Here is a 143,214-nt window from a genome sequence, read left to right on the forward strand (position 1 = left end):
GTTGTAGGCTACTGTACGTGAAATGGAAAAACATTTTTATTCGACTACCCACCCTTCTGTCTTTTCTCCCTTTATTCTCCCTGTGGACTCAACCCTGTTTGATGTATAAACAGGAGAACACAATCATAGTGTGGCTTTTGAAGATCTAGTCATGTGCAATGTGGTCCACTGCGTCTTCAATACACCTGTCAAGGGTTATTTGAGAGCACTGGACACACACACACACACACACAACGGTAGATATTGGTCAGTGACAAGTGGTGACAGATTGATTTAGTGAGCATGCAGTCTGTGATAACCCCCACAAACATCCTATGGAGTCCTGCTGCTTTGTTTAGGTTTCCCCCCTGAAGGAAATACAGCCATCTCCATGTGGATAGAAATTTATGAAAATTGCATTTCTAATATTCACCAAGCCCTGCCCATGCAATGGCCCTATTAAATCAATTGGGGATGATTACATTGAGAGGAACAAATCAATGCCGCCCTGTAATTGCATATTACAAAGTTATTTTCTGCATAGATATTGATAATACGTATGTTTACATTTCATATGATTAAAATCAATGTAGTAAAGTGAGTTATGACAGCTGCCCCTGATGATACATATTTATGGAGCAGGCTTAATGGGGTTGTTGATGCTTGCCATGGATTGCCTTCATCCATCTCCATACAGAATGCTTCCGGGGGTCCCAGCCATCCAGGGTGCTCTACAGCTAATGCCTGCCTGCCTGTATCGCACATGTACACCACTTTAACAATGCATTGTCTCTGGGGCCTGGTTATCACAGCTGCCCTGGTAAATCTTTGGCCTGCTCTGACTGTAAATATTTGATATGGATAATCTAAATATGAGTATGGATTTTGGCTTATATTTGTTGTTGTAAAATTACTATCAAAACCCAAATTTCCCGAAATGTTATTATATTCTATTTTTTTACCTACCCGGAGCCATGTTCGACCCTCAAATTTGATTCGATGATATGTCCATCACTGAAATTAGATTGAGTTCCATTTTAAGATGGATGCCCCTTTCTGATAGTTTTTTCCCTTAAATAGCTGTCATTTCACACCAGGACCACTGATCCAGTCAGCCTGGTTCTCAGCAACTAGCTAACAGCTCCTCTACTTAATAGTGTTATGTGGCTCTTTGGATGATGCATTTTACTTTGGGAGCCAATGTTTGCAGCATGTTCCTGGTATCAGGTGCCTGGGCCCTGTAGTGTGTGTGAAACCAGATCCACCTCAGGGAGACAGTTGCAGTTGAACATCATAAGAGGCACACACTCATCCTCAGCCGCGGTGTCTTTAACCACCACCCGGCCCTCCCAGCTCTCCAGCACATCACAGAGAATCATTGACAGCCACAGGGCTATCGGATAGCAGGCACGCTCAAAGGACATTTGGATTCGGTGTGTAAAATGCTTTTAGGTAAGATGACTGTTTGCCTGTGTAAAATTGTTTTCCCTCCAGAGTAGACGATGTACACAATTGCTGCTTAATGACTCATAACTAGAGAACACTATGGACCCAGACAGGATTATACATTACCTTGCCACAAACATGGTTAAGCTTCCACAAACAAGCAAGACCACTGTACATATCATTGTGTCAGCCGCACGGGGGGGCAGAGAGAGACATTTACCAAGTGGATAGGTGGAGGTTTGCGGAGGGGAAAAGCACTCTCACTTTTGCCGGCATCAATCCATTGTTGGTTATTAAGGACATAACCTCGTCCATTAGGTAAAATTCATGGAAATTACCTCCTCTCTTCCGTGATGTTAGGGCCCAGATTGGGTAGAGGAGGTTAGTGGAGAGGGGCAGTGGCACAACTAACCCCTATCCATTCTACCTCCGGCCTCGTCCCGAGGTTTCAAGCCGCTGCTGAAGCTTTAAGTTTAATTAAAAGTTTATTTCCTTCTAGGTGACTTATGTTCTCTGCCAAGGTGAGTGAGAGTCAGGAAAGTTGACAGAACTGATTAGAGAAGAGGGACGGGAGGAAATGAATGAAATGAGTGAAAGGGAAGGATCGTTGGATAGGCAGGCGTTCTGCAGGGACTTATGGAAATGCGTCCCTCTTTTGTAATAAATAAATGTTTTTGTACATTTGGATGTTTGAGTCCACCAGCTTTTACAGTGAGCTCCGAAAGTATTGGGACAGTGACAACTTTGTTGTTGTTTTGGCTCTGTACTCCCGCACTTTGGATTTTAAATTATACACTGACTGTGAGGTTAAAGTGCAGACTGTCAGCTTTAATTTGTTTTCATCCATATCGGGTGAACCATTTAGAAATTACAGCAATTTTTGTACATAGTCCCCCCATTTTAGGGGACCAAAAGTATTGAGACAAATTCAGTTATAAGTGTATTAAAGTAGTAAAAAGTTAAGTATTTGGACCCATATTCATATCACACAATGGCTACATTAAGCTTGTGACTACACATTTGTTGGATGCATTTGCTTTATGTTTGGTTTTGTTTCATTTTGGAGTTTCTTATTGTAAATTAGAATAGAATATGTTTCTAATACAGTTACAGACGCACAAATATCATACCCACAAGACATGCTACCCTCTCATGCCCCATCATTTTTTGGAGGGGTATGATATTTGTGAGTTTGTGACTTTCTCACTCATCATTATTCACGATTCATTCACGAATATCCATAATCATGGTACAATCCACAATAATATAGAATTGTTTAGAGACATATTCTATTCTTATTTACAATAAAAGTGACTCCAAAATGACACTACATTATTTGAACCACTTTAACCTCAGTCATTGTATCATTTCAAATCCAAAGTGCGGGAGTCCAGATCCAAAACCAACAGAAATGGTCCCTAACTCAATACTTTGAGTTCACTGTACTTCCTGCATGAATAAACAAACTATGGTGCAGTTGAAGTACATGCATGTGACATAAAATCACACAGTTTATAACCGTGTTGAAGATTTACATTTCACATTGCAGTTTAACCCTATGTTAAAATCAAACAGACATACATACTGCTAGGCCATGAATCTCTGGACGATTGCTGACTCTCCAGCTCTCAGGTAAGGCTACTCATGATGTGAGGCTAGTTGTGCTTTTCTATGTTAATGAATTTGGCCAACAATCAACAACAATCATTCCTTTGATATGCATTCTTATGCCTACATACAGTATAGATGTGACCATCCCATCCTGCTAAGCTAAGGGACGTAACATCCTCATCTGATGTACACAGCCCAGGCCTGAACAGCAGGGAGATCCAACCCGGTTTGGGAAGGGGGTAAGGGGTGCAGAGGTGGAGGAGGAGAGGGGGACCCTCTGTTTCACTTAGTGTCTGTCTCTTCCCTCGCTCCCAGCTGAGCCCTCCCTGTGACTTGACTTTATCTGTGTTCAATCACGCTGCAGCTCCAGCAGGCCAAATCGTTCGCCACCCGGGCTCCCGGACAGTGAAATATGGCCACAATTAGCCCCGGACACAGTTCAATGATGATAAAGAGTATTCACACCTTTTAGACCATGATTAAAAGGCCTGCCTACTCTGCCATTGATAGAGAGAACTAATTTCACATTACTATTATTATCACCATCTCTTGATTATAATGCACTCATTCTCCTTCCCTCTTTTCTTTTTCCTCGGCTCTTCCTTTCCTCTCTTGGCCGCAGATAGATGCCGTGGCTCCTTTATCATTTACACATCAGTGGCAATGACTTGCCCCATTTATTTTGACTCCTTTTTTTTTCATTTATACCTATGCTAGTCTGTTTCTATTCACATCCTCCAGTCTGCATAGAGGGTAGCCCATCTCCCTCCTCCAGCCCATCACCTATACCAGCAACCCATCACCCCCCCCCCCCCCCCACTACCAGGCAGATAGTCACACCATCACAGTCCCCCCCAAATTGTGCATGAGGAAAGTCATTCCCTAAAAGAAAGAAGAAAATGGGTTGATAAATGGAGGGGCAGTAATAAAATGGAGACATCAAGGAGCATGAAAAGGAGAGGAGAAAAGGTGAGAGGGAGGGGAGGGGGCAGTAAACCGGCAGCAACGGAGCTGTCCATAGAAAGAGAAAGGGAGCGAGAGAGATGGAGAGGGTGAGGGAGAGAGAAGGAGAGAGAAAGGCAGAGGAATAAGAATGATCGGCTCTCGCCTGTGTTCCATCAAGGGAGAAATTACACATTTACTAAGGTTTTTTCTTAAGACGACGGCCCCATAGATCAAACCACTGGATGTACGAGCCAATTTTCAACATGAAATATAGACACCAGGAATCAATTTCACATGTGTTCTCTATCACCCTCTGCCACAGAATACTACTCCTGGTTCTTTTAGGGAATGTATCTACCTATGACTTTCACTGACAGTTACTGTACGTTATGCGATGTACTGATGATGTATTATATTGCTCATGATTATGTGAGCATTTAAATAGTCTTTAATACTTTTATATATCTGTAAAATTGGTAAGCCAAGCCAGCACCTGTAAGGATAACAATATATATTTGTTCTAGGAGATTAATCCATACCCTCATGAAACACATTTCATTAGACAAAAAAAAAACATTCGATACATTTCACTGATTTTAGAGTAAGTAATGTTGTTTTTATGAAACAAGAAAACGATTACCATTGTATACTTCAATAGAATTCAGTTAGATAATACATTATGTTTGTGTTACAGTAATTAGACATTTGTTTCCACACCTACTACAAATCATTTAAAAAAAAGGATTTTACAGTAAAAGAAGCTGACATCACATTCATTGTTTCCTTGACCCAGGGAGTTTGACATGATGTCATGTTTGTGCTTATAGCGGTAATAGTCTTATTGTCGTTGAATAGATAGAATAGAGTACATAGAATGCCATGATACAGCTGGTGTCTCCTGCACCGTGTTGGCAGGAAGTGAGTCATCATCACTTCCTGTCTGCTCGGAGACAGACGGGAAACGCCACTGTGCAAACAGCTCCATCCCGTATGGAGCAGGAGGGCAGCTGGCTGGTTCTCTGTCTGACTGCAGACACCTTAGAAAGTCATGGTCAGCAGCATCTCAGACGACTAGGACAGGAATATGGGCTGAAATCCTCTGGGATATAGGAGAGGGAAAAAGATGTCAGGGGGAAAATAAGATCATACATGCACCTCAATGTAAGGATATTTAGGCCTGTAACAAAAGTCTGCATGTATATCATCATATTAAAACGAATCAAGATGTGTGTGTTTTTCTTCATTTTGTACTATTTGACTCTCTTATTTGACTATAGTTTACCCTTTCTTTGTCATTTTGGACTATAAGACGGTCTCCTCAGTATGTATTTTTTTAAACTTCTGAACCATGGCCGTCTATGAACATGGCATTACTTCAGCTCACCCCCAGCCCCAGTCATCCTCTGTGTCACAACGCAATTACTGCACAACCAGTCAGGGCCCGCGGTGGATAAGCAGTGGGTGGATCTTCATGTAAAATTCACTTAGGTGCCATATTTTTCCTCCTGGACAAGATTAATTGCATTATAACTCGTTTTGGGAAGAATAATGGCAGTGCTGGCGTGCTGCTCAAACACCCTGTCTCACAGCGATTTCTTAATACATCCCACCAAATGGAGGTTAAGAGGGGATATTCTGGAGGTTATCTGGATCTCCTGCACGAGGCGGAGGAGATTGATGGGCTAAAAAGACTAGTGTTCTCTGGGCCACATTCATATGGTAATGCTCTATTGTAAAGAGGAGCTGGGGCTTTTCTTAATCTGGGCTGGAGTGAAATGGAGCTAGCTGTGCTAAGCACTTTATCTCCACACCTTGATGATGCTGTATGAGTGTTTCGTGACAAAACAACATATTTTGTAAATTAAAGAGGTTTTGATAGAAAATAAATGTCATGTGGAAAATGATAACTATTTTCTGATTGAGTTATAATAACAGCTACTGTATGTCTGGTACTAAAATTATACTTCAGACATTTGACTCAAATACATATTACACTTCATAAAGAGGACAACCCTTTGATATCAGTCATGTCATTTTGACAAACGTTTGAGTCATTTAGCAGACACTCTTATCCAGAGCGACTTACAGGAGCAATTAGGGTTAAGTGTTTTGCTCAAGAACACATTCTTTACTTATCGTCTCAGGGATTCCAACCAGAAACTTTTACATTTCTAGTCCAACGCTCTTAACTGCTTGGCTACCTGGCGTACTTATCTTAGATCAAATGGCATACAGGTTCAATGTATGGATGTGTGCAAAAATATTAAATGTATGCATGTCTGCAAAACTATTGTATATTTTCATTAAAGAAAAAATAACTATTATGATATTAGTTGCAGCATTAAATGGACAGCCCTTTCACTTTGAATGATACCTGCACTCTCTATGGATCACACATAACTTATCTATAACTAATCTATACACATCGAACACACAACTCTATGTCAGCATCCCAAATAGAAACCTATTCCCCATATGGCTCTGCTCAAAAGTAGTGCACTATATAGGGGATAGTGTGTCATGTGGTACACAGACTATATCTAGCCAGTATAGATACCCCTACTGAGAACCAGCGGAGCAGCTTTGATTAAGTTGGATGCAATGTTTTTGACTACTGGTCACTCTTTAAGTGCCCATTGGATGTTTGTATCCTAGTGCTTGTGCATGCATTTTTCTCCTTATTATCCACACACTTGCCAGGCCCTAATCAATAGGCATATTAATCATTTGGAAGAAAAAAAAGGGTGACAAACCAATTATTAATCTGCCCTGTCAAGTCCAATACAGTAATGAATTTGCAAAAAATGGTCTTAACTTCATCCATTCATTAACTGCTGAAGGGTGGCAGACTTCACAATGTCACAGGATTTTCTCTGGTATTGACGCCAGCTCTGGCAGCTAATTTACAACCCTGTCTCCTGTGCAGAGCTCCACCATGCGCTAATAAAACGTACAGACGAGCTTGAAATACAGCACCTTCCATCTGACTCCATGTCCAAAATAGCCCGGTTTCTGGAATTTGGAGTTCACCTTTAAAACGAACTTTCCCTAGCTGTAGTATGTGTGTGTGGCCCACTTCTTCCTCTGTAGGCCACATCAATAGAGACTTCATTCCTCATATCTGCCCCTGCTTGGCAAATTTGAAATGAACTGCCTTTATGTGTTCAACATTTAGCAACAGGATTAGCTTATCCTGAACCAAATGCACATGAGCATCAATTTGATAAAAATAAAAGCTTTAAAATGATGCACTCAAATGAAACTGTCTATTGTGCTGTCTGCCGATTTCCAGTCAACACCAGTAGAGGGCGTACCGCTGTAGCTCTCCCCCATGTCTTCTCTTCACCGCTACTTATTGATGAGACTGCTTTACGCTCCACTAAGCCTGTACTCAACAGAAAAAGACCAAAGCAGGATGATGCATCGGGAAATCATTTACTGGGACCACCCCACTTCAGTAACCACAATTTATGATAATTTGATGAATTGATGAGCTCATGTTTCAGACAGTAAGCAAGGCTGCTTGCGGAGCAGATTTTTACTAAATGAGCGCCAGCAGCAGGAGACTAACTCATCTTATATCTTCTTAAATGTTGAAACATGATGCATTCTTTGAGTTTGCTAGTGATAAAATCCTAGTTTCTCTAGCCCAGCCATGCAACCCAGTCTAAGATCATGTTCTATTTATACAATTTAATGTTGTTGAGTGGTGAACCCCTCTCCTTCCCCATAACCCTACATTTGCATACAAATGAAGTTCTAAATGGGCTCAATGACATAATTGACTTGCAATTAGAAATATTCTCGAGCTGGTCACTTTGCAGTGGACAGAGCAAGTGCAAAATGAGGGGAAAAGGCCTGTTTAGCATTTTAATGAAGCTCATTAGCTGTCACTTCACTAGGCTGACAAGAGGACTTATTTATGCAATGGCCTTACAGCTTCATTTGAAACGTGAGTTCTCAGCAGTAATTGTTTTTGAGCATGTTGTCCCTTGATCATCATCGAAATTAGGCCCATTTGACTGAACTTAGCCAACATGTAGAAAGTGTAACCTACTATGTTTAACTTGGGTGTAGCTTAATCATTCTGTTTTGTTCCAAGGTAAAGCAAGTTCCAGAAAAAAGGGGTGAAAAACAATCAGACATGCTTCAAATACATCCAAACCTTTTTATGGTTCAACATAGCTTTGTAAGAGTTCAAACCCCTATTTGAACTATAGCAACCCCACTGCTTTGACATTCACAAGCCTGAACTGATTTGAACAGAGAAGGGCACGGCACACCTTACTTGGTATCCGAGGCACCTCTGTTTTATCCGAGGTACTCTGAGGAGAAACATTCAGATGACTTGCTTGCCGGCACCCTAATTATCCTGCGATGCAGCTCTTTTTCTAGGTGTGTTCGTGCCAGGCAGGCAGGGAGGGAGGCAGCGCTACACAAGGAGGTGTTAGGTTTGGGGGGGGGGGGGTTATCTCCTATCTCCCAGACAGGTTTAGCACCCCCAGATTGTAAACAAGGGCCCCAGTCGCTTCCTCCAGCTTGTTAACATCATCTCCGTCATTCAGCGCACCGTTACTGTCAGGTCCTCGCTGCGCCCTACGCAATCAGCATTAACCATGTCAGGCCCTTAATGGGAGCGCTGTAAAACCCGCTGACAGGCCCCGCACTGTGGATTCACATGGAAGACAAACTGCCTCCTCCACCTCACAGTACTCATACGCTGTACTCCGAGACACACACACACATAGCATGCACACACACACTGAAGGCTGTAGTATAGAAGTACTGTAAAGATGAGCAGCATACATAAACATCTTTCTCTCAACAAGTAGCATCATAATAGTGTTTGTAAATATTTGTGTTATTTCCTTATTAGTACCTCAGCACTGACTGTGTCAGTTACAGTCTGATAAAGGATATTGTGTGACACCTGTGAATAGTGCATTATGAAAGCATATGTTGTAAGGGGCCATGGGCTGTGTATTTATGCATTATAGACTGTTATGAAGTACACTACATGACCAAAAGTATGTGGACACCTGCTTGTCAAACATCTCATTCCAAAATCACGGGCATTAATATGGAGTTGGTCCCCCCCTTTGCTGCTATAACAGCCTCCACCCTTTTGGGAAGCCTTTCTACTAGATGTTGGAACATTGCTGCAAGGATTTGCTTCCATTCAGCCACAAGAGCATTAGTGAAGTCAGGCACTGATGTTGGGCGATTAGGCCTGGCGCGCAGTCTGCATTTAAATTCTTTCCAAAGGTGTTCAATGAGGATGAGGTCAGGGCTCTGTGCAGGCCAGTCAAGTTCTTCCACACCAATCTTGACGAACCATTTCGGTATGGACCTCGCTTTGTGCACGGGGGCATTCTCATACTGAAACAGGAAAGGGCCTCCCCCAATCTGTTGCCATAAAGTTGGAAGCACAGAATCGTCTAGAATGTCTGTGTATGCTGTACTGTAGCTTTAAGATTTCCCTTCACTGGAACTAAGGGGCCTAGCCCAAACCAGACCATTATTCCTCCTCCACTAAACTTTACAGTTGGCACTATGCATTTGGGCAGGTAGTGTTCTCCTGGCATCCACCAAACCCAGATTTGTCCGTTGGACTAGCAGATGGTGACGCGTGATTCATCACTCCAGAGAATGAGTTTCCACTGCTCCAGAGTCCAATTGCACCAAGCTTTACATCACTCCAGCCGATGCTTAGTATTGCACATGGTGATCTTAGGCTTGTGTGGGCTGCTCGGCCCTGGAAACCCGACAAACAGTTATTGTACTGATGTTGCTTCCAGGGGCAGTTCAAATCAAATCAAAATGTATTTGTCACGTACGCCGAATACAACAGGTGTAGACCTTACAGTGAAATGCTTACTTACAGGCTCTAACCAATAGTGCAAAAAAGGTATTAGGTGAACAATAGGTGAGTAAAGAAATAAAACAACAGTAAAAAGACAGGCTATATACAGTAGCGAGGCTATAAAAGTAGCGAGGCTACATACAGACACCGGTTAGTCAGGCTGATTGAGGTAGTATGTACATGAATGTATAGTTAAAGTATCTATGCATATATGATAAACAGAGAGTAGCAGCAGCTTAAAATAGGGGTTGGGGGGGAGGGGGGCACACAATGCAAATAGTCCGGGTAGCCATTTGATTACCTGTTCAGGAGTCTTATGGCTTGGGGGTAAAAACTGTTGAGAAGCCTTTTTGTCCTAGACTTGGCACTCCGGTACCACTTGCCATGCGATAGTAGTTTGAACTCGGTAGTGAGTGTTGCAACCGAGGACAGACAATTTTTACATGCTTCAGCACCCGGCGATCCCATTCTGTGACCTTGTGTGGCCTACCAATTCGCTGCTGAGCCGTTGTTGCACCTAGACATTCCAATTCACAATAACAGCACTTATAGTTGACCGGCGCAGCACTAGCATTGCAGAAATTTGACAAACTGACTTGATGGAAAGGTGACATCCTATGACGGTGCCACATTGAAAGTCACTGGGCTCTTCAGTAAGGCAATTTTACTGCCAGTGTTTGTCTATGGAGATTGCATGGCTGTGTGCTTAATTTTATACACTTGTCAGCAACGGGTGTGGCAGAAATAGCTGAATCCACTCATTTTAAGGGGTGTCCACATACGGTTGTATATATTGTGTACCAATGAACTGTTATAAATGATAATATAAATGACTGTTATAAATGATAATTTAATACACTAAGATTTGATAGAATGCATTATACATGCATTGCACATTATGCATCATGTTTATATTAATATCCTCCATTAGCGCTGTGTCAGATTTCGTACAATTACAAAGAAGTTGTAGGCTACAGATAATTATTGCACGTTTATGACATTGCTACAAAGACAAACTAAGAGACATGCCAAAGAGGTGTGTGAGAGAGACATCTGTCTGAAAGTGAGTGAGCAGAGAGGTAAAGTCAGAGTTAATGTGGTCTGTGCTGTGGCGACTGATTGCATCATCCCCCTTCAAAGCCACTGACTACATCCCAAATGGCACACTATTCCCTACATAGTGCACTACTTTTGTCCAGGGTCCATAGGGCTCTGGTCAGAAAGTGCCACTATAGGGAATGGGGTGCCATTTGGGGCACAAGCACTGTCTGCTGCCTCTGCCCTTCATTTAGATTAAAGCCATTCTCCATCTCTCCCGTCCCACGATTAGTGCCCTACAGCAATTTACAGGTTATATGTGACTTCATTTTGGAGTAAAAGGGACACTCGAGAGGTGTAAGAGGGATGAATATAATGGAATGACATGTAATTTAAAGTCCAGTGGTAGCAGGGTACAATCATGGCAGAAAGGCTTGAGGTGATGGGGAGACAGACAACGTGATAAGGTTTGAGGATAGTCAGCATCTGGTTCATTCTATAGAATTGAATAACGCCATTTTCTAAGCCCATTAATAGAAACAGAGAAACCAAGAAAAATTTCTTAGAGGGGATCACTGAGGTTGAAGATGTTCTCAGCCAGGTATCCATTTGGGACATAAAAAGAACATGCGAATCATGTCATGATCTTGCCCTTTATGTAAACGGCTCTTGGGGCCACAAAGGCTAACTGCCCCCTCGCTTGGAGCCAATAGGTGCTTTCCGGGATGCCACTTTGAAACAATCTCTACATGGTCGAGCCGAACGGCCACAACTGTGAATGCGCTTGACCTTTCCCTCCCTGGACTAATCTGATTGTGCCTTCTTTATGAAATCAGCCGGTAAAGGTCAAAGAGCTATTTAACATGGGAACCCTTTAGCTATGGAATTTGCCTTGCAGTAAATTACCTTTATTATGTTTCATTCACATGTCACCCATGCAAAAGGCTACTTAACTCATTGGGTGTCAAGAGCCAAGAGAGTCTACAGCAATGGTGTTTATGGTTAATTGTTAATGTAACTGTCTTATTTGACCGTAAATCATGTGATGGATCAGGAAATGCCAAATATGTAGGCTATGGGGTTCATGTTTTTAGGAGCAGAACCCTGAAAATGATCATACAAGGCTAGGACACATAATTTTGCATTGCTCTCGTCTATAAAAAAAATCCACAGTGAAAGGATACGTGGTCGCTATGACTCCCAGACCTAAGAGAGCTTTCTGAATATGACCAATAATATCAATGTCTGACTTGAATATTCCCGACCATTCATCGTGAGTGTTGTTAGAGATATGTTAGAGAGAATCAGAAAGGATAGACCTTCAACAAATATCAAATCCATACTGGAAAGAGACTGTCTCGGAATTACGAAGCAAAATGTCAAGCCTTCGTTTTGGAGCAGATGTCAAAGCAGGAACTAATAATGGGCTTGTCATTTGAACTGTTGAGCCATCATTCAGTAGCTCATGACCCTTTGCTTTCATAGATACTGTATGTCAGATATCCTCGGCCCCAGTTACACTGTATGTCACTCATGGACAACTGGATTACTGTCTTATTGGTGACATCAGACTTTCTCCCGTTGCCTAGGAGGGGGATAAATGATAGGATGCATCTCAGAGCTGCAGACGTAGGTTGAGTCCCAAACAGTGGCGTCGTAAGGCCTGGATGTTTTTGGTCCAGCCCTGAACCTTTTGATGGTCCAATAAAATAAATATTTGTATAATTTTTTTAATTTCAGGCTGTACGTCTGATATGAGTTTCCATAACCGTGCATCACTTGAGCTATGCAGTATTTAAGCATTTTTTTACAGGCAAATTTTTATGACAAAAATTAACAATACAATATACTGCACTAGGTAGGAGCAGGCTTCGTAAAAAGCCCCTGGAGTGACGATCTGGTGCCTGCTGTGATTGGTTGAGATTTCACAATGCAGTTGCCCACTCACGTCCATTGACCCCTCCCCCACTCCTACAGCGACGTTCACATTTCTAGTCAGCACTAAGATAAACGACTGTCACTCAGTCAGAGTCTGCAGCATAGCACAGAGAAAATATGGATATTTGGAACTTCTTCCGAAAGAGAGGCAAAAAAAGCAAGCAAATCGAGTGTGAGCAGGCAGCAGGGAATGAGGTGGAGATGGCAGAACAGCCAGAAAGTTAAAGTGCAATAGCAGCAGAGTTTGTGCAGGGTTGGTGGTAGCCATAATTATTATTATTATTATGGTAGCATAAGGGTTAATTATTATTATTATTATTATTATTATGGTAGCATAAGGGTTGGCTAATGCTAATACGTTAGCGCTTAGCATCCATAAGCTATTGGTTGTCAGTCAGAGTTATTTAATGGTAGGTGTTGACATAAGGATGTTGACATAAGTTATGATATTAGGAAAATATATGTATTTTTATGGGTTTCGTTTCTGTAGATAGTTTAGCTGGCTAGTCACTTCAGTAGCTACTGACCGAAGAGATTAGAAAAAAAAATTCTGACTGAAGCACATATCTTCTGACAGTGACACAGTGCCCCCCTGTGGACTGAAGCTGAACTTTACTACAACTAGATATTTAACCATGTTTAAAATGGGCAATGTTGAGGTGGTAGAACTGACTAAATTAAATGAATCATAGAGGTCTTATAACCCATTCCATTCTACAGGTAAACATTTTTGGCTCGTCCCTTAAATAATAGGGATCGGTGTCCCATCCACGGGACAGTTGAGCTAACGTAGGCTAATGCAATTAGCATGAGGTTGTAACTAACAAGAGAATTTCCCAGGACATAGACATATCTGATATTGGCAGAAAGCTTAAATTCTTGTTAATCTAACTGTAGTGTCCAATTTACAGTAGCTATTACAGTGAAAGAATACCATGCTATTGTTTGAGGAGAGTGCACAGTTTTGAACATGAAAAGTTATTAATAAACAATTTAGGCACATTTGGGCAGTCATCATTTTGAACAGAAATGCAATGGTTCATTGGATCAGTCTAAAACTTTGCACATACACTGCTGCCATCTAGTGGCCAAAATCTTGATTTGCAGCTGGGCTGGAATAATGCAGTTTTTTTCCCTTTGTATTATCTTTTACCAAATCTGTTGTGTTATATTCTCCTACATTCCTTTCACATTTCCACAGACTTCAAAGTGTTTCCTTTCAAATGGTACCAAGAATATGCATATCCTTGCTTCAGGACCTGAGTTACAGGCAATTAGATTTGGGTATGTCGTTTTAGGCGAAAATTGAAAAAAAGGGACGGATCCTTAAGAGAATTTTATATTCATATAGGTTATGTAGCTTCTTATCTGTCATGTTCGGAGCTGTGTGAGTCTTAATGGACACTTACATTTTTCTTTACAGTTGAGTTGCCCTGGTCGTGTCAGTATACAGTAACTTTAAAACTAACTAATGATGTGTTGCACCTCTTACCTTGCTACCTTGCAGAAGCCAAGGAGAAGGACAGATGAGAACAGCAGGCCAGTGGAGCACTTAGAACAGCAGCAGCCAGGGGCAACTGGTAGGGAAGAGGATGGTTTTGGTGACCCAGATACAGGCCGAAAACAAGTTAAGCTACCCCAGTATCCCTTCGACTGTGATGGATTGCAAAAGAGGGCCTTTCAACACAAGTGGTTTGAAACCTTTGATTAGTTAAAATACTCAATTGAGAGAAATGCAGCCTTCTGGCTTTCCTGTAGACCAGGGCTCTCCAACCCTGTTCCTGGAGAGCTACCCTCCTGTAGGTTTTCAATCCAACCCCAATTGTAACTAAACTGATTCAGTTTATCAACCAGTCAGGTGTGCTAGATTAGGGTTGGAGTGAAAACCTACAGGACGGTAGCTCTCCAGGAACAGGGTTGGAGAGCTCTGCTGTAGACTATGGAAGAGAACACAGCAGAAACAATAAGGATACATTGATCAGCACAGGGTACACAAATTGGAAGACAGCTCTGGACTCATTCCATGACCATGAGAAAACCGCTATGCACAGCGCTACAATGGTGTCCTGGAAAAGTTATAGGAGTAGTGTAGAGCAGTGTTTCCCAACTCCAGTCCTCAAGTACCCTTAACAGTACTAATGTTTATTGTAGCCCTGGACAAGCACACCTGATTCAACTTGTCAACTAATCATCAAGCCCTCAATGAGTTGAATAAGGTATGTTTGTCCCTAGCTACAACAAAAATGTTGGGGTTACTGGAGGACGGGAGTTGGGAAACACTGGTGCAGAGCATCGAGACGTTGTAGAGCAACTGCAAGCTGCAAGTGTGTGTGAGACTCAGGAGAGACGGGAGTACTTACGTTGATTAGTGGCTTAGGGAAAGAGGGTGTACCCTTCCGTGGTCACGAGGAGATGGAGTCAAGTAATAACCAGCGGAACTTTCTCGAGTTCATGAAGGTCCTTTCACAATTCGATCCATTCCTCCAAAATTACAGGGCCTCTTCTCACAGCACTTACCTGTCCCCAGTCTCTCAAAATGAGATGATCCAGAACTGCTCCCAAGAGGTCAATGCAACAATTGTGAAAGAAATTAAGGCAGACAAAATGCATTCTGCAATAGAAGGTCATGCCAGGGGTAGGCATACTGAACAGTTGGCAGTGGGTGCAGTATGTTACACGAGTGGGGAAGTTGGTGTACAGGCACGTTTGTGAAGTGCCTGTACACCAACTTGTGTGAAGTACTTAAGTCGTTTTTTGTGGTATCTGTACTTTACCATTTTTTTTCTACTTTTACTTTACTACATTCCTAAAGAAAATAATGTACTTTTTACTCCATACATTTTCCCTGACACCCAAAAGTACTCGTAACATTTTGAATGCTTAGCAGGACAGGAAAATGGTCCAATTCACGCACTTATCCCTGGTCATCCTGACTGCCTCTGATCTGGCAGACTCACTAAACAAACATGCTACGTTTATAAATGATGTCTGAGTATTGGAGTGTGCCCCTGGCTATCCTTAAATGTCAAAAACAAGAAAATTATGCCATCTGGTTTGCTTTATATAAGGAATTAGAAATTATTTATACATTTACTTTTGATACTTAAGTACATTTTAGCCATTACATTTACTTTTGATACTTAAGTATATTTAAAACCAAATACTTTTAGACTTTTACTCAAGTAGTATTTTACTGGGTGACTTTCACTTTTAGTAATTCTCTGTTAAGGTATCTTTACTTTTACTCAAGTATTACTGTAACGGCTGTTTGCAGAAGAGGACCAAGGTGCAGTGTGGTACGTGTTCATGATTTTTAATAAACCTGAACACTAGAACAAAAAATAACAAAGCGGAACAAACTAAACAGTTCTGTCTGGTGCAGACACACAAAACAGAAAATATCTACCCACAAAACCCATGTGGGCAAGAGCTACCTAAGTATGGTTCTCAATCAGAGACAACGATAGACAGCTGCCTCTGATTGAGAACCACACCCGGGCCAAACAACAAAGAAATACAAAACATAGAACACAAAACATAGAATGCCCACCCCAACTCACGCTCTGACCAAACCAAAATAGAGATAAAAAGGATCTCTAAGGTCAGGGCGTGACAATTACAATTGGGTACTTTTTCCACCACTGCTGCTGTGGCAGGTGTATTTGTATTTATTTTGTACAAAATTGTTAGTAGATCAACAAAAATGTATATGTGAAAATAGGAACAGAAAATATAATAACTGAATATATTAATTGATATTAGTCTGTATATAATATATGTACCTGTGTAACCCCCATTCAAAAAATTACAAACGAAATAAAAAATTTGTCACAAAAAAATATCTTATTAGATCTAATCTCTCAATGTTCATCTAAAAGTGTACCAAATTCATGCACTAGCCGTTGATATTTAGGATGCCCCCGGGCATCCCTACTTGCTTTGGGCTAAACCCCAAATTGAGTATCACAGTATGAGTCATAATATCCATAAAACCTAGCGGTAAAACCTGGAAACAGTTCGAATTGTTTTTCCACCATTCATTTTTCCGTAGGGGATTTTAGAACTACTTCTTATAAGGTCTGTGTTTCATGTAGGCTGGCATGACTTTTTGATAACCGCGCAAATCTCTATCAGACAAGGTAGCTTTTATCAATATATTCTCCTGTAATTACCCCCCTTCCCAGATGAAACATTAATTAGCCGCTAATGTGGCTATCATACAGAAGTACAAATCCTGTCGCAAGCTTTGATGTAATCACTCAAGGCCCAGGGTGGGAAAAACCTCCACATTTCTACATGCAAACTCTCATCAACAAGTAGCATGCCTTGATGTCCTCCTCGTTGTTATCTGTGCCCCACTTTACAGACAACACCCTATCCAACGACTGATAGAGTAACACGCTTGGCCCTAACCACTGCTCCATAATTGCTGGCCGTCAACTTCCCTCTCCTCGTGGTGTGCCAGTTTGGGTTGGTGCCCTGTCCAACTGTTGCCTGCGGTATAGCCTCCTGCTGCTCCACCGACAGCGCCATGCCAGCCAGGATGCCTGTATGACCCAGGTGCCCTTGTTTTTTAACAATGTCCGGTACAGACAGGGAGGGTAGTGGTTGTTCTGGATCAGGTTCAAGGAGACAATGCCATTCCACTGAACCTGCCCCAGAAACGGTTCCTTACCCACTGAAGATCCTCCTCTGTGGGCTCTAGGGACAGAGGGTTGTAGTCTTTGGTCGGGTACAGGCCCTCCACTGCCTGCACCTGATTGGGTGCGGCTGGCTTCCTCCACTCACATTCCACATACGTATGGTCGATATTGTGAACCGCCAAAATAGGCTGCATGGGTACACTTATGAGCTCCACGGAGGCATTCCCATGTGGTAGAGAATCCTCTGGTCACCAATAGAGACCTGCCAAGAGGAAAGATGTTAAGTACCACATGCCTTTCAATGCATGACTTTGAACACCTTGAAATGCATTTGTTGTAAGAAATGTGCTATATAAATACATTTTGAATTGATTGATGACATTACAGCTGTAGAATATTTAATTAACTGTAATTTTCACATGAGGACAAGTGCAGTTTTTCCATAAACTTTGAATTGATAACTGGGGATTTTAGCACTTGACATATCAATCATACAGTGGGAAGGATCCTATAAATCAAGACTGTGTGAATGCATGTACCACTCAGAATAAATAAATACTGTGCCTTTGAAGATTTATCTCTGGTCATGAAACTACAGTACAGGCTGGATTTCTAAACAAAGTCAATTCTGAATGTCAATAGATTTTTGGATTCATTCTCATCAATGACAACATTCTTGAACTGAGTTATCAGTCATCTAAGTCTGGTATCCAGGGTAATCTGTTTACTGATTATATAATTGATTAAGTGTCTCTTTCCTTGTAGAATGTTGACAGCAGTATGGAACACATTGTATTGCTACGATGCTCAAACTTAACTTAATAGCTACACTCACCGACACAGGATAAACTTTATCCCAATGCCATGAGGTCTGAAATAGATACCAAACTTGAAATACTGTACAAACAATTATCCAGGCTAAGTACTACAATATGATTTGTTTATCTACTGCTCTGCTAAATAGCTAGCTAAAGTGTAGTCAGTGACTAGCTAAAACAGAGAAAAAGGATGGTAGAAATTCAACACTATTCAATTAATTTCAATACAGCAGATGGATTCATCATGGATTGGGCAAAGGTCTCTGATCGTGCTGGTGAACGGTAGCTGACAGTGTCGGCTAGAGATGACGTGCAGGATCTTCCTGCAGGAATTTGTAGTCGTTATCAAACGTCATGCCAAGGTAAGCCTACACCAACCACGTACTTAGTTTGAAGTGTTTGTAAAATTCACTCTGTGAAAAAACGATTGGAACCAAAACCACTAGTTTTAATGTTTATAATGACGTGTCCACTGTGCCGGACTATGTCTTCAAATCCTAGAAATGCCCCATGTTCCGAATGGCACCCTGTTCACTATGCCTGGTTCTGGTCAAAAGTAATGCACTATCTTGGGAATATGGTGCCATTTAGGACATAGTCATATACAGTACCAGGCAAAAGTTTGGACACCTACTCATTCAAGGGGTTTTATTTTTTACTATTTTCTACATTATAGAATAATTGTGAAGACAAAACTATGAAATAACACACATGGAATCATGTAGTAACCAAAAAAGTGTTAAACTGTCAGAAGGTGAGTGTAGCTGGTGCATGAAGTCAGGCGCAGGAGAGCAGAATGAGTGAGCAACGTACTCAACAAGGCACTGTCACGCCCTGACCTTAGAGATCCTTTTATGTCTCTATTTTGGTTTGGTCAGGGCGTGAGTTGGGGTGGGCATTCTATGTTCTGTGTTCTATGTTTTGTATGACTTTGTTGTTTGGCCGGGTGTGGTTCTCAATCAGAGGCAGCTGTCTATCGTTGTCTCTGATTGAGAACCATACTTAGGTAGCTCTTGCCCACATGAGTTTTGTGGGTAGTTGTTTTCTGTCTTTGTGTCTGCACCAGACAGAACTGTTTCGTGTTGGTCTATTTTTGTTATTTTGTCTTAGTGTTCTGAGTTAAAATAAATATCATGAACACGTACCACGCTGCACCTTGGTCCGATCCTTCTCATTCCGACGACAACCATTACAGGCACAAGGTAACAATTACACTTGACCAAAACAAGACGGTAAAGATAACGCACGGGTGAACACAGCACCCGTCAAAAAACCAGCCATCAAATAATCCTAACTGAACATGAAATAATCCCGCACAACACCATGGGGGAAACAGAGGGTTTAAATACAGGTACAAATCATTGTGAAATGGAAAACAGGTGTGTGAAAACAAAGACAAAACCAAAGGAAAAAGAAAAGTGGATCGGTGATGGCTAGTAGACCGGCGACGCCGAGCGCCGCCTGAACAAGGAGAGGTCAGTCAATCCGGAAAATTTCAAGAACTTTGAATGTTTCTTCAAGTGCAGTCGCAAAAACCATCAAGTGCTAAGATGAAACTGGCTCTCAGGAGGACCACCACAGGAAAGGAAGACCCGGAGTTACCTCCGCTGCAGAGGAAAAGTTCATTAGAATTGCCAGCCTCAGAAATTGCAGCCCAAATAAATGCTTCACAGAGTTCAAGTAACAGACACATCTCAACATCAACTGTTCAGAGAAGACTGCGTGAATCAGGCCTTTATGGTAGAATTGCTGCAAAGAAACCACTACTAAAGGACACCAATAATAATAAGAAACTTGCTTGGGCCAAGAAAGACGAGCAATGGACATTAGACCAGTGGAAATTTGTCCCTTGATCTGATGAGTCCAAATTTACGATTTTTGGTTCCAACCGCCGTGTCTTTGTGAGACGCAGAGTAGGTGAATGGATGATTTCCGCATGTGTGATTTCCACCGTGAAGCATGGAGGAGGAGGTGTGATGGTGTGGGGGTGCTTTCCTGGTGACACTGTCTGTGATTTATTTTGAATTCAAGGCACACTTAACCAGCATGGCTACCACAGCATTCTTCAGCTATACGCCATCCCATCTGGTTTGCGCTTTCCTTCGTTTTTCAAAAGAACAATTACCCAACATGTGGAGGCTAGTGACTTGAACAATTGAGGAGGATGGGAGACCCACGGTATAGGCTCGGAGATGACAAAGTGTTTTTCAGAAATCGTCAAAGACTCATTATTTTAACCTAAAGCAGTTAATAAAGACATTTATAGTACAAAATTATGGGGAATGGGAAAGGTAGGGTTACTTACACAGTGCTGGAAAGGGATCACAGCAGAGATTGAATGAGGGTATGAGGCATGAGTTGAAGTGTCGGAGGCTTGACCAGTGCAGGACAGGATTTGACTGGGAAGACAAAAAAACAATAAAATACTTTTTTGCTCCATAAAGTATTCCAACAATATGTGCACCGCCATCATGTCTAATTCAAGTCTTCTCAGGTCTCTGTCATCATGACATGCAGCAATTTGGGGTGGACACCCACCTGTCTTGATCAATGAGAGATGACTTTAAATAGACAAGATGTCCACAAAAATATTTGCTTTTGAGAGGAAAGATCAGTCAACAAAGGGAATGGGCTGGTGGGGCTAAAGAAGGTGTGAAAAGTCTTATGAAGGCAGTTGTTAGACAGTATGAATTGTTGTGTATGGGAGAGCAGTTTTCCTCATGATATATATTCACTTACTGACAGTCACTCAATTAGCCCATGTCAGTAAAAAAGAATTGATTGGTAAATTAGTCTAACAATGTAACGTTCGTCATATTCCTCCTCCTCGGACAAGCATGGATCGGACCAACACGCAGCGAGGTATGTAGACATAAATGATTTATTAAACAAGACGAAACACGAAGAACACTTGAATAAACTATAAAACAACAAACGACGTTAAACAGACCTGAACATGAGAACTACATAAACACGAAGAACGCACGAACAGGAAAAACGAATGAACGAACGAGACATACCGTGTGGTGCAACAAAACACAGACACAGCGACAATCACCCACAAACAAACAGTGAGAACAGCCTACCTTAATATGGTTCTCAATCAGAGGAAACGTCAAACACCTGCCTCTAATTGAGAACCATATCAGGCAACACATTTAACCCAACATAGAAACACATAACATAGAATGCCCACCCCAACTCACGCCCTGACCAACTAAACACATACAAAAACAACAGAAAACAGGTCAGGAACGTGACAGAACCCCCCCCTCAAGGTACGAACTCCGGGCGCACCCCTAAAACTCAAGGGGAGGGTCTGGGTGGGCATCTGTCCGCGGTGGCGGCTCCGGCGCAGGACGAGGACACCATTCCACCATTGTCTTTGTCCCCCTCCTTAGCGTCCCTTGAGTGGCGACCCTCGCCCCCGACCCTGGTCCAGGAACCTTCACCAAGGCCCCTCCTAAATAGAGGAGACAACTCAGCACAGAGAGGTAGCCCAGGACAGAGAGGTAGCTCAGGACAGAGGGGTAGCTCAGGACAGAGGGGTAGCTCAGGACAGAGGGGTAGCTCAGGACAGAGGGGTAGCTCAGGACAGAGGGGCAGCTCCGGACAGAGAGGCAGCTCCGGACAGAGAGGCAGCTCCGGACAGAGAGGCAGCTCTGGACTGAATGGTTGCTTCGGACTAGATGCAGCTCCGGACTATATGGCAGCTCATGACTGGAGGGCAGCTCATGACTGGAGGGCAGCTCATGACTGGAGGGCAGCTCATGACTGGAGGGCAGCTCATGACTGGAGGGCAGCTCATGACTGGAGGGCAGCTCATGACTGGATGGCGGCTCTGGCAGCTCCTGACTGGCTGGCGGCTCTGGCAGCTCCTGACTGGCTGGCGGCTCTGGCAGCTCCTGACTGGCTGGCGGCTCTGGCAGCTCCTGACTGACGGACGGCTCTAGCGGCTCCTGACTGACGGACGGCTCTAGCGGCTCCTGACTGACGAACGGCTCTGACGGCTCGGGACAGACGGACGGCTCTAATGGCTCGGGACAGACGGATGGCTCTAATGGCGCTGGGCAGACGGATGGCTCTAATGGCGCTGGGCAGATGGATGGCTCAGATGGCGCTGGGCAGACGGATGGCTCAGATGGCGCTGGGCAGACGGATGGCTCAGATGGCGCTGGGCAGACGAATGGCTCAGATGGCGCTGGGCAGACGGATGGCTCAGATGGCGCTGGGCAGACGGATGGCTCAGATGGCGCTGGGCAGACGGATGGCTCAGATGGCGCTGGGCAGACGGATGGCTCAGATGGCGCTGGGCAGACGGATGGCTCAGATGGCGCTGGACAGACGGATGGCTCAGATGGCGCTGGACAGACGGATGGCTCAGACGGCGCTGGGCAGGCAGGCAGCTCAGACGGCGCTGGGCAGACGAGCAGTGCAGGCGGCGTTGAGCAGATGAGCAGTGCAGGCGGCGTTGAGCAGACGAGCAGTGTAGGCGGCGTTGGGCAGACGGCCGACTCTGACCTGCTGAGGCGCACAGTAGGCCTGGTGCGTGGTGCCGGAACTGGTGGTACCGGACTGGAGACACGCACCTCAAGGCTAGTGCGGGGAGCAGGAACAGGGCACACTGGTTTCTCAAAGCGCACTATAGGCCTGGTGCGTGGTGCCGGAACTGGTGGTACCGGACTGAGGGCATGCACCTCAGGGCGAGTGCGGGGAGAAGGAACAGTGCGCACAGAGCTCTGGAGACGCACAGGAGGCTTGGTGCGTGGTGCCGGAACTGGTGGTACTGGGCTGGAGACACGCACCATAAGGCTAGTGCGGGGAGCAGGAACAGGGCACACTGGTTTCTCAAAGCGCACTATAGGCCTGGTGCGTGGTACCGGAACTGGTGGTACCGGACTGAGGGCACGCACCTCAAGGCGAGTGCGGGGAGAAGGATCAGTGCGAACAGGGCTCTGGAGACGCACAGGAGGCTTGGTGCGTGGTGCCGGAACTGGAGGCACTGGGCTGGAGACACGCACCACAGGGAGAGTGCGTGGAGGAGGAACAGGGCTCTGGAGACGCACTGGAAGCCTGGTGCGTGGTGTAGGCACTGGTGGTACTGGGCTGGGGCGGGAAGGTGGCACCGGATATACCGGACCGTGCAGGTGTACTGGCTCCCTTGAGCACCGAGCCTGCCCAACCTTACCTGGTTGAATGCTCCCCGTAACCCGTCCAGTGCGGGGAGGTGGAATAACCCGCACTGGGCTGTGTAGGCGAACCGGGGACACCATGCGTAAGGCTGGTGCCATGTACACCGGCCCAAGGAGACGTACTGGAGGCCAGATATGTAGAGCCGGCTTCATGGCACTTGGCTCAATGCTCAATCTAGCCCGGCCAGTGCGGGGAGGTGGAATAACCCGCACCGGGCTATGCACACGTACAGGAGACACCGTGCGCTCTTCCGCATAACATGGTGTCTGCCCGTACTCCCGCTCTCCACGGTAAGCATGGGAAGTGGGCGCAGGTTTCCTACCTGCCTTCGCCACACTACCCTTTAGCCCCCCCCCCCCCCCAAGAAATTTTTGGGGTTTCTTCACGGGCTTCTTACCGCGTCGTCGTGCTAACCTCATTCGCCGGTATCCCTCTGCACATTGCTCCATCGAATCCCAGGCGGGCTCCGGCCCTCTCCCTGGGTCAACCGACCACCTGTCTATTTCCTCCCAAGTGGTGTAACCCAGATCCGGCTCCTGCTGCCGAGCTAGCTCCTCGAAACGCCGCCTCTCTGCTTTTGCTGCCTCCAGCTCTGCTTTGGGGCGGCGATACTCCTCTGGCTCTGCCCAGGGTCCTTTTCCGTCCAGCTCGTCCTCCCATGTCCATTTCTCCTGGTCCTGCTGCTGCTGCTGCCCGTTACCCCGCTGCTTGATCCTTTGTTGGTGGGTGATTCTGTAACGTTCGTCATATTCCTCCTCCTCGGACGAGCATGGATCGGACCAACACGCAGCGAGGTATGTAGACATAAATGATTTATTAAACAAGACGAAACACGAAGAACACTTGAATAAACTATAAAACAACAAACGACTTTAAACAGACCTGAACATGAGAACTACATAAACACGAAGAACGCACGAACAGGAAAAACGAATGAACGAACGAGACATACCGTGTGGTGCAACAAAACACAGACACAGCGACAATCACCCACAAACAAACAGTGAGAACAGCCTACCTTAATATGGTTCTCAGTCAGAGGAAACGTCAAACACCTGCCTCTAATTGAGAACCATATCAGGCAACACATTTAACCCAACATAGAAACACATAACATAGAATGCCCACCCCAACTCACGCCCTGACCAACTAAACACATACAAAAACAACAGAAAACAGGTCAGGAACGTGACAAACAAGCTATCTAAACTTGTAGTAATGACGTCCGAAATACTGACCGGGTGCGCAGGGCACATGCCCAGGGACCCCTGAGCTACAGGGGGTCCACGTCAATTTTGTTAGTCACTTTCGCTCAGATATCACATTAACCTGGCATAAGTCATGGCAAAATGTGTAAAATTACAGGAAATTTGCTTTAAAACTGCAAAAATGTCTCCCCACCCCATCGCAAAATGTGTAGAATTGCAGGGAATTTGCTGTAAAACTGAATACTTGTTTTCTTCTTCTGTAAAGCTAATTTATTTGTTTACCTTTTGTTAATCCCTCAGTATTTATTAAATTATAGTTGGTTTTTTTTGGTGGCCAAATCTTTATTCATTTTTTTTCTTGTTAGGGGGACTATATGCACAATACATAAGTACATATGATTTAATAGTTGGCTCGCATTCATCTGTGGGCTGCCAATCAAAAATAAGAAAAACACAAATACAAAGTATTGGTCACCATGATCATAACACAGAGCCAAAAAGTAACAATAATACTGTAGTATGTAAAAAGAGAGAAAAAAAAGAAGAAGTGAGCCATTGTTTTTCAATTTTGCGCCAAATAGAGATTGTGTGAGACATAATAGGACCAAAGCGTAGTTTACATTGTTTAAGTGATATATCAGTGAAGACCACCTCTACCAGGGCAATAGGATACATCATATTTCTCTCTATACTCAGCCAGGGGGTGGAAGAATCATGTCTAAATCAATTTAGGATGGGACAAAATGCTAGTGCCTGGAAACAATTTAAAGTTTGGTATGGATAGCAAACTTATTTGTTTACCTTTTGTTAATAAAATAGTTTTTCTGCTAACAGACCCCTCAGTATGTATTCAATTGTAGTTATTCATTCCTGTGATGAGTTAATGTGTAGCAGCTAATTGTATAGCTAATAGGCTATGTGTTTGTAGATTGACTGAGGTTAAGTTACAGCAACCAATGTGATAATGGCTGGAGTAATTTTTGCTTGTTTTTACTGTTCTCCAAATAACATTTAAGGGTTTTTAAACTGTGTAGAAATGCAGTAAATCAGCTTCAACTTTCTAAACATTTCTTATGAAGGCAGACCCTGGCTAAGGCCCTGGCAACAAGACTGAACTAATGATTAGTAAATCCTTTATAAGGACCTATATTAATCATCTGGTGAATGGAGTAATGATTAATAAACTATTTACTAATAAATGTTTTATTACCTGGAGTTATTATAAAGTGCTACCACATATATATTTAACTCAACTGCCTCTAAAAGGTCACTGTGGAGAATGTACTGTACTTGATTAAGATTCAGAAAATATCTGTTCCATCAATTGATAATGTGTGCTGCAATCTAAAAAAATACATGTAACATACAAGTACACAGAGACACAGTCTGTCAACTAATTTTGAAATATGTTCTACATATAAGACGCAGCAACAATGTAACACATACAGTGGGGCAAAAAATTATTTAGTCAGCCACCAATTGTGCAAGTTCTCCCACTTAAAAAGATGAGAGAGGCCTGTAATTTTCATCATAGGTACACTTCAACTATGACAGACAAAATGAGAAAAAAAAATCCAGAAAATCACATTGTAGGATTTTTAATGAATTTATTTGCAAATTATGGTGGAAAATAAGTATTTGGTCACCTACAAACAAGCAAGATTTCTGGCTCTCACAGACCTTTAAGAGGCTCCTCTGTCCTCCACTCGTTACCTGTATTAATGGGACCTGTTTGAACATGTTATCAGTATAAAAGACACCTGTCCACAACCTCAAACAGTCACACTCCAAACTCCACTATGGCCAAGACCAAAGAGCTGACAAAGGACACCAGAAACAAAATTGTAGACCTGCACCAGGCTGGGAAGACTGAATCTGCAATAGGTAAGCAGCTTGGTTTGAAGAAATCAACTGTGGGAGCAATTATTAGGAAATGGAAGACATACAAGACCACTGATAATCTCCCTCGATCTGGGGCTTCACGCAAGATCTCACCCCGTGGGGTCAAAATGATCACAAGAACGGTGAGCAAAAATCCCAGAACCACACGGGGGGACCTAGTGAATGACCTGCAGAGAGCTGGGACCAAAGTAACAAAGCCTACCATCAGTAACACACTACGCCGCCAGGGACTCAAATCCTGCAGTGCCAGACGTGTCCCCCTGTTTAAGCCAGTACACGTCCAGGCCCGTCTGAAGTTTGCTAGAGAGCATTTGGATGATCCAGAAGAAGATTGGGAGAATGTCATATGGTCAGATGAAACCAAAATAGAACTTTTTGGTAAAAACTCAACTCGTCGTGTTTGGAGGACAAAGAATGCTGAGTTGCATCCAAAGAACACCATACCTACTGTGAAGCATGGGGGTGGAAACATCATGCTTTGGGGCTGTTTTTCTGCAAAGGGACCAGGATGACTGATCCGTGTAAAGGAAAGAATGAATGGGGCCATGTATCGTGAGATTTTGAGTGAAAACCTCCTTCCATCAGCAAGGGCATTGAAGATGAAACGTGGCTGGGTCTTTCAGCATGACAATGATCCCAAACACACCGCCCGGGCAACGAAGGAGTGGCTTCGTAAAAAGCATTTCAAGGTCCTGGAGTGGCCTAGCCAGTCTCCAGATCTCAACCCCATAAAAAATCTGTGGAGGGAGTTGAAAGTCCGTGTTGCCCAGCAACAGCCCCAAAACATCACTGCTCTAGAGGAGATCTGCATGGAGGAATGGGCCAAAATACCAGCAACAGTGTGTGAAAACCTTGTGAAGACTTACAGAAAACGTTTGACCTCTGTCATTGCCAACAAAGGGTATATAACAAAGTATTGAGATAAACTTTTGTTATTGACCAAATACTTATTTTCCACCATAATTTGCAAATAAATTCGTTAAAAATCCTACAATGTGATTTTCAGGATTTTTTTCTCATTTTGTCTGTCATAGTTGAAGTGTACCTATGATGAAAATTACAGGCCTCTCTCATCTTTTTAAGTGGGAGAACTTGCACAATTGGTGGTTGACTAAATACTTTTTTGCCCCACTGTACTCCATTCCAGATAGGCAATAGTCTGTTCATAAGAAAATGTTTAGTCATGGCCAAGAATTTATGTATTTCTACAAAACTTCCTTTTGAAATTGGGAGCATGCTTGTATTCAAGCAGATAGATTCATGTGCGCCACAACAGCAGAACTTATAAAAGGTCACGTCCAAGGTTATTATAGTTTTGTGTTTCTATTTCTATTAGAAATTCAGTTTATTTTCACTTAGTTTTCAGAACAGATTTGCTAGTTTGTATTTAGTTTGAATTGTGTCCAAATATTTCTATTTTGTTTTTATATTATTTAGTTTCAGTTTTCGTGTTACGGACAGAAAGCATGCGTGGGAGGCTAGGAGACACTTTTTTTGTGTGCGTGTTTTTTGGGACATCACTTCTTGCAATGGCGATCAGTAATACAGTAATACATAGGGTGATGGTGTCAAGGGTGTGTACGGGAGGCGAAGTCAGATGCAGGAGAGCAGAGTGTAGTGAACAGGCGCACTTTAATTCCGTTACACAAAATACAACACATAAAAACAATAACATGCCAAAAACACGGAACATGGCGAAAGTAAAGCGCCCGACAATAATCCACATCACAAACAAACAATTACACACAAAGACATGGAGGGGAACAGAGGACTAAATACATGCAGTAATTATGGAATGAAAACCAGGTGTGTAATGGAACAAGACAAAACCAATGGAATATGAGAAATGGAGCAGCGATTGCTAGAAAACCGGCGACGTCGATCGCCGAACGACGCCCGAACAAGGAGAGGAGCCGACTTCGGTGGAAGTCGTGACAGATGGGTTAGGTTAGGTTAAGTTTCAATTATAAAGTCAATCTCATTGTGACTTGAATTTAAAAGGAATTGTGCAAAGACTAATGAAAAGATATGGCCAGATGAAACCCTCTCTCGCCCATGTTTCGAAGTAGCCTACAGTGTTGTTCTGAATTATGTCAGTGAGTGAATTTGAGATCAGATGGTGTTAACAAACTGTAGCATAGCCTATCTGTGTTTAGTTTCAATCAAAGCATATATTTTGCCTGGTGGCGCCACACGAGAGAAAAAATTGACCATTCGCACAATCATCCAGAAATTTCATAAGAAATTAGGTGGTGTTTTTTGCCTTATAGTAACATTATACCATGCTATTATATTCGGTTCTGTTATGAGTAATTCTAACATGATGTGATCTTTAGCCTACATTGATTCAGCTTTGATCTAACTTTATTAAACACGCAGAATTCGCCAGTGTAGCCTTTTTTCTCTGAGTAGAGAAGAGACTGTGCTTAAAGTAGAGAATCATACATTTGCACAAATTGAATCCGCAGGCACTCCGTTTTAACTTTAGTAGTACATGTAAGAAGATTCCAGGTAGCTAACCAGACAACTTGTTCTGCTGTTAGCTAGTGATAGCTAGTGATAGTGATACACAAGCTAGGCTTATTTGAAACATCGCCATCTCCTGGTCGCATTTACCCGCCAGATTCAGTAGTTGGATAACCCCATTGAAACCGCCAGATTTTTTACCAAAGTTTAGAAAATAACGTTAACATAATTCATGATGGATTTTATTTTATTATGGAGTCAAAGATAATAGTTTCAATATAGTTTTTCAAACCTGTTTGTTGATTATTTTATTTCAATTTACTGAATAGTTTTTTCATGATTAGTTTTAGTTTCAGCTTACTATAATAACCTTGACCCCCCCCCCGTCCCCCTGAAAACAGTCCAAATAGAATTATTCATGTCTGTTTTATGTAAATGGCAAAAACACTTTTCTAATAGATTCATGTCATCATACTAAAAGCCTCTCCTCGGGAACAATTAAAGATAACAAATTAATATTGCCTATTATTTCAAACAGATTCCCAGATGCAGAATCCATAATTCTAAACCAATTGTAAAATTACTCCTTATGAATGTGCTGCAACGTGTCATTTAATGTTTCTTTTTCAGACTAAAATCATTTCTTTCATTAATCAAAGGTTAATGACATTGAAGTTTTAGAGTTTATGTGATGGGAGGCCTGTGCACTCAGACTCTGAACACAACTTTCCTTTACTATATAGGATGATATGGCTTCTGTAGGGAAACAAAGCAAAAGTGTAGAGAGTGTATAGTAGGATTTTACACCCACACTAGCTTCCCTAGCAAGCCTTCATTTATTCATTCATGTTAAATCTATTTGTTACTAGGCTTAATGACTATAATCCCCAACTTAAGCATACATCGTAAATAAGACCATTGTGTTGCTGTCACGTATACTCCCTCTCCGGCCTCTAGGTCATCAGGCTGCTGATTATCCCGCACACCTGTCACCATCTTCTCGCGCACCTGCACCTCATGACACTCACCTGGACTCCATCACCTCCTTGATTATCTTCCCTATATCTGTCACTCCCCTTGGTTCTTTCCTCAGGTGTTATTGACTCTGTTTTCATGTCAGTGCGTTGTTTGTGTTTCGTGTTAATTGTTTTTTAAATGTATTAAAACACTCACTCCCTGAACTTGCTTCCCGACTCTCAGCTCACTCGTTACAGTTGCGTCGTTAAAAATGTTATGTGCATATAGTGCTCATGTGTAAACAGATATTCTCTCTCAAATTAACTGCAGTACTACTAGTAATTACAGGATTATGTACAATATCTAACAGAGCACAGTATCTCCACATCGTTCTCTCCAGTCCTTTGTTATGCGGCTGTGGGGAAAATGCTTGATGAGGGATTCATACAATCATTGCAATTTCATTATATGTTTTTGCCACCCTCAAATTGGAAAGGTTGTATTTCACTCCTCCTGAATTCACTTGTAGGTTCAGAGAGGAAGTGGAGACTATGTCCAAATCTCCTGAATTTGCTATTGTAGCCAGGGACTAAACAGAATATCAAACAGAAAATAAAAATGTCCCATCTATTTCTATACACAAGAATGCAATCCAAACGCCTGCATAAGGCCATGTTGGATCATCAAGAGTAGGTTCCAGCAGTGGCAGCAGCCACACTGACTGTACTACATTGTAGAGAGGATGGCTAAGGGTCAGGTAAATAGTGCCTAGATCATGTAAAGGAGCTGTAATATTTTCCAGATAAGGTTTCTATTATTTAATGACATTGTAGCAGGAAGGAAGGAACCATGCTGGCCTGGCTGTCCTGGCACATACACAGCAGACAGTGAATAGGGAAGAACAAGATGATTTAATGTAATGGGGGAAATAAAGCATCATTAGCGCAAATTAACTTTTGTCAGCCGAGGTGATCTTGTTGGGTGCTAATGCCACTGGCAACCATGGAGATAGCAATTTATGCGCAGGGGGGTAGGGTCAAGTGAAGTGCACTTCGTGATGCATTTAGCCCTGAATGGCAGCGGCGGTCACCGGCGTTCCATATTGTTTTGCCTCCTTGAGTTTGCAGTGCCAAGACGAAGGATGCACCATGTTTAATTCATACCGTTGGTTTAACTCACGGCCAGGAATGAATCCTAGTCCATTAATTAGTACCAAACGGCCATTCAAAACAAGATCTGCCTTGTATAGGTCACCGATTTTGCAGCGCTCTAGTGTTGCCTTGCTCCTTTGGCTGGAGTGGAGTGGACATCCAAGGCTTAGAGCAGGAGTCCTGCTGACTGCATGCCCACTGTAGCTGGAATATATCACATCAATACAGTTTCTCATAATGCAGATTATAGCTGCCTAAATGATGCCTTGCATATGCCATTTTTGAGAAAGCAGTTATTTGAACCGTCAGTTTATCATTATAATTATTGAGCTGCTGATGCTGTTATGGATTATGTGATTGTTTGATATTATCATGGATCATGGAACAACAAGATGTACTGTGGACTTGTGGTTTGTCTCTTGGCTGCTGTGTAGCTACGCCTGAATACGTGGGCTGAGTGTTTCCTTGCTTTCCAAACATTTCATTGGCTTTAGTTAATTTATTATGATAGTATTGTTCAAAAGGGACACATGAAAATATTTAATAAAAGCCACTGATGAAACAGGAATACGAGAAAATATTGATGCTAAGAAAACTGTATTGCATTGTTTTCTGTCCATTTTAAACTGGCAATTAGATGACAACAGAAGTGGAGGACCTAAAATATCCTACCTCTATTATCACTAATTTTGTAAGCATCATAAATGTAAATAACTAAGTACAATTAAAAAGACTGAAGAACAGTGTTGACAAATTCAGATGGACCCTGGTGACAGGATTCTCCTTTCCTGGGGAACGAAGCCAAATTGATCTACCCCACAGTGCCATTTCCTCTCCAAAGACAGTCTTTTTCCCACCACCTTTTCATGCCATGAAATCAGTTATTACTGCAGAGGCCACAGACATCTCCCTTCTGCAGTTTATCTTTGTTTCAATTCATTTTCAATGTTATTTATTGGTTGTGCTGCTATACTTTTTGTTAACCTGTATTTTTTTCTCCATTAAATTATTTTTAGGTCTATTTTTTTATTTTCTTCTTGGAATAAGAACTAACCAGATTACATGTATTAGTAGTAATTATTTAGCATCGCTACAACGGGAAAAGAGGAGAGCAGCGGTGACTAAAAGCATGATCTGAATCTCTGGCGGAGTAGCTGAGAGACTAGGAGCACCATGTTAGATGGGAGGGAGATTAAAGCCTTATATGTTAATCAAGCCATGATGAATAGACCATACTCACACAAACACAGGCACCTCACGAGTCCCTTGTGCATTCTCCACGCAACTGGGACGGTGGACGGGGAGAGAGAATTAATTCTATTAAGTGAGCTTGTAAGGATGCACTGTATGCAGATAAGTGGTGTGTCTCAGGGAAAATTGCGGGGGTGGGGGTCACTGGAAAGTTAAGTTCATGTAATGCACTTCTGAGGTGGGGCTGTCATCGCTGTGACATATCTAAATCTTCTTAGTTAGTGGGGTCTAGCTAACGGATTATCAGCCACATTTGAGTAATAGACTCCTCATTTAGATTTAATGCGTTTTGCATAGAGAGCAACCTCCCCTCATCACTCTTAAAGATGAATCGGCTTCCTAGGCAAAATTCTAAAGATATTAGTCTGCCGGCAACTGCATAAATCATAACATTTTACTAATGGGAGCAAAGTTAAACACTCCTCCCACCCTTTTAAGCACACATGGAGGAGGATTATGATGATGCTGCCTTGGCCATTTGTTCTCCCATGCAGGCAGGCAAAGGTCCTCTTTATTTACATGAAGCTTGTGCCCAAACGGCACCCTATTCCCTTTAAAGAACATTACTTTTGACTATAGGCCTTGGTCAAAAGTAGTACAATACAAAGGGAGTAGGTTGCCCCTTTATTTACATGGAGTTTTGTGTCCACACAGCCCACAGGGAAGCTGGCTTTACATAAGCATAAAGCCATTAATCATTGATATTTATTTCAATTAACTACTACATTATCATAGTGTAATTCATACTGTTTGCCTCTGCATAGGACAAATACTAATGGTAGAGTGTTGACCTACCGTGTGTTTACCTCTCATGAAAAGATTATATAAAGAGATGGCGAGAATAGTGTGAAAATGTGGATTATTAAAGGTGCGGTGCAGTCAAAAACATGATTTTGCTGTGTTATATATATATATATATATATATATATACTGTCACGCCCTGACCTTAGAGATCCTTTATTCTCTATTTTGGCTAGGTCGGGGTGTGACTAGGGTGGGCATTCTAGTTTCTTTATTTCTAGGTTGGCTTGGTATGGTTCCCAATCAGAGGCAGCTGTCTATCGTTGTCTCTGATTGGGGATCAGATTTATGCAGTCTTTTCCCACCTGTTTGTTGTGGGATCTTGTTTGTTTTTGTATTGTTGCCTTTGAGCACGACAGAGCTGCAAGTTCGTTTCTTTACTCTTTATTGTTTTTGTGCCGGTTCTCATAATAAAAGATGATGAACCCAAACCACGCTGCATTTTGCTCCGATTCTTACAACAACGTTCGTGACATATACACACAGTACCAGACAAGAGTTTGGACACCGACTCATTCAAGGGTTTTAATTTTAATGTTATTTATTTTATCTTTATTTTTACTATTTTCTACATTGTAGAATAATAGTGAAGACATCAAAACTATGAATTAACTCATATGGAATCATGTAGTAACGGGAAAAAGGTTTAAACAAATCAAAATATATTTTATATTTGAGATTCTTCAAATAGCCACCATTAGCCTTGACAGCTTTGTACACTCTTGGCATTCTCTCAACTAGCTTCATGAGGTAGTCACCTGGAATGCATTTCAATTAACGCAGAGTAGGTGAATGGATGATTTCTGCATGTGTGGTTTCCACCATGAAGCATGGAGGAGGTGTGATGGTGTGTGGGGTGCTTTGCTGGTGACAGTGTCAATGATTTATTTCAGAATTCAAGGCGCACTTAACCCGCATGGCTACCACAGCATTCTGCAGTGATACACCATCCCATCTGGTTTGCGCTTAGTTTTTCAAAGACCCAACACACCTCCAGGCTGTGTAAGGGCTATTCGACCAAGAAGGAGAGTGATGGAGTGCTGCACCAGATGACCTGGCCTCCACATTGACCTCAACCCAATTGAGAGGGTTTGGGATGAGTTGGACCATAGAGTGAAGGAAAAGCAGCCAACAAGTGCTCAGCATATGTGGGACCTCCTTCAAGACTGTTGGAAAAGCATTCCAGGTGAAGCTGGTTGAGAGAATGCCAAGTGTATGCAAAGCTGTCATCAAGGCAAAGGGTGGCTACTTTGAAGAATAAAAAATAGAAATAAATAATTGTTTATCAATTTTTTGGTTACTACATTATTCCATATGTTTTATTTCATATTTGTCTTCGCTATTATTCTACAATCTAGAAAATAGTAAAACATTTTTTTATAAAACCCCTTGAATGAGTAGGTGTGTACAAACTTTTGACTGATATATATATCATTTCCAAACTATGAGGTTGGAATGATACTGTGAAATTGTGAAAATAATGATAACCCACTGGGCACAGACTTCAGTTCAACGTGTAGTTTTGATTTATATTTGGTTGAGTTGTCAACTAACAAGAATTCAACTCGAAATCACCAACAATGTTTTTGGTTAGAAGTTGTGCAAAAAAATATGAAATGCCCTTTTTTTGATTACTATTTTGCAAATCCAATCGGTTTTCCATGTTGATTCAACGTCATCGCATAGATTTTGGGGGGTTGAAATGATGTGGAAACCCAGTGGGAATATCATTTTTAGTGTAAGAGCTGTTTAAATAGACCGCCTGAAATTCCAGCCTGTTTTGGAGGGATGGAGTTTTGGCCTGCCTGGTGACATCACCAGGTGGTAAAATAGTTAATAGACTAATAAGAGAGTTCCAAACCTTTGACAATAACAGCTAGTTTTCAGTTTCCCCCTCCCCACTCAGACCACTCCCAGACTGTCCTAGCAAAATCCGTCATTGAGAAATTGCTCTTTGCTAAGAAGCTATTTTTGTTTATTTTTGGAAAATCTTAATTGAAAATAATCACAGTAAGGTAATTAATTGTTCCCCACAAATGATTTGATATTGAGATAAAAATGGCTGCAATGGACCTTTAACCTTTAAGCTGACTATTAAAATAAACTTATAAGGGGGAGATGATACATTTATTTTATAACCTACAAATACTCTATGAAACTGCATGAAATTCACATAAGGAAACAAGTACCCCAGATTGTATACATACTGTACAAAATAGAGATTAATTACTTACCATTGATAATTATCGAATTCATTTAACAAGGATAACTGTATTTTGTGCCCCTGTATTTTAAACCGTATAAAACCTATAACCTAGAGGTTTCTTGGAATAAACAAAAACACACAAAGACAGTTCATGTCGACAGGAGGCTTGACGACAAGGCATGAGACAGTATCAAAAGGCTGCTAGCTTGTGCCTGGTCCTGTGTGTGTCTGGCTCGTGGCTTTTGAGAGTCCCACAGTGGTGGCCTGTCAGACACAGGCACTGCTCTCCCCCTCATTAGACACCCTTCCCCACTGCCACTCCCTGTGTGCCTCTCTCCCCCTCCGAGCCAAATTAAACACACACATAAGCAAGAGCACACACACACACACACAGCCCAGTACACCGTCACTGCCATCACACCGGCGATGCCTAGCTGACACACAGTTTGTTTTGTACATTTAATTTGACAGTGCTTTAACTAGAGAGCCTGCATCTTGTCAAAAGTGCCGGCAGCACACAGCTGAGCTGGAGGTGTTCTGTTGAAGGGCATCTGTGAAGCAGCAGAGTCACTTTTGAACAGGCCGCACTGGCTGCTGCTCGCCCTGTGTGCTGAGAGGTGCTGTGCACACGCTGAGGGCTTCCGTGTCTGTCTCTTTCTTTCTTTCCCTGAAGGGCGGATGGGAGACGGGGATTCTGATGATGACAGTTGGTTCCATGTCTAGTCCAGCTCAAACCCCCACACACACTCTCTCTCTTCATTCTTCAATCCAAGCACCAGTGAAACATTTTAAAGTGTCTCTAAGCAGCGCTGACTTTGGTCCCTATAGCTTCCTGGCTTTGAAACAGAGAGGGTGGGTGTCGTGCTGTCACCCCCCAGCATGTTCCACAGGACACTTTGCTCATTAGTGAAGAGGGGACTGGTTTGTGGCTCCCTGCTCAACTTGATCACAAGTCAGTCAGCCAAAACAGGTGCTGAGGAAAGGGTAGGACCAGGAAGTAGGAACATCCCTGAGTGTGTTTTCAGTAAATGCCAGTGTTCTGTGCCAGAGTAGTGTGAGGGCAGTAGAGACGGAAAGACAAAACAGGGATGCTGTCTGGTGTGTTTCCTGACTCCAGACAGTCAAGGATGGAAAACAAATGCCTACGAGCTTAGACAGCCAGATACAAAAGGAACAAGATGACCAGACATATCTGTTCACATTAAACCTTTACGACTGAGACACTTTTTAAATATACATATCAGGTAATGGGATGAATAGGGAGGTTGGCCCTGAAGGTGGGTAGAGGAGCAGTTTTATACTACCTTTATTATAATTTTTTTAAATCTTTTTTTTTATTTAACCTTTATTCAACTATATATAACACTTTGCTATTTGCATGGTTTTACTGTAATTGATTTGGTCAGAATTACAACACATATAACATACTGAATGTTGAATGTGATAAAAATTCAGTGAACTTAAATTTGTTCAATAATACATCTAAATGTCATAAGGATAGTTATGCCTCATCATATCCGCGCACATCATCTGAGGAGAGCAGACAGCCAACTGGGCACAGACGTCAACTCAATGTCTATTCCACGCTGGTTCAACAAAGTTCAGTCAACCAGTGTGTGCATAGTGAGAGATGTGAGCAATCTAAACTTGGTTAATAGCAGTATTTGGTTAATACATTGGCCTATTGCCTGCAAACTGTAATAAATCAAAATACAGTGTTCCACCTCAAAAGCCCTCAGCTTAAATCAGACACATAGCCTGACATTAAACTCAGAGCAAAAGCAGCCTAGTGAAAGAGAGATCATTCTCTCTTGTAGGGTTGGTGCTACTGTACAAGGTTGATGGTCTACACACCAGGCAGTATACTGGTCACACATCCATCCATATTTAAGACAGCCATTTACTTAAGGGACATTATACTGACTGATGCCTACAGAAAACTTTGGAAATCCATTAGCTCCTGTGACCAGCATTGATTCACATCATCCAATCTCATGTTGTTAGGCAGGCACTGCCCCCTGAAGAGCAAGACTCGAAATGCTCGAGACATATATGAGACTATCAGATTAAACTGAGAAAATGTTGCTCAATTACCAAATGCTACCACTTAACACCATTCATCTTAGTGCTTGCCTTGCTTGCTGTACGAACGCTGAGCGTCCTCTAATGTAAGGAGCTTGACAGTTACCATTTTCTATGGAAGAGGAGGCTAAAGAGGCCCATTGACCCCTCCTCACTACAATTTTCCCTCATCGTGTCGAGAGACTTCATTAACTTTTAGGGCAATTTCAGCACATTTTCAGATCAGAGCAACCTCCTTAGAGCTTCTACTGTCAGTTACACAGCCCTACTACTGGTACATCAATGAAAGCATATCCTATAATAAAGTGTTTGGCATTGCGGTTATTTGAAGGCCATTGAATGGTAAAATTGTGTAAATAATATACTAGAAAATACACAGTAAAATGTGAGCAATTACACCTTCTATATTTCAAGAGCAATGAGAAAGGGTACAGTGCTTAACAACATTTGAAGAAAAACATTGTGTGTGTACGTATACAGTATATTGTGATGAGATGCAGAATGACTGATAACAATAGGTTGTTGAAAATAATGGGTAAATGCTGCCCTCCACAGGTCTCAATACAGCTCAACTACTGTAGGACTATGTGAACACATGGATCTTAGACCTAGAGTTGTCCAGCGTTTGACTCACAACAGTAGTGCCATTATAGTCACTATAGACCTGTTAGAAAGCAGATTGAATAGTTCATTGGATTGATATTGGATGAGTTCATGAAAATAATCCAGGCATTTTGGGGAGGTATTTGTTACACTTCAGGGATCTAGACCTTGTTGTGGGGGAAAGCCTAAAAAGAGTGGCAATTTGTTACACTTTTTTTAAGTGAACAAAATAATGAATGAGGCAGGTTAAGAAAATTAGTAATTTTTTTTATTACAGATGACAAGTTTATTATTGATTACAAGCTGTTGTTGTGTTTTGGGCCATCCACCACCCCACCGGAGGACAAAAATAACTTTGTTTTACGGTGTTTCTACAGCTATTTTGTTACACCCCCTAAAAAAGTGATAACCAGTTTTTAAGGTACTCAAAACGTTTACTAGAAAATGTAATTTTGCCAACACTAGGGCCTGCTACAGTAAATCATAATGGATCTGGATGCACACTCAGACAAAATGGAGATATGGTGAGGAGACCACATAATTGGCCTACTGGTGAATAGAACCAATGTTCTTTTGTTTTAAATGATAATAGGTGTGAGAACACATTTTTAAAGAGGGTACTTTTACCTTTTTAGACTTAGTGTTCACATTTTAACAGTCTTATGTTGAGTAAAACAATGTAAATAAATAAATACAGTAGCACAACTGGTGGATTACAGGATCAATTCTGTGTTGTACAAAATGGGACGGAATGGGGGAGATTTTCAAAAGGACAAGATTGTTACGGGACTGTGACATTATAGAAGAAAATTTCAGACTGAGCAAGATAGCATGTTGCGTATCACGTTTAGCCAATCAGACCAGGGGTAAAAATCCGTAATGCTCCAACCTGATTGGCTGAACGTGATACGCATCTGGAACTAGCATTAGGCACTGCAGCGTGGTGGAAAATTGTGTTTCATAAAGACAGCACGCCTATCTTCCCCATTTTTTCTGCCTTCTCGCCATTAAATCGAGTAAAGGAGGAAATCGATGCCTTTGAAGCCTGAATGGAGAATATTTTATGTACGAACTGGTCCACGGGGGGTACAAGTGTATAGCCAGCTGTATAGATTCCCTTTGGATGGTAAGATTAAACATCTCAATATCGCCATCTGCCTGCCTTTGTGCTACATCGTCGCACCATCGGTTCGGCTCTGAACTCTCTAATCAAATCTCTGTGCATTAATAATTCTAGAAATGATTCTATAAAAGTATATAAAGTAATATTATCAAAACCTTTTTGGAAAGACTATTTGTATTGCAGCAATGTTTTCTGATATTTTGATTATTGATTGCAAAGAAGAAAAAAACGTAGTATAGTTTGTGGTTGGAATGCCAGATATTGTCCCATAGTTTCATCATCCTGTTTGTTGTTATTGTTGATGTTATTATAATATATTTTGTACAGTTTCACCAACTTATTCCTCAACTGTTAATAAAAGCCCATTCTGAGAAATTGCACCTGACCATCCTTGTCTGCCTCCTCCCTGAACATACACCACAAAGGCCTACCTCACAACTCCACAACAGGGTGTTGTCCAAGGTCAAAACGTCACAGTCTGAGAGGTGGACACAAGAGAGTTGCCAACAGTGGTGGAGAGGTCTTGGAGCGGGAAGGACTTCCCAAAGAAGGAATAGCAGTGTTGTCTTTATGTAGAGGTTGAGGTGGTGGGCCAACATGGAAGTGAGGAGGTCTGCCGGACACTGACAGATCATACAGGTGGGGTTGGGAGAAAAGGGTTGAGCGCCATCAGAATAACAGTGTTAAGAAAGACCTGTCATGCCCTGATCTATTTCACCTGTCCTTGTGCTTGTCTCCACCCCCCTCCAGGTGTCGCCCATCTTACCCATTATCCCCTGGGTACTTATACCTGTGTTCTCTGTTTGTCTATTGCCAGTTCGTCTTGTTTGTTCAAGTCAACCAGCGTTTTGTATCAGCTCCTGCTTTTCCCCAGTCTCTCTTTTGCTCGTCCTCTTGGTTTTGACCCTTGCCTGTCCTGACTCTGAGCCTGCCTGCCGTCCTGTTCCTTTGCCCCTACTCTGGATTACCAACCCCTGCCTGACCTGACCCTGGGCCTGCCTGCGTGCCGTCCTGTACCTTGGCCCCACTCTTCTGGATTATTGACCCCTGCCTGCCTTGACCTGTCATTTGCCTACCCATGTTGTTGCAATAAACATTGTTACTTCAACACAATCTGCACTTGGGCCTTACCTGAAACCTGATAAGACCATGTGAGGATGTGACAGAACTAAGTGACTTGTTGTACAGACAGAACCAAAGGGGACCCAGTACTGAGTCCTGGGGACGCAAGTAGTGGGGGCGTAAGTCAGGTGTGAACATAAGGAGTGAGGGGGTAAGGTGTGGACACTGACCCTTTCCATGTTACCCGGTAGGAGCCAGGTAGCAATAGTAGTCTCTGCGTCGGCCCCAGCCACTCCAGAACTGCCAACACAGAGGTGGAGATTAGAGTAAGGGTAAGGTGAGGAGCATTATGCCTAAATTGTGCTAACATTTGCCCAGGTCAGGAATCAGTGTACATTGCAGCAGCAGTCATCTCTGATTCGTGGAGTTGTCAATGGTAATGGAGAGGTCTTGGAGCTGACAGGCCTTCCCAAGGAAGGATTAGAAGTGGCATCTTGTAGAGTATGAGCTTGAGGTGGTGGACCAACATCCAAGCAGAAAAGTCTGCCAGACACACAGCGATCAAACGTGAGAGGGGAGGTGGGAACAAAATAGATGAGTGCTATTAGCAGGCCACTCCAGAACTGTCAACACAGAGGTGGAGATTATAGCAAGGGTAAGGAGGGGAGCATTCTGCCTAAAATATTTGAACACTCACCCAGGTCAGGAATCAGCTTACAACAGCAGCTGTCTGCATCATAGTACAATTAGTTCATTTCTGAACTCCACAACAGGGTGTCGTTCAAGGTCACACTGAAGTTCTTCGCAGCCTGGGAGGTGGACACAAACAAAAAATGAAACGTTACAAGGGCGGTGGGACAAAAATATTTTAATTGCGTTAGCATAACAGTGATAAGAGCGATTAGGACGTGACAGAACCAATTTGTGACTTTGTTTACAGAGAAGACCAAAGGGGACCTATCCTATGCTTCCTGGCTGATGTTTTGGTCACTTTTGAATGCTGGCGGTGCTTTCACTCTAGTGGTAGCATGAGACGGAGTCTACAACCCACACAAGTGGCTCAGGTAGTGCAGCTCATCCAGGATGGCACATCAATGCGAGCTGTGGCAAGAAGGTTTGCTGTGTCTGTCAGCGTAGTGTCCAGAGCATGGAGGCGCTACCAGGAGACAGGCCAGTACATCAGGAGACGTGGAGGAGGCCGTAGGAGGGCAACAACCCAGCAGCAGGACCGCTACCTCCACCTTTGTGCAAGGAGGAGCACTGCCAGAGCCCTGCAAAATGACCTCCAGCAGGCCACAAATGTGCACAAATGTCTTTGTGGGGCCGCACAGCCCTCCATGTGCTCGCCAGAGGTAGCCTGACTGCCATTAGGTACCGAGATGAGATCCTCAGACCCCTTGTGAGACCATATGCTGACACATGCACATTTGTGGCCTGCTGGAGGTCATTTTGCAGGGCTCTGGCAGTGCTCCTGAGCCACTTGTGTGGGTTGTAGACTCCGTCTCATGCTACCACTAGAGTGAAAGCACCGCCAGCATTCAAAAGTGACCAAAACATCAGCCAGGAAGCATAGGAACTGAGAAGTGGTCTGTGGTCACCACCTACAGAACCACTCCTTTATTGGGGGTGTCTTGCTAATTGTCTATAATTTCCACCTTTTGTCTATTCCATTTGCACAACAGCATGTGAAATGTATTGTCAATCAGTGTTGCTTCCTAAGTGGACAGTTTGATTTCACAGAAGTGTGATTGACTTGGAGTTACATTGTGTTGTTTAAGTGTTCCCTTTATTTTTTTGAGCAGTGTACAAGAAAATGGTGCCACCTGTTTTGCTTTATATAAGGAATTTGAAAATATTTATACTTTTACTTTTGATACAGGATCGGACCCTTTTCAATTTTCGCCTAAAATGACATACCCAAATCTAACTGCCTGTAGCTCAGGACCTGAAGTAAGGATATGCATATTCTTGATACCACTTGAAGGAAACACTTTGAAGTTTGTGGAAATGTGAAAGGAATGTAGGAGAATATAACACATTAGATCTGGTGAAAGATAATACAAAGAAAAAAACTTTTTTTTTTTTTTTTTTTTACCATCATCTTTGAAATGCAAGAGAAAGGCCATAATGTATTATTCCAGCCCAGGTGCAATTTAGATTTTGGCCAGTAGATGGCAGCAGTGTATGTGCAACATTTCAGACTGATCCAATGAACCATTTGCATTTCTGTTCAAAATGTCTGCCCAAATGTGCCTAATTTGTTTATTAATAACTTTTCATGTTCAAAACTCTGCACTCTCCTCAAACAATAGCAGGGTATTATTTCACTGTAATAGCTACTGTAAATTGGACCGTGCAGTTAGATTACAAGAATTTAAGCTTTCTGCCAATATCAGATATGTCTATGTCCTGGGAAATGTTCTTGTTACTTACAACCTCATGCTAATCGCATTAGCCTACGTTAGCTCAACCGTCCCACAGGGGACCCACCGATCCTGAAGAAGTTTTAATTAACCCATTTATACACCTATTTTGTTTTAGTTTGCTTTTATTTATTACTACAGCAAAACAAATCGTGGTTATTCCAATGTTAGGACATAGCATTCAAACCAATTATACTAGAAACGCAGGACATTCCAGTGTGCATTTATACAAATGTATTTCAGAACTTGTTCTTGCTCTTACAGGTCTGGTCAATATTCAATCACAAAGTGGCTGAATGTGATCCCCGGCATAGGCCTGCATCTCAATATTTAACAGATAAAAAAGCAAAGGTATGGTCATGTTAGAGTTGTTTTGGGGGGTTGGTCAAGTCAATGCCCCATCTGGTCCTCCATTATTTAAAATGGAAGAGGTAGGGTCTGTTCAAACAAACTGGTTGCTGGATTAACAGAGTAAATCCAACAAAGGGTGGTGCAGACAGCCCAGTATATCAATGGGGCCTAGGCCATCCAGGACCTCTATATCAGGCGGTGTGAAAGGAAAGCACGGGAAAAAATAGTTGAAGACTCCAACCAGCCAAGCCATAGACGGTTCTCTCTGCTTCCGCACGGTAAGCGATACTGGTGCATTAAGTCTGCCGGCAACAGGCTCCTGAACAGCTTCTATCCCCAAGCCATAAGACTACTACTGTAAATACACTGAATAAAAATATAAATGCAACATGAAACAATTTCTAAGATTTTACTGAGTTACAGTTCATAAAAGAAAATCAGTCAATTGAAATACATTCTTTCACTAATCTATGGATTCCACATGACTGGGAATACAGATATGCATCTGTTGGTCACAGATACCTTAAACAAAGTAGGGCCGTGGAACAGAAAACCAGTCCGTATCTGTTGGGATCACCATTTGCTTCATGCAGCGCGACACATCTCCTTCGCATAGAGTTGTTCAGGCTGTTGATTGTGGCCTGTGGAATGTTGTCCCACTCCTCTTCAATGGCTGCGCGAAGTTGCTGGATATTGTCGGGAACTGGAACATGCTGTCATACACATTGATGCAGAGCATCCCAATCATGCTCTATGGGTGACATGTCTGGTGAGTATGCAGGCCATGGAAGAACTGTGATATTTCCAGCTTCCAGGAATTGTGTACAGATCGTTGCGACATGGGGCCATGCATTATCATGCTGAAACATGATGGCGGCGGATGAATGGCATGACAATGGACATCAGGATCTCGTCACGGTATCTCTGTGCATTCAAATTGCCGTCAATAAAATGCAATTGTGTTTGTAGCTTATGCCTGCCCATATCAAAACCCCACCGCCACAATGGGGCACTCTGTTCACAACATTGACATCAGCAAACCGCTCAACCACACGACACCATACATGCTGTCTTCCATCTGCCCGGTACAGTTGAAAGGATTCAGTGGCCATCGAAGGTGAGCATTTGCCCGCTGAAGTTGATTGTGATGCCAAACTGCAGTCAGGTCAAGACCCTGGTGAGGACCACAAGCACGCAGATGAGCTTCCCTGAGACGGTTTCTGACAGTTTGTGCAGGAATTCTTCGGTTGTGTAAACCCCCAGTTTCATCAGCTGTCCAGGTGGCTGGTCTCAGACGATCCTGCAGGTGAAGAAGCCAGATATATAGGAACATTTTTGGGATATTTTATTTCAGGTCATGAAACATGGAACCAACACTTTACATACTGCGTTTATATTTTTGTTCAATGTAGCTAACAGAATGGCTACAGGGACTGTCTGAGTTGACCCTTGTGTTAGATTTTTGCAATGTCTCTATGCACAACCTGTACTCACATTTATACTGACTCTACACACACTTACATACAATCATAATTTACACATCTACTACTCTGTTTATCATATATCCTGATGCCTAGTCACCTTACCCCTATACATATCTACCTCTATCACTACAGCATTCCTGCACATTGTAAATATGGTATTGGAACTGACCCTGTATATAGCTTCTTACTTTCTCTTGTTCGTCTTATTTCTTGTGTGTTTTTGTTATATCTTATGTTATTTTTAGTGCCACATTGATATTGATTACTGCATTGTTGGGTTTGGAGCATTCAAGATGAGAAACCTGCTCGTTGTCATTATGGGGTATTGTGTGTAGATTGATGAGGGAAAAAAAACTATTCAATACATTTTAGAATAAGGCTGTAATGTAACAAAATGTGGAAAAGTCAACGGGTCTGAATAGTTTCCGAATGCACTGTAGAAAGGTTAGTGTCTGAATCTCACCCTCTCACTACTGGTCTCCCCTAGCTCTCAGTACGAGTAGGTCCCCTTTGGTCTTCTCTGTAAACAAAGTCACAAATTGGTTCTGTCACGTCCTAATCGCTCTTATCACTGTTATGCTAACGCAATTAAAATATTTTTGTCCCACCGCCCTTGTAACGTTTCATTTTTTGTTTGTGTCCACCTCCCAGGCTGCGAAGAACTTCAGTGTGACCTTGAACGACACCCTGTTGTGGAGTTCAGAAATGAACTAATTGTACTATGATGCAGACAGCTGCTGTTGTAAGCTGATTCCTGACCTGGGTGAGTGTTCAAATATTTTAGGCAGAATGCTCCCCTCCTTACCCTTGCTATAATCTCCACCTCTGTGTTGACAGTTCTGGAGTGGCCTGCTAATAGCACTCATCTATTTTGTTCCCACCTCCCCTCTCACGTTTGATCGCTGTGTGTCTGGCAGACTTTTCTGCTTGGATGTTGGTCCACCACCTCAAGCTCATACTCTACAAGATGCCACTTCTAATCCTTCCTTGGGAAGGCCTGTCAGCTCCAAGACCTCTCCATTACCATTGACAACTCCACGAATCAGAGATGACTGCTGCTGCAACGTACACTGATTCCTGACCTGGGCAAATGTTAGCACAATTTAGGCATAATGCTCCTCACCTTACCCTTACTCTAATCTCCACCTCTGTGTTGGCAGTTCTGGAGTGGCTGGGGCCGACGCAGAGACTACTATTGCTACCTGGCTCCTACCGGGTAACATGGAAAGGGTCAGTGTCCACACCTTACCCCCTCACTCCTTATGTTCACACCTGACTTACGCCCCCACTACTTGCGTCCCCAGGACTCAGTACTGGGTCCCCTTTGGTTCTGTCTGTACAACAAGTCACTTAGTTCTGTCACATCCTCACATGGTCTTATCAGGTTTCAGGTAAGGCCCAAGTGCAGATTGTGTTGAAGTAACAATGTTTATTGCAACAACATGGGTAGGCAAATGACAGGTCAAGGCAGGCAGGGGTCAATAATCCAGAAGAGTGGGGCCAAGGTACAGGACGGCACGCAGGCAGGCCCAGGGTCAGGTCAGGCAGGGGTTGGTAATCCAGAGTAGGGGCAAAGGAACAGGACGGCAGGCAGGCTCAGAGTCAGGACAGGCAAGGGTCAAAACCAAGAGGACGAGCAAAATGATGAGCTGCACTACCTGAGCCACTTGTGTGGGTTGTAGACTCCGTCTCATGCTACCACTAGAGTGAAAGCACCGCCAGCATTCAAAAGTGACCAAAACATCAGCCAGGAAGCATAGGAACTGAGAAGTGGTCTGTGGTCACCACCTACAGAACCACTCCTTTATTGGGGGTGTCTTGCTAATTGCCTATAATTTCCACCTTTTGTCTATTCCATTTGCACAACAGCATGTGAAATGTATTGTCAATCAGTGTTGCTTCCTAAGTGGACAGTTTGATTTCACAGAAGTGTGATTGACTTGGAGTTACATTGTGTTGTTTAAGTGTTCCCTTTATTTTTTTGAGCAGTGTATTTTAAATGTACGGATAGCCAGGGGCATGCTCCAACACTCAGACATAATTTACAAACGAAGCATATGTTTAGTGAGTCCGCCAGATCAGAGGCAGTATGGATGTTTCTGTCCTGCTAACCATTGAAAATGTAGCGTGTACTTTTGTGTGTCAGGGACAATGCATGGAGTGTAAAGTACAGAATTTTATTCAGGAATGTAGTGAAGTAAAAGTAAAAGTAATCAAAAATATAAATAGTAAATTAAAGCACAGATACCCCAGAAAACTACTTAAGTAGTACTTTCAAGTATTTTTACTTAAGTACTTTACACCACTGAATCTAGGTACAGTAGGTACACATCATGTGATGTGTGTTATGACGGCGAAGAGACAGCTGCTCATTGGTTGAACAGGGCCCCTGCATGCCTAACATTTCTGCAGTGGGCTAGCAACGGGAAGATGGCTGAAGTGGATGCTGAGTTCGAATTAAGCACATCGAGTGAATTTGGTGAAGACCAATGTTCTAAATGGACAACAGTAGTATCAAAAACTGGAACCAAAAGGAAATTGTCTAAAATTGGAGTGGAGAATACATGTATGAATGATAATGAATTGTTTCTTGTTGGGATGCGTTTGTTGAGTACCTCCAGTATTTATGCTGCAGTAGTTTATGTGTCGGGGGGCTAGGGTCAGTCTGTTATATCTGGAGTATTTCTCCTGTCTTATCTGGTGTCCTGTGTGAATTTAAGTATGCTCTCTCTAATTCTCTCTTTCTCTCTTTCTCTCTCTCGGAGGACCTGAGCCCTAGGACCATGCCTCAGGACTACCTGGCATGATGACTCCTTGTCCCCAGTCCACCTGGCCGCGCTGCTGCTCCAGTTTCAACTGTTCTGCCTGCGGCTATGGAACCCTGACCTGTTCACCGGACGTGCTACCTGTCCCAGACCTGCTGTTTTCAACTCTCTAGAGACAGCAGGAGCAGTAGAGATACTCTGAATGTGATCGGCTACGAAAAGCCAACTGACATTTACTCCTGAGGTGCTGACCTGTTGCACCCTCGCCAACCACTGTGATTATTATTATTTGACCCTGCTGGTCGTCTATGAACATTTGAACATCTTGGCCATGTTCTGTTATAATCTCCACCCGGCACAGCCAGAAGAGGACTGGCCACCCCTCATAGCCTGGTTCCTCTCTAGGTTTCTTCCTAGGTTCTGGCCTTTCTAGGGAGTTTTTCCTAGCCACCATGCTTCTACACCTGCATTGCTTGCTGTTTGGGGTTTTAGTCTGGGTTTCTGTACAGCACTTTGAGATATCAGCTGATGTAAGAAGGGCTTTATAAATTGATTTGATTTGAGTAAGGATGCATATGCAGGAAACCTGTTTGAGGTGTGGAAAATGGTGAAGTATGCGCTTGGAAAAGTGGAGTCTGTCAGAGTGACCAGGAGTGGTCTTATTTTGATTAATTGTATTTCTGAAAAGCAGAGGAAGATTGCAGTGGACCTCAAAAGAATCTGGACAGCATAAGTTTTATGTTTTGATCTTCGGAGTAGAGCACCCGTCAAAGGAGTCATCTCAGGGGTGACGACGGATGTTCAGGTTGAATACCTGAAGAAAATTCCTGGTGTGGTTGGTGCCCGGCGTCTAATCTACTGGGTGAATGGAGAAAAATAAGAAAGTCTGTCAGTCCTGTTGTTTTATGATAAAGAGCAAACACCTACATATGTGAAGCTTGGTTATGTAAGAGCTTTCATCCCCAAACCACTGGAGTGTAAGAATGTAAACGATTGGGCCATGTTTCAAGTGTGTGCAGACGAACAGAGTATGCTGAAGAAAGGTGTGTAGAAGGACGACGGTGTTGCAATTGTGGTGGGGATCATGATCCTGAGTTCCTGGAGTTCCCTGTAAGGGTGAAGGAAATTGAGGAGCTAAAAGTTAGAGTGGTCAATCGAATGTCCTATGCAGAGGCGATCATTTTTGGGGGAGAAAATAAGTGATGCTAGTGAAGATAATGGTAGTGGATACACTGGAGCCTGTAGTAAATGTTTGCTGCCAGACAAAAAATTACCTGTGTGTTTAAAAAAAAGGTATTGTTGCATTCATCGCCACAGTTATAAACTGCAGAGCACAAGTCTCAAAGAAGTCGAAGAAACTGGACATTATTGTGGCTGCGGCAGAAAAGTTTTGGGGACTCAAGGTTTTTACATCTGAAGACTTGCAAGGGGTACTGTCACCAGAAGACTCATCTTCTTCTATGATATAATGGAATTCCGCAAACCAATGTTAAAGGTGCATGCCACCACCTACTGTGCTGAAGTGTGTGGTAATCACAGTTTACAGCATTTCTAAATCCTCCTATTGTAAGGGGTGCGAACTGGCGGTAGAGAAGTCAGACGCAGGAGAGTAATAACTGTGTTTCCAATGGCACAGTTTATTAACAAAACCCACCGGAAAACAGAACAATAAAATAAATGGGTACATAACCCAAACGCACAACAGGACAGTAACAAGCAGTAACAAGCAGTTACAAAAAAAACTATCACCGACAAGGACACGAGGGGGAACAGAGAGTTAAATACACAACATGTAATTGATGGAATTGGAACCAGGTGTGATGGAAGACAAGACAAAACCAAAGGAAAATGAAAAGAGGATCAGCGATGGCTAGAAAGTCGGTGACTTCGACCGCCGAACGCCGCCCGAACAAGGAGAGGGACCAACTTCGGCGGAAGTCGTGACACCTATGTAACTGAGTACTTCTGAGAAAATAAAAAAGAGCCCTACTAACTTCTACTAGACCCTCCCCATCCCCCAAATCCCTTCCAAACCCCCCCAACCCTGTCCAACCTCAATGACCATACACTTCAATCTTTCCCTCTCCTCAACATACTTACAACAATATAACAACACATGCTCCACCGTTTCATTGACCATACACTCCAGACAAACCATTCATGTGCTTGCCAACCAGACGTAATGACGACTTCAATGTATAATGTCCTAAGTGCAATCGAGCAAACACCACCTCTCCTTCCTAATCTGACTTTTGAATCTTGGTCCACCGACCTTCCTTTGGAGGGCATATAAATACCGGCCCTTGGGCTCAGAGTCCCATCTCTTCTGCCACACATCTATCAAAATGGATCTGATCTTACATTTGGTCTCACCTCTACACAGTGGAACATTAATATCAATTATATCTCGTTTCAAAGCTCTTTTAGCTAACTGGTCTATAATGTCATTCCCTTCCGCACCTGAATGTGCTGGAACCCAGCAGAATCTCTGTGTCCTTGGATCCATCTGTGAAAACTTGTAAAAAAGCATAAAAACTTCTACCAATGTAATTGTCAACCAGTTTCCCTATATCACTGACTTCTAGTGGGTCAATTTCTGCAACAACGAGGAGCGTTGAAGAGCGAGACCAAACTTCTCTGATGTTTTGGTCCTGTAGGTACCACGTTGTAGCATTGGTCACCGCCTTTCAAGGGTGTTGTATTCGGGAGATTCTGACTTGTGCCTACATGTCGACTGTAGGAGCATTACAAAAATCATGTGATCAAAGGTCAAGAAGTTTTGACTGCAGTCAACTGCAAGTTTCTGCAATTGCTCTTCACCAACTTCATCCTGCAGCCATCGCCTGCATTGTGAGAGGCTCTATTGTCAACCAATCATATGGTTGTTTTTGTTTGACCCACATAAATGTGACCAAAGACATGACTGAAACAGGAACCAATTTGTCGTGATTAATGTGTACAGTGGATATATACAAATCCATTTGATATTTGAGGCTCTCTCTCAGTAACTGATTGTACAATGTGTACACACCTAATATTATATTATGATTTCAGTTTGTGAGTATGTGATATGGGGGTTAGATACAGGTAACTGCCAAAATAATGGAAACACGAGTAAATGAGGGATAAAAAGTGTATTGAAAGCAGGTGCTTCCACACAGGTGTGGTTCATTGGTTAATTATTTAATTAATATCTGTTCATGCTTAGGGTCATGTATAAAAATGCTGGGCAGGCCATTATTTTGGCTACCATGGCTATGCCCCCATAGAATGACAATGCCCCCATCCACAGGGCTTGAGTTGTCATCGACTGGTTTGATGAGCATGAAAACAATGTAAACCATATTCCATGGCTCTCAGTCACCAGATCTCAACCCAATTGAACATTTATGAGAGATTCTGGAGCGGTGCCTTAGACAGCTTTTCTTGTGGAAGAATGGTGGGGCATCCCTCCAAAAGAGGTCCAGACACTTGCAGAATCTATGCTAAGATGGATTGAAGCTGTTCTGGCTCGTGGTGCCCAACGCCCTATTAAGACACTTTATGTTGGTGTTTACTTTATATTTATTTCAACATTATAAAAAAACAACTTAGATTTGTATTTAATTTCACCTTTATTTATACAGTTAAGTCGATTATGAACAAATTCTTATTTAGAATGATGACCTGCCATGTTGATGTGAGCCTTGCTGTTAGAAAGCCAGTGTCCGACTTTCGGCTGTCGCAGATGCACCTCCCCCTATTTCACTCCTCGACTTTCATCTACAGTCGGTTACTTTAGCCTTACCACTCAGACACGCCCAATATCTGCGGTGCTGCTCGTGGCAACGTCAACTTGCTGAATCCACCTGTAAATGATAAAGTCAATCTCAATGTGACCCGTCAGATTCAGAATCTTGAAAACACTATTAGAGAGAAAAGCTTGAAAACCCCTTTTCATATTGGCCCCCCAAACAACTAAAACCTGACCTGGGGGGCTCTGATGTTCCGGAACCAAAAGATTATCACCTTTATAATAAAGTTTGCATGAATTAGCATCACTTTTGCGTACTGGCATAGAGCAGTAGAGTAGAGGTGTGCACACATGGGTAAAAAGGTTTGTAGCCTATGGTCCGGGTAAATTTGGGCTTTTTATAAATGCATTTCATGCAATTCTACATCCTTTTAGATGACTGGAGACTTTAGACACATTTTTTTAAATACCTCACAAATGATGGAAATGACAGGCAATTGTACACTGACACACTGAGAATCTGTGAGCAATAAAAAATGTCTTGAATCCATTAATAGCCTAGACCTACAGTCGGTGTGTGTGGAGACACCTATTGTACAATATGAGGAGGAAATTATAGTGTAAAAAAGCTTCCCAGTTTCACTGACTCACCCAATGATGCGCAGCTCACTCACCTGCAACAGCTGATGCCCTTGTGTCAAAAAACCTCTGTCTTGTTTTACTATGGAAAACAATGCTGTTCACTCAATAGGCCTATTTGTTAATAACATATTTGGTAGCCTACAGGCAGATTCCTTTTCTCTTTTCAGCAGGAGCCATTTGCTTTTCAATCTGTGTTTTCCCGCAATTGTATTTGAAATATTGGCCTGTTTTGGCTGCATGCTGTTTGTTCACTGACAGATTTGCCATGTGTGCCCAACTGTAAGCATGCCTTGTGATTGGGCTTCACAGAATCGACAGCTAGGATATTTTTTTACAAGTTATTGATCCTCTGTGGCTAAATGATAGGCCTACTCCTGGTGTAGTCTTATGAATTATTTACTTTATTTCTGAACAGACATATATAACTTTGGTAAATGTATTTACATTTTTCAGGGGTGCTGCGGCACCTCCAGCAATCTTCTCGCTGCTATGATTCTATTTAAGCAATAAGGCCCGACGGGGTATGGTATATGGCCAATATACCACGGCTAAGGGCTGTTCTTATCCTGTGCCTGGACACAGCCTTTAGCCGTGGTATATTGGATATATACCACAAACCCCCAAGGTGCCTTATTGCTATTATAAACTGGTTACCAATGTAATTAGAGCAGTAAAATGTAATATTTTGTCTTGCCCGTGGTATACATTCTGATATACCACGGCTGTCAGCCAATCAGCATTCAGGGCTCGAACCACCCAGTTTAAAAAAGGAAATAAATTATGAAGTGAAATGCTGGAGAGATGAAAGTTGCAGGCTCATGTCTATCAGAGCAGAGCGAGAAAGGGAATGCCATTCTAGTTCTGTGAGAGATACAGGCGAGCACCTCTATCTCACCACCGCAATGGCCACGTGTTGGTCTATAGGCTACAATGTTGCGCAAACCATAAGCCCGGCCCGGCACAACTCAAATACATTTTTGGAATATCAGGCATCTGCCATAGTTCCTGCCCTTGGGATAGAAAGAACATTGCTTACTAACTTCAACCTTCTGCAGAGGCAATAAAGGCAGCAGTATCACTCCGTAGACAACAAAACAAGTGTATAACTCCTCTTCCAATGCAGTGCAGTTCTAATCATACCTTCTCTGCACATCTGCCATAGTTCCTGCCCTTGGAGTACCAATCTCTGCGTACATCTCCCACACACCAGGACCAGTATGTGAGCACCGCTCCAGATCAGAGTTCTAGAGCAACATCCAGCTTGGATTGCATGGGGTAGGCACTGATGTCTGACTCTGCTTCTCCCTCACAAAATCTTCTCCAAAGTAATAATATCTACTGAGGAAAGTGTTTTATAATATGTGGGTCGTTCCACCAATTGAGTACCTTTTTGGGTAGTGCAACTTGGATTTCACCAAATTTTAACATTCTGTCATAAAGATTACATGGTAATCTTACAAGATTACAAGGTTACAATTTAATAAAAAATATGTTTTCCCATCTCAAGAGGTTAAATACGAAAAAGGGTTGACTCTAACAGGGTTGACTGTAAAGGGGGAAAGGAAGCTTGTTGTGTGCAACAGGGAGGGGCAATTGAATGCAAATTTGAAATAAAAAAATGTCTAGTCTGTCTACCTATCGGTTAAAGGGTTGACGTGTTCTGCTCGACCCGCTCAGTTTTCCACCAGAAAACACCAGAAAATGAACAAAGAGTAGAACCAGCTCACCTGCTTTCACACTAGAAGTTCAATGTTTCTTTTGACAAAAAAATAAAAAAGCAATAGTTTCACCATATTAAAATGAGAGTTCAGTTCGCGTAACAGTGTTGACCTTGCAATGAGGGACAGATGTAAATAAATCACATCAAATAAATTATCATCTTAACTGGGGTTAAGTGGGTTAAAATCTTCCTAGAAATCACAGAGGGTGCACTGAGGGACGTTAGCAAGTCTTTATTCATATATATAATCAGATGTATTGAATTTTACATGTGGTCTATATTACAGATAAAATCCGCAGTAGGGGAAATAGAGCCACTGTCAGTCCCACCGCCATTGTTATTGTTGACGAAGTGGGGGTGAGCGTCGTGCAACGTGGTGTTCTATCGCTCGTGCAATGATGTCTGAGGGTAAAAACTGTGTTTGTTGATGCAGTAACATCTTTGTTGTTGTTATATTGCAAAACGGACGAGGCAGTCTCACCATTAAGGATTCCAACTTCAAAGGAAACTTAATTTTATATAACAGGCTTTTAAAATTCAATATTGGTGCACATGACAGTCATGTGACAGTATTTACATATACGTGTGGAGATACTCAAAGGGTGTCCTAGCCTGTGGAATAGAGTGTGTGTATTGTGGGCGAATCTGCCTGACACTTGTCCTCTGTAGGCAGGTAACCAGTCTCTGAAGGAGGACTTGAACAGGGAGACTGCAAAGTCCAGGCACAGTGAGGGCAGTGGAAATAAGAGGAAGTAACAAGCTGTAAGTGTTAATATGTCAATATGTATTAACAGAAATGCTGAGAAATTGACTGGTGAAGCAAGAGTGGGCAGATTTACATCAAGGCTAACACAAGCAAAGATATTTAGCGCTTTGCCCGGCTCTCACCCAACCTAGGGCTCTATTCAATCCGTATCACGGAAATTCAGAGTTACAGAGATGTTGTGGTAGAATTGGGAATGGCTGTCGTAACTTCTCAAGGGTTATGTTATTGCTCTGTGTTAGACTGTGATGTTATGCATTTCATAGACTCCTGTTATCACTGCACCCTAACAAAATGCTATTGTGTTCTGGGACTGTTGCCTGTATAAAATAACTGTTGTGTAACAATATGATTATATTATCACCTCCCACTATATAAGGAACATGTAACCATTTACTGTTCAAGCTCCTTCTCTGACTGCGATCAGAGACGGATCTACCTGCCAGCTGCTCGTATGCATTAAAGATTTTTCTATTATACAATTAAACAGCCTCTGCCTTAATCTTGGGATCTAATTATCAACAACATTTGGTGTCGTAACACGGATGAGAGCGACTTGACTTTTTGACCCGTTTCACTCAGCTTGGACCCAGACATCCCTCTGGCCACAATTAAGAAGGTAAGAGGGACTGTTTGTTTTCCAGCCAAGCCTTAATGGTGAAAGATCTCTTGCCCTCCTCATCCACAAAATGTTAGGGTTCAATATTTTCCTATAATAATTAATCTGGCCAGTTAACATTGATCAATGGGAGCACAGGGGTGTCTCTAATAGTAAGGATTGGTTTTCCTACAATCACGTGAAAATACTGTTGGATCAGTATAAATACTGTTGGGTCAGTATTTAAATAGGGATTGCTTTCTCTACACTTGCAGGTGAAGACTGTTGGATCAGTGTAAATACTGTTAGTTCAGTGTAAAATATTGTTTGATCAGTATAAAATACGTTTGGATTTGTATTAAATACTGTTGGACACAGACACAGCAGGTGTTCAAACTGTAGAACCTAGTATATAATTTGTTTTATTTAACCTTTATTTAACTAGGCAAGTCAGTTAAGAACAAATTGTTATTTACAATGACGACCTACCAAAAGGCAAAAGGCCTCCTGCTTGGACGGGGATTGTATTCTCTACACTTGTAGGTGAATACTGTTGTGTCAGTATGAATACTGTTGTGTCAGTATGGATACTGTTAGGTCAGTATGAATACTGTTGTATCAGTATGGATACTGTTAGGTCAGTATGAATACTGTTGTATCAGTATGAATACTGTTAGGTCAGTATGAATACTGTTGTATCAGTATGGATACTGTTAGGTCAGTATGAATACTGTTGTATCAGTATGGATACTGTTAGGTCAGTATGAATACTGTTGTATCAGTATGAATACTGTTAGGTCAGTATGAATACTGTTGTATCAGTATGAATACTGTTAGGTCAGTATGAATACTGTTAGGTCAGTATGAATACTGTTGTATCAGTGCATTCGGAAAGTATTTAGACCCTTTACTTTTTCCAAACGTTGTTACGTTACAGACTTATTATAAAACTGATTAAATTAAGGTTTTTCCTTATCAATCTACACACAATACACCATAATGACAAAGCAAAAACAGGTTTTTAGAAAAACAGAAATACCTAATTTACATAAGTATTCAGAGCCTTTGCTATAAGACTCGAAATTGAGCTCAGGTGCATCCTGTTTCCATTGATCATCCTTGAGATGTTTCTACAACTTTATTGGAGTCCACCTGTGGAAAATTCTATTGTTTGGACATGATTTGGAAAGGCACACAGTAAAGCAAATCGTAGCCTACTATAGGAAACAAAATGCCACATCTGCAGTAACCAACTATTCCAGCCACTATCTTCCTATGAGCCAGTTTCTATTAATACAAGTCTAATGACGTATCCTCATAAAAATCTGTCAGTTTTAGCTAGAAATTTTTTTTGTTGCATGGACTGCATCTCAATCCACCGCATCCGCCTATCAAATCAAATCAAATGTTATTGATCACATACACATATTTAGCAGATATTATTGTGGGTGTAGTGAAATGCTTGTGTTCCAACAGTGCAGTAGTATTTAACAATACACAACAATACAAACAAATCTAAAATTAAAAGAATGGAATTAAGAAATATATAAATATTAGGACAAGCAATGTCGGAGTGGCATTGACTAAAATAGAATACAGTTTATAAATCTGAGATGAGTAAAGCAGTATATAACATCATTAAAGTGCCTAGTATTCCATTATTAAAGTGGCATGTGATTCGATGTCTATCTATATACGGCAGCAGCCTCTAAGGTGCAGGGTTGAGTAACCAGGTGGTAGCCGGCTAGTGATGGCTATTGAACAGTCTGATGGCCTTGAGATATAAGCTGTTTTTCAGTCTCTCGGTCCCAGTTTTGATGTATCTATGTAGGCCTTCCGCATCTGCTGTAGAAGGTGGCCGAGCTACAGTGGTGTTTGTCAGACCATGAGACATCCCGAAAATCGGTCTTCTCATGAAAACATCTGCGAGCGTCCAAACGGTTTGGCCTACAAATGAATATGACCACTCTATGAAAGATGAGATTTTCATTAACAGATTTTCGCAGTTTTGCTACATCCCCCACAAGTGTCATGGGACTCCTCTGAAGGTAACCCTGAACTGGTAGAAAGAAAAAAAACGAATGGAAGTATGGAGGTAGTTTTGTGCCAACAAATAAAAGAGTGTTAAATATGTGTCCAAAAACACTTTAGAGCTTTCTTATATATCCTAGATATAGGACAGACACTTCAACGTTTTATTCCTTATGATACATTTTTTGACTGTCTGTTTTGCCATTCATGAATCCATCATTCAATGCGTTTCTATGGGCAATAGTAGTTAAGGTCAAAATCAAAGTCAAATAGAATGTTTTGGGACAGAAAACCTGCAGCTTGGGTAGGATTCTAGGCTAACCTGGGCTGGCTCCTCTCTTCCAAGATGGTCAGGAACAGTCAGAGGTGAAGGGGGCTGTGGATCCGTTATCCTGGCAGCACTTGTTGAGGGGTGGGTAGGCTTAACACGTGGAGCTAGCTGCTGGGCTTGGCATCACTAGCCAGCTACCACCTGGTTACTCAACCCTGCACCTTAGAGGCTGCTGCCCTATATACATAGACATGGAATCACATGGGCTTGCTGCTGCTGCTCATCGCTCTCCTTCTCCTTTTGGCCTTGTTTGGGTACTTTGGCGAAGCCAATTTCTGATCGAGATTATTGAAGTAAGCATATTGTTAGCTTAGCACAATTACTGGAAGTCTCCCACAGTAGCCATCTCCTCTCAAAAACATGGAAATAGACATTCTAACTACTCCAAAGCTGGGTGGGGTGGTTAGTCATTTATAGTCTTACAAGGCTATACATAGTAATCTAGATTGTATATATTTGTTTATTTTACTGATAATCATAAGAAACAAGATTTTATCCAATTTGTCATTCATTGTGCCATTGGCATATAGACATCACAACATTGTATCTGTTTCATTATGGCGTCTGTAAGCGCACCATTGAGACAGATGCAACGTTGCAATCTGCTGGCTACTGTACCAGGAGACTTCCAACAATTGTGCTAAGCTAATGATATGCTAACTCAAATAATCTCCAAACTGCACGCAGAGAAATAAAAATGGTATTCATGAGTTAATTTGACTCTGGGTAAGTAGAAAAACAACCTAAATCTCGCAGAATCCCAAATAGTGTTATTTGACGTGTGTCTTTTTTGACACGCAAAAGACACAAACGGCGTTCCATGAATTTGCTAGCTAACACAAGCTGACTCCTGACCTTCTGCTTCAAAAAGTCCCGCGGTTGATGACGTTTCCCATTTCAACCAATCTATTGTCTCTATTTAAAAAACAAATTTTAGTGTCAACTTAACCCCATTAGCATCAGCTGATTGATGCTAGAGACAAAACCATTTGAACCAAAATACTTAATCAAAGATTTTAGATTTCATTAGAATAAATCCCTCCATAAGGCAGACATATTCAGGTCATACAAGCTAAAGAAAATAAACATCCACAAAGAAGATAAAGAACACAGACCACACACACTCCTTTTCGTGTTTGTGTATTTGGCACATCCTTGCTATTAGGGGACAGTGTGTATCTGAGTCTGTATTGTCACAACGTAGGCCAATAGTTTATCCACAAATCACCTCAGTAATTCATTTTTTCCTGTCTTTTATAATATTGCTATTCAGACTTTCATTAATTGGGCACACCATCCAAATGGTTATTCATGTTTGCTCTTCATCTCTTAAAGTCAGGGAGGCAGTTAGGTTTAAATCAGATCAGCAGGAAGAGTCTGCATCTCTGGAAAACATTCCCAAAACAACCATTTGGCAATGTGAGCCATGCAGCCACCCAACTAACAAAAATAATCTAGTATGTACTCCAATAAGCTTTGTTCATCTGTGTCTGCAGATGTGTAAACTTTTCCCTTCTCCTTTGAGTGGATATAAATTATGTATGAAGTGCCAGGGTGAGCTTTCTGTGGAGACAAATGCCCATGACTCTCTCCAAAATGTCAAATTTGACATTCAGAATCATTCAATAATCATCTCTACCTGACCAACTTAGAGCACTGCTCTTCAAACTATCACTGATGTCTGGCGAGGCAAAGGCTGAGTTTAGACAAGGCCAAAGGTAGCCATGCACAATCTGCAGTGCTAGGTTGAGTGGAAGGGGTCCTTCCCCAATCGCAGCATCATACAGATCGTCACATCAGAAAGAATATTTTTTTAAATGACCTTTTGTGTGATGAAATATTTACAGTATAGTCAATAAGAATGCTGAACTGCTTTACTACAACTGTGAAATGTTATTGAATTGTAATCATGTGTTCAACCCTATAATTTCACAAGAAACCTAATTCATGTAATGGCCATTGCTAACTGTAATAGTTAATCTTCCAGAGTAATCTAAGGTTCCGCATTTTCAAACAAGTAGACCAAAAGAAATGCAAATGTTGACATAACGCTTCTTTAATTTATAGAAGGCACAATAGTTAAACACGTGTTTAGTAAGTACATACATTCTTAGTCAATCACATTCTTTTGAAATATCAACCACTGGATTAAAGATTCACAAATAGTACCAATCAAAATTCACAGCACTGGCACTTTGGTTATCACCTGTCTAATTTTGCTTAATTGTCTTCAACTCTTAAAACTTAAGCGTTTGAAATAAGATGTTCAGTGGAGGTGCAGATTTCCAAGTACAGATTTATACATGTGTAACATTACAGTAGAATCACAAAAACATAAGTGCCATAGACTTTTGAGAAACATTAAAGTAGTGTGCTTTCAATGCTGGATCAAGTGTCGCTTTTTTATTTGCGCTGTTGAATCCTTCATGCAGTTGGTCAGGAAATCCAGGCATCTCTTGGAGTACTCCTCTGGAAAGTCACGGAAATGGCTCACGTGGGCAGGGGTTTTGAAGTCATAACTTTCTACAGACACCCCTTTCTCCTTTAGCGTCTTGACCATGAGCTCAACATCACTGTACCGAATCACTCGATCAGCTCTGGAGTACAGGTACAGCTGGGGCCAGGTAGGAGGGCGCTCCCGGATGGCATCATAGTGGTTCTTGTGGATGTACTTGGTTATGGGGTACAGAACCACCCTAAGCAGGAAAACAGTTACAGCAAACAGTGCCAAGAGCACACACCTCAACATCACATTGATTTTGGGTCCCAGAGTGGCTGTAAGAGCCCGTAATGCCCCCCTCACATTTCCACTGCCTGGGGCACTGTCCACCACAGTCCCAACTATACATAGGGTACTGAACTGTTTATGACTGTGCAAGAGCTCAACAATGTAGCGGTACAGCATGAATCCCCCGTTGCTGAACACGTGGAAAAATATAGGGCTGTTTTCCACCTCGTAATCATAGAGTATCTCAAGTAGTTTGTGGGCAGTGTTACTCAGCTCCTTGTAGCCAAATGATTCAGAGACGAATACTGTCTTCAAGGGCGCAGTATAGCAAATAGTGACACAACCCTGGAACAAAGAGAGGGGGAAAGGTAAGTCACACATGAATAATGAAGTAGAATAATAATTTATTGAAATGACAGGAGACATTTACCACCACAATAATATTTTACGCCAACCTGTTCGTTATAAATGGAGCTGTACTTGGCAAGATGTTTGTCTCTGCAACCAGCCCATCCCAGCAGTATGACAACTGGTTCCTTTGTTCCGTGCCAGTGTCTTTCTAAAAGGAGAGAAAAACAAATCAGTTATCTGTTAAGTAAACTAACTGCATAACCAGGAAAACAAATTTAGCTAGCTAGCAAGCAGTCTTTGAGTCAGTCCAATTCAGCTATAATTGAATTATAGACAAACCTGCTAGTGCCCACGTTAGCGTTGTCTAAATAGCTCATGGGTCTGTCTGACAGCTAACGTTAGCTAGATTAGTGTTGTTAGCTAGCCTAAGCAAGGCTAGATAAAGTGCTCACCCGAGATCAATGCATCTGGAAATACAATGTTATAGTCCATGCCATCATCTTCCATTCTGTAGCCGATTATATTACAGATAGAACAATGAGCCCTTTTGCTATACGATTCATTTGGCTGATGCGCTGAACCTCAACGTTTTCGCAGGTTCGCTAGTCGCTACGGAAGTCAAGATTTGTTCGTTCATTGTTTCTGATTGGTTCGTTTTCCCTTCACTATACATTCAGTTCCATGTTCCTCCACGAGATGACGGCCAATGTCCATATTTGAGTTTTCAAGCTACAGTAGAAAACGAATCGAATATTTCACTCAGAATAACATGGGAGTTATTTGACAACATTATGCAATCTGTGGAATAACACTTTTGTAATTTATTTCGTTTGAACAAAATATATTTAGAGGTGTACCCTGTACCATATTATGTGATGAGTGTTGTGGTAGTGTGAAATGTGAAATAACTGTAGACTATTAGAGTCCATGCATAGTAGAGGGAAATTATTATTCACAGCTGGTGAAATTATTATATACGTTCAAACTACCATCAACATTCGAGTTAACACAGTCAAATATTGTACATTACACACATCCCAACAAAAACATTAGTGTGTCGCATTCTTGTCCCTGAATGGAAGCCTCAGCTGTCAATCTGGACGTGAAAAAGGGGATCGCAGTTTAGTGGGAGTGTTAAAGGCGGTACATGGTCAATCTGCTGTCTGCATTGACCGTGCAGCGTTACGGTGATATGGCCATTCATACTTCTTGCGCTTCGCAGAGCAGCGCAGAGCTGTTGTGAAGGAAGTTGTCAAGAAAGTGAGTTTATATTTATACAGGACCTCCCGTCTTCACCTACCGTCAACCAATCATGTCAATGCGGAGCCCTCCACATTGTTAAAAAATCTAAGAGGCGCACAGCGATGCGGCACAGAGCTCAATATGTGCCTCTGCGTGTCTCTGGGTGCTCCGCAAAATTGCGTCACACCATCCATATGGCCTCCGACCACATTTTCGGATCAAGCATAAATTGGCTCTTAGGGGAGCCAGTCAACACTGCGTAGCAGAGCTGTCAAACGACTGAGATGTCTTTAACCACTGCGATTGTGTTTTAATGAGAAAACAAATGCCACATAAGGTGTACTGCGAGTTCACATTTCGATTTGAGGTAAGCTATAATAAGTGTAGTTAGAGTAACTTCTCGTTTGTTAGCAAAGTGGAGTGGCTACCGTTAACTAGCTTCTCCTCATCTCTTGTTGACAAACTAAACTAACGTTAGCGAGACCAGCTAACTACAAGCAAGTTAGCCAGCTTGCCGCTACTAGCTCGTGCATGGTGAGTAGACCGACTAGCCTGCAAACTATTGCAATGAGATGGAAGTAACTGAGTTTAGCTTGTCATTTCATCAAGTTGTTGTTGAAGAGTCCAACATCTCATCATCTTCATGACAAACGACAAGGTAAGAACTCTGGTTAGCTCTGCCAGCATGCGAAGTTTGCTAGCTAGGTAACGTTAACGTTAGCGGATGAAGCCTGCCACTCAGTATGTGTCCGTTTAGTAACTAACGTTAACGTGAGCTAGTTGGCCAGCTAGCTTAGCAGGCTAAAATAAGCTAACTAACGTTTTCACGGAAAGTGAAACGCGTGGGGTAAACAGACCAACATTTGTTGCAAGTAGTAGCTAGCTACCAGTAACAACAAAGTTACTTAATTAAATTGTTTCAACATTGTAGCTATTGCAGTAACTCCTTGTTTATAATGGAGTATTGCACTGAACTAATCAAACGGCAAGTGTTCAGATAATACTGGCCAGGTATTTGATTAGCGTATTGTATCCGAGCTCATATTGTAGGTTATAAAAAGCTGTTATCAGAAGAAACTGTTCCCTCCCCTATGAACAAGACTGGGTCATTATTTAAAATCTCAGGAATGTCAGGTATGCTGTTGCTGCCTCGGATACCCATCCTTTACAACTGACTGGGCTCTGATAGCGATAATAAAATGTGAATAGAATCCATTGACTATTTCACAACAGAATAGAAACCTAAATAAATGTTCTACCCTCAAACACTCTCTGATCATCCCTCTTTTTCATGGGGATTCTTGATCTTGCGTTTCATCATAACCAGATGACCCTCCAGTTGGCGATTTAACAATAAACATATTTTATTGTAGCACATTTGAACAGCTGGATAGAGCACAAATACTTGGTGTCAGGCGACCACAGGAATGTCCAGGGCTTGACATTCAGGTAAAGATGCCAATGGCACACCGGACAAGTGCCAACCGAAAACTACTGGCCCAAATAAAATTTACAAAAGACTGTCCCAGGTCAGGATCTGTCAGGGAAGCAAATGATGCGGGCATAATTTCAATTGCAGGTTATTTTCTTTCATTTGGGCTGAGCAAGCATACACATTCAAGGTCTTTCAAATACTTTTTCATGCACTTAATTGTCATTTTCATGGAACTACATTTTATATCTAATTGTTGTAATAGCCAATATAAAAAAACATCTGCATTAACACTTAGAGAATAATGCCTGTTTTACCGCAACAGACTAGCGCAACATCCGAAACAAATGAAAGCTGCTGCATCTCTCAAACATTTATCAGAAATTAAATCGCAGAATAATTATTTTGAGCAGTAGAACATCTAAATCAGCTACCATAACTTCAAGGGCTTTAAGGACCAAATATCCTTGAGGAAATGTCAAGTTAGGCTATTCCATGATGAGTGAATTGCGCATAGCAAATATTCAACCATCAACTAAGACTGAACTTTTTATAGCTGGTTTGCATACCCATTCTTGATTATTGCCTTAGCATTTACTAGTATATATCATAACTTGGAACATCTTTCCTACCGCTATTGGTGTCCTATCGAGTTGCTACAATCTCAAATTAGGCTATATTTGTGCGGCGCCCGTGTGATAAATCATCGACATGACGAACTAACAGCTTCAGGAATGAATCTTTTTTTTTACCAGTTTATGTAGCCTAGATTTTTATTTTATTTTTTAATAGCATTATTACAATATTTTGTCCAAGCAGGCCACTGACAGGGATGAGCAACTGGCCAGGAGGGTTTTCAAAACCTCCCGGGCAAGTCAAGCCCTGATGTCCCATGGGCATTTCCATTGAAAAGGACCCATGAGTGCAAACGTGACGTTCATCGGACCATATATCAAATTGGGTGTCAAATGGAAGCTTAGTCTATATTTCTGGGAAATGAAGGCTTTGATTTCTGGATTAACAGATGAAAGAATCTACCAGAAAGAGTCTGAAAAGGTATTCATCAAAACACAATGTTGACATAGTCCCTGCCAACTAATATCAACATTTCCAATACATTCGCAAAGTATTCAGACCCCTTCCCCTTTTCTGCATTTTATTACATTACAGCCTTACTGTAAAATGAATAAAAAATATAATACTAATCAATCTACACACAATACCCCAAAATGACAAAGCGAAAACAGGGTTTTAGAAATGTTTATCTTATTTAAATAAGTATTCAGACCCTTTGATATGAGACTCGAAATTGAGCTCAGGCCCATCCTGTTTCCATTGATAATCATTGAGATGTTTCTACAACTTGATTGGAGTCCACCTGTGGTAAATTCAATTGATTGGACGTGCTTTGGAATGACACACACTTGTCTATATAAGGTCCAAGCCATGAGGTCAAAGGAAAAGTCCGTAAAGCTCCAAGACAGGATTGTTTCGAGGTACAGATCTGGGGAAGGGTACCAAAACATTTCTGCAGCATTTGAAGGTCCCCAAGAACACAGTGGTCTCCATCATTCTTAAATGGAAGAAGTTTGGAACCACCAAGACTCTTCCTAGAGCTTGCCGCCTGACCAAGCTGAGCAATCGGGGGAGAGGTGACCAACAACCTGATTGTCACTCTGACAGAGCTCTAGAGTTCCTCTGTGGAGATGGGTGAACTTTCCAGAAGGACAACCATCTCTGCAGCAGTACGCCAATCAGTCATTTATGGTAGAGTGGCTGGACAGAAGCCACTCCTCAGTAAAAGGCACATTACAGCCCACTTGGATCTCTGGTCTGATGAAACCAAGATTGAACTATTTGGCCTGAATGCCAAGCGTCATGTCTGGAGACAACCTGGCACTATCCTTACCGTGAAGCATGGTGGTGGCAGCATCCTGCTATGGGCATGTTTTTCAGCGGCATGGACTGGGAGACTAGTCAGGATCGAGGGAAAGATGAACTGAGCAAAGTACAGAGAGATCCTTGAAGAAAACCTGTTCAGGACCTCAGATTGGGGCAAAGGTTCTCCTTCCAACGGGACAATGACCCTAAGCACAAAGCCAAGACAACGCACAAGTGGGTTGAGGACAAGTCTCAATGTCTTTGTGGCCAGACTTGAACCTGATCGAACATCTCTGGAGAGACATGAAAATAGCTGTGCAGTGAGGCTCCCCATCCAACCTGACAGAGCTTGAGAAAATCTGCAGAGAAGAATGTGAGAAACTCCCCAAATACAGGTGTGCCAAGCTTGTCGCGTCATACCCAAGAAAACTGTAATCGCTGCCAAAGGTGCTTCAACAAAGTACTGAGTAAAGGCTCTGAATACTTATGTAAATGTGATATTAGTGTCTTGTTTTTTTTACAAATGTGCAAAAAATTCTAAACCTGTTTTTGCTTTGTCATTATAGGGTATTGTGTGTAGATTGAGGATGTTTTAAAAAAATGTTTTGAATGAAGCTGTAACGTAACAAAATGTGGAAGAAGTTGAGGGGTCTGAATAGGAGAAACTGTTTACCTTCTGTAAGTTAAGAAAATATATATATATTGTCTTGTGCCTTATAATTCCATTACCAAAAGCACACACATCTTTAAGATCTTTAATAATTTCTCTCCCTGATGTGGAGGGAGGATAATAAATGTTCACAGAAGTAATAAGTAATGGTAGACCTGACAATTTAGTTATAGTGATTTTACTGATATCAATTTTGTTTATAAATTAAGTGATTTTAAAACAAATTGGTAACAGAATTACCAAAACATCAGTAACGGAATTACTGCAACTGAATTGGCTACAATGGGAAATCAGTCACAAACCACAGTTGGGTCACCTGCTACTGTCCTCCCTTCCACTGGCATACTGTGATGTTCAGCTCATTACTGTTTTCTTTGTCTTTCTATTGTCTGGTGGTCAAACTAAGATTCACTGCACACAGTCGGAGTCTGGACAACCCCTCCCTCTACCTCTCTCTTTCCAGTTAATGTCAACTCTCACAGCTCTTACTGACACCTACCCATGAGCCCCCTCTCTTTCCATGTACTGTAACCAGCATCCTCACCCACTGAGAACCGGACGTCCATGGATGTTAAAATGTAGTTGAAATTTGTTCGGTCCACCCTGGCCTTGACGTTAGCGTCCACAGACGGACCGGACTGGACCAAATCTGAACCTATTATAGAAGTATGTTTGGATAGCACAGTAGAGTACAGTCAGTAAAGCAGAGTACAGTACAATGCAGTAGTAGAGTACAGTATATTGTACTGAAATATACTGTACTGACCTCTGCTTTGCTGTATTGTACTGCACTGTACTCTACTGTGATGTCCAAACTTGTGAAACATGAGGAGAATGACATTCATATCCATAATTATGCTTATCTGTGTAGTATAGATCAGGTAAACATGATGTAATTCTGTTACCGGGTGTAAATCCACTTCACTTACTGTAGTTCAATAACCAAAATATATATATATTTTTTTAAACTCAAGGTGCCATGTCATAGCTGGCATCCCATTCTTTCTGCAGACGTACACTACATGGCCAAAAGTATGTGGACACCTGCTTGTCGATTATCTCATTCCAAAATCATGGGTTTTAATATGGAGTTGGTCCCCCCCCCTTTTGCTACTATTACAGCCTCCACTCTTCTGGGAAGGATTTCCACTAGATGTTGGAACATTGCATTGTGGACTTGCTTCCATTAAGCCACAAGCATTAGTGAGGTCAGGCACTGATGTTGGGTGATTAGGTCTGGCTCACAGTTGGTGTACCAATTCATCCTGAAGGTGTTTGATGGTTTTGAGGTCAGGGCTTTGTGCGACGTGTGGTTGAAATAGCCGAATCCACTCATTTGAATGGGGTGTCCATATACTTTTGGTGATGTAGCGTATTTTAATCTTAATTCGTAGCAAATGTAAGCGTTTTTGGAAAATGTGGTTGCGTAAAAGCAATAGGGTCCAGCTGCGACCTCGTTTCTCAGGGCAGTCATCCACAGGGTCTCTATGCTTCCACCTACTGATATGTCATCGCTCAGTGCATCTCAAGAAAAGTGGGGGTGTCGAATGGAACCATATAAGGAGAACTGGGGTTTTCAAAAAGTCTTAACAGCAGGAGCGCTGGAATTCCATAATTACTAGAACCACCATGACTTGATATTTCAATGATTGTTATTTCAAATATTCAATAATAACTTACATTTTTTTAAATTATTTAAGGTAGCTAACGTTAGCTAACATTTACAATATACTTAACCTTACATACATTGCTACCGGTAGGTAACGTTCAAAGACACAGCTCACAGTGAGTGAATAGACAAAAAATGTTTTGCTTAACTGAAATTTCTTACTGTCAACTCTGCAGGCCATGACTGACATCCAATAACCCAAACAATGTCTTGAGTGGTACCTTTCAAAACCCTCACTTCTCCATATGATTCCTTTCGACTCCCCCATTTTCCTGAGAGATGCATTGAGCGATGACATCTCAGTAGGTGACATCATAGAGACCCTGAGTGATGACTGCTCAGAGGTTGCAGCTGCACCCTTCTCAATAAAAGGGAGGTGTTACTGTAATGTTGTTACCAAAGTTTGTATCTGCAAAGTTCTAGTGTTATCACGATACCAGTCTTGCGATAATAAATGCCATTTAGCAGACACTTTCATCCAATCATGCGTGCATACATGTTACATATGGGTGGTCCCGGGAATCAAACCCACTATCCTGTCGTTACAAGCGCCATGCTCCACCAACTGAGTTACAAAGGACCACTGCGATACCAGATTTTCCGCTTCGTGTTTTGCTTCCTTCCTTCCTAGTATTGTGATACTGGTATTGTGACCACACTACACCGTTCATCCACAAAATTAGGTTTTGTGTATATTTCTTTCAGTGGACATCATTATATAGTCCTTGTGCATGGAGTTGTATGATTTGTTAACCTTTGAAATTAATGGGGTTTTTTTGGCATACATTTTAAATTGAAAAACTGATTCAAAGTTTAAATCTGTTACCGTGGAATTGCCCCATCTGTAATTTTGTCATTAGTGCCCCACTGTAAAATTCCTCTACTTCCTCCAGTTCATTATCATTGAGACTGATTTATCACTTTGGAAAAATGCATTCTGTCCACACAAGCCTACAGTGCCTTCACAAAGTATTCATACCCCTTGACTTATTCCACAATGTGTTACAGCTTGAATTCAAAATGGATTCAATTGAGAAAAGAAAATCTCACCCATCTACACTCAATACCCCATAATGACAAAGTGAAAATGTCTTTAGACATTTTTGCAAATGTATTGAAAATTAAATACAGAAATCTAATTTACATAAGTATTCACACCCCTGAATCAATTCTTTGTAGAAGCACCTTTTGGCAGCGATTACAACTGTTAGTCTTTCTGGGTAAGTCTCTAAGACCTTTCCACACCTGGATTGTGCATAATTTGCCTTATTCTGAACAGGATTCCTTCTTTTCACTCCGTCAATTAGGTAAGTATTGTGGAGTAACTACAACGTTGTTGATCCATCCTGTTTTCTCCTTTCACAGCCACTGAACTCTGTAACTGTTACATCATTGGCCTCATGGTAAAATCCCTGAGCGGTTTCCTTCCTCTCTGGCAACTGCATTAGCAAGGACGCCTGTGTCTTTGTAGTGACTGGGTGTTTTTGATACACCATCCAAAGTGTAATTAATGACTTCCCCATGCTCAAAGGGATATTCAATGTCAGGTTTTTTTTTTTTACCCATCTACCAATAGGTGCCCTTCTTTGCGAGGCATTGGAAAATCTCCTTGGTCTTTGTGGTTGAATCTGTGTTTTGAAATTCACTGCTCGACTGAGGGACCTCACAGATAGATAATTGTATGTGGGGTACAGAGATGAGGTAGTCATTCAAAAATCATGTTATACACTTATGTGACTTGTTATGCACATTTTTACTCCTGAACTTATTTAGGCTTACCATAACAAAGGGGTTGAATACTTATTGACTCAAGACATTTCAGATTTTCATTTTACTTTTTTTTCTCTCAAAAAAACAAAACAATTCCGCTTTGACATTATGGGGTATTGTGTATAGGCCAGTGACAAATCTAAATGTCATCCATTTCAAATTCAAGCTGTAACAACACAGCAAAATGTGCAAAAAGTCCAGGGGTGTGGATACGTTCTGAAGGCACTGTAGTTGTTTTCTCACCAGCTACAAAATGTAGGTTGCTGCTGAGATGCTAGGGAGGGAGTGAGGGAAGTAAGGGTTCAGACTGGAGAAGTCATGAATTCAGTATCTGCATTATTGCTGTGGGAGGATGGATATGACACTTAAGTGTTTCTGCTTTGAATGAAGGGACATTTTATAATTTTAGTGACATTTATGACTTGTTCTTGTGAACCCAGACGACTAGGCCTAGCAGCAATTGAAATGAAAAACAGCCCTCATATGTTATACATTCGTTCTGCTTCTGAAAAGCAGATTTACTAAAATAGCAACTTTAAACATTCTTGGCAGACCGAGTCTGATCATTGTCATACACTTGCAAAATGGCAAAAAATGCCTTTAGTAATGGAGGAGGATAACATCCTTTTAAGGGTACGGCTGTAGCAGCAAAAATATCCCAGAACTAGTCCAGTAACTTTGGATGATTTGATTTCAGTTGTTTTCATTTGGGATTGGATGGGGGATGGGAATCACACAAGGTTGAATTAAGAATAGCATTCTTCTCCCACAGTTTTTAATAGCTTCTCTCTAGTCTAACTCAAAAGGAAAGGGGAGGACAGCAGAATAATCCAGAGACATCGCCTACTTACAACCAGTCCATCGAGTAAGCTCAATAGACCTGTGCATGCTGGGGAAATCGGGGGTCCTTAACAAATGCTGGATGCTTCAAAGTACTAGTGCCATGTGAAAGGTCATCCTCGCCCTCACTCAGTCATCATTTAAATCAAAGGACTGCTTCCTATGGTCATTACTATGGGGTTATTATGTCTCCTTGTGTTCCTGTACATGCTCCCTTGTTCGTTTTGGATCCCAGTCTTGGACTTAGGCTTTATCTTGGCTTAATCTCATATAATTGGACAATCCATCCCTATTAGAGCCATTATTTGTAGGCTTGTCAGACCAGAGGCGGGTTAGGACCCCTGTCATGTGTGTCTAAGTAGATTGATCTTGTGTGAAGTAATGCTTTTGTCTTAGTATTTGAAAAAAGTTGGAGGAAATGTCAGAGGAATGTAATAAAATAGATGAGGCTTATTATCCCCCTCATGATAACACAACTGTGTTCTGTTTAAATGAACAGAATAGGGATTAAAAAAACACACACTGATTTATTATACTTCAGGGGTGCATAAAACGCCATATTTTCCATACAGATACTAGCTGAAACATCAGTGTTTTCTGGCTTGTTATTTGTGTTCTGTGAACCATAAGCTTGTACTGTACATTCTAAACTACAGGAAAGTACAAATGTTATTAGCTGGCACCAAAACACACAATTTTTTCAGTCTGCCTGCTGAGAATGGATTTTGGTGTTTCCTTCCTCTTAGGGCTGTAAAGGGTTGCCAAGCAGTTATCGAAAATGTGAAACCTTCATGGAGAAGTCCCCCACAGAGTTACCAGTGAAGAGACAATGATGGATCGGAACAAGCGCAACTCCATTGCCGGCTTCCCCTCCATGAGGCCAGACCGTCTTGATGACCTGGATGGTGGAGGGGAGTGGGCCCCGTCTCAGCTGGGAAGAGTGTGCCCCTCGTCGTACCGCGCCCTCATCAGTGCCTTCTCCTGCCTGACGCGCCTTGATGACTTCATCTGCGAGTGGATTGGCTCCGGCTTCTTCTCAGAGGTCTACAAGGTGGGTTTATGTTATGATTGACCTGAAATGCAAGAGTTTTATGGTAGGTAGGTGGTACTGGTAGGTAAATAGATTGTGTGAGGACTTTTTTATTTATTTCACCTTTATCAAACCAGGTAGGCAAGTTGAGAACAAGTTCTAATTTACAATTGCGACCTGGCCAAGATAAAGCAAAGCAGTTCAACACACAACAGTTACACATGGAGTAAAACAAACATACAGTCAATAATACAGTAGAAAAATAAGTCTATATACAATGTGAGCAAATGAGGTGAGATAAGGGAGGTAAAGGCAAACAAAAAGGCCATGGTGGTGAAGTAAATACAATATAGCAAGTAAAACACTGGAATGGTAGATTTGCAGTGGAAGAATGTGCAAAGTAGAGATAGAAATAATGGGGTGCAAAATAAATAAATACAGTAGGGGGGAGGTAGTTTGGGCTAAATTATAGATGGGCTATGTGCAGTAATCTGTGAGCTGCTCTGACAGCTGGTGCTTAAAGCTAGTGAGGGAGATAAGTGTTTCCAGTTTCAGAGATTTTCGTAGTTAGTTCCAGTCATTGGCAGCAGAGAACTGGAAGGAGGGGCGGCCAAAGGAGGAATTCGCTTTGGGTGTGACCAGAGAGATATACCTGCTGGAGCGCGTGCTACAGGTGGGTGCTGCGAGCTGGTGACCAGCGAGCTGAGATAAGGGGGGACTTTACCTAGCAGGGTCTTGTAGATGACCTGGAGCCAGTGGGTTTGGCGACGAGTATGAAGCGAGGGCCAGCCAATGAGAGCGTACAGGTCGCAGTGGTGGGTAGTATATGGGGCTTTGGTGACTAAACGGATGGCACTGTGATAGACTGCATCCAATTTCTTGAGTAGGGTATTGGAGGCTATTTTGTAAATGACATCGAAGTCGAGGACCGGTAGGATGGTCAGTTTTACAAGGGTATGTTTGGCAGCATGAGTGAAGGATGCTTTGTTGCGAAATAGGAAGCCAATTCTAGATTTAACTTTGGATTGGAGATGTTTTATGTGAGTCTGGAAGGAGAGTTTACAGTCTAACCAGACACCTAGGTATTTGTAGTTGTCCACATATTGTAAGTCAGAACCGTCCAGAGTAGTGATGTTGGACGGGCGGGCAGGTGCAGGCAGCGATCGGTTGAAGAGCATGCATTTAGTTTTACTTGTATTTAAGAGCAATTGGAGGCCACGGAAGGAGAGCTGTATGGCATTAAAGCTCGTCTGGAGGGTTGTTAACAGTGTCCAAAGAAGGGCCAGAAGTATACAGAATGGTGTCGTCTGCGTAGAGGTGGATCAGAGACTCACCAGCAGCAAGAGCGACATCATTGATGTATACAGAGAAGAGTCGGTCCAAGAATTGAACCCTGTGGCACCCCCATAGAGACTGCCAGAGGCCCGGACAACAGGCCCTCCGATTTGACACACTGAACTCGATCAGAGAAGTAGTTGGTGAACCAGGCGAGGCAATCATTTGAGAAACCAAGGCTATTGAGTCTGCCGATGTGGTGATTGACAGAGTCGAAAGCCTTGGCCAGGTCAATGAATACGGCTGCAGAGTATTGTTTCTTATCGATATCGTTTAGGACCTTGAGCGTGGCTGAGGTGCACCCATGACCAGCTCTGAAACCAGATTGCATAGCGGAGAAGGTTTGGTGGGTTTCTAGCTTCCCTGAAAAGTTGCATATCACGGGGGCTGTTCGATGCTAATGCAGAACGTCATAGGATGTTTTTGTGTTGGTTAAGGGCAGTTAGGTCTGGAGAGAACCAAGGGCTATATCTGTTCCTGGTTCTAAATTTCTTGAATGGGGCATGCTTATTTAAGATGATGAGGAAGGCATAAAAAAATAATAATAACCAGGCATCCTCTACTGACAGGACGAGATCAATATCCTTCCAGGATACCCCGGCCAGGTTGATTAGAAAGGCCTGCTCGCTGAAGTGTTTCAGGGAGCGTTTGACAGTGATGAGTGGAGGTCGTTTGACCGCTGACCCATTACGGATGCAGGCAGTGAGGCAGTGATCGCTGAGATCTTGGTTGAAAACAGCAGAGGTGTATTTAGAGGGCAAGTTGGTTAAGATGATATCTATGAGGGTGCCTGTGTTTACGGCTTTGGGGTGGTACCTGGTAGGTTCATTGATAATTTGTGACATTGAGGGCATCAAGCTTAGATTGTAGGATGGCTGGGGTGTTAAGCATGTTCCAGTTTAGGTCGCCTAGCAGCACGAGCTCTGAAGATAGATGGGGGGCAATCAGTTCACATATGGTGTCCAGAGCACAGCTGGGGGCAGAGGGTGGTCTATAGCAGGCGGCAACGGTGAGAGACGTTGTTAGAGGTGGATTTTTAAAAGTAGAGGTTCAATTTGCTTGGGTACAGACCTGGATAGTAGGACAGAACTCTGCAGGCTATCTTTGCAGTAGACTGCAACACCACCTCCTTTGGCCATTCTATCTTGTCTGAAAATTTTGTAGTTAGGAATGGAGATTTCAGAAATCGGTGGTCTTTGGTGAAATTTGGTGGTCTTCCTAAGCCAGGATTCAGACACGGCTAGAACATCCGGGTTGGCATAGTGTGCTAAAGCAGTGAATAAAACAAACTTAGGGAGGAGGCTTCTAATGTTAACATGCATGAAACCAAGGCTATTACGGTTACAGAAGTCATCAAAAGAGAGCGCCTGGGGAATAGGAGTGGAGCTAGGCACTGCAGGGCCTGGATTCACCTCCACATCACCAGAGGAACAGAGGAGGAGTAGGATAAGGGTACGGCTAAAAGCTATGAGAATTGGTCGTCTAGAACGTCCGGAACCGAGAGTAAAAGGAGGTTTCTGGGGGTGATAAAATAGCTTCAAGGTATAATGTACAGACAAAGGTATGGTAGGATGTGAATATAGTGGAGGTTAACCTAGGTATTGAGTGATGATGAGAGAGATATTGTCTCTAGAAACATCATTGAAACCAGGTGATGTCATCGCATGTGTTGGTGGTGGAACTGAAAGGTTGGATAAGGTATAATGAGCAGGGCTAGAGGCTCTACAGTGAAATAAGCCAATAAACACTAACCAGAACAGCAATGGACAAGGCATATTAACGTTAAGGAGAGGCATGCTTAGTCGAGTGATCATAAGGGTCCAGTGAGTAGTGAGGTTGGTTGGGGTAACGGCGATTCAGACAGCTAGCCGGGCCAGCGGTAGCAAGCTAGCATAGGATGGAGGTCTGTTTTTAGCCACCTTGTGCGTTTCCGACGGTAGATTAGTGGGGTTCCGTGTGGTAGAGGGGAATCAATCCAGTTGGCAAAATAGATATAGTTATAGTGACCCAAGAAAAATTGTCCGATAGACCTATTCAGATAGCAGCCGATAAGACAGCTAACGATTAGCGGGCCGCAGATGGGCGTTCAGGTAACGTCGCGATGGAGGGGCCAGTTGGATAACTCCCTCGGGCAGATGACGTCGGTAGTCCAGTCGTGAAGGCCCGGTGGGGCTCCGCATCGGCAGTAAAACGGGTCCGGATAGGTGATTGTAGCCCAGGAGTGGCTGATGGAACTCTTCAGCTGGCTAGCTCTGGAATAATTGATGTTTGCTCCGGGATCGACGTAAGCCAATAGTCACACGGATAGCAGCTAGCTAGCTGCGAGATCCAGGTGTAAATGTCCAGAGCTTGCGGTTGAAATCTGGGGATATGGAGAGAAAAATAGGTCCGGTATGTTCTTGTCTGAGTCGCGTTGTACAAAACTGGCGATAGCTTTTCGAGCAAAGGATAGCTGATGACCACAAACCGTGGTTAGCTGAATACTAACGTTAGCCAGTAAACTGGCTAGCTTCTGGGTAGCTTCTATTGTGGATTTCAAATTTGAGGTAAATAAAAATAATTTAGGCTAGGCTAGCAGAAAAGCTATGGTATGTCATCACCAGGATTACTTAAACATATAATCTCACACCCTGAGCTGTGTCTCAGCCCTCATTCTATTATTAAACCTCAGTGTGTGTGGTGCAGAATACAGTTAGCTAATACATTGAGCGAGTGACAAGGAGACAGCAACCAACCAAGACGACTTTTTTATTTTTTTTATTTAACCTTTATTTAACTAGGCAAGTCAGTTAAGAACAAATTATTTTTTACAATGACAGCCTAGGAACAGTGGGTTAACGGTCTTGTTCAGGGGCAGAACGACAGATTTTTACCTTGTCGGCTTGGGGATTCGATCTAGCAACCTTTCGGTTACTGGCCAACGCTCTAACCACTAGGCTACCTGCCGCCCCTATCGCTATAGTAGACTACTAGCTACCATAGTAGACTAATAGCTACCATAGCTAGGTTGTTTATCATCAAATATGATTACGTAGTACCTGTCTTGACTGCATCAAACTTGGAGAAGCTATCTAATGGTAGCTAGCTAGGCTAATTGAGGCTGCAGAGCATTTTTTTAAATGTTTTTTTTAAAATTGCAAGCACATTCTCATCCTACAGTTACAAATACCAAGTCTGTTCAGAATATTAAGTTGTACTCTGCCTGTTGGCGCTTAGTCGTTGTAGCCTATCGTTCTCCTTTAACTTTTAATTCTGTCGTTTTAATTCTGTCACTTCCATTGATTAGATACTTTCGGTCATGTAGTGTATGTGGACACCTGTTCGTCGAACATCTCATTCCAAAAGTATGGGTATTAATATGGAGTTGGTCCCCCCCTTTGCTGCTATAACAGCCTCCACTCTTCTGGGAAGGATTTCCACTAGATGTTGGAACATTGCTGCGGGGACTTGCTTCCATTCAGCCACGAGCATTAGTGAGGTCGGGCATTGATGTTGGGTGATTAAGTTTCCACTTCACAATAACAGCACTTAGTTGGCCGGGGCAGCTCTAGCATGGTATAAATTTGACAAATGAACTTGTTGGAAAGGTGACATCCTATGACTGTACCACGTTGAAAGTCACTAAGCTCTTTAGTAAGGCCATTCTACTGCCAATGTTTGTCTATGGAGATTGCATGACTCTGTGCTTGATTCTTATACACCTGATAGCAACGGTGTACGGAAATAGCCGAATCCATTAATTTGAAGCGTTGTCCACGTGTGTGTGTGTGTGTGTATTTATACATACACACTCACTCACTCGCTACCGTTCAAAAGTTTGTGGTCACTTAGAAATGTCCTTGTTTTTGAAAGGAAAGCACATTTTGTTTTTGTCCATTTTTAAAATAACATCAAATTGATCAGAAATACAGTGTAGACATTGTTAGTGTTGTAAATGACCATTGTAGCTGAAAACGGCTGATTTAAAAAATAAAAAAAACATTTATGGAATATCTACATAGACGTACAGAGCCCCATTATCAGTAACCATCACTCCTGTGTTCCAATGGCACGTTGTGTTAGCTAATCCAAGTTTATAATTTTAACATGCAAATTGATCATTAGAAAACCCTTTTGCAGTTATGTTAGCACAGGTGAAAACTGTTGTGCTGATTTAAAGAAGCAATAAAACTGGCCTTTAGACTAGTTGAGTATCTGGAGCATCAAATCCAATTTTATTGGTCACATGCGCCGAATACAACCGGTGTAGACCTTACAGTGAAATGCTTACTCATGTGCCCCTAACCGACAGTGCAGTTTCAAAAAATAAGAATAAGAGAAATGAAGCTGGCAGCTTCATTAAATAGTACCCGCAAATCACCAGTCTCAACGTCAACAGTGAAGAGGCGACTCCGGAATGCTGGGCTTCTAGGCAGAGTTCCTCTGTTCAGTGTCTGTGTTCTTTTGCCCGTATTTATCTTTTATTTTTATTGGCCAGTCTGAGATATTGCTTTTTCTTTGCAACTCTGCCTAGAAGGCCAGCATCCCAGAATTGCCTCTTCAATGTTGACGTTGAGACTGGTGTTTTGCGGGTACTATTTAATGAAGCTGCCAGTTGAGGACTTGAGAGGCGTCTCTTTCTCAAACTAGACACTTATGTACTTGTCATCTTGCTCAGTTGTGCACTGGGGCCTCCCACTCCTCTTTCTATTCTGGTTAGAGCCAGCTTGCACTGTTCTGTGAAGGGAGTAGTACACAGTGTTGTATGAGATCTTCAGTTTCTTGCCAATTTCTTGCATGGAATAGCCTTCATTTCTCAGAACAAGAATAGACTGATGAGTTTCAGAAGAAAGGGCTTTGTTTCTGGCCATTTTGAGTCTGTAATCGAACCCGCTGATGCTCCAGATACTCAACTAGTCTGAAGAAGGCCAGTTTTTATTGCTTCTTTAATTAGGACAACAGTTTTTAGCTGTGCTAACATAATTGCAAAAGGGTTTTCTGATTAATTAGCCTTTTTAAAATGATTAACTTGGATTAGCTAACACAACGTGCCATTGGACTACAGGAGTGATGGTTGCTGATAATGGGCCTATGTAGATATTCCACAAAAAATCTGCCATTTCCAGCTACAATAGTCATTTACAACATTAACAATGTCTACGCTGTATTTCTGATCAATTTGATGTTATTTTAATAGACAAATGTGCTTTCTTTCAAAAACAAGGACATTTCTAAGTGATCCCAAACTTTTGATCGGTAGTGTAACATACATACATACAGTACCAGTAAAAGGTTTGGACACAGCTACTCATTCAAAGGTTTTTCTTTACTTTTAACTATTTTCTATATTGGAGAATAATAGTGAAGACATCACAACTATGAAATAACACATGGAATATATTTTAGATTCCTCAAAGTAGCCACCTTTTGCGTTGATGACAGCTTTGCACATTCTTGTCATTCTTGAAGGAGTTCCCACATATGCTGAGCACTTGTTGGCTGCTTTTCCTTCACTCTGCGGTCCAACTCATCCTAAGCCATCTCAATTGGGTTGAGGTCGGGTGATTGTGGAGGCCAGGTCATCTAAAGCAGCACTCCATCACTCTCTGTGGTCAAGTAGCCCTTACATATCCTGGAGGTGTGTTGGGTCATTGTCCTGTTGAGAAACAAATGATAGTCCCACTAAGCGCAAACCAGATGGGATGGCTTATCGCTGCAGAATGCTGTGGTAGCCATGCTGGTTAAGTGTAGCTTGAATTCTAAATAAATCACTGACAATGTCACCAGCAAAGCACCCCCACACCATCACATCTCCTCCTCTATGCTTCACGGTGGGAACAACACATGCGGAGATCATCCGTTCACCTACTCTGCATCTCACAAAGACACAGTAGTTGGAACCAAAAATCTAAAATTTGGACTCATCAGACCAAAGGACAGATTTCCACTGGTCGAATGTCCATTGCTCATGTTTCTTGGCCCAAGCAAGTCTCGTCTTATTGGTGTCCTTTAGTATTGGTTTCTTTGCAGCAATTTGACCATGAAGGGCTGATTCACATAGTCTCCTCCTCTGAGCAGTTGATGTTGAGATGTCTGTTACTTGAACTCTGAAGAATTTATTTGGGCTGCAATCTGAGGTGCAGTTAACTCTAATGAACTTATCCTCTGCAGCAGAGGTAATTCTGGGTCTTTCCTGTGGTAGTCCTCATGAGAGCCAGTTTCATCAGACCTTGATGGTTATTGCGACTGCACTTTAAGAAACTTTCAAAGTTCTTGACATGTTCTGTATTGACTGACCTTCATGTCTTAAAATAATGATTGACTGTTGTTGCCATAATATGGACTTGGTCTTTTCCCAAATAGGACTGTCTTCTGTATACCTTGTCACAACACAACTGATTGGCTCAAACGCATTAAAGAAATTCCACAAATTAACTTTTAACAAGACACACCTGTTAATTGAAATGCATTCCAGGTGACTGAAGCTGGTTGAGAGGATGCCAAGAGTGTGCAAAGCTGTCAAGGCAAAGGGTGGCTACTTTGAGGAATCTCAAAGATATTTTGATTTTACACTTTTCTTTTGGTTACTATGTGATTTAAATGAGTTTTTTCCTATTTTTGATGTCTTCATTATTATTCTCCAATGTAGAAAATAGTAAAAATATAGAGAAACCCTGGAATGAGTAGGTGTCCAAACATTTGTCTGGTTGTGTGTGTGCATGCATATCGCTTTTGAAACGCACAGTGGCTCTGACTGTAGCCTATTGTCGCTTTGATGACTTATGATTGGACAACAAGCTACACGCGCCACTCTCCACTTTCATGAAAATCAAGAGCAGCAGCATAAATGATCCAATTTCTTCCTCGCGCGCGCACAGCAGTCGCTTTCTGATATGTACAGGCCCTTCCGGATAAGTCAGTTAAAATGACACATACCCGTAACAATCAGATCCAACCCAAACCCATGACATTATTTAGAATTCAGGATTGGGTCTCAGGTATTCGGGTACAGGTGGATCCGTGAACACCTCTAGCACACAGATACTGTGGCCGCTCCTTATTACATTGATCTAGGCTATTCTCTCACAATCGACTGATTTGGGACGTGCGAAAAGCCCTTTATTTCCACGTCGCTCTGGTTGCGACATGAAAATAAAGAAGGGCTGAAGCGGTTTATGATGGCGACTAGACGTTAGGCTACAATGGCTGTCTAAGTGCTATATCGTCCATTACAGTAACACCCTGACAGGGTTGGTACTTCAATAGATATGGCTGTTGGGGTTAGATGTCCTCAAAATGTCAGTAAAGGAGTTGAACATGTTAGCTACGTTCACTTTTAGTGTAACCCACATTGTAATTTCCTCCAACCAGCGTCAGCGCTCATGAAAGTTACTTTTACTTTCAATGATGGACTTTCAATTAGTTATAGGCTATAGACTTCAGCTTCACCTACTGAAAAGTCGGAGTCAGGGCATTCTATATTGATGTTGTCACAACCACCACTAATGTCAGCACTTTCTATCTCATGCCTCTATCTTAGTCATACTATTTCCTTTCCATCTGTATGTATGAGTCATACATACTGATGGACTGGAAATAGAATTCCGATTTAGTTCTTAGCTCAAACAGGAAACTAGCCTAATTACAGAAAGGAATAGAAGTGTTGCTATGTCTGGAGCTGTGATGCACAGTAATCTAATGGCGGCTTCAGAGCATGGCCACAGTGGTCTGTCTTAGAACTACTCAATCACTGCTCATTGGATTCAAAGGGTTAATGCAAAGGACCCAGTGCTGACTTGGTGGGGGAAGGGCAGCGTGTAGGGTCCTGCCCCAGGCTGCCTGAGGGGATGTCATCACACCATGTATTTTAGGGAGGGAATGCCCATCCAACCTGAATATGACTGGGGCCTTCTGCCTTTACAAATAGTCCTTGTTGAACAAACCTTAAGAAAAAGCTTCCTTTATTCACACACACATGCTCAACCATGTTTTAAAAGGTGCTGTTTAATCCTTGGGGCCATGATATTGTTATATTGCAGCTGTTTCCTCTCAAGTCAAAATGATGACTTCAGCTTTATTAGTACAACAATATTTACCCTCATTGCTTCTCACTTGCAATATTTACTCTCGTTGCCTCAGACTTGCTTCTCTAAATGCTTAACGGACACAAATGTTTCCTGTGTAATGAGAGTTCCATATTTGTCTAAGCAAGGGGACAATGGATCTACATTAAATAAAAATAAAAAATGGAATTATCTGTTTGTCTTCGACTGTGTGTCCTGTCTACAGGGCTAGGTATTGAAGAGGCTAGCTGGATTGATGGAACAGATTGGAGGTGCAGGGTCTTGCTGGGGCAACATTATGGGTCTTTGTTTGAGCCAGGCTGCGCTCTCTCTCCTGGTGGGCAGAGTGGGGGAGGTGGTCTAGAGGAGGCCATCTGCTGTCTGCTCCTCTCCTACAGGGAAGACTAGCTGCACCTTTGTACTAGAACTTCAAGCGTGGCTAAAGAAGCACTACGAACTGGATACTCATCCAAGTGCTATATAAGTCTAGATTGGTCTGCTTCCCTTTTCTGTACCTCAAACTTCCTTTTTATCTCCACTCTCCAACAAATGTAAACTAGCTATATAACCAGATATGCATTGTATCTGTTACTGTACTCGCAGACCGACCTGAGTTGAGACTTAGTATCTTCTTATTCACTGGTTTCAGTGTCTTAATATTTCATCTGGAGGAAGTGAGCAGTAGCAGATACAGCTTATTTTTCTCACCCTGACTCATAACTTCCTGTGGTTGTTATGGCTTTGAGGAAGCAAATCATTCTGATTGTTGGGAAATATTTTTATGTTTGTATTGTTGTAGTTAGAAAAGTATTCTGCCTTCTCTGCCAAAGAAAAGGGTTACATTTTAGGTAGTTGTGATATGTAACCTAGGTGTTAGCCTATCACAACATTCATATTCTTGGCCTCGGCTCAGTATTCTTTCTAGTGCACCAATGTGTGGATCAAAGCCAGCCACTCATCTTTGATCACATTGGAGTTAATGCTGCAAGGAAGGCCAGTGACTGACCTAATTCACAGGAGAAATAGACTAGGTTTACTTCCCGTTGTTCTGGATGTGGAATGACATTCGTTTTGCTGCAGAAATAGAGAACCGTTCTTCATGATCTTGGAATAATGATAATGTTTAGAGAAAAGTGTCCCTATGATAAGGGAATATTGATAAGGGAATGGTAGTGTTAAAGAGAAGCATTCAGATAATGCCTAAATGACCGGATTGTTGTGTTCGTTGCAGGTACGCCACAGAGTGTCGGGCCAGGTGATGGCTCTGAAGATGAACAAACTGAGCAGTAACCGAGCCAACATGCTGAGAGAAGTCCAACTGATGAACAGACTGTCCCATCCCAATATCCTCAGGTGACCTACAGGAAACAAAACACCAGTCTTCCACTACATTTTGGACAGTTGATTTTTTTTGGCACGCCACCATCCTCAATATTTTGTATAGTTTGAATATCAATCTGTCCTTTGGAGAAACATAGAAATAAAATGCCTTCTGCGATATTATACAATTCTTTTTAATTCTTGGTCAGTTACTGATTTAAATTATCCCAGCTTTTTAATAACATAATATCAAGGGGCTATTCAAAAAATGGGTACAATACAGGGCTAGAAAAGTTCCGTTATGGTGCCATATTCAGAAATGGCGTCATTTTCTGACTGACTAATAGCCTAATCCCTTTTTTTTCTAGAAAGTGACTCAGTATCAGTCATTTGTGAATCCTTCATCTTTGAAAGATACTTTGATCTGTAGCTTTCTGTCAAAATGATATTAGCCTCCCCTTTGTAATGGAATCAGTGGGGTAATAAATAATATTATAAACTGGGTGGTTCGAGCCCTGAATGCTGATTGGCTGAAAGCCGGGGTATATCAGAACGTATACCACAGGTATGACAAAACATTTATTTTTACTGTTCTAATTATGTTTGTAATCACTTATGACAGCAATAAGGCACCTCGGGTTTGTGGTATATGGCCAATATTCCACGATTTAAGGGCTGTATCCAGGCACTCCGTGTTGCGTCGTACATAAGAACAGGCCTTAGCTGTGGTATATTGGCCATATACCACACCCCCTCATGCCTTATTGCTTAAAAATATGCCTTTTAGCAGACTCTTTTATCCCAAGCGAATTACAGTAATGCGTGCATACATTTTACGTATGGGGTGTGACCTTGATCTCCGCTGTTCCACAGTATTTAACAATGGATTTTCTGGAACAACATCCTGAGTTTGAATTTCATTGACATGAATTCCCTTATGAGGAACAACCTTTCCCTTTTCACTTTCTTCTCACCAAAGCCGTTTATTTTCGTATTAAGTTGGGAGCCTGCAAAATGGGCACACATACATATTTGACCAAACCCATCACGATAGAACAAATAGTTTTGGATTTATTATTGTATGACAATGTTTTATGTTGTCATGGACAATAATATGGAACAATCTGAATTTCCTATCCTCAAATGGATTAGGCTGACCGGGGCTTTGCATGATACACTACAGAGCTCACTGCTGTAGGTGGCGGGTAGGAAAGAGATGGTCGGTGTGTGCTGTGTTACAATCACAGCTTTGTGGCAGTTAGTTCTGTGGTGGTTGGCTGAGAAGAGAATTCTGAGGGGTTCTTTGTCTGAGAAACCCTTCGAAGAACCCACAAAGTTCTGTCTCGCGTTTATTGGGTCATAACTCAGGTGCGCCAACACTCGCTGTGCGTACAGCCTGGCTCGTGTGTTAGGATATTCATACAGCCAGTTTGTCATTTACAAAAACAGACTGCCTTGACTGTGACTCCTGCCTGTTAAGATTTGGAAGCAGTGGCTCAAAAAAAAGAGGGAGAAAAAGAGATGGAATGTGGGTCAAGAGAGTGAGCCTTGTTTCCCCCTAGAAAATGACTTTCTTGTTTGCACCGCTCTTGTTGGGTCTTTTCTTCCAGTGCAGAAGTATTTAACCACCAAGAGCTTTGTCATTTTGCTCTCGAAAGGACTATGCTGTCGTCCTTGGGCCAGATAATTACTTTTTTTGCGCTACATATAGACCCACTCAAATCTTAAACTCTAGACCCCATAGCTTAGTTTTGTCATGTCAACATGAGATGAGCATAACAGGAGATCCATAAATATGCATCCACCACATGTCTCTCATGGTATTTTCTGGTAAATATACTGAACAAAAATATAAACGGAACAATTTCAATGATGTTACTGAGTTATAGTTTAAGGAAATTAGTCAATTTTAAATAAATTCATTAGGCCCTAATATATGGATTTCACATGACTGGGCAGGGGTGCAGCCAAGGGGGTTCAAACTGTAGAACCCAGTTCCTACATTTTGAATATAAAAATGTATTTTATCAAACAAAACTATGCTACATTTTATCTTTGTAAATTGGACAGTGCAGTTAGATTAACAAGAATTTAAGCTTTCTGCCCATATAAGACATGTCTATGTTCTTGTTACTTACAACGTCATGCTAATCACATTAGCGCATGTTAGCTCAACCGTCCCGTGGGGGGGACCGATCCCCGTAGAAGTTAAAGACCAAAATAATTGTCCGTTTCATTAGCTGTCCGGTGGCTGGTCTCAGCCGATCCCGCAGGTGATCAAGCCGGAAGTGGAGGTCCTGGGCTGGTGTGGTTACACGTGGTCTGCGGTTGTGAAGCGGGTTGGATGTAATGCCAAATTCTCTAAAACAACGTTGGAGGCAGCTTATGGTAGAGAAATTAATTTTCAATTTTCTGTCAACAGCTCTGGTGGACATTGTGTTGTGTGACAACTGCACATTTTAGTGGCCTTGTATTGTCCCTAGTACAAGGTGCACCTGTGTAATGATCATGCTGTTTATTCAGCTTCTTGATATGCCACACCTATCAGGTGGCTGGATTATCATGGCAAAGGAGAAATGCTCACTAACAGGGATGTAAACATATTTGTGCGCACAATTTGACAGAAATACGCTTTTTGTTCGTATGGAAAATGTCTGGGCTTTTTTCTTTTATTTCAGCTCATGAAATGTTCATTATACATAGAAACAATAACTGACTGATGTCTTTGTCTTCCTCTAGGTTCATGGGTGTGTGTGTTCAGGAAGGCCAGCTCCATGCTCTGACTGAGGTAAGAGGAACCACTGTTCTTCTTTGTGACTTCGAGCCTTGTATAGATGGCCTACACCTCAGAAACATGACTGCGCCGCTTGCTGTCGTGTTTCAGGTTGAAATTGGGACACTGTCTTCTTATTCTGTTTTTCCATCCACTCTATCATGGAATGTGATTCTAGAAACATGATGGGTTTTCTAGCATCAGTATAGGCCTAAAGGCGTTTTACTTGTAATGTAGCTAATACTGTCATATTGCTCATTGAGTCCTGTTGCAGTATGGTCAGCTTGTTATGTAATGTAAGTCTCAGATAAGTATAACCCACTGAAGGGTGACCTCATAGCCATGATTATAATGAAAAGTTATTGTGAATGTTTATCAAGGGTTTTTCTTCAGGTGAACACTAAACAGTGCCGCATCGCCCAGAAGGACAGCAACCTGTAATTGAAAGAACCTTGTGTTTCCCTGCATAGTTTACATGTGAGCAAATAAAGCTGTGTTGATGTTCTCAATGAAAAGCCAGGGGATGGGTTCCATTAGGGCTAAGGGTTATGTTTTCAAGATTGACCTATTTTTAACCTATCTGTGTGACTGAGTCGGCGTGTCCATGTAATCCAAATAGATAGCCTTGTGCTAATGATAAGCGTCGATTAGTAAGGGGAGTAGCTTTACGACTGACTGCCCCATCTGAGCCCAAGCACTCGTGTGAAGTGAATGATGGCAGGAAGTTATCCAATATGTGGATCCATGGAGATGAAGACTGGGAGAGAGGGGAAACTTCTCACACACCAGTCTCCTGGGGCTGTGGTGTCAGCAGCCTCAAGCCAGGCTGTGAATACTGAAAACACGGCATCATGGGGTTATGTTTTGCTGCTACTGCTGTATAAACAGAACTAGCTGCTAGCTACCAGCACTGTCTGCTTTGGCTGGATCCTGACCTTAGCAACGGGCCTGACAAGTCTCCATGGTAGGAAATGAAGAGTCAAGTTACCGTGCAGCCACAGGCTTAGAGATACAATCACTCATCAGGGCTCTACAGTGTGACCATTTTACTCCCATATATGCCTAAATATTCTGTGTGACCTAGAATTTTAATTTAGGAGGACCAGTGCGCCTAGAAAAATGAAGGATTCTAGCTTTATTACCTCCTATATTTTTTTATTGTGTTCCTAAATTTCTTTGTGTGTGCCTACATTTTTCCATTTAGAATCACGTGCTCCGTGTAAAGCCCTGTTCCTCCGATCAAAACTCCCTTTGACTCCGCTGGCCCTGCCAGGGCCCGTCGGGTCGGCACACTAACCTCTGCTCTGCTTCCCACTGCCTGACAGACCTAGTTTACACATTAGGCAAAGACCGATTAGGAGCATTATAATCTGGGTAATCCATGAGCCACTGGGGGATTAGACCATTATTTGAAGCTGCTCGCAGTGGTCACACGAGACCATTAATTCCCATTTCCTTTCTGGCTTTCTTAGCTTTAATTCAGGAAGGCTCAGGGAAAGCCTTGTCTTCAGCTAAGTGTATCAGTTAATGATTTCTAAGAGTTGCACCTGCCTAGAACAGTGTTTTATGTATGTTAGTAGTTTTGGATATTGTCTAGGGCTATGCTACTATTTTCTAAGTAAGATTACCTTTTTTAACATTAAACCTGTCTTCTCTTGAGATTCAAGTCATGTTTAGTTTTACTGCAAGATATGAATTGCCACAATGTTTGTTAAAATGATGTATATTAGTGTCTCTGCTGCTATGGACACTTAGGGTAATATGGATGATCTATCCCATTAACAGTTTGGCCTGTCAATCAATTACTGTGGGTGAGATATTGATGGAAGGCAGTAGATTACTAATCAAGACAGAAAAAATTGTCTTGTCTACCCTTTCAATTGAGTTTATTGTGGTTAAAATCTAAGAAAAAAGGTTGTGTTCTGTCAAGTAACATAGTTTCTCAATAGGGAATATATTTAAGGAAAAAAAAATATGCAAACATTTTGTGCACCTTCGCTTTTATACAAAATCAAGCGCCCATTAATAATAGACCGACAGGTATGATTTGAACAATGAAACAAGTGTTAAACATGGGCTTTTCTACACAGAACAAACTCAATCATCAACTTTGCTGACGACAAAACAGTGGTAGGCCTGATTACCAACAATGATGAGACAGCCTATAGGGAGTAGGTGATAGCCCTGGGAGTGGTGCTAGGAAAATAACCTCTCCCTCAACGTCAACAGCAGAGAGCACTTCCCCATCCACATCAACGGGGCCACAGTGGAGAGGGTCAAAAGCTTCAAGTTCCTCAGCATGCACATCACGGAAATGGTCCCTCCACACCGACAGCGCCTCTTCAACCTCAGGAGACTAAAGAAATGTGGCTTGGCCCCTAAAAACCCTCACAAACTTCTGTCGGGCTGTATCACCGCCTGGTACGACAACTGCACCGCCCACAACCACAGGGCTCTCCAGAGGGTGGTATGGTCAGCCCAACACATCACCAGGGGCACACTGCCTTCCTTCCAGGACATCTACAGCACCCGGTATCACAGGAAGGCCAAGAAGATCATCAAAGACCCCAGCCACCCGAGCCACGGCCTGTTCATCCATCTAGAAGGAGGAGAGACCGTACAGGTGCATCAAAGCTGAGACCTGATAAACAGCTTATGTCTCCAGGCCATCAGACTGTTAAACAGTCACCACTAGCTGCCCAGTATCCTGCCCTGAACCTTAATCACTGTTCTAGCCAGCTACCACCCAGTACTCTACCCTGCACATTAGAGACTGCTGCCCTATGTACATAGTCATTGACCACTGGTCACTTTTAATCATGTTTACATACTGTTTTACCCACTTTATATGTATAAGCTATATTCTAGTTATGGCTCATCCTATATAACTACTGCTGTACACCTTTTCTATTAATATACTGTCTACACACCATTATACACTCAGTGGCCAGTTCACTAAAATGGTTCAGTCACTTAGCAATGGCTTGCTATATAAAGCAAGCAAAAAGGCATCCGGGCATTCAGTTACTGTACGATTGAACGTTAGAATGGGCAAAACGAATGCCGTCCGTTCGCAAACAACCAATCACTAGGCTACACCAGTGACTGTATGGGGCTACGCTGACGAGTCACTTTAGCGGTCACTGGCAGGCTTCGACTCCTAGGAAAATACAAACAAGATCTTTGGTTTATGTGTCCTGATGCCATGGACATATAACTACGTTGTATGATTCATGAATAGAAAAGCGGGATATAGGAGATTGATTCTTTATTCAGTCAGTTTGACACCTTTTATAAACTACTCAGCACAAGCTGTTTGGTCTTCTAATCTGTGGCTGGCTAAACACGCAAAAGAAAATGTAAATGAATGTGCCATAAAACAATAATTACGTGGATTCCAACTCATCTTTAACACTTACATTACATGGGACATGTAAATTCACTCACAGGAGACGACGAAGAAGCATCATGCTCTCCCTCCTCCGTGAAAAGAAATGTTACCGCAGCCAACCACAGCGCACAAAAATAACACCGGTACCGAGCGGCAGGTCAGACAGCAGACTGGCAAACCAGAAGTTTGGCTTTGTGACTGACAGGCGCCTGTCATCGCTGGCTGTGACTGACAGGGGCCTGTCATCGCTGGCTGTGACTGACAGGGGCCTGTCATCGCTGGCTGTGACTGACAGGCGCCTGTCATCGCTGGCTGTGACTGACAGGCGCCTGTCATCGCTGGCTGTGACTGACAGGCGCCTGTCATCGCTGGCTGTGACTGACAGGGGCCTGTGCTATCAATAGATCACTACAAGATGCATATCGTTCATTCTAGTGGAAAAAAGGCTATACAGACTTTTCTGACTATCCAATTTAAACGTTTAAATGAAAAGAAGCCTAGTTAATGAAGTGGGGGAAAAGTAGCCAGCTGACAATGTGTCTTATCGTCCATTTAGCCGACAGCCGGCGCTTGTGGAAAACATTGCTAGATTTGATTCTCCATCAACATATCCTGTTGAGTCATTCACATTTTCACTGCCTGGGTTCTGCCCTTTTATCCTTCAGTCCACTACTCTTGCTCTCTGTGATCATGTGTTAATGGCCTTCCCTTCACCCCAAACCCTGACAAGGTAACCTGGAGGAGGTGAGTTGATGTGGCCTTGTGTGCCTAACTTTTGGCCTTGGCTCATTCATCTGATCTGGAGACTGTCGCCTCAACCTACAGGTTGCATGGAGTGGATCATGTCCGCACTGACCGACTGGCAGCAGGATTTGTCTGGGCTTTACCCCTGTGAAGTGGAGGCTCCTAGTGGAGCGTTAGGCTGGCAGACTACAGATGCGGGGGGCTACAGAGGAATTTGTAAGGCAAACAAGCTGTAATCCTCTCCTGCGTCTGGAATTGGTTTGGGGATGGTCTGCAGGGCAGGGGGAGAGACCAGACAGAGGGGAGAGAGTATTACAGCGTATTGGCCTTTCAGTGCGTAAGACCAAATGACACGCGCACACACACTTGAGTTGGTGTGTTTCTAGGTTTACTTATTAGGCCTACTTCCAACATTCTACCTGAACAAAGGTAGAAGACTGCAGCACAAGTCAAATGTGAGTGATGCTGTAACCTCCGCTTTGGGCGGGCTAAATTCCATTGAAAGGTTAAGCTGTTAAAGGTACAGGCTAAGGGAGTTTAGTCTTCGTTCACATACCTAATTTATTTACAGTTCCAACTGGGAGAAGACATGCGTTTTGACTAATATTCTCTTTTCTAGAAGTCCTCTATGTATTAATTGACAGTTTGCCAAGAAACCTAAAACACACCAGTCTAGAATCACAAGGGAGGCCCAGAGAAGTCTGGTCAGTCAAGGGACCCCAGTCTCTCTTTTCGTTACCCTTATCTACTTTAATTTCTCTCCGTAGTTATTTTCCAAATATTTTTGTTTTGTGGATGGATTAATCATTCTACACTACATGATATAGGTTAGGCTAGTTCTGTGTAGGACAGCCAAGCCTCTCCCGATTTTAGAGCCGACAGAGCTACTTTTAAAACTACTGAGTGGATTTCCAATTCACTTAGCTTTTTCTGCAAGCAGCCAGGCTTGTCTGTCATTGTCCTCAGCTGTGCTTGGCATTAGCATCAATCTATGTTTAGAGCGCTCAGTAAGTCGATTGACTTTGACCGGTCTTCCTGAATGGGGCGGGGCATAGCCCCAAATTACCAACAGGATGCTGTAACAATGTCTGTACAGAACATTACTTCATATCGCAATACCTCATGTAGAGTATGTACAGGATATAGTCATTGAATTCAGTAGAGTGTACATTTACTGATAATGTGTACTTTTTCCTACCCAGCTTTTGCTCACATCAAGGTGAAAGCCTGTGATAGAGGACAACTTTCTCCTGAACTCTCATTTGAAACCTTCCTAAATTGTTCTGTTTTCCCCCTCTCTCGACCTTTCTGCAGTACATCAACGGTGGGAACCTGGAGCAGCTGTTGGACAGCAACAAGCCTCTGAGCTGGGCAGCCAGGATCAAGCTGGCCTGTGAGATCGCCAATGGCCTGGGCTACCTGCACTCCAAAGGCATCTTCCACCGGGACCTCACCTCCAAAGTGGGTGGCAGTTGACTGTGGATGGATGCATCCGAAATGTGGTGCACTGTTTCCTTTCTGAAACAGAGATAATAGATCTAGTCAGCATTTATATACAGTAACGTGTGTTCCAGTGCATTTTCTTCAAACCAAAGGAGTTGGGACCTGGTTTCCATGCAATAGTACTTGACGTTATTGTGATTCTCTGGCTATCGGTTTCTTCTATTGCGGGTTGAAACTGAGCCACGTGGTGTTTTGACTCATGCAGGGTGTAAACCTCTTGAGTTGAATCTAATTGACCAACATGCAGTACATCAAGTTCATTTGTGATTCAGTTCAAGTATGACTGATTGAGCATTCACTGAAACTTTCCCTTTTCCTCCATAAATGTCAGTCATTTTAGAAGCTCATAATGGAATTTGTGCTCACTGTCCTCAGAACTGCCTGATCAAGTCAGATGAGAACTGCTACACTGCAGTGGTCGGAGACTTTGGTCTCGCTGAGAAGATTCCCAACTATGAGTAAGTCATTTCCACGGTAACGGTTATATATTAAACGGGCCAGTGCTATACAAACACAATGTTGGTTTACATTCATTGCTTAAACAGTTTTTAGCACGATACATAAGATTAAGTTCAGCACTGAAATGGAATCCCACGGTTTTATTTTTTTACTCCAAAAAGAAAATCAAGATTTGCTCCTTTGAGTCAAAGTCCAGTGAAATGTCTCTGTAGTAAATGAATGTGCGGCTGGGAGGTAAAGGGATGGACAAGTGCCAGTAGGGGAGGGTCATTTGATTAGGCAGGAACATGAAGTACTGTTTTGGAATAAACTGGTACGCTAGGCTAATAATACCAGAGCAGGTTAAGAAGGCCCCGCCGCTCTCTCTCTCCAGGCTATGACTTCATTATTACATATTAAACTGATGAAGAATCGACCTGCTTTCAAAACAAAGTTAGAGAAATAACAAATATTTTGGCTTGTCTGATAATTGTTGTGATAAATATTTCAAAAATAGTCATTGTGTTGTTTTTTTAACCTTTTATTTAACTAGGCAAGTCAGTTAAGAACACATTCTTGTTTTCAATGACAGCTAGGAACAGTGGGTTAACTGCCTTGTTCAGGGGCAGAACAACAGATTTTTACTTTGTCAGCTCAGGGATTCGATCTTGCAAACTTTCGGTTACTAGTCCAACGCTCTAACCGCTAGGCTACCTGCCGCCCCGATCTACTGTAATGAATTGTATTATTCCCTCACCCAAAAGGCTTGTAACCTCCAGTCTAATGTTTATCTTCCTGTACTTGTGTTGTGCCTGCAGTGGTGAGGGGGAGAAGCTGGCTGTGGTGGGCTCTCCCTTCTGGATGGCCCCTGAGGTGCTGCGAGATGAACCCTACAATGAGAAGGTATTGGGATTTTATTAAGATCCCCATTAGCTGTTGCAAAAGCAGCAGCTACTCTTCCTGGGGTCCACACAAAACATGAAACATAATACAGAATGACATAATACAGAACATCATTACACAAGAACAGCTCAAGGACGGAACTACATACATTTTTAAAAAGGCACACGTAGCCTACATATCAATGCATACAGACCAACTATCTAGGTCAAATAGGGGAGAGGCATTGTGCCACGAGGTGTTGCTTTATCTGTTTTTTGAAACCAGGTTTGCTGCTTATTTGAGCAATATGAGATGGAAGGAAGTTCCATGCAATAAGGGCTCTTTATAATACTGTGTTTTCTTGAATTTGTTTTGGATTTGGGGACAATGAAAAAATCCCTGGAGGGATAAGTGTGTGTGTCAGAGCTGTCTGTAAGTTGACTATGCAAACAATTTGGTATTTTCAACACATTGACTGCATCACTTCTTTTTATAAGAAACAGTCTCTCAACTCTTAGCCAAGAGAGACTGGCATGCATAGTATTAATATTAGCCCTCTGATTACAATTAAGATCAAAATGTGCCGCTCTGTTCTGGGCCAGCTACAACTTAAATAGGTCTTTCCTTGCAGCACTCGACCACACGACTGGACAATAATCAAGATTAGACAAAACTATAGCCTGCAGAACTTGCTTTTTGGAGTGTGGTGTCAAAAAAGCAGAGCATTTCTTTATTACGGCTAGACCTCTCCCCATCTTTGCAACCATTGAATCTATATGTTTTGACCATGACAGTTTACAATCTAAGGTAATGCCAGGTAATTTTTTCTCCTCAACTTGTTCAACAGCCACACCATTCATTACCAGATTCAGCTGAGGTCTAGCACTTAAGGAATGATTTGTACCAAATACAATGCGCTTAGTTTTAGAGATGTTCACAACCAGTTTATTACTGGCCACCCATTCCAAAACAGACCAACTCTTTAAGGGGTTTCAGTGACTTCATTAGCTATGGTTGCTGATGGATATATGGTTGAATCAACAGCGTACATGGACACACATGCTTTGTTTAATGCCAGTGGTAGGTCATTGGTAAAAATAGAAAAGAGTAGAGGTCCTAGAGCTGCCCTGCGGTAAACCACACTTTACATGTTTGATGTTAGAGATGACCAACTGGCAGGTGTCTTCACTGACATTTTCAACATGTCACTGATTTGAGTCTGTAATACCAACATGTTTCAAGCAGACCACCATAATCTCTGTGCTCAAGAACACAAAGGCAACCTGCCTAAATGACTACAGACCCGTAGCACTCACGTCCGTAGCCATGAAGTGCTTTGAAAGGTTGGTAATGGCTCACATCAACACCATTATCCCAGAAACCCTAGACCCACTCCAATTTGCATACCGCCCAAACAGATCCACAGATGATGCAATCTCTATTGCTCTCCACACTGCCCTTTCGCACCTGGACAAAAGGAACACATATGTGAGAATGCTATTCATTGACTACAGCTCAGCGTTCAACACCATAGTACCCTCAAAGCTCATCACTAAGCTAAGGATCCTGGGACTAAACACCTCCCTCTGCAACTGGATCCTGGACTTCCTGACGGGCCGCCCCCAGGTGGTGAGGGTAGGTAGCAACACATCTGCCACGCTGATCCTCAACACTGGAGCTCCCCAGGGGTGCATGCTCAGTCCCCTCCTGTACTCCCTGTTCACCCACGACTGCATGGCCAGGCACGACTCCAACATAATCATTACGTTTGCAGACGACACAACAGTGGTAGGCCTAATCACCGACAACGACGAGACAGCCTATAGGGTGGAGGTCAGAGACCTGGCCGGGTGGTGCCAGAATAACAACCTATCCCTCAACGTAACCAAGACTAAGGAGATGATTGTGGACTACAGCAAAATGAGGACCGAGCATTCCCCCATTCTCATCGACGGGGCTGTAGTGGAGCAGGTTGAGAGCTTCAAGTTCCTTTGTGTCCACATCAACAACAAACTAGAATGGTCCAAACACACCAAGACAGTCGTGAAGAGGGCACGACAAAGCCTATTCCCCCTCAGGAAACTAAAAAGATTTGGCATGGGTCCTGAGATCCTGAAAAGGTTCTACAGCTGCAACATCGAGAGCATCCTGACTGGTTCCATCACTGCCAGGTATGGCAATTGCTCGGCCTCTGACCGCAAGGCACTACAGAGGGTAGTGCGTACGGCCCAGTACATCACTGGGGCTAAGCTGCCTGCCATCCAGGACCTCTACACCAGGCAGTGTCAAAGGAAGGCCCTAAAAATTGTCAAAGACCCCAGTCATAGACTGTTCTCTCTACTACCGCATGGCAAGCAGTACCGGAGTGCCAAGTCTAGGACAAAAAGGCTTCTCAACAGTTTTTACCCCCAAGCCATAAGACTCCTGAACAGGTAATCAAATGGCTACCCGGACTATTTGCATTGTGTTTACCCCAACCCCTCTTTTTACGCTGCTGCTACTCTCTGTTTATCATATATGCATAGTCACTTTAACTATACATTCATGTACATACTACCTCAATTGGGCCGACCAACCAGTGCTCCCACACATTGGCTAACCAGGCTATCTGCATTGTGTCCCGCCACCCACCACCCGCCATCCCCTCTTTTACGCTACTGCTGCTCTCTCTTCATCATGTATGCATAGTCACTTTAACCATATCTACATGTATATACTACCTCAATCAGCCTGACTAACCGGTGTCTGTATGTAGCCTCGCTACTTTTATAGCCTCGCTACTGTATATAGCCTTTCTTTTTACTGTTTTATTTCTTTACTTACCTATTGTTCACCTAATACCTTTTTTGCACTATTGGTTAGAGCCTGTAAGTAAGCATTTTACTTTTTGGCGCACGTGACAAATCAACTTTGATTTGAGATGCTTCCATTAAAGAAAACCCTTTGAGTTCTATTAGATTGCCATATTGTGGATTCAGAGCCGAGGTTGAAAAGCCATAGCACTTAAGTTTTTTTCAACAACCGGTTATGGTCAATAATATCAAAGGCTGCACTGAAATCTCACAGTACAGCTCCCACGGTCTTCTTATTATCAATTTCTTTCAACCAATCATCAGTCATTTGTGTCAGTGCAGTACATGTTGAGTGCCCTTCTCTATAAGCATGCTGAAAGTCTGTTGTTAATTTGTTACAGAGAAATAGCTTTGTATTTGGTTGAAAGACCAAAAAAAATTCAAACACCAATTTTTTCAGCAGTTTGCTAAGAGCTGGCAGCAAGTTTATAGGTCTGCTGTTAGAACCAGTAAAGGCCGCTTTACCACTCTTGGGTAGTGGAATTACTTTAGCTTCCCTCCAGGCCTGAGGACAAAGACTTTCCTCTAGACTCAGATTAACAATATGACAGATAGGAGTGGCTATACAGTCAGCTACCATCCTCAGTAGCTTTCCATCTAAGTTGTCAATGCCAGGAGGTTTGTCATTTTTGATAGTTAACAATTCTTTCTCCACCTCTCCCACAATAACTTTACAAAATTCAAACTTGCACAGCTTTTTCTTTCATTATTTGTTTTTTATACATTAATATAATTGCTCACTGTTTGTCGTGGGGATTTCCTGCCTAAGTTTGCCCACTGCCAATGAAATAATCATTAAAATAATTGGCAACATCAAATGGTTTTGTGATGAATAAGCCATCTGATTCTATGAAAGATGGAGTTGAATTTGTCTTTCTGCCCATAATTTAATTTGAAGTACTCAGGTTTTTTTCCATCATTCTTTATATCATTGATCATGGCTTCTAATAAAGATTCTTATTATTTTTGTTGAGTTAAGTCACATAATTTCTAAATTTGCAGTAAGTTAGCCACTCCTTTTGCCCCATCTCTTTCAACCATAGAGTTTTTCAAATCCTCATCAATCCATGGAGCCTTAAGGTAGGTCCCTGATCTCTAACCCTTGACCTCTACTCTTGACAGGACTACTGGTCTGATACACATCAACCCCTCAAGCTAAGAACTTATCTCAAACGTCTGTCTCTCTGTTTTCTTCTGTTTCCAGGCGGATGTGTTCTCCTACGGTATTGTCCTCTGTGAGATTATTGCCCGAATACAGGCCGACCCCGATTACCTTCCTCGCACTGAAGTGAGTATTGCGCCATTTCCTCAGTCCTCCTCATCCCCCATCACATTACATAAGACTCTGGGATTTAGTTGAAATGAATTTCCTACCTGACCCCTCTCTCTCTCTCCACTCCCTCTATGATAGAACTTTGGCCTGGATTATCATGCCTTCCAGCACATGGTAGGAGACTGTCCTCCTGACTTCCTGCAGCTAGCCTTCAACTGCTGCAACGTAAGTGGGCCCTCAATCTCTCCGTTTTCCCAAAACACAAAACTGCTTCCCAAATCTTTATTCTCTTGTGTGGGATAGAAACTATAAACACAATCTGATTTAGCAGTACCCCTGATCTTGTTTGACCTGGCTGCTGTATCCCCCTCCCTTCCCCCCCCACTCCTCGTCCGTGTCCACTTTCTCCAGATGGACCCCAAGCTGCGACCCTCGTTCCCTGAGCTGGTAAAGAGGCTGGAGGAGATCCTGTGTCGGCTGAAGGCCGAGGAGTCTGAACAAGAGAGGATCCCCCTCAGTGAGGACAACGATAAGAAAACCATCCCTAAAGGTGATGCCTCCAACCTCCTATCTAACCCCTTCAGAAGCCTGACTGCCATGGCAGTGGAACTGTTTTATGGAATAGCATGATCAAAACATAATTTTATGAGGATAGCATAACAAATGCACGATCAAAACCATAAACATCACCACCTAACAAACTCCCTAAAACAATACAAACTGTGTAAAGATGCCCCTCAGCAATCCATTTCCCTTCAATGTACATTTCTACAGGCAATAAAAGCTTGCCTCGCATGCCTGCCATGTTAGCCCGCAGTCCTGCACCACTTGACACCCAGTTTCCATGTAATAGCTGCACGGTGCAATGGTTTCTTGGAACCAGGAAGAAGCTGTTGTGCCTCTCAAATGGCACCCTATTCCCTTTTGTAGGGTAATACCTTTGACGACAACCCACACTATGTTGGGTAAAGGGTGCCATTTGGATGTACCCCAGGTCTACTCTAAATAGGTCCAGTTGCAAGCCAGGGATGTCCTTTCCCTCCCAAGCCCTGTCCCAAATAGTCCTCAGTCCTTTTCTCAACATTTATGATGCAGTGTCTGCTTGCAGGTTCAAGTTGCCTTACAATTTAACATGACGTAAACCTCTAACCTCTTGAGTGTTTCGCAATCACCTGATTCTGTGAAGCAAAGAATAAGATACAGTACGGTTATTTGTTATGTGGAAACCACCATGTATCCTTTGAGTAGGTTGTAAATAAATAATTAGTATTTTCTCAGATCCTATTTCATTTCTAATTTGGTTCAGGGGCCATTTGGAATGTTAGGGCATGGATTTGTTTTTGTTTAGCTGGCTTTCATTCCTTGGCCAGTCATTCCCTCTTCACTATTTACTTCTGCATCTATAATCTCTGAGGCCCCAGTCCACTTTAGTATTTCTACTTTATATCTTAATTATTTGCATGTATTTCCCATAATGTTTTGACCTATGCCATTTACTTCAATGTAAGAATTTGACTGTCTCGTTTATTTTTATGCCTGTACTTTATATCTTTGCATATATTTCCCCCTGGTGGCTACATTGGGAACTAACACTTCAAAACAATGTGTTGTCTAGTAGAGATTTGACTTGTCTCGCTCTCTGTCGGTCTCTCTCTTTCTCTGTGTCTCGCTCTGTGTCTGTCTCCCTCTGTCCAGGTGACAAGGTCCAGGGGATTAAGAGGTTGAACCCGTTGGGTCTGGAGGATGATGATAAGATCTCTCCCAAGTCACCTCGTCCTCGCCGCAACATCTGGCTGTCCCGCAGCCAGTCCGACATCTTCTCCCGCAAGCCCAGCCGGAAGGTCAATGTCCACGACCCCTACTACAACCCGGGCCCCAGGGCTGTGCCAGGGGCCCGCAAGATCAACCCCTTCAATGCCCGCGAGGACCTGTGTGGAGGCAAGATCAAGTTCTTCGACGTGCCCAGCAAGTCTGTGTTCTCCCTGATGTTCGACCTGCACTCTTCTCAGGACAATGTGTTCTCCTCTGGGACCCAGATCCACTCTGGAGCCCACATCCACCCGGGTATGTGGCAGGAGACCTGGTTTACTGGCAGACAGTGCCGCTCTCTGCCCGCCTCCCCCCAGCTGGCCCTCTTGGACGGCTGCTGCCCCCCTGCCTCCTGCCCCCTTTCTGCCACTGTCTCCAAGTGTGACCCAGCCCAGCTGGGCCAAGAGGTCCGACAGAAGGTGCTCAGCGCCTGGGCCAGGAAATATGCTGTGATGGAGATCCCTCCATACTGTGGAGGGAAAGAAACAATAGAGGAGGAGAACAGAGTAGATGAGAGCGGGTCTCTCTATCCCATGCCCAGTGACCGTACAGAGGCTATGGACTGCTCTAGCAGCCAAAGGAGTCCAGAGGAGGACAACGTCAAGGACAAACCTGTCTGCTGCCCCATGCAGGCCCAGAATGGAGGCCCAGTGAGGGACAGTAGGGATGCGGTGTCTGTGTCTGAGGAGATGGAGGCTGAAGACCAGGAGGGCATGCAGCAGCAGAGCACTCCCTGTCCAACTGTCACCATCAGCCCAGCCACAAACCAAGACCATCTGAATCCCATTGTACTGGTGCCATGTACGGCCCCACGCCTCCACAGAACCGCCCTCTAAGTGTGACATCATCTAGGCCTTAAACAGGTCAAGGAGAAAGGGAGCCTTGTGTGAACTCGTTTTTAACCGAGAGACACTCCTCAGATAGGAATGATGACGTGTGATGATCAATGCTCTGCAGATAACTTTTTTTTTTTTTTATCAAGAGATTTTCTATTTAATATACTGAAAAACTTACTTTATTTCTTAAAAAGGCACCCCTAAACCAGGGGTCTCATAATTCCTTGAGGTTCTGTGTGTATGCTGGTTTTAAATCACTGCCTTCTCCTTGATATTCAATGGTATTGTGTTTATCTTCTGCCCCATGTGGAGATGTAGGAGAGTAGATGCATATGATATTAAAGTAACACATCTAACACTCTCTTACCAGGGAGAAAGGGTTGAATTCTGAATGAAAAGCAGCATACTCACTGCCTATCCAACATTGAGACCCCCACCCCTGCATCATCTTGATTAGTGGTATTTCTGTACTAGACAATGGTGCCTGCCAGAAAGGAGAGCCCAAGCCAGATCCAGACCATATCAAGTCTAGTAAAGGAGTGTGGTTCACCAGACTATAGAGGTCTCTTATGGAGACTAAAAATAGACTGCGCTTAAATTTGCAGTAAAACCAAATAGTTTGTGTAAATGTGCACGCCCACGTGCACTGGAAATCGTTTGTACGTACCTTTTTAACATTTCTATGATTTAAGTGTTTGGTATAACCTGAGTGTACAAAACATTAGGAACAACTGCTGTTTCCATGACACTGACCAGTTGAAAGCTATGATCCCTTAAATTCACCTGTTAAATCCACTTCAATATAGATGAAGGGGAGACAGGTTAAAGAAGTATTTTTAAACCTTGAGACAATTGAGACATGGCTTGTGTGCCATTCAGAGGGTGAATGGGCAAGACAAAAGATTTAAGTGCCTTTGAACGGGGAATGGTAGTAAGTGCCAGGTGTACCAGTTTGAGTGTCAAGAACTGCAACGCCGCTGGGTTTTTCACGCTCAACAGTTTCCCGTGTGTATCAAGAATGGTCCAAGAAAGGACATCCAGCCAACTTGACACACATGTGGGAAGCATTGTAGTCAACATGGGCCAGCATCCCTGTGGAACGCTTTGGACACCTTGTAGAATCATGCCCCGACGAACTGGGGGGGGGGGTGGTATTTTATGTCCGTCCTCCATCATGAAAAATGATAATTCTCTGAATGATATGTTGTGTTGAAAACTTGTGGAATTAGGTGTGGCTTGAATGTGTGATCACACTTATGTTGAGGTGGGTCCTATTTTGGCCTTAAGTTGAAAGCTCTGTTGGGTATAAGCTGTGTAAGGAGCACTAGTTGGCATGGATGCATCACTCACACACACTAGTTGGCATGGATGCATCACTCACTCACTTTGGTTCACTACTCCCTTGGCACATGTTTTGGTCTCTTGAAATACTCTGCACTTGAAAGAAACATTTTAGTAAACTTTATCACTAAATTTCTATGCAATAAATGTAAACTGCATCAGGATAATTTTACATAGAGGATCTATTTTGATGTAAAACTCAATCTCTTTTTTAGGTCTTACTCTGTATGAGGCATGTGTAGATGCCATGGTGTGATAGAGATGTTAGAACTATCCTTTGTGTTTTCCGCCATCTTGACTGATTGTATGAACATGTAACAGGATCTTTCAGGCAAAGCTGAAGAGCTTACAATTCAATTCTACTTTTTTAAAGTTGATAAAGAACATGTCCAATCGTTTTTTAAATAAATGGCTAACTTTAGCTTCTTGTGCTTATTTCAGTGTGATCCTATGAACATAGTCATACCGAGTGCACTACAGGCTGATGAGGACTAATGTGAAATCAGCTCACTTTTCCTGCCAAAACTCACATCAAGTTGTTTTAAGACACAAATTACCATGTTTGTCATGTTTCAATAAAAAGTATTTTCCTTGGTTATAACTGTATCAACAAACATTAAAATGTGCAACAAAGCATGTCTAACTAAAAAGGCTTTATTATAAACCAGGAATACATTTGGTTCCATTGAATGTTTATACAGCTCCCTCTGCTTTGCTAGCCACACTGCTAGAAAAGCTTTTCCCCCACACAATGTCCATCTTGTGCATGTGAGCCTTGGAGGACTTGGAGAAGGTGCTCTTGACAATATGCATTGGGACAGACTTGCCACTGAGGTAAACTTTGTTCAGGCACTCAGGGAGCCAGGACTCTGAACACGGTGGCTCACCTACTCTCTCTGTCAGAGTGGTGGCATAGGAGAAGATGTAGCCGGTCATGAATGCATCGAACCCTGCCCGGTGGGAACCTCCTTCCAGCTTCTTCCTCTTGGACTTTTCTTTCTTCGCTGCATCAGATGTGGCCAGAGGCTGTGGCTCTGACACACCATTACCTTCCACCTTTTCTTTGTCAGTCTTCATTTCTTCATCTGCAGACACAGCCTGTGGCTCTGCGACTCCGTTGCCTTCCTCTACCTTCTCTGTCATCATTTTCTCACCGCTCTCTGACCCCTGTGCCGGAGTCCCATCTACCTGCTCTGTGACAGGGGGAGGTTTGCTGTCTGTGTCAGGGATCACCTGGTCCGGGCCCTGCTCTCCATCCTTCAGCTCCATATGGGCCTGCTTATTCTCGGAGGCACCTTCAAAGTCCACGTTCCCCTGAGAAGAGTTTTTTCTTTTCCTCTTCCGTTTCTTTTTCTTTTCCACCTTGTTTTTTTCATCGTGCTGGATGATGAGGTCAGTGTCATGTGACAAGGGACACAGTGACCCATTGGGGCACCAACCGTAAGCCTACAAAATACAGAATGTTAAGAGTTGAGAAATTGGACTTATTATTTGTATGGCAGCACAGCCCCTGAAGTGACTCTTCTTATCAACTGTATGCAAGCATTCTCTTATCTTGCCAACCCCCATTGTCACACCTGAGAAGCAGAGGTTCTGTTGTCTTTACAGGTCTGATATCTGATTGGAGGTTAACTTTTGAATCCAAACAACAGATGCTTATGAAAGGGTCTTTCACCTTTTTTGTTCCTGAACTGATGTGCTGCGATACCTACACTCTCCCATGAGCCATGGTGCACCTCTATCTCACTCAACATGCTTAGAATAATGCTTTGTAACTTAGGCGTTGCCTTGTATGTGAACCCATTCAAGTTATTAAATAATACTTGCTTTGATATTCGCTACTCATTACCATTCCTTGATCTTAGTCGGCTAAATGCATAATACTTGCATATTGCTAGTTATCTTATGTAGGCAGATAATTAATTTAATAGGTTAATTGCTTAGTCTTATTACGAGTGAGGTGTGTATATATAAAATACTTATGATAAATATTACCCCACTACACGCGTGTCAGCTGAAGTATAACAGGGTCATAATGCAGGGTCAAGACACTGCATTGTTCAGATTCAGTTTATTATCATTAGCAAAATAGCTTGGTTATACACTCGTTATTGCATAAGAGTCCATGAAGTGCCCCAGTGCTGATCATTATGGCACACATTTTTGGGATCCTTTAAAACAGAATCTGGGGTTGCCTACAAGTTTAAGAAGTGATGTACTTACAGAGAAACGCTGGCAGACATTCAGCGGTCCCTCCAGGCTAGACCCGGCCAGGCAGGGCCTGAAGTCCACATAGCTGGACAGGTGGCCTGAGTATTTGCAGAACTCCAGGAACAGATGGTGTCCATTACCACCAACCTCAAGAGACTTGCTGTTGTCCAATTTACTGTGGGGAAAAAAAGAGCAACAAAAATACTGTAACTACTTCCTTGAATGTGTAGTAGTATGGCTAGATGTGTCATATTTAGTGTTTAGTTTACTAACCATTTCTTGTAGGCATACTCCAGGTAAGAGGCAGCAAAGCGCAGCTCATACTCTGTGGTGTACTTGGTGTCATATATCCCAGCTGGGAACATCTGGGACAGGTCAGCAGTGAAAGTGCCAAGTTTATCTGGCAGGTGGGCATAGAAGCACTGATACAGGAACACCATGTCAATCAAGCCATTGTGTAGAACCAATGGCTTGCGAGCACGCAGGAGTTCCACAAACAGCATCCGCATGTTAATTCCATGGGAATCCCCTCCCTGGATACAAGAAAGGAACAGAACTCTGGATCACTTCACCACTTAAATGTAAAAATAAGGAATAGTCCAGGATCTATGACGGATCACAACAAAAACTTTATCTCACCATGTCATTGCCCTTGAGATAAGGGACACCTTCAGCATATTGTTTGTTGAAGTCAAATCCATGTTGCACCAGGAACTGCACAGATTGTGGTTCAATTACATACTCCTCACTGCAGAGCAACGTCAGGTTGTACACCTGGACAAGGTACGTATCATCATCCTGGAAAGAGATATAATACATCAAATAAAACAATGTAACATTTTATGTTAAGCTTTCTGAATGTCAGAATGTGCAAAGGTTACATTTACCTTGTTTTCAAGTTTCTTAAAACAAGCAAACCCAAGGGAGAGAATTGAGCGTGTGCGAGCTGCATTGCATATGGCTTTGTAACGGTCCTCTATGCATCTTAAAATGAAAACAGAGATAGAGCTAATGTAAATCTTGAGATTGAGATAGCATAGTGATTGTACATTGGGTAAACCCAATTGAATTAAATCCCTTTTTGACAGCATCCCTTTAGACTTAAACAAAACTTTCCATACATGTTTGCCTGTGGAAGAAGTGGTCAGAAAGTGCATTTTTGGACCTGAATGACAAAACATTCAGGAGATAGGGGTGGTCAAAGTTGCCCCATTTTGCATACCCCACCATACCATGAGACATCCATGTCTTTCTTCATCACCGGAAAAGATAAACGGTTGAGTTTGATCATTTAATCAAAATAGTATCAGATGTTATATTTGCATATGTTTAGATCCTATTTCACATCTGAAGTTTTTGTGTTGTGCCTGCCATCGGTTGAGACAGCATGCTCTTGAATACAGGGTGGCTGTCATTTCAATCCTAGAAATAGATTTCATAGAATGGACCTATCCCTTCAGACCACTGCAACTTAGCTGGTATACCATCGAAATGTAAATTGAATTGAAATTTGAACATCTAATTAGTACAACAAAGATCAACGCCAGTCCAACCACTGTCGGATATCAACTTAAATCATGTATTTTCTATGATATTTCAAAGGGTTTCCTATGGAAGTTTGACAGTATAATTTAAAGGAACAGATATGCCCATTCAAGTCAACAAGTATGGACCTCCATCTTTGTAGTACCATTTTAAAGTTGACATTTCAATGTTATTCCCATTTTAGTACATTTAATCAGCCAAAACATGACACCCACCCTGTATCCAAGAGCATGTTGTGTCTGAACCGATAGCGGGCACAACAAAAACCTTAGATGATGTAAAATAGGCTATAAGCTACAACATATGCAAATATGAAGAAAAAAATAGGAATGTACATGTTTTTTGTAAATAGACTTGATGTTAACGATAAAATAAAATACTTATAGAAAATAGTTTGACAACCCTGTGTATAAGCTTTTAAATGATATAAATCTCAGCCTATTGAAAAGATGGATGTCTCATGGTATGGTATGCAAAATGGGTCAACTTTGACCACCTTTATCTCTTGAATGTGTTGGCACTCAGGTCCAGAGTCGCTTTCTAAAAACTACTACAATTGGCAAAATGCATGGAAGGTTTCGTTCAAATCAAAAGGGGGTCTGTCAAAAAGTGACTGAATTCAAATGGACTTACCCCATTAGCTACATTAAATATTGAAGAAACCCCCAGAATCAACCATACTCACTCTGCCAGCAAAGCTTTTCTGCTTCCAAGCCCACTCAATTCCTGAAACAAAACATGCAGACATTATGTGTCAATGGGCTTACATAAAGACGTAAACCATCAATGTACCCACAGCTGTTTGTCTGCAAAGCTCGCTGTAACACTTACTGTATCCAGTGCAATGAAGGAGGCAGTCTTGATTGCAAGGACCATAACAGGCCACAGTTCTTTGAAATTATCATTTTGCACATCAATAACAGGGACTACCATGGAGGATGTCATAGCTAACTAGTTAATATTTGGAACGCAACCAAAATGTTCAACTGAGTGTAAGCTAGCTAGCTAGCTAGTGTTAGCTAACTGAACACTGGGAGTGACTAGACTTATTGAATGGTCAAGGAGCTCATTGCAGGAGGTTTTCGGTTGTCCAGTGAAAGCTTCCTGTTCACTACTATGCGTTATTCTTCGTTTGTCGGATTGCATTGATTCGTTTCTCAACAATAGTTTTCAGCGAGGAAGACCCAAATTCTTGGCAAGAATGAAGCGCAGCTTTAAACATCCAACCAACGTGGTCTGAATGGGTCCTTACAGATTGTACACCAACAACACACAAAGGACCCCAGTAGGAGTGGACAAAATTTTCCAATTCAAAATGTAGAACATTCGTTTTTACCATCCTATAACCATCCTTTCAATATGGGGACGATGTTGACAAAATATATATTGTATATTTTGTTAGTCTGTATAAATCAAATTTTAATGAAGGGTACTTTATAGTTCTCTTGATGAAATATTTGAAACATGCAGTCATATGGGCAGCTCAAACCCGTGACGTTATCAAACAACCGTTGAGGGCAAGTGCGCCATTTTGGCTCAAACAAAGTCGGAAATTATTTACTTTGCAATTTCATATTATTTGGCATGCTAACATCGCTTAATACTTTTGTGAACCTTTGGGATGATAAAATATCTTACGTGAGCTCATGTTTCAACCATGTTCTATTTAGTTTTGTTTCCTATGAGAACAAGTGTAAAGTTCTGGTAGCCTTCGCTAGCTCCAAGCTAGCTCTGTTTGATTGGAATGCAAGTAACTGGGGCTATAGTTCGCTTGCTAGCTAGCTGCATTCAGCAGTTTTGACTTGTTAGCTCGATAGGTATGGGTGGGTGTTCCGCTCCAAATTGCTCAAACTCAACAACCATTGGGAAGCAACTATTTCGTTTTCCAAAAGAGCCTGTACGCAAGAATAAATGGCTTGTAAACTGCCGGCGTAATTTTGTACCAACTCCACATTCCAGACTGTGCCAGGCAAGTTTATGGGTGACTAATGTTAACCTTACTGGCTAGCTAACGTTAGCTAGTTTGGTCCACCAGTCAACAATTCCCAACTCCAAATTAGAACAAAACATGTTGACATGTTTGTCTACACTTTGAATATAATAACTTAATTGATTTAGTGCAATTATATAATGCACCAAGAGAAAATACATCGATATTTAGCCAGCTAATCCTACAGCTATGTCTTCTTGCAGGACCATTTTGAGCTGAGTCAGTTTGAAGAAATAGCCAGGTCGCCAGCAGGGGGAAAGAAGCTGAAACCAAACGCTATCCCCACTCTTTTCAGTGTGCAAAATCCACCTTATCCCATCACCCCACAGATAGTGCTACCTTTCAAACCAGAGCCAGGTAACTACTTTTTTCTTTATTTCTCAAAATCACAACATCTGTCAAAATAGATATTGACACATCAGATAGCCTACTATTGTTGAATACTAGTAGGCCTAATGCAAATGTTGGTCCAGTTGTGCTAACAATTTTTTTTTTTAACTGTTAGTTCCTGATTGTAACAGTGGATCAAGTGAGTGATTCAGATGTGTTGTTAATGTTCTCTGTATATCTAGTAGAGAGAGATCTGAATGTGGGGGATCATGGCTATGCACGGCGGCAACCAACTCTGGGCATGGAGGAAGATGCTGATGAACTACACAAGGCAGAGGAACGTCCCTGCACCCATTGTCAACCTTACAAAACCCTGCTGGAACAAGAAATGCAACACACTGCCAGACTTCAGAAAGAGGTGTGTTGGTAGCTCCCTTTTCCCAACTAATTTCAGACTATTGCCTCATATTTCCTAAAACATCTTTCTCTAGTCAAATCTTGTCAGTGTAAATTATTATGTTATGTGAAATTATACAATGGACCCTTTACGCTTTCAGTCATTACAATTTTCTCACAGAAGAAAAACATAACATTTTGTGAGAATCTTGGAAAAGATAACACCTCCTCAACATGTTAACTTGTGTGCAGGCTGAGGAAATGAAGAAGAGGATGTTCAAGCTGGACAGAATAGAGAGGGGCCTCCAGACATTTCTGTATGAAGACCAGATCCGTGCCCTGACCCTGACCAAGCGTTCCCGGAGAGCTGTGTGGTCCCACGAGACAGTGCTGAAGGCTCGTAAAATCCGATGTGCAGTTGGTGCCAAGGGTTACGAATTCCTTCGGGAGTTAGGCTACCCATTGCCCTCTTATAGAACTTTATGCAACCGCCTGGAGGAAAAAATCATGGTGACGACAGCCATGGGCTGTGATGAGCTTGCAGAGCTTGGTCTAGGAATCATATCTACATGTGACAGTCCAGAGGGAGATGGGGACAATGAGGAGGCTTTCATTGGAGTGATGTCATGACTCATGAAAGAGAGATTTTTGATCAATTTGTTTGAATATGTGTTTCATTTTGAAGAATGCAATGCAAAATGACAGGACAATATAACAAAGACTGACGACAGCTACTAGGCCTATGCGGTGAAGAAAATGTGGAAGCATATGCACAATGGGAGATGTTAGTGTTAAAGCGTTCTTGCTTCTGGACTTGGTTTCACTTAAGTGTTTTTTTAGAATGGTTTACTCATGCTAAAGAAGTTGGTGTTTATTTTGGGAATGAAACATAAGCTCCTTCAAAACAATAAAGAGCAGCAGTCATCTGCCTTAAAGCGGCAATCGGCAGAAGAAACAATAACAAAGCGACCTCCTCACCCCTGGATCAGTAAAAAGCTGAGATGGGGCTGGAGAAATTGAATCACTCTCAAATTCATAGACCTATGGATGCAAGGATTGACCATCCATGATATCAAAATTATAATTTTAACAATGTCTTGAGGTTTATATAGTGTTTGTTACATTTTCTTTGTCTATAAACATTGGAGTAAAACAAGCTTATATTTGGAGTTCTAATGGGGTACGACAGTTGAACTAAGTTCATAAGTTATATTCTTCAAGAATCAATGGGTACATATCATTAATTTCTATGTCCAAAAATGTATGTAGCAACTGCTGATTGCTCCTTTAAGCTTTGAAGCTGCAATTTCAAATCACCTTTCTGTGCTCAATGTGAGGTCATACTTCAGAAGCTACGCTAAATCATTTGCTGTACACCTTTTTTCTTCAGCTGAGAATGTTTGACAAATGCAAAGGAAGAGCAGAATTTTAACCCGTTTGCAGAGTTTTTAGTTGTTCTTCATTGTCACTTATGTTAAGTGGACAAATTGGATGATTCGTTTGTATTTTGTAATGGGAATCTGTTTAGCTGCATTTGGAAACTGCAATGCAGTATGCAGCCTTTGGAGAACTGTGGTAGCTGCATTGTATACTGGCTGCTCCACCTGAACTTAGGCTGAATAACCTGAGGCTTATTTTGTTACAATCACTAATGGGATATTAGCCAGCAAGCAGAACCTCTGGGTGGGAGGAGGTTTGTAGAAAACACACTAAAGAGGCAGGAGAGTATACAGTACCCTGATCAAAACAATGGTACTGTAAAATAATAAAGAAATCTATCAAGTAATGCTGGGAATTGCCAGGGACCTCATGATACAGTATTATCACAATACTTTTATTGCGATTCGATGTTTGGTATTTTATTAGGATCCCCTTAGCTGTTGCAGCAAAAACTCTTCCTGGGGTCAACACAAAACATGAAATGTGACATAATGCAGAACATTAATAGACAAAAAAAAAAGGCATACGTAGCCTACATATCAATACATACACACAAACCCTCTAGGTCAAACAGGGTAGAGGTGTTGCTTTATCTGTTTTTTTTTTTGATTTGCTGTTCATTTGAGCAATATGAGATGGAACGGAGCTCCATGCAATAATGGCTCTATATAATACTGTACGCTTTCTTCAATTTATTCAAGATTTGGGCACTGTGAAAAGACCCCTGGTGGGGTAAGTGTCTGTGTCAGAGCTGTGTGTAAGTTGACTGCAAACAATTTGGGATTTTTAACACATCAATGTTTCTTATAAAAAGAAGTGATGCAGTCAGTCTCCTCAACTCTTAGTCAAGTGTTCCAAACATATCGCTCATATGTCTTCTGCAAAGGGACAAGAAAGAGCCTAGAGAAAACAAGTTTTGATCAGTCATGGAAATAAAAGTGCTGAAAACAAATTGGCTCCCTATTTAAAAAGAAGATGGAGAACAAGCTATGAAGAAGTTATACTAGAGTTTTGGTGCAGGTACAGTCAACCAGCGTAAAATATAATATTGAGATATTGTCAAAATGATACATCGTCAAAAAAATATACCAATATGTAACTCGATTTTTTTTCTTTTACTCCCATCACTACTATCAAGTAGGCTGCCTATGTTTGTGGCTTTTGTTTTTTGTGATGTTGAAGTGTTCACTTTTGTCAACGGTGTGAAACATTGTTTTGCAAAGGAGACCATACCTTACTCATAGCACTATAACTATACTGAACAAAAATATAAACGCAACATGTAAAGTGTTGGTTCCATGTTTCATGAACTGAAATTAAAGATCCCAGAAATGTTCCATACGCACAAAAAGCTTCTTACTCTCAAATGTTGTGCACAAATTTGTTTAGATCTGTGTTATTGAGCATTTCTCATTTGCCCAGATAATCCATCCATCTGACATGTGTGACATCAAGAAGCTGATTAAACAGCATGATCATTACACAGGTGCACCTTGTGCAGTTTTGTCACACAACACAACGCCACAGATGTCTCAAGTTTTGAGCGAGCATCCAATTGGCATGTTGACTGCAGGAATGTCCACCAGAGCTGCTGCCAGAGAATTGAATGTTCATTTCTCTACCGTAAGCTGCCTCCAACGTCTTTTTAGAGAATTTGGCAGTACGTCCAACCGGCCTCACAACCGCAGATCACGTGTAACCATGCCAGCCCAGGATGCCACATCCGGCTTCTTCACCTGCGGGAACGTCTGAGACCAGCCATCCGGACAGCTGATGAAACTGAGTAGTTCTGTCTGTAATGAAGCCCTTTTGTGGGGTAAAACGCCTTCTGATTGGTTGGCTCCTAAGTGGGTGGGCCTATCCCCTTCCAGGCCCATCCATGGCTGAGCCCCTGTCCAGTTATGTGAAATCCATAGATTAGGGCCTAATGAATTTATTTAAATTGACTGATTTCCTTATATGAACTGTAACTCAGTAACTGCATGTTGCATTGATATTTTTGTTCAGTATAGATACTATGAAACTGATTCTTGAAACAGCAACTATTCTGTTCACATATTTATTATATTTGGATTTGTATTCATATCTATAGCGCTCCTCTGGAATGTTGTGACCTTTGAAAAGCCATGCCCATCACCCTGTAGATTTACTTTTAGCCTGTACTGTACTTTGACCTAATCATTCAGGGTAGAAAGAGCATTGCTGTTTATGTGGTCAAAATCAACTGCAGTGTTTTTCCAAAATTCTGAGAGCCAAAAGAGGGGCAGAAAAGACGTTTGTGATTTTTATTACTCCAAATATGAAAAGACCATTGGTGCTGAATTTATTTGGAGTTCTCAGAATCAGACATGCTACTTGTAGACGTGTTTGTATGTCACGCATTTATTCTACTCCCACACAGTTGGACCCCTGACCCACTTCTTGGTAAACCTTGCTAAATTGTGATCAATGATTTCTCATTGTGGAGTATATATACAATCAGTTTGATAATGTTGTTTTTGAAGATTTACACAACACTTTTTGTTCTATAGTTTTCATGTTTTGGCATTATTTGTCAGCCATCACACACAGTATATGAGCATGGAATGAGCATGGAATCAGCATGGAATCAGCATGGAATCAGCATGGAATGAGCATGGAATTCAGTGCCTTGGATCTGGTGTCTATAACATTTATTAGAATACAATACCATTTGACCAATTTTCCTTACCATGAATTACATTATCCAAAATTGTAGCCTCATAGAGAAGAAAACATATCTGGAATTGACAGGTTAGTGTTGGGTTTCACAACCCTCTTACCCTAAAGTAAACAGTGGCTTACTCTGTTTGTTTTGGGGGCAGTGCTTACCTGAGATAAGGGCTTAAAAACAGCAGCGTAACATTGTATTGCTTAGTTGTGTGAAGCAGAAGAGAGGCTCAACGAGGACAGAGGTCAGTCCAGGTATCATGCCATTCAGAAGTCCATATTTTGCATACTGTATGTAGCAGAGACTATGGCTATGTTCCTTGCTAGTGATACATACGAAGAGTTGTAATGACCATCACATCTGAAAATGAACTTCTGACATCGGCCTCTCTCTTGGAACTCTTTTTAGGTGATATTTGGATTACATGATGCAGAGTCTCTTGACTCTGTGGCTGTGTGCTGCTCTGCCAGTGCTCCTATACGCATCGCCTCTGTTAGTAGAAGGGGACAATGATGCCTCCAAGATCTGCAAGGCTGCACCACACTGGGAGATCAAGGGCCATGGGGCACCCATGAAGGAGCTGCTGGGAAATGTAGTTGTTCTGGCTCTGCTGAAAGCCAGCTGACACTTCTGCCTCACACAGGCCTCCAAGTAAGAGAGAAGTCTTCCGAATCTGTCTTGCATAACATTACTGTAGACCTACTGCAACATACTGTTATTATACCACTGTGCAAAGATTTGGTATAGAAATCATGTAATAATAATGTATTTACAAACAAATGTATGTAAAGTTGTTGATGTAATGCTGCTGGTGATCCATTTCAGATTTATTGAGAGCAGCCTTCCCAAACAGTAGAGAGAAATTATCTGAATTATGAAAGAATGGGAAATTAGTAAATAACGCCATCTAGTGGCAATCAAGTGGCACCTCGTCATGACTGATCTGCCATTGTCCCTGTTGCTGCTGAGTAGACTAGGAGGCCTGCGTGACAAGCTGCTCCGCAGCAACCTGACAGACGTGTCGTTCCTCATCGTGAACGAGAGGGAGGCCCAGTCCAGAGCCATGTACTGGGAGCTGAAGAGGAGGGCCCCCCCGGGCATCCCTGTCTACCAACAGGCCCCGTTACAGGACGACGTCTGGGAGGCCTTGGATGGAGACAAGGACGACTTCCTGGTATATGACAGGTAATAATGGAAGGTAACACTGCCGCTATTACCTCGCTTTCCAACCAAGGTGCAGAAATTGAGGCGCAAAAACCCTGATGAACCATGATAAGAGCCGAAATGCCTTGGTTTTACTTAAAGGTCCAATGCAGCAGTTTTTTTTCTCGATATCAAATGATTTCTGGGTAACAATTAAGTAGGCCTACCTAATGGTGATTGTTTTCAATTAAAATGTAAACTTTTTGAAAAAATAGCTTCTTATCAAAGATACATTTCTCCAGCAATAATTTTTCTAGGACTGTCTGGGAGTGGTCTTGAGTGGGGAGGGGGAAACTGAAAACGAACAGTTACTGGCAGAGGTTTGGAACTCTCTTTCTTATTGGTCTATTAACTAATTTACAGACCAAAACACCATCCCACCAAAACATGCTGACATTTTAAACAGCTCTTACACTAACAGGGCATTATCATCATTTTCACAATTTCACTCTTTTGGGTCTTAATTTAAATGGAGGATAGGCAGGCAATGGAACAGGGATTTTTTCCAAATAAGAGGCACTTCCGGGTTGGATTTCCTCAGGTTTTCGCCTGCAAAATCAGTTCTGTTATACTCACAGACAATATTTTGACAGTTTTGGAAACTTTAGAGTGTTTTCTATCCTAATCTGTCAATTATATGCATATTCTAGTATCTGGGCCTGAGAAATAGGCCGTTTACATTGGGAACGTTATTTTTCCAAACATAAAAATTCTGCCTCCTAGCGTCAAGAAGTTAAACAATAAATAAGTCATTTTTTCAACTTCCACTGTCCTCCAAGAGTAACTGAATTACTTCTTCACTTCAATATGACAGATAAGAGCCATCAAAGAGGCCCAAAATACTGTCATGTTGTTTCTCAAAATGATACATCTCTCATGAATAAGGAATGGGCTTGTATTGATTGAAGGAAACCCGTCAGCCCTAATCTAAAGCTTATCACTGCTCTTTGACTTTAATGGTATGAAGTATCTATCAGGTTTTATTGAGACATTTTCTATCTACAGAGATCTTTAGAACTGGTGTGACACCTCATTCGTGTGGCCATGTAATGTATCTCTCTCCTATCCCCTCCTCTCTCTGACAGATGTGGGAGACTGACGTTCCACATAGTCCTACCCTACAGCTTCCTCCACTACCCCTACATAGAGGCAGCCGTCAGAGCCACCTACCACAAGGACATCTGTGGCAACTGCACCGTAAGTGAAAGCACAATTCTTAAGGGAACTGCAGACATTTCATTTCAGTTTGGCTTCTCAATTGAAAACACTACTGTCTGCAGAAGTGCTCCATAGAAATAGAATTACTAAAACAGGAAAACACCACAGACTCTTCTCTTTCTAGTAATTCTCTATGATTTGGCTTTGTAGCGTAATAAAGGTTCTGATTAGTGAACCAAATAATAGAGATCTCTCTGCGGATCTCCTAGGTGTATTTTTAGCTTGTACGTATTTTGTTAACTTTAGTTTGTTCTACTCTTCTACAGGTGGACTCCAACACAACCTCCTCAGCTAGGTGGAACAGCACCCAGAGAAACGAGACACTGAGCAGTTCAGAGATGCGTGTTAACGAGACAGACAGCACAGTGGTTGATACAGTGAGGTCTATTGATGTCGATACTGTCAGCAACCCAGTTCCAATTGATGGACGCCAGATGTCGTCTGAGGGGGGTGGTAACATGTCACACATACATCACCAGCATCATCAGTACGCCCACCACCAGCAGCATCATCAGCACCACCACAATCATGGGTCAGATGCAGATAAACAGGACTCCAATTAACATCGTTTCTGAGATGAGTAATTGTTAATTAGCATGGTGGTGGTGGTGGTGGCTTGTGTCAGTGACTTGACCGTCCGATAAATAGTTTTGTATGAATTAAATTAGATTTTGTCTGTACCTGTCAATTGTGTCTGATAAGGCAAACCTGTACAGTAAACTGGAATTATTTAGGCCCTTGAAATACAGTATGTCTTCCCTACATGTGGTCTGGTGACAGGTCCTGCTCTCCTCTGCAGTTTATGAAGTCTGCAGGTCAAACCTTACGGAGGTGTCTGTAGACAGATGCTGTGCTAAGGAAAGTTGGACTGAAAGTCACCGAACCCATGCAGGGCAGTGTGCATGACTTCAGGGTATACTTGTCAACGTCTTGACTATATTTCCTATTCATTTTGCAACTAATTTCATGTATGTTTTCATGGAAAACAAGGACATTTCTAAGTGACCCCAAACTTTTGAAAGGTAGTGTATATATACATATATGATATATACATTCCGGACTCCGACATAAGATTTACGTTCCAGGTTGCTGGTTGTTCCATGGTTAGATACTGGTTATTCACAAGCAGGTAGCCTAAGCCTACTATGTTCTATATAACTAATCTGAATTCACAATTAAACTTATGATTATGTTGTTGTATTAATGTAATCAAAATCATTTCAATATGTTGTGTTTCTATGTTATAAAGGGTGGGGCAGGGTAGATTTATTTTGCTTGTCTGGAGCAGTGGTGGGAAAAGTACCCAACTGTCATACTTGAGTAAAAGTAAAGATACCTTAATATATAATAATTCAAGTGAACGTGAAAGAACACCCAGTAAAATACTACTTGAGTAAAAGTCTAAACGTATTTGGTTTTAAAAATACTTAAGTATCAAAAGTAAATGTAATTGCTAAAGTATACTTAAGTACCAAAAGTAAAAGTATAAATAATTTCAAATTCCTTGTATTAAGCAAACCAGACGGCACCATTTTCAAAAAATGTTAAGTTACGGATAGCCAGGGGCACGCTCCAACTCAGACATAATTTACAAACAAACATGTGTTTAGTGGGTCCGTCAGATCAGAGGCAGTAGGGATGACCAGAAATGTTCTCTTTATAAGTGTGTGAATTAGACAATTGGCCTGTCCTGCTAAGCATTCAAAATGTGTACTTTTGGGTGTCAGGGAAAATGTATGGAGTAGAAAGTACATCATTTTCTTTAGGAATGTGGTGAAGTAAAAGTTGTTAAAAATATAAATAGTAAAGTACAGATACAGATACAGTACCAAAAAAAATGACTTAAGTAATACTTTCAAGTATTTTTACTTAAGTACTTTACACCACTGGTCTGGAGTTACTGTCAGTGGATACAGGGAGGAACCCGAATATGAATACATCATCAGCAAAACTTAAAAAGTAGAAATAATACGAGTTTCATAAAGTGATCTAAGACAAGCACCCAGGGCAGACAGTGGGGAGGGGGCAGACAGAAGTAGGGAATTCGTAATGCAGTTTGGATCTAGTCTGACTCTGAGCTGATGAACAACTCTGTTGCTCTATCACTGATGTGCCAGAGAAGCGGTTGGTGAGCTGAATTAGTTGAATGAGTCTTACCTTGCTCCTACTGACCTGTGAGCCATACATTGTTAATGAGCAGTAGGGCTACATCTCAGTGTCATTAAGTGTTTGACTTGGACTGAAATAGGTGCCGGTACTGGTGTTGGGTGCCGGTACTGTTTATATTTAGGTGCAGGAGCTCCACAATACTTTTGAGCAAATTATTCTATGAAGAACAAGAGCTCAAGCATTAGAACATTTGAGGTGCCAGAGTACTGGTGAGCTCCTGTCTAAATCAAGCACTGAGCGTCAATATTGTTTCACCTTTATGTAAACTCATAGGCTATTTCCTAACAAATAATAGGTAAATGTTACTGTTTGTGTTTGGGCCTATATCTATTTACTATTCTTTGAAACCATACATTTATTCAAGTTAAATAGCTTCTCACAAGTGGGCAAGGCATGAAATAGATAGCCTAGGGCTCGGCTATAGGCTAAAATACCATGCACAGCAGGTGGATTACCTCATTGCCGCGGGGGGTGATGGTAAACGACAATTCAGCTCACTCATATCGCCATCAACACTCAGAGAGAATGCTGCGCTGGATGGCGGACAAATTCAACCATGGTTAGATGGTTTGCGACCATCAGATCTGCAATTTGTGCATTCCGGTCGATGAGTGCAGCCTACGAAGTAAGTTCTGTTAATCTCGCACCTGAAAATAGACAATTACAGCCTATTATAAATGACTTTCGTATGACAAAATCAGTTAGGCCTAGCCTAAATAGTTATTTTGTCATTCCTAAAAGGAATGTCCCTCTAGCCTAGACTGTAGTGGTATAACCAAGAGAAATACCTTCATAATTGTATCATCACCATTATTATCTATACCACTATTCATGCCAACACCTTGTTATTTCATAAAGAGCTATACACACTTCTGTGAGAGAGAAAAAATCATAAAAGTGTAACTCTTGTAGGCGACAGAGAGTTAAAATACAGAAGAGGTTATCCGAGGTTCAATATGCTGTGTCGTTGTGTCAGGGATTTTCTAAATCCTCCTGAAGCAAGAAGCTAAACCTACTTTAGCTTATCCAGCCGGCCGACTGATTTGAGTAGCCTATCAACAAAACGTCTCAGATACAGTATTTCTGTGCGTGTTTTGCAATTGTGACCCTTTTCATAATTTACCAATCTGACGTTAGGTGGCAGTACTGTCGCTTGCATAGACATCCTTCTGAAATCTGCTATGTGAGTTATAAAATGTAAACTTCTAGGAGCAAATAATTCACACCAACTATTTGGATAGCTTCATCAGAGTGAATATTTACTTTATATAATGTAAAGTGATAAAATGCATTTAACTCATCATATAATGCATTTTTGCAGCGTTTAGGGATGGCCACAACATGGCAGAAAATCCAACTGTTCTACCAAGGGGTGCTAGATAATGGAGGTAACTGTGCCCAGCTTCTAAAACCAGACAGTGCTGACTGAAGTTACCAGTACAAGACCAACATATGTAAATCATTGCTTCACCTATCCATTTTCTTATCCTATAGTAATGCGGTCTCTGTGTGCTTTCAGACAAAAGAACTGACAGCTGGTTGCTGGTGTACTCACCTGTGCCAATCACTTGCATCTTTCTGTGCTACCTGGTCCTCATATGGGTGGGCCCCAAGCTGATGGCTCAGAGACAGCCAGTCAACCTCAAGCCTGTGCTCATCATTTACAACTTTGCTATGGTCTGCCTGTCTGCCTACATGTTCTATGAGGTATGGAAACAGTGGAAAGCATGGATAACGTGTAGCTATTTTACTCATATTGGATGTGCTTTGGATCTATTGTACACATTACAGTACCTATCTACATCCTTGTTATATAGTGTATGTGTAAATAAGTGATGATGAGTTGCTATTTCTCTACCTGTAAGCATATAGTATTTTAATGCATTTTACTCTCTCCTCAGTTCACAGCGTCATCCTGGTTGGCAAATTATAGTATATTATGTCAGCCTGTGGACTACAACACCAGCCCACTGGCAATGCGGGTAACTCATATCCACTGCAATGCTTTGCAATTGCCTTAATGTACATATACTGTATGTAAATGGTTTCTAATCTTAACCTACTGCTGAAATGTATCTTCTGTGTGTTCTGAACAGATGGCCACGGTCTGCTGGTGGTTCTTCTTCTCCAAAGTCATCGAGCTCAGTGACACTGTAAGTACACATCAGGGATTCTACTATCCCAGGTTGAAGCAAGAACGGTGTGCTCTTATTACATCTCTTCTATCAAGACATCTTTAATGTGCTGTCTTCTGTCCATGTGACTGTAGCTAATTGTGTTTCTTGTCATATTCTTGTATATCTGTCATGTTTGATAAATAAATGAAATATGACACGTCTCTTCCAGCTTTTCTTCATCCTGAGGAAGAAGAACAGTCAGCTGACGTTCCTGCATGTCTACCACCACGGCACCATGATCTTCAACTGGTGGGCTGGGGTCAAATACGTGGCAGGAGGCCAGTGTAAGGGTTGTCACATTACTACAGCCGAGACGGTGATTCATTTACCCAGTGTTAGACCCAGACAGTTCTGTCCTATATGTAACAGTATGGCACTGCACAATCTATTTCTTGTGTCTGCTTCCTGCTCAGTCTTGGTTGAAATAATGATTAGGCTATTCATACAGGACTTGTTCTGTAGGAGACATACAGTACACACACCCACACATTGAAATGCACCTGACATTTCAATGAATCTGGAACACATGCCGTGATACCTACAGTGTCCTTGGAACTGTTCCATACCCCTGCTATTTGAAAAGGACATTTGCAGTGGTCAAAGCAGTGATCAAAATAGACCAGCTAGGAACAGAACGGCCAGGATTAAGACAAGTTTTTGGCACTAAGATGCTGTATAATTTGTTTAAAATGGCGGTGAGTTTGCAGAGAACAGCTGGAGAAGCATCTTAGTGCAGCATTTGCCCTCCTTTTGGTTTAAAGATAGTCAACACAGCCTGGCTATTTATTTTCACATTGCATGTACTAAGATGGGCAGATAGTTAGTTACGCCTTGAGATAAAATAAAGGATGAATCAAAACCTTGTCATTCAATTAAAGAACCCAGCTTTAGAAACAAGTTATAAACAACTGACCTTGTAATAAATGAAGAACTGCTGTAAACTTATGACTGAATGAATCGCCCAATCTCTGTGTATTGTGTGTTCTCCTCCCTCCAGCCTTCCTTATAGGCCTTATCAACTCATTGGTGCATGTGGTGATGTATCTATACTATGGGCTGGCAGCGCTGGGGCCTCACATGCAGCAGTATCTGTGGTGGAAGCGCTACCTCACCTCCCTGCAGCTGGTGAGTAGAGTCGCCTTGATGCAGAGCCTCTGCTACAGTATGGCCTCCAAAATGGCGCCCATACAGTACATTCACTAGAGTCTAGATAATACAAATGTACATTTACTTTATATCCTGTAGGGGATTTTACCCTAAGAACCTCAAAGGGCTTTAAAACCCCTTTAATGTTAAGTCCCCTATATTACCGGTTCTGACTGACATGTTGCTATACAAAGCACTATGTGAACTTCACAGGGTCCAGTGCCTTATATTGGCAGAAAGCCCCATCCGTCTGCTCTCTGTCAGTAGACCTGGCTTGAAGTATACGTTTTCATACCCCACATTAGCATAGGGAGTGACATGTCACATTTTCTGGCTTATCCAGACAAATAATAGATTTGCTCTCCCTCTGAGCAACTGAGACGACATATTAAAGGGGAGAGTCTAGCGATTTCAGCTATCGTGGTTTCATCTCACTGTGATATTCTCAGCCGGATTTAGAACTCTCAACATGAAAACATTGTAAATAATTTCATAGAATTGAAACACGACCACTTTCTTTTGGTCACAGAGGGACAAACTCACTTTGTGTGTAAAGCTGAAGTTGTAACGAGTCTGCAGCAATTCGAATGGCGTTGCTCAGAGGAGGCTTGGCAGAAAATGCTCTGTCTTCAGTTACATGAAATGGGGCCACATTTGTACTGTCACTAAATGCAATCATATTTATTTTACAGTTAAAATAAATATTAAATCTCATAGTAAGTTGTTTCTAATTGTATTTATTTATTTAGAAAGCATTTCAGTCATTTCAAGAGCTATTCCACTTTTGTTGAACATACAGTACCAGTCAAAAGTTTGGACAAATGAAAATATATTTAATATTTTAGATTCTTCCAAGTAGCCACCCTTTGCCTTGATGACAGCTTTGTACACTCTTGGCATTCTCTCAACCAGCTTCACCAGGAATTATTTTCCAACAGTCTTGAAGGAGTTCCCACATATGCTGAGCACTTGTTGGCTGCTTGATGGTTTTTGCGACTGACCTTCATGTCTTAAAATAATGATGGACTGTCGTTTCTCTTTGCTTATTTCATCTGTTCTTGCCATAATATGGACTTGGTATTTTACCAAATAGGGATATCTTCTGTATACCACCCCTACCTTGTTACAACACAAATGATTGGGTCAAATGCATTAAGAAGGAAAGAAATTCCACAAATTAACTTTTAACAAGGCACACCTTTTAATTGAAATGCATTCCAGGTGACTACCTCATGAAGCTGGTTGAGAGAATGCCAAGAGTGTGCAAAGCTGTCATCAAGGCAAAGGGTGGTTACTTTGAAGATCTCAAATATAAAAATATATTTTCATTTCTTTAACACTTTTTTGATTAATGCATGATTCCATATGTGTTATTTCATAGTTTTGATGACTTCACTACTTTATGTAGAAAATAAGAAAAATAAGAAAAACCCTGGAATGAGTAGGTGTGTCCAAACTTTTGACTGGTACTGTATATTTTTATAATATTTGTAATATTTACTTGAGCTTGTATCCTCGAAAGTAAGTACACTTCAGCAATGTACAACTATGTTTAACCAGACCTTCCTAGAACTATGCAGCAATTAACTAGTTATTGTTTATGGCCATCTCATGAAAAATAATTACTTTTGGGTATGTCTATTTCGGCAGAAATCTACATTTTGCATTATCAGCTGGAATCCTTAATTGAAACAGTAACAAAACTGTCTTCCCACCTGTGTTTTGGTAAAACGTTGAGGGATGGGCCTGGAGAACAGGAACCACTCTCAAATTCAAAGCAAGAGCTATGTCTGCAAAGACTGACCATCCATGATATCAACATGATAGTTTTAGCCATGTTTTGAGATCATCACTGACCTTATTAACCCTGAAGCCTTATTGTAAGACCCCCGCTAATAACTGTTGTGTGAAGACAATAGGATCATACTGCATGTACTGTATGAAGCTGCATCAGTGCTGAATACGTGAACTATTTTTATGGGCTCTACAACTGTGTACTTTCAATGTGGTCACACTAGAAGCCCACAACTGAGCTTTCTTCTTATTGACACTGGTTATGTTGACCCTCTGTGACCCCAGCTCCAGTTTTTCATAGTGACCATCCACACCAGCTACAACCTGTTCACTGACTGCGACTTCCCAGACTCCATGAATGCTGTGGTGTTTGCCTACTCCCTCAGCCTCATCGTACTCTTCAGAAACTTCTACTATCAGAGCTACCTCACCAAGAAGAGCAAACAGACATGAGACACGGATGTAGAGGCAATTATTACTTATTTTATTAAATTGGTCATGTATGTTTTTTAAATATTTATTGACCCATCACGTTTAAGTAAAACAGGTCTCTATCCGCTGGACATAAGCTTCTGTTTGTTTCTGTTCCAGCCTCCCCTCCAACCATTAGGGTAACACACACACACTCAGGGAGAGCTAGCCCTCTCCCATTCCCTCCCATCCCCCCTTAGGTCATTAGGGATGAAGTCCCAGCCACGCTCTGGCGACTCTGCCAAATTGAAATAAACCTGAGCAGGCCTCCTGCTCTTCACTCCACTTATTTATCTAATCTCTCTCTGTGACACTTCATTTGTCTTCGGAGTCATTGGCTGAGAGGTTAGCCAATCGCAAGTCAGCTGGCAGTCTAAAACCGCACCCTGTGCCCCTCCTACTCTCTCCCTCTCTGACTCTGTTCTGTGAGTCCCAATAACTCAACTAGGTGAACCGAACAAGTGTGCTCGCATACTCCCTTAGAAGACTTTTGCTTGAAAAGAAAAAAAAGTACTGTTGCAATAGTACTGTTTGTCCACCTTGAGATGCCGTAGCCAGTATACACTTCCTCAAATTAGTCAGAATTAATCTAAGATAACTCAAAAAATCTGTAATTCATTTAAAAGTTTTTCATTTAGAAGTCGCTAAGATGTTTGGTGCAGTATTTCTCAAGGGAACTATTTTTTGCATGAAAACAAGTCGTCTATCGTTGTGAATGACAACAAACACTTGAAGAATCCCTACTGCTGACCAATGAGGCGTAGACTTCAGCTACCGAAATTCTGCTTGCCTCAATAATTTTTTTGTTCTTATGAACAGCCGAAAAACCTTTGCTAAAGAACAAAACGAACAAAAACGTCAAAATGTCTTTATAATATATGCACAAACTGTTTCGGATGGAAAGCCTGCAGACGCCTTTAGCTGATCCTGTTTCCAGTGTCTATTTGAACCATTCAAGTGAGGATGACTTTGAGGGGGTTTCCATCTTATGTCACTACTTTATGACTTGTGAACAGTAAAGCCTAATTTCATTACTGAAACTGATAAGCCTGTTTCCCTTCCTTCTTTGAAAGTCCTTAAAGTCGAGTGACAATTAGTGTCTGTCCGTATAGTGTCACCAGTGACTGACTGTTCTAGTTTTCCATCCTGAGTGTGTAACTCTCGCTATTCATGGGTTCTGGAAAATGACGTAGCTTGTATTGCAGTGCATGTGCTCAGTCTGTTGTGTTGAATTGCATGACAGCTGTCTTTTAAGAAAGCAGTTCAACAACAATCACTAAGAGTTCAGTCAAGCAGGCACTGTGACGTCTTTGTGACTCGTGTCATGACCAAGGACAGAGGGGCTTTATGGCCCCATGTAAAGTAGCCGGTTTGAAATGTCTCTGGTACACTCTTAGCCAGCAGCATACCACCCTGCATCCCACTGCTGGCTTGCTTCTGAAGCTAAGCAGGGTTGGTCCTGATTGGTCCCTAGATGGGAGACCAGATGCTGCTGGAAGTGGTGTTGGAGGGCAAGTAGGAGGCACTCTTTCCTCTGGACAAAAAATATCCCAATGCCCCAGGGCAGTGATTGGGGACATTGCCCTGTGTAGGGTGCCGTCTTTCGGCCTGGATGTTAATGTCACGCCCTGACCTTAGAGAGCCTTTTTATTCTCTATTTTGGTTAGGTCGGGGTGTGACTAGGGTGGGCATTCTAGTTTTGTTATTTCTATGTTGGCCTGGTATGGTTCCCAATCAGAGGCAGCTGTCTATCGTTGTCTCTGATTGGGGATCATATTTAGGCAGCCTTTTCCCACCTGTTTGTTGTGGGATCTTGTTTTTGTATAGTTGCTTTGAGCACTGCAATAATGCATGTTTGTTATATTCTTTGGTGTTTTGGTTGTAAGTTTCATTCATTCAAGTTTCATTATTAAATATAATGTGGAACTCTATGCCTTGGTCCACTCATTTCAACAACCGTGACAGTTAAACGGGTGTCCTGACTCTCTGTGGTCACTAAAGATCCCATGGCACTTATCGTAAGAGTAGTGGTGTTAACCCCGGTGTCCTGGCTAAATTCCCAATCTGTCCCTCATACGGTCACCTAATCATCCCCAGTTTACAATTGGCTCATTCATCTCCCCTGTAACTATTCCCCAGGTTGTTGCTATAAATGAGAATGTGTTCTCAGTCAACTTACCTGGTAAAATAACGGTAAAATAAAAATAAAATTGAAAAAAAGGTGCTATCTAGAACCTAAAAGGTTTTTTTGGCTGTCCCCATAAGAGTACCCTTTTGGGTTCCATGTAGAATCCTTTTTGTGTTCCATGTAGAACCCTCTGTTGAAAGGGTTCTACATGGAACACAAAGGGTTCTACCAGGAACCAAAAAGGTTTCTCCTATGGGGACAGCAAAATAACCCTTTTGGAACCCTTTTTTCTAATAGTGTAGATACAGCTGTGTAGAGTTACAGACCATATCCTGCTGGCGAGATGACCGCTGTTTTCCTCGCAAGTATGAGTGTGACATCTCATACCCCACAGCTTATTGCCAGATGCACATTTGGACATATTTGTCACTGGAATCAGCTTGCAGTATTGCTCTGGGGGCATGTGTCCTCTCCCAGCAATATATTGCTGTCAGTCTTCAATCCCAGCCATCCAACACCACATGCCTGTGCTGATGTGTATAAAAACAAACCCTTGAGTCTCCTTACTCCTAAGAGCACATTTTCATGTCTGTACGTTGTGTTCACACAAATGCCAGATAAATAAATGATAGCCAGTATTTTCCACCACTCTCATTTTAATCAAAGTTTGACACAGCCGACACTCCTCCTTGGCTCTCTAAGCCTGTCACATAATATCTGACAAGATGTCCTCTTGGAACTTGTCTTTTAATGTGACTCGTCTGGGAGAATGCAGTGGTCTACAGCCACAGTGATTTACAGTAGGGGCCTCCCCTCCTCAACGTTCATCCACTGACTGTCTTGTGTAATAAACAAGTGACAGGTTCCTGGGTGTGTGGTTAAATGTCACTTTCCCTGTGAGACAGGAGATGAAGGCCATCCTTTAATGCCACTGTCACTTTAAGTATCGGAGGCTTCCTCTGCTGCTGCCGTTTGATAAGGGGAATTGAAAGTGGATGAAAGCACATTAATTTGTGGTGAGAGAGAGGTTGGAGGGAATGAGAATCTCTCCCCTAACTCCCCTCTGTTTCTTCCTTTCTTTAGTTTAGCATGTCGTGGTTGTGGCTGATATTAAGGGATCCATCTTACATTCAGTGGCTGGTGCCAAATGGTTTGGGATTGAGCAAGGGGTCATTTGAATCACTTGTGTCCAGTCCTCAGCTACTCTATGCTGTATACTGACAAACACCCATACCCACTCTTCCACATGAAACAAGATATGTTAGTTGTACAGTCTAAAAGCTTAAACTCTAATCAAGATGAGAACTCATGTTCACAAGTCCCTCTCACATCTAGACATGGCGACATTATCTTCTAAAAATGACTCACAGATCAACAAAGGTACACCACTTATGGCAACGAGAAGGAAAGTAAACACAACCACTGATAACAAGAGAAAGTGATGATGTAGAGGCACTTATAAGTTAGTTTGGTAGTCTCCCCAGTAACAGCAAGTAGCACCTTGTCTGTACACTGTAATTTGTAATCCCTTAAAGTGGGGGTGAGCCCTCCTTAGCCGGGCCAGTCGGTAATCACAGAGTCAGTGAGAGGGGCTGGGGAACGAGCGGCTGATGATGGTGCTTGAGGTGAGCGACTGGTTTCAGACAAAGAGGGTTAACAAGAGGGTGAGCAATCTCAGCTAGTGCTTTCATTGAAGCCTCTTGTTTCAGCCAGTCAACCAGCTAGCACTCGTAAAGGGGTCAGTACAGGGCGTAAGGTATGTATGAGAGTTCTGAAGAGGTTTATACAGACATGGAAGGAAAGGATGGGAAATTGTTTTGTTGAAACAAGAGTTAATCATTTGGTTCCTAATGGAAGCGGCCTAACGTGTGTGGATATCCCTACATACACACACACACACACACACACACACACACACACACACACACACACACACACACACACACACACACACACACACACACACACACACACACACACACACACACACACACACACACACACCTTGTGGTGACACTCAATTTATAAACATTCAAAATCCTATTTTTCCTAAACCTAACCTTAGCTCTAATTCTATCTTAACCCTCTAATTCTATCTATCCCTAAACCCCTTAGAAATAGCATTTGACTTGTGGGAACCAACAAAATGTCCCCAGTTTTTTGTTTCCAGGTAGAACCATTTTAGGTTCCATGTAGGACCCTCTGTGGAAAGGGTTCTACATGGAACTCCAAAGGGTTCTACCTGGAACCAAAAATGGTTCTTCATATGGTTCTCCTATGGGGACAGCTGACGAACCCTTTTAGGTTCTAGATAGCACCTTTTTTTCTAAGAGTGCAGAATAATTAATCTGGTAAGAACGACCACTTTCATCAGGAAACATGAAAACCTTATCAACATTTGTGTTAATACACTGTGTAGCTGCCAGGCTGTACCTTTTATGGGTGTCTGATGAACAATACAAAATGGCTGCCAAAGGGCTACAAAGGCATTGTTTACCTTTTGTAGAACCCTCATAGAAGAGTGAGACTAATAACCTTCAGCCACCACCAGTCTCCAGCGACCTAATATCTGGTTTGAATAGGAATCTAGCCTGCGCTGAATGGATGGTTTGTCTGTGACTGATGTTCTCTAGCTCTCTGGTCTCATATAGAGATGACTTGACCTTTATCAGTAGTGCTGTAATGCAGCACACCGCCTGGCCTCCCTCTGTGTTCAAATTGTAATCAGCAGCTGTGCTGTCAGGTTCAATTCCAATGTGCAGACAGCCCACCTGTCACATACACTCCCACACATATACAGACACACACACACAGACATAGCAAACACGCACACACAAACGCACACACACACACACTCACAGTTCTTAAAGTGGGCCCTTAGGTACCCTGTAGACTTAGCAAATCATCGTAAGATGGACACAGCTACTTTGTGGTTTACTGACACACCAATGCCTCATACCACAGACACAGTGGGCCCTATTTGATATTAACACTTTATTTGGTTAAAATATTCCTGAAATGCATCGCGTCACTGCCCTCTAGTGAGATCAGAGGCCATACCAAGCTCATTGGAATTGGACTAGTGGTCTATACCTGATTATGAACTAGTACTATAAACTCACCCATATCATTGTGATTGTACATCAAATCGTTCTTTTACAACATATTCTCAGCGGAATACTATCTCTGTGTACTATCTCCTTGCAAGGTCATTCTAAGGTCAGTCCGAAGGCTTGATAGCTTTACATGACATCTTTAGAGCACTAAGTGTGTGTGTGTGTGTGTGTGTGTGCGTGCGTGCGTGCGTGCGTGCGTGCGTGCGTGCGTGCGTGCGTGCGTGCAAGGGAGCTGTGACCTTCACTTCATTTTCAGTGGAATCACACAGAGTCAGTTAGTTGGGGTCACTGTCCCTCCTATGTGTGATAGGATCTGAGAAAACATTCGTTTTGATTGGATGTCTGAAATAAGCACTTATATTTCCACTATCCAGTAACCATCTAACCATCAAATGATCAGTTGATTACTCAGTAATGTGTATAAAGTTATACTAAGAATAGATATAAGGATTTCATTGATGTACAGAGACCCTGGCTGTAAGTTCCTACTTGCACTTACACATTACCTTTTGCAAATTTGCACTTGATGCTCAGTCATGTCAACACATGCCAAAGGTTGTTGCATATTTCATCATGAAAAAACAGTAAGTGTTCGGTTGGCCTCTCTGGTTGTAGGGCAGATTTTCTGTGTTAAACTGGCCCTCTTTGCCTACCTACTCACCACCCCACCTCGGGTCCGGCTGGCCTTCTCTACATTATTAAGAGCCACAACGCCAAGTTACAGAGCTGTATTTCCCATGTCTTCCATTTCAAATGATTTCCCAAGCATATTTCACTTGACACAAAGACAAAGGACCCGGCACATTTGTTTCTCTCCTTTTCCTCGTAACATTAAATATTAATGCCAGCATAATTTCGCAGACTCCCGAGTACCAAGGGGCGGGAGAGTACAGCCCTGTAGTCATCAGCGACTTCAGTTTTTTTTCCTAGAGGTAAGAAGTTTGTCAAAATCAATTTTGAGATGCCCCAGCAACAGCACAGTATTTACAGTTACATGTCACATTTTGTTCATATATGGGGGGCTATTTAATATGAAGCTCTAGTCTGTTCTATAACATTTGCCTGGGTGTTTATGTTTATCTTTGTTTGTGTGTATTACCCGGTCCTTACCCGGACCAGAACAACACAGAGAGGTGGCAGCAGAGTTTGCTGGTGCATGAGTGCAGTCACAGTGCATTGCAGTGGCAACATTTATACAAACCATTATTCATGCATTGTGGAGACCCCGCTCCCCACAATACGCCAAGACACTTTAACATCAAAGGCACCACACATAGTCGCCTGGCTCCCGTAGGAGCGTATTCTTTTGATTCTCTTTCCCCCTCTCCCTCCACTATCTGCAGAGCGGTTCCCCCTGGCCCCCTGCTCTCCCCAGCCCCCTGTTCTCCTGCTCCCTGGGTCACCTAGCGCTTAAAATAACCGGGCCAAGGACCCGCTACGTCTTCTCCTCAGCCCACTCCTCCAGTGAATTACACAGCCGTTCCACGTTATTAAACATGACACTCAACCAAGATAATGAAGCCTTTCTTCATCTCATTTGGAATCCTAATCTAATTTCTTTGATTAATGGGCACTGATCTGCATATCAAGGGCTCTTGTTAATTTCTCCGGCAAATCCCTTTTTATGATGCGCTCGCAAAACAAAAAACGTATCTGCCTTAAGAATCTCTCTTTCCCTACCCCTTCTTTTCCACATGAGAGGCTTAATGGGGAAAGTGAATGGGGCCGGGTAGCAGGCTGATTAGATGATGGCTCCAACCACCATCCCCTCCTCCCACTCAAGACAAGACAGGAGAAGAGAGAATCTGCCATGTGTTTTGTTCAAGTTCAAGTTTATTTGTCTGATGTACAGGATACGCATGGTATACACTGTTGAACGAAATGCAACAACAATAACAAATAAAATATATGATTTTTTGTTGTTGAATGGTCTTGGTCTCCTCATTTGTCCTCTCTGTGCGGTAGTACTGCTCTGCTGCATTGACCATTATATCAAGGCATAAGGCGAGACCCAAATTCAGACACAGGAGGCAGATGGTTGGAGTCTTACAATGTTTATTAATCCAAAGGGGTAGGCAAGAGAATGATCGTGGACAGGCAAAAAGGTCAAAACCAGATCAGAGTGGCAGACAGGCTCGTGGTCAAGGCAGGCAGAATGGTCAGGCAGGCGGGTACAAAGTCCAGAAACAGGCATGGATCAAAACCGGGAAGACTAGAAAAATGAGAATGCAGAAGAACGGGAAAAACGCTTGTTTACTTGGAAACATACAAAACGAACTGGCACAGAGAGACAGGAAACACAGGGATAAATAAACTGGCGAAAATAAGCGACACCTGGAGGGGGTGGAGACAATCACAAGGACAGGTGAAACAGATCAGGGTGTGACACATTAGGCTACTCCACATCCCCACTAGAAACCAGTCGAGCCATCCAGGACACAAGAGCCACCAGGCTTCTTCATGGGGGAGGAGGAGGGATGGAGGTCTGGCCTGAGCCATTAATAACAATCCCTACTCAGAGGAAAAATACAATAATGGAGCTTCACAGCACAAGCCTCCTTCTGTGTATTCATCCCAAATGGAATCCTACTCCCCACAGGGCTCTGGTCAAAAGTCACACACATAGGGCCTGATTCAGACTTAGGAAATCTATTCCTTTTTTATGCATTTTTACTTCTCAGTAGTTGTTATTCAGACTTACTGTTCCCTTGCATGGGCTTTGGCTCTTGCTGGCCAACAAATGTTCTTTTTGAGTTTTTATTCAATAGGGTTTCAATACATTCATCTAAAGCCATCCTTTTAAATATGGTATACCTTTAATTTGAATTTTCTATAAAGACTCACTATGGAGAAAACGGTTCAGAATTTTAGCGATCAATGAAAGAAACACCCCTAAATACACGTCGCATATTATTCTCCTTTTCAGGTGGATACGAAAATACTCTGATCTTGTATATTATTTAGGGTTATGAATAATAAAAAACAGGTTTGGAGAGCCTTTGCACATCAAACATATTAGTGAATCAAAAATGCAGGGGTTTGATTCATCCTGAAAGTTGCCATATTCAATTGTTCAAATCCATGAAATATTGGAAGGTGAGAAAAATGTACAATGGGTGTTGAACAGTAGTCCTACAAGTCTACCCTAATATTGCTCACTAACCATGGAACTGTGATGACAACGAGCCAGTTTCTTTGGACTGTGCGCCAGGCTCCAGGTTTAAACTTCTATGTGTGTTCTGTGTTCCATAATTATTCAAATAGGCTTCATGTCCCAAATTATTGCACAACTTACAATCAAATCCAAATCAAATCAAATTTATATAGCCCTTCTTACATCAGCTGATATCTCAAAGTGCTGTACAGAAACCCAGCCTAAAACCCCAAACAGCAAGATTATAACAGAACATGGCCAAGATGTTCAAATGTTCATAAAGGACCAGCATGGTCAAATAATAATAATCACAGTAGTTGTCGAGGGTGCAACAGGTCAGCACCTCAGCAGTAAATGTCAGTTGGCTTTTCATAGCCGATCATTGAGAGTATCTCTACCGCTCCTGCTGTCTCTAGAGAGTTGAAAACAGCAGGTCTGGGACAGGTAGCACGTCCGGTGAACAGGTCAGGGTTCCATAGCCGCAGGCAGAACAGTTGAAACTGGAGCAGCAGCACGGCCTGGTGGACTGGGGACAGCAAGGAGTCATCATGCCAGGTAGTCCTGAGGCATGGTCCTAGGGCTCAGGTCCTCCGAGAGAGAAAAAACGAAAGAGAGAAAGAGAGAATTAGAGAGAGCATACTTAAATTCACACAGGACACTGGAGAAATACTCCAGATATAACAGACTGACCCTAGCACCCGACACATAAACTACTGCAGCATAAATACTGGAGGCTGAGACAGGAGAGGTCAGGAGACACTGTGGCCCCATCTGATGATACCCCCGGACAGGGCCAAACAGGAAGGATATAACCCCACCCACTTTGCCAAAGCACAGCCCCCACACCACTAGAGGGATAACTTCAACCACCAACTTACCATCCTGAGACAAGGCCGAGTATAGCCCACAAAGATCTCCGCCACGGCACAACCCAAGGGGGGGCGCCAACCCAGACAGGAAGACCACGTCAGTGACTCAACCCAGTCAAGAGACGCACCCCTCCTAGGGACGGCATGGAAGAGAATCAGTGAGCCAGTGACTCGGCCCCTGTAATAGGGTTAGAGGCAGAGAATCCCAGTGGAGAGAGGGGAACCGGCTAGGCAGAGACGGCAAGGGCGGTTCGTTGCTCCAGTACCTTTCCGTTCACCTTCACACTCCTGGGCCAGACTACACTCAATCATAGGACCTACTGAAGAGATGAGTCTTCAATAAAGACTTAAAGGTTGAGACCAAGTCTGCGTCTCTCACATGGTAAGCAGACCATTCCATAAAAATGGAGCTCTATTGGAGAAAGCCCTGCCTCCAGCTGTTTGCTTAGAAATTCTAGGGACAATTAGGAGGCCTGCGTCTTGTGACCATAGCGTACGTGTAGGTATGTACGGCAGGACCAAATCGGAAAGATAGTTAGGAGCAAGCAAGCCCATGTAATGCTTTGTAGGTTATCAGTAAAACCTTGAAATCAGCCCTTGCCTTAACAGGAAGCCAGTGTAGGGAGGCTAGCACTGGAGTAATATGATCAAGTTTTTGGGTTCTCGTCAGGATTCTAGCAGCCGTATTTAGCACTAACTGAAGTTTATTTAGTGCTTTATCCGGGTAGCCGGAAAGTAGAGCATTGCAGTAGTCTAACCTAGAAGTAACAAAAGCATGGAATTATTTTTCTGCATCAATTTTGGACAGAACATTTCTGATCTTTGCAATGTTACGCAGATGGAAAAAAGCTGTCCTTGAAACAATCTTGATATGTTCGTCAAAAGAGAGATCAGTTAGCCTAATATGATCCACCGTCACTAGCGATCCTCAGGAACAACCACACGAACGCAGAGGAAAGAATGGTAAACTAACGATGGAATGGAATGATCCAAGATGTATGGAAACTAATACTAAAGTGACAAGTTCTAAATGTCTGTGGGTATAACTGATGGCGGCTACTGATAGTGGCTAATATTTAGCATGGCACAAATCTGCAAAAAATATAGTGAAAAGTCTGGGCATATAATTAATATCTTCTAGAAATCATAAATCAACTCGGTAGGTTTGGCACTAAACTGTCATTTGCGTATGGCTACAGAAGCCTATAGCTTGGGTCTCCAAATATCATCCCTGCAAGTTATAAGGCCAGCATTTCATAAACTTGTGGAAAAGGTTGAAATGCTTCAGTTTTCTGCCATATGACTGGTTTCACATTTGTCTCTAGCGATCTAGCGATTTAAAACAATTGTCATTTATATTTATAATCCCCTTATCTAAATGGGTTACTCATTTACCTAGCTCTTATCAATAGCTCTTATCAATTTGTAAATTACAGTGCATGGAAAATGGTGTTATTTCTATAGGGGGAAAAATCATCATTTCATTGTGCGTAAAGCTGGTGGAATTATGAGGGAATTAAATCAAGGTCAGAATACGGCGTATCTGTAGACACACCTCCGTCTTCAATTCATTGGATCTCTACCCCAAACAAATAGCGGATGAATAGCATGCTATTCTCATGCTTAATTAATTTCAAGGTCAGAATACGCATAGCGATAAAAGTGCTTAAAAAGGGAATTATGTTCCATTTACGCATGCTTAGCTCGGGTTGGAATTCCCCCCATAGTGAATAGAGGGCCATATGGGACTCAACCCATCATGTTTCTCAGTGCAACTGCAACTAGAGTGCTTCTCAAATTGTTGTTTTTCTTAAAGCTACATACACAGTACATGTCTATCTCTGCATCATGCATTACTGTGGGCTTAGAAGAAATGTCAGGAAGGGTTTCGGAATTGCACGGTGGTATTAGCCAGTGGCAGCCGCTAATTGGTTGAAGACCCGGGGCGTGAGGTTGTTGGAGTTTTGATATGATGCTAAGTTTTCGAACTACCGGTAGTTTCTTTGAGAAGATATATAATGTGATCTGTGCATTTGAAAAACAGCATAAATACACCCATTTCACTTTTGCATGTCAAAAAGAATGACCACTGCTGCACATCCTGCCACTAATTTGAACAGATGAACAAAAGGGCACCAGGGAGAACGCAACAAGCATGTAGATGCATGAAGTGAAAAAACATTATCTAACTTGGGATAGCTAGCTAACATAATGTCAGAAAGCATGATGCGCTAGCCAGTTAACTTTCATTCTGAAATAACTTCATATTTCCAAGTTAGTCAGATATTATTGTGGAAATACTTGAAATTGGCATGGGAGCTAACTAGCTTGCAAGCTACCAGCTAGCTATAGCTAGCAAGCTGCTTATCAAAGGTAGATAACTGGTTAATTTGATAATGCTTTGTGATACACCTGGTTTTATGCTGTTTTAGTCCACACAACGTGTTGCCCGGTCACCTACAGTAGAACATTGTGAACCCGGGGGAAACAATAAAATTGACCATGCTTTGTTGTCCTATCAGATAGGCGATGAGAAGGTTCTAGCTAGTGTATCCCTCTGTCATTCAACTCTTATTGGATGTAGTTGTCCAGTTTATCGGCTCCCATGACTGCTATAATTATTTATTTACAAGTTAATTACAATTTGCTTTTTACTTTAGCCCCATCTGTGCCTGATAATGCAGATCTAGTCTCACGTGCGAGATTGAAGTAAACTGTCTGGCGTAAGAGACTACTTTCAGCATATCTGACTACCACTCCATTTACTTCCCCCCTGCTTAGAAACAAAGACTCAAGAGGGAAATTCCGGTGGTCAGGTCTGTACAATGCTGGTCCGACCAATCAGAATTCATGCTCCAAGACTGTTTTTATCACGTGGACTGGAATATGTTTTGGGTCGCCCCTGGGAATAACATCAATGAATACGCCGACTCGGTCACCGGATTCATAAAGAAATGCATAGATGATGTGATACCTATAGTGTCTTTCAAAACTTACCCGAATCAAAAACTGTGGATTGTTGGCAGACTTGAAAAGAAACTGAAGGAGAGAGATGCTGCTTACAAACACGGCAAGGTGACCAGGGATGGTAGTATGGTTAAACAATACAAATACAACCAACGCAGATAGATCAAGACAGCGAAACACAAGTATAGGGACAAGGTGGAGGAGCAATTCAGCGGGTCGGATACAAGGCTTATGTGGCAGGGGCTCCTAATGATTATGGATTACAAAAAGAAAGCCATCCACCAACACCGCCCTTCCGGATGAGCTAAACATCTTTTTCTCACACTTAGAGCAAAACAACTACTGAGTGGCCGAGGAGAGCATCTGAGGTAAACATATTAATAGACCCCACGGAGGACGTGTGTAAGTCATTCAAACCTGTTAACCCTCGCATCCCTAGCCGTGCCATCAGAGCACGTGGAGATCATGTGGAGATCAGTCTTTCTCTTGCTCAGGTTGCTATCCCCACCTGCCTCAAGATGTCCACTATCATCCCCATGCCCAAGAAAGGGAAAGTAACTGAACTGAATGATTATCAACCCGTAGCCTTCACTTCCGTCGTCATGGAGTGTCTTCGAGAGGCTGGTCAAAGACCACATCACCTCCTCCCTCCCCAACACCGACAGATCCACGGATGACACAGTCGCCATTGCACTGCACACTGCCCTCACCCACCTGGACCAAAAAATATATATGTGAGGATGCTGTTCATTGACTACAGCTTGGCTTTCAATATCATAGTGTAAGCTCACCACATATCTAAGCTCACCACAAAGCTCACAGCCCTGGGACTGAACTCCTCCCCATGCAACTGGGTCCTGGACTTCCTGACGGGCCGCCTCTAGGTGGTGAAGGTAGGCAACATTACCTCCTCCACACTGATCCTCAACACGTGGGCCCCACAAGGGTGTGTCCTGAGTCCCCTCCTGTACTCCCTGTATACCCACGACTGCATGGCCTCACACATATCCAACTCCATCATCAAGTTCGCTGATGACACGACAGTAGTAGGCCTGATTACCAACAACGACGAGGCGGCCTACAGGGACGAGGTAGGCACTTTGACTGTGTGGTGGCAGGTAAACAACCTCTCCATCAACATCAGAGAAACAAAAGAGCTGATTGTGGACTTCAGGAGGAACCAGGCTGGGCACGCCCCCACACTCATCAATGGGGCCTCCGCGGAGACGGACAAAAACTACAAGTTCCTCAGCGTACACATCTCTGAGGAGCTGAAATGGTCAAACCACACGGACACTGTGGTGAAGAAAGCACAACAGCGACTCTTCAACCTCAGGATGCTGAAGAAATGTATAGTTTCCCCAAGGGCCCACAGGAGCACCATCGAGAGCATACTGTTGGGCTGTATCACAACCTGGTATGGAAACTCCACCACGGCGGACTGCAAGGTACTACAGAGGGTGGTACGCTCAGACGAACACACCATTGGTTGCACACTGCCTGCCCTCCAGAACACCTACAACACCAGGTTTCGCAGGAAAGCCAAGAAGATTTTCAGGGACCCCAGTCACCCGAGCCATGGTCTGTTCTCCCCTTTCCATTACTCAGACACGGGCAGTATAGGAGTATCATGGCAAAAACTTTAGGACTGGCCAATAGCTCCTACCCCCATACCATCAGGCTGCTGAATATTGTCATGTTGAATAGCCACCACTAGCCAGCTACTGCTCCCACCGTCCCCCATCCCTCCCACTCCCCCACACTTCCTACCGGTCTTTCTCCCCCCTGCTGCTCCCCCTATGGACATTTCCCACCCCCCTCAACGGACATTTACCCTGACCCCACCCCATTGGACATGTATCTTTGTGCACAGTTGTTAATATGTATATACAGTATTATTATTGTCATGACGTTGCCCTGTTGGGGAGGTTTATGACCCCCCATAAATACCTTTCCCCCTTTTTCTCTCCACTCTACAGAATGGACTGTTGGAAAGCCCTTCGTTAGCATAGAGAGAGTATTGTAACATCAAAAGGTTGGGGAAAATAACTATCTTTATGTAATCCAACCAGTTGAAAGTGTCCGTGGTACTTAAAGAATATGATGTCAGATCAGATGTCATCTGAGACATTATTACTGATGATAGGACGTCATAAACTGTATCTTGGAAAGTCTACACATTCTAGTTATCAGATTCACATGGAATTGTTGTGCAATTTAAATGTTTAAATATGAAACTATTTGTGAAAGTTTAAATGTAATTTTATTTTTTTAAATGAGAGAATTGTTTTCATAAGTAAAATATGCTCAATCAGTGGCCACACCCACGTGAATAGGCATTGGTTGGAAATGATGAACCAACCCCTTTTCTACATTTCTATAAGAGCCCCCATGACCCAATTCACGGCGAACTAAGCCATCCTCAGCATAAGCTCCGGTTGCGAATGGTTGAACGACTACAACCTAACGAAATTAACATTGTGTTCCCGATGACGTAAGGACTGATGTCCATACGTTTAAAAGGGCGACTTTCAACATGGAGGTGACGATCACCACGCTGGAAGGATGAAGTTTGACTATACCAGACAGAATATAGCATGAGCTTATAGTATGGCAACTTGGTATGAACTTTGAACTCTTATTCACGAAAGAAGTGATACAGCCTAGACATCGAGTTATCAGCAGCAGCTGCAAACGTGCATGGCCTAGGACAGGACGGACAATCTATTCAGAACGACAGGGTACTACAACATATCCGTTCTACCACACAACAACGGTACTACAACGTATACGTTCTACCACAAGAAGACAGACTACAACGTATCCGCCCAGAAATATTCTTAAAAGGACAAGGGAGCTCTCTGCCGGGCAACCCAGCCATCCATCTTCGACCAATCTATCGAAGCGCAGCTCAGAGTAAATATATTTCTTGCATTTTCCTTTTCTGAATGGGCGGTTATTTAGAATGCATAAGATTCTGTATTTACGATAGCATAGCTTCATAATGTCCGATAGAGACCCAATTATTTTGTTTCTCAGTCTTCCCGCGCTTCCATTCAATCCCAACCCCCTTTCTTTGTGTAACCAGCTGTCATATCGGTTTCATCCGCTAGGGACATTTTATTTTATGACATAATTAGTAATCAATGTATGATCCATCCTGTGTACATGTAATTCTGTGTGATTATTTAGGTACAGTGCCTTGCAAAAGTATTCACCCCCTTGGCCTTTTTCCTATTTTGTTTCATTACAATCTGTAATTTAAATAGATTTATAGATTCATGTAATGGACATACACAAAAATTGTCGAAATTGGTGAAGTGAAATGAAAAAAATGATTTGTTTTATCTGTGTCGTCTGCAAACTTAATGATGGTGTTGGAGTCGTGCCTGGCCATGCAGTCGTGGATGAACAGGGAGTACAGGAGGGGACTGAGCATGCACCCCTGGGGAGCTCCAGTGTTGAGGATCAGCGTGGCAGATGTGTTGCTACCTACCCTCACCACCTGGGCGCGGCCCGTCAGGAAGTCCAGGATCCAGTTGCAGAGGGAGGTGTTTAGTCCCAGGATCCTTAGCTTAGTGATGAGCTTTGAGGGTACTATGGTGTTGAACGCTGAGCTGTAGTCAATGAATAGCATTCTCACATAAGTGTTCCTTTTGTCCAGGTGGGAAAGGGCAGTGTGGAGTGCAATAGAGATTGCATCATCTTTGGATCTGTTTGGGCGGTATGCAAATTGGAGTGGGTCTAGGGTTTCTGGGGTAATGGTGTTGATGTGAGCCATTACCAACCTTTCAAAGCACTTCATGGCTACGGACGTGAGTGCTACGGGTCTGTAGTCATTTAGGCAGGTTGCCTTTGTGTTCTTGGGCACAGGGACTATGGTGGTCTGCTTGAAACATGTTGGTATTACAGACTCAATCAGGGACATGTTGAAAATGTCAGTGAATACACATGCCAGTTGGTCAGCACATGCCCGGAGCACACGTCCTGGTAATCTGTCTGGCCCCGCAGCCTTGTGTAGGTTGATCTGTTTAAAGGTCTTACTCACGTCGGCTACGGAGGGCGGGATCAGACAGTCGTCCGGAACAGCTGATGCTCTCATGCATGCCTCGGTGTTGCTTGCCTCAAAGCAAGCATAGAAGTGATTTAGCTCGTCTGGTAGGCTCGTGAGTTTATTCAGAAGACAACAGCTCTATAAACATTCTTCCGTGGTGCCCCAACTTCCTAGTTAATTACATTTACATCATTAGTTTAATCAGGTAATGTTAATTACAGAGAATTGATTTGATAAAATAGCATGTCATATATCACTTAATCCACAGTAAAGACACAACATTATATACAGTATTATTATAAAAAAAATTATTATATTTATATTGTTTTATTTGACTTTGTCATGCACTGTTGGAGCTCGTAGCGCAATAATTTCACTGTACTTTGTAATCACATCTGCAACCCTGTACACATGACAATTAAACTCTCTAAATCTAAAAAAAGGAGACTAGAGCACACAGAAGTTCTAACTGAACGGACGAACATTTGCATGCTCCTGGAAGGTCCATTTACTTTGTGCTGTTATAATTTATGATATGAAATCCTGCAATTTTATTGGGGCAGTTCCCCCACAGAGCAAACAGCTGGCAAAACAATCCAAGCAATGTTCGCACGGCGTATGCACCCACAGAGGCGAAGCTGCGGTAGCTGGCAGTCACTAAGGAGCAGAGTAGTAAGTAACTGAACAGCTTGTTTTGAAACAGAAACATGTACACATTTACCACACTTTGATTAACATTAACATTTAAAACATATAAATCCATGAATTATGCAGTATATACAGTGCATTCGGAAAGTAGTTTGTCACGTTACAGTCTTTGAAAAAAACTTTTTTTATACCCCTTTTTCTCCACAATTTTGTGGTATCCAATTGGTAGTTACAGTCCTGTCCCATCGCTGCATCTCCCGTACGGACTCGGGAGCCGTCCGTCCTCCAAAACACAACCCAGCCAAGCTGCACTGCTTCTTGACTCAATGCCCTCTTAACCCAGAAGCCAGCCGCACCAATGTGTCGGAGGAAACAGCGTACACCTGGCGACTGTTTCAGCATGCACTGCGCCGGGCCCGCCACAGGAGTCGCTAGTGCGCAATGGTACAAGATCATTCCTGCCGGCCAAACTGTCCCCTACCCCGGACAACGCTGGGCCAATTGTGCGCCGCCCCATGGTTCTCCCGGTCGCGGCCTGCTGCGACAGAGCCTGGACTCGAAACAGGATCTCTAGTGGCACAGCTAGCACTGCGATGCAGTGCCTTAGACCACACCATCACTCGGGAGGCCCTGTCATGTTACAGTCTTATTCTAAAATGTATTAAATTGTTTTTTTCCTCATCAATCTAGGCACCCCATACTGACAAAAACTGTTTTTATTTTAATTTTAGCAAATGTATTTAAAAAAAACTGAAATATCACATTTACAGTTGAAGTCGGAAGTTTACATACACTTAGGTTGGAGTCATTAAAACTCGTTTTTCAACCACTCCACAAATTTCTTGTTAACAAACCATAGTTTTGGCAAGTCGGTTAGGACATCTACTTTGCGCATGACACAAGTAATCTTTCCAACAATTGTTTACAGACAGATTATTTCACTTATAATTCATTGTATCACAATTCCAGTGGGTCAGAAGTTTACATACACTAAGTTGACTGTGCCTTTAAATAGCTTGGAAAATTCCAGAAAATTATGTCATGGCTTTAGAAGTTTCTGATAGGCTAATTGACATCATTTGAGTCAATTGGAGATGTGCCTGTGGATGTATTTCAAGGCCTACCTTCAAACTCAGTACCTCTTTGCTTGACATCATGGGAAAATCAAAAGAAATCAGCCAAGACCTCAGAAAAAAAAACTGTAGACCTCCACAAGTCTGGTTCATCCTTGGGAGAAATTTCCAAACGCCTGAAGGTACCACGTTCACCTGTACAAACAATAGTACGCAAGTATAAACACCATGGGACCACGCAGCCGTAATATCGTTCAGGAAGGAGACACGTTCTGTCTCTTAGAGATGAACGTACTTCGGTGTGAAAAGTGCAAATCAATCCCAAAACATCAGCAAAGGACCTTGTGAAGATGGTGGAGGAAACAGGTACAAAGTATCTATATCCACAGCAAAACGAGTCCTATATCGACATAACCTGAAAGGCCGCTCAGCAAGGAAGAAGCCACTGCTCCAAAACCACCATAAAAAAGGCAGACTACGGTTTGCAACTGCACATGGGGACAAAAATCTTACTTTTTGGAGAAATGTCCTCTGGTCTGATGAAACAAAAATGGAACTGTTTGGCCATAATGCCCATCGTTATGTTTGGAGGAAAAAGGGGGAGGCTTGCAAGCCGAAGAACACCATCCCAACCATGAAGCATGGGGGTGGCAGCATCATGTTGTGGGGGTGCTTTGCTGCAGGAGAGACTGGTGCACTTCACAAAATAGATGGCATCATGAGGAAGGAAAATTATGTGGATATATTGAAGCAACATCTCAAGACATCAGTCAGGAAGTTAAAGCTTGGTCGCAAATTGGTCTTCCAAATGGACAATGACCCCAAGCATACTTCCAAAGTTGTGGCAAACTGGCTTAAGGACAACAAAGACAAGGTATTGGAGTGGCCATCACAAGCCCTGACCTCAATCCTATAGAAAATGTGGGCAGAACTGAAAAAGCGTGTGCGAGAAAGGAGGCCTACAAACCTGACTCAGTTTCACTAGCTCTGTCAAAAGGAATGGGCCAAAATTCACCCAACTTATTGTGGGAAGCTTGTGGAAGGCTACCCGAAACGTTTGACACAAGTTAAACAATTTAAAGGCAACGCTACCAAATACAAAGTGTATATAGAGGTTATGTAAACTTATTACCCACTGGGAATGAGATGAATGAAATAAAAGCTGAAATAAATCATTCTCTCTACTATTATTCTGACATTTCACATTCTTAAAATAAAGTGGCGATCCTAACTGACCTAAGACAGGGGATTTTTACTAGGATTAAATGTCAGGAATTGTGAAAATCTGAGTTTAAATGTATTTGGCTAAGGTGTATGTAGACTTCTGACTTCAACTGTACATAAGTATTTAGACCCTTTACTCAGTACTTTGTTGAAGCACCTTTGGCAGCGATTACAGCCTAGAGTCTTCTTGAGTATGATGTTACAAGCTTAGCACACCTGTATTTGGGGAGTGTATCCCATTCTTCTCTGCAGATCCTCTCCAGCTCTGTCATGTTGGAATGGGAGCATTGCTGCACACCTATTTTCAGGTCTCTCCAGAGATGTTCAATTGGGCTCTGGCTGGGCCACTCAAGGACATTCAGAGACTTGTTCTGAAGTAACTCCTGAACTGTCTTGGCTGTGTGCTTAAGGTTGTTGTCCATTTGGAAGGTGAACCTTCACCCAAGTCTGAGGTCCTGAGCACTCTGAAGCAGTACTTTGCTTCGTTTATCTTTGCCCCGATCCTGTCTAGTCCCCCAGTCCCTGACGCTGAAAAACATCCTCACAGCATGAGGCTGCCACCACCATGCTTCACTGTAAGGATGGTGCCAGGTTTCTTCCAAATGTGATGCTTGGCATTTAGGCAAAATAGTTCAATCTTGGTTTCATCAGACCAGAGAATCTTGTTTCTCATGGTCTGAGAGTCTTTAGGTGACTTTTGGCAAACTCCCAAGCGGGCTGTCATGTGCCTTTTCCTGAGGAGTGGCTTCCGTCTGGCCACTCTACCATAAAGGCCTGATTGGTGGAGTGCTGCAGAGATGGTTGTCCTTCTGGAAGGTTCTCCCATCTCCACAGAGGAACTCTAGAGCTCTGTCAGTGTGACCATTGGGTTCTTGGTCACCTCCTTGACCAAGGCCCTTCTCCCACGATTGCTCAGTTTGGCTTGGCAGCGAGCTCTAGGAAGAGTCTTGGTGGTTCCAAACTTCATCCATTTACGAATATTGGAGACCACTATGTACTTGGGGACCTTCAATGCTGCAGAAATGTTTTGGTATCCTTCCCCAGATCTGTGCCTCGACACAATCCTGCCTTGGAGCTCTACGGACAATTCCTTTGACCTCATTGATTGATTTTTGCTCTGACATGCACTGTCAACTGTGGGACCTTACATAGACAGGTGTGTGCCTTTGTAAATCAATTGAACTTACCACAGGTGGTCTCCAATAAAGTTGTAGAATAATCTCAAGGATGATCAATGGAAACAGGATGCACCTGAATTCAATTTCGAGTCTCATAGGGTCTGAATTTTTGGTATGCAAAAAAATTCTAAAAACCTGTTTTCACTTTTTCATTTATTTATTTAATCCATTTTAGAATAAGGCTGTAATGTAACAAAATGTGGAAAAAGTGAAGTGGTCTGGATATTTTCCAAAAGGCACTGTATATATATATTTTTTTACTGTTGAAAAAGCATTCCAGGTGACTACCTCATGAAGCTGGTTGAGAGAATGCCAAGAGTGTGCAAAGCTGCCATCAAGGCAAAGGGTGGCTATTTTGAAGAATCTCAAATATAACATATATTTTGATTTGCTTCACACTTTTTTGGTGACTACATGATTACATATGTGTTATTTCATAGTTTTGATGTCTTCTCCATTATTCTACAATGTAGAAAATAGTAAACATGAAGAAAAACCCTCGAATGAGTAGGTGTGTCCAAACTTTTGACTGGTACTGTATATATATATATATTTTAAGGACCAATCACAAGTGGGGCGCCGCCCCTAATGCCCTAATGGGTGGGCCACCGCTGGTATTTGCACATTGCTACAGTGTCAGAATTTCTACATTGTGCAACAACAGCAAGGCTGGGAGCTATGGCGGATGTAGCCTTAGACCGAGGGGGAGACAGGGAGACTCAAGAATTTCAGAGATTTCTAAGCATGCAGAAAGGGGGTAGGGCGGGGGTGCTGGTTCCCCCTCAGGGTGAGCTGAACTGGGAAGAAAGACGAATAAACACAGAAGCTAGTCAGTGTGACAATACCAGCACTCTCTCTCTCTCTTTCTTTCTCTCTCTCTCTCTGTTGAGCCTGTAATTATCATCATACTCTGCAGCTCTGCTCAATCAATCATGGTCATTCTTTCAGCCACCCACCCCTTGAGGAACACTCCATCAAAACCTTTTGAATGTGTTTTGCTGTTGGGCAACAAAGAGAAATAGAGAGAGATACAGAGCGAGAGAATGTGTTTTGAAAGTGTATAGTGTAGAGTTCACTCACTTTCCCTGCCTTGCCACTCTCTCTTTGTCTTCCTTTCCTTCACGTTTATGTCTGTCCATCCCACTGCACCTAAACCGTCAATGCATATCTGTGAATCACTGGCTCGCCAATAGCCTGGGTGATCAGAAATCCATCCCTTTCGCCGCTGCTAAAATAAATACATGTGAGATCACTGGTGATGTCACCAGGGGCTCCCCACAAGCCAGACAAACTAGTCGTTTGCCTTCTCTCAGCCTCTGCAGCAATATCTCCCTAATCCATGGCTTCCAGCCAAAGGCACAATAAGTTAATTAACCAGCTCATTCCATCAGCACCTCAAAGGAACTTAAAAGCAAGCAATCCCTCATTTATGGGTTAATTAATAAGATGGGGAAAGGTTAACATAGGAATCAATTTGCCAGACCAAAGCTGCATTGGGAAAAAGCTCATCCGACTGATTAAGATGATCCCGGAGACTAAACATGGACACATTTGCTCTGACTGCAGCCCTCTCCAAGGTGGATATTGTTTTGAAGTTTAATGGGAAGGTTCACTTCCCAATAGCCACATCAACACAATCAAATCATTGTATGCTTGGGAAATTAGGCTGTCAAATAGCAAGCAGAAGTCCCATTTGGGAAGGCACACTGTAGTGTACAGTGAGTGCTGCAATATGCCTGCAATCTCCAATTGTCTTTGCAGACAAGCGAACCCGATTGACTGCATTATTCTGCTGTCGTGATTGGTTCTCTGCTCCTCCATCTTGGCAGCTTGACATCAGTAGAGGAAGAGTGACATCCAAATACACCCACTATGTGTTTGTCTGTCCAAAATGGTTCCATTTTCCAGCAGCCCTGTATTCTCTGCCTCAGCTACTATAGATCCACCAGTGATGACAGACAGACAGATCATTTTATAGTATCACACAAGGCTACAGTAGGTGACCATGATGACAATGTCAGACAGAGGCTGTTGTGCCCCAGTCTCTCTGATGAGCAAGTGTGTCTATCTACGCTCCCAAAAGAGACAGTTCCAAATTACCATGAACTACAGGCTCCAAATTGTGATTACAATCGTGCAAGGCTAAATCATTCTGCTGTTGGAGGAAATAACCTGGCTTAGATAATGAACAGATGAAGCTTCGACGTGATTGGCACTTTGAGCATAAATAACCATGGTAACCGAGTAATTGCCATAAAGTTCTCTTGTCTCAGAAATAGCGGTTTGGGGGAAAAAGGGAGTCAGAAATTAGTCCTTGCTCAGTTTAACTTATATATAATTGTATGCATTGTGGCCATTTATTTGTGTCACAAAGGACTGCAGTGGCGTTCTCTCAACATGATCCTTTCTCCTGGCATTAAAGAAGGCCATTAGTATCGAGGGTTATGATTATGAAATGCTTTTCTTTTGAAAAGGAATCAGATCCCAACTTAATCCACAGATAAGACTTGTATAGGCTATGGAAATCATGTGTTGTACTGGCACAGCATTCAATATGCCTACATGAAAGGTGTCCTCCCACAAGGCAAAACACCTTATTTTCCGAAATGGCATCTCTAAAAATAAAAATATATATGCAACGCTGGGAATGTTTTTTATCTCTTAATTTCCTTTGGGATATTTTTTTTCTCCACATTTCAAGGAGAGGTAACAGTGGTAGTGCTACTAGTAGTGGTGGTGTTGGTG

General features: G+C 42.4%; 5 protein-coding genes and 1 pseudogene across 8 annotated transcripts; 4 read left to right on the plus strand and 2 right to left on the minus strand.

Annotated features, from left to right (window-relative positions):
* Positions 1-59,173: 59,173 nt before the first annotated feature.
* Positions 59,174-60,817, minus strand: LOC120055537 (transmembrane protein 53-like). Its single transcript, XM_039003403.1, has 3 exons — positions 60,659-60,817; positions 60,311-60,414; positions 59,174-60,200 (listed from the first exon to the last, which is right to left on the minus strand). The coding sequence occupies exons 1-3, from the start codon at positions 60,711-60,713 to the stop codon at positions 59,505-59,507; spliced, it is 855 nt and encodes a 284-aa protein (XP_038859331.1). The 5' UTR covers positions 60,714-60,817; the 3' UTR covers positions 59,174-59,504.
* Positions 60,818-61,567: 750 nt separating this feature from the next.
* Positions 61,568-98,739, plus strand: LOC120055880 (dual specificity testis-specific protein kinase 2-like). 2 transcript variants are annotated; one of them, XM_039003912.1, is made up of 11 exons: positions 61,568-61,815; positions 70,457-70,761; positions 81,349-81,470; positions 84,177-84,225; positions 89,660-89,806; positions 90,224-90,306; positions 91,105-91,189; positions 95,225-95,308; positions 95,432-95,518; positions 95,705-95,843; positions 96,989-98,739. In XM_039003912.1, exons 2-11 carry the CDS (start codon positions 70,540-70,542, stop codon positions 97,936-97,938), a joined length of 1,968 nt encoding a protein of 655 aa, XP_038859840.1. In that variant the 5' UTR covers positions 61,568-61,815; positions 70,457-70,539; the 3' UTR covers positions 97,939-98,739. The 2 variants fall into 2 exon arrangements, with proteins under 2 accessions (XP_038859840.1, XP_038859841.1); XM_039003913.1 differs by lacking the exon at positions 61,568-61,815 and adding an exon at positions 61,866-62,106.
* Positions 98,740-99,917: 1,178 nt separating this feature from the next.
* Positions 99,918-104,269, minus strand: LOC120055881 (target of EGR1 protein 1-like). Its single transcript, XM_039003914.1, has 7 exons — positions 103,867-104,269; positions 103,721-103,761; positions 102,378-102,474; positions 102,130-102,288; positions 101,764-102,023; positions 101,503-101,665; positions 99,918-100,725 (listed from the first exon to the last, which is right to left on the minus strand). Exons 1-7 carry the CDS (start codon positions 103,978-103,980, stop codon positions 99,973-99,975), a joined length of 1,587 nt encoding a protein of 528 aa, XP_038859842.1. The 5' UTR covers positions 103,981-104,269; the 3' UTR covers positions 99,918-99,972.
* Positions 104,270-104,556: 287 nt separating this feature from the next.
* Positions 104,557-108,528, plus strand: LOC120055882 (THAP domain-containing protein 1-like). Of its 2 annotated transcripts, none has more exons than XM_039003915.1 (4): positions 104,557-105,004; positions 105,229-105,382; positions 105,598-105,773; positions 106,004-108,528. In XM_039003915.1, exons 1-4 carry the CDS (start codon positions 104,855-104,857, stop codon positions 106,379-106,381), a joined length of 858 nt encoding a protein of 285 aa, XP_038859843.1. In that variant the 5' UTR covers positions 104,557-104,854; the 3' UTR covers positions 106,382-108,528. The 2 variants fall into 2 exon arrangements, with proteins under 2 accessions (XP_038859843.1, XP_038859846.1); XM_039003918.1 differs by having other exon boundaries at positions 105,601-105,773.
* Positions 108,529-110,018: 1,490 nt separating this feature from the next.
* LOC120055883 lies at positions 110,019-113,510 on the plus strand (annotated as a pseudogene).
* A 609-nt stretch (positions 113,511-114,119) lies between these two features.
* On the plus strand, positions 114,120-121,522 carry LOC120055884 (elongation of very long chain fatty acids protein 4-like). 2 transcript variants are annotated; one of them, XM_039003919.1, is made up of 7 exons: positions 114,120-115,858; positions 115,990-116,177; positions 116,372-116,452; positions 116,567-116,623; positions 116,817-116,931; positions 117,645-117,772; positions 119,873-121,522. In XM_039003919.1, exons 1-7 carry the CDS (start codon positions 115,801-115,803, stop codon positions 120,038-120,040), a joined length of 795 nt encoding a protein of 264 aa, XP_038859847.1. In that variant the 5' UTR covers positions 114,120-115,800; the 3' UTR covers positions 120,041-121,522. The 2 variants fall into 2 exon arrangements, with proteins under 2 accessions (XP_038859847.1, XP_038859848.1); XM_039003920.1 differs by lacking the exon at positions 119,873-121,522 and adding an exon at positions 118,323-118,507.
* Positions 121,523-143,214: the final 21,692 nt, after the last annotated feature.

This window comes from Salvelinus namaycush, chromosome 11 (assembly GCF_016432855.1).
Source record: "Salvelinus namaycush isolate Seneca chromosome 11, SaNama_1.0, whole genome shotgun sequence".
Classification (NCBI taxonomy): Eukaryota; Metazoa; Chordata; class Actinopteri; order Salmoniformes; family Salmonidae; genus Salvelinus; species Salvelinus namaycush.

What these genes read in the sequence shown, in the direction of transcription:
- LOC120055537 (XM_039003403.1), bottom strand. Translation starts at nt 60,713, where the DNA reads ATGGAAGATGATGGCATGGACTATAACATTGTATTTCCAGATGCATTG. An exon ending in TCCAGATGCATTGATCTCGG is followed by an intron (nt 60,415 to 60,658) that starts GTGAGCACTTTA and finishes CTCTCCTTTTAG; the next exon opens with AAAGACACTGGCACGGAACA. An exon ending in GCTCCATTTATAACGAACAG is followed by an intron (nt 60,201 to 60,310) that starts GTTGGCGTAAAA and finishes TCTTTGTTCCAG; the next exon opens with GGTTGTGTCACTATTTGCTA.
- LOC120055880 (XM_039003912.1), top strand. Translation starts at nt 70,540, where the DNA reads ATGATGGATCGGAACAAGCGCAACTCCATTGCCGGCTTCCCCTCCATG. An exon ending in ATGAACCCTACAATGAGAAG is followed by an intron (nt 91,190 to 95,224) that starts GTATTGGGATTT and finishes TTCTGTTTCCAG; the next exon opens with GCGGATGTGTTCTCCTACGG. An exon ending in TAAGAAAACCATCCCTAAAG is followed by an intron (nt 95,844 to 96,988) that starts GTGATGCCTCCA and finishes CCCTCTGTCCAG; the next exon opens with GTGACAAGGTCCAGGGGATT.
- LOC120055881 (XM_039003914.1), bottom strand. Translation starts at nt 103,980, where the DNA reads ATGACATCCTCCATGGTAGTCCCTGTTATTGATGTGCAAAATGATAAT. An exon ending in AGAAAAGCTTTGCTGGCAGA is followed by an intron (nt 102,475 to 103,720) that starts GTGAGTATGGTT and finishes TTTCATTTTAAG; the next exon opens with ATGCATAGAGGACCGTTACA. An exon ending in TTAAGAAACTTGAAAACAAG is followed by an intron (nt 102,289 to 102,377) that starts GTAAATGTAACC and finishes ATCTCTTTCCAG; the next exon opens with GATGATGATACGTACCTTGT.
- LOC120055882 (XM_039003915.1), top strand. Translation starts at nt 104,855, where the DNA reads ATGGGTGGGTGTTCCGCTCCAAATTGCTCAAACTCAACAACCATTGGG. An exon ending in CACATTCCAGACTGTGCCAG is followed by an intron (nt 105,005 to 105,228) that starts GCAAGTTTATGG and finishes GTCTTCTTGCAG; the next exon opens with GACCATTTTGAGCTGAGTCA. An exon ending in ACCTTTCAAACCAGAGCCAG is followed by an intron (nt 105,383 to 105,597) that starts GTAACTACTTTT and finishes CTGTATATCTAG; the next exon opens with TAGAGAGAGATCTGAATGTG.
- LOC120055884 (XM_039003919.1), top strand. Translation starts at nt 115,801, where the DNA reads ATGGCCACAACATGGCAGAAAATCCAACTGTTCTACCAAGGGGTGCTA. An exon ending in CCAGCCCACTGGCAATGCGG is followed by an intron (nt 116,453 to 116,566) that starts GTAACTCATATC and finishes TGTTCTGAACAG; the next exon opens with ATGGCCACGGTCTGCTGGTG. An exon ending in ATACGTGGCAGGAGGCCAGT is followed by an intron (nt 116,932 to 117,644) that starts GTAAGGGTTGTC and finishes TCCTCCCTCCAG; the next exon opens with CCTTCCTTATAGGCCTTATC.